This window comes from Tyto alba, unplaced genomic scaffold (genome assembly GCF_018691265.1).
Source record: "Tyto alba isolate M040663 unplaced genomic scaffold, T.alba_DEE_v4.0 Super-Scaffold_29, whole genome shotgun sequence".
In the NCBI taxonomy this organism is placed as follows: Eukaryota; Metazoa; Chordata; class Aves; order Strigiformes; family Tytonidae; genus Tyto; species Tyto alba.
This window is the reverse complement of record NW_024881303.1, coordinates 3,730,750-3,867,751: the sequence shown is the minus strand read 5'-3', so window position 1 is coordinate 3,867,751 and position 137,002 is coordinate 3,730,750. Positions and strand designations below refer to the sequence as shown.

Here is a 137,002-nt window from a genome sequence, read left to right as displayed (position 1 = left end):
TCCCATCCTGGGCACACACCGAGCACCCACAGCTCACGTTGCTGCCCGCTCCCAGCCTGGCCGTGCCCCGTCCGTCTGTCCCGAGCGGTGCGTGGATCCGTATGGTGGAGGAGACCCCAGCCAGGGAGGGGGGACAACAGCAAGATTTTGCAGAGCCATTATCTCACCTGGCCTTCATCCCACCACGGCGAAACAGGCCCAGTGAAAGGCACGACGCAGACTCGGGGCTGTTGGCTCTGCAGTCCCACGTGAGCCATCTCCAAGTCAATAACACGCCAGTAACATGAAACCGGTACGTGGACCAACCCTCATTTCATTTCTTTCGCCTTAGAAAACCACGATAAGAGGCACCAAGCAGGGAGCTCACAGATCCCCCCAGTACATCCCTTTTCTCCAGCCAGGAAAGCCTGGCTGGCCAAACAGTCAGAGCCAACCCAACCAGATCCCCTCCAAAAAGCCCCAGGATAGATTTGCATGAGTTTCTTCCTTCAAAACAGACTCCATTTGACATCAAGGGTAAATATTGCGTGAGAACTGGCAGGAACACAACTACACCTTGCAAGGCTTAGCTAAACAGAGGGAGAAAAGCATTTACCCTGTCTCCTCCATGGACACTAAGCAGATGGGACTTTGGTTATCATATTTTTTTTGGCCTAAACGGTCACTTGAGGCAGATATTAAATCCAGTTAATACGTGTGGTTGAGGGGAAATGGGTCTTTCATTAAAATGATCGTTCGCTTGCATGTTTGTGCCGTGAGGTTATACAACCCAGGCTCTGCTTTCTCTCAATTATTGCTCTTATTAGAGCTCAGGACCATCATAAATACTGAATTAAAATAATTACAGCAGGACAGGTAGCCATCTGAGTAACACAAATGTAACATTAGCGCTTGGAGGAATCAATTTTCGAGTGAAGAGCAAGCCACGGCGGAGAAACCACAGCCCCACTCAGGGGATATGGGGTTAAGGGAGGGACGATGGGCATCCCGAGGAGGGACGATGGGTGTCCCAGGGAGGGACCCCCTCCTTGCCCTCCAGCTCCTCAGCGCAGCCATGAGCTGCTGCTCAAGTTTCTGAGTCTCCACATCCCCAAAGGCTCCCTCACATCCACCTCACTCAGGCCGGGGACACCCCAAACCCCCTCGGATATCCCCTCTTGGTGCGGAAGGGGCTCACGCACAGGACAAGGCGATGGAGCAGGGCTCTGAACCACTTTTATTTGATGGGGACGCACACACCCCCCCCCCCCCGCCCTTCCTCCCTGTCTGTCCCCGCTGCCCTGAAGCCACACGCCAGAACCCTCCTGCTTTCCTGGAGCCGGGCGCTCCCCAAACCCTCCACAAAGTGCTGCTGCTCGGAAATATTCACAGGTACCCGGGATCCCCCCCTTCGGTTCCTCTCTGAGGTGAAACGCAGCCCAGGGAGGGGGCAGAAACGCTTTCACACCCACCCCTCGCTGCGAGCCGGACGCCGTCCCCGCCTGCGACAGCCCCGTCCTGCCCCGGGATGCTCCGAGGTTGGGGGGGGGGGGGGGGGGGGGGGAGCGCAGGGCCGAAGGCTCGCTCCTCATCCTCACCAGCAGCCGCCGGTTTCTGCAAGAGCGGCGAGCTCAGGGGAAGCCGAGCTGCGGGGTGTCTGTCCTGCGCCAGCCCAGGGGACAGAACTGGCCGTCCCCCTCCGGGCCGGGCCCTTTCAGGCTGGGTTTGCGGGAATTCAGCCTCCTGCAAACCCTGCGGACGAACATGCGGAAGACGGAGGTGCGGAAGATGATGAAGACCCAGGGGTCCACGATGGAGTTGACGGAGAGAAACCGCAAGGCGCTGAGGTCAGCGTTCTCGTTGAAGTCCGTGGCAAAGGCCCCCATGTATGCCCGGATCTGTCAAAAAACCCCAAAGAAATAAGGAAAAATGAAGAAAGACCCCACTACAGGGAGCCGAAAATGCCCGTGGGGGCAGCAAAAGAAGTTTTAACCCCTCAGTGTCCTGCTGCATTGAATCAGCATGTTTTATGGGTTGAAGACCCCGAAGCTGGGAGTTTGGGCTGGGTCACGGATGGTCGTGGCGTGGGGGCACCGTGTCCCCATCAGGGCCGGGAGGTCAGAGCTGAAGAGGTGGCCCCGGTGACCGGGGCTGTTTCGTGGAGTAAAGGAGCATCCAACCTCCTCAGGCTGCAGCAGTGGGTGCTGCTCTTTCCCCTGAGGCTGGGGCACCCCACTTGTCTTGCCCCCCCTGCCCTGCGATGGGTATGGGACCAGGCACCCGATGGATAATTTGGCTGGAGCGCAGCCCTTGGTGGGTCAAGGTCCTTCCTCCACCTCCAGGTCCAGCCTGAAGCCCTCTTTGTTTGAGAACCACAGAGTTTTTGCTGGGGTTATTACAAAACCAGTATGAGCCCAGTCGTGCCGGGGTTGCTGTTGGCCGGCGTGTCACGATACGGCTCCAGAGTGTGACAGAGGGGACAAGGAGGTGGAAGTTGTCATTTAGGGTGGTGGCAGCACCTGCACGCCCCCCACCCTGATTTTGGGATAGCCCCGGCTGCCCCACCAGCTCTGCTTACTGTGCTGCAGGACATTGGGGCCACTGCGGGGCGGGGGGGGGGAACACACACACACACACACACACCAAGGGCTCTGTCATGCTGGGGGTCTCCCACCCCCACCCCTACCAGCGGGACCCCCCATCGCTGGGGAAGAAGGAGGAGGATTTCAGGGAGTATTTCCCCCAGTTCGGAAAATCCAGGGTGGTTCAAAGGGGTCTAGATCTACTTGGTACCTCCAGGATTTGGGGGGGGAATGGGGGCAGTTATTGAAGGGTCTAACCCTATGAACCAACCTCCCTAGGAATAAACACGGGGGGGGGGGGAGAGTAATTTCAAGCAGCTAAAGCAATGAACTGACCCCCCCCAACACCTTTTCAACACCTCTGAGGCAACCCTAGAGGAATGGGGTGGTGGCGACGGGGCGGGGGGATGTGGGGGGGTATTCCAACGGGATTAAAGCATCAACCGGACCCCTGGGATGGGGTGGAGGACACTGAGAGGGGGCCAAAGCAATTACTCAACCCCCCCTGTCACCTCTGGGACAGAGTGGGGGTGATGGGGGGGTTATTCCATGGGGGTTAAAGCAATGAACTAATCTCTGGGAACATGGTGCTGGTGGTGGGTATTCTGTCCGGGGGGCGGGGGGCAACACAATGACCTGACCCTCCCCAGGACAGGGTGGTGGTGATGAGTAGGGGGGGGCACGGACATGGGTATTCCAAGGAGGTTTAAGCAATGAACCAACCCCCCAGGACAGGGTCAGGGTGGTGTGGTTATTCCAGCAGGATTAAAGCAATGAATTAACATCCCCCCCCCTGGTACGGGGTGGTGGTGCTGGGGTTTATTTCATGGGGTTTAAAGCAACAACCAGACCCTTGGGACAGGGTGGGGGACACTCGGGGGGGGCCCAAAGTAATTACCCAACACCTCTGGCACAGAGTGGTGGTGATGAAGGGTTATTCCAAGGGGGGTTAGAGCAATAAATTAACTCCTGGGGACATGGTGCTGGTGGTGGGTATTTAAAGGGGAGGGGGCAACCCCCAGAATGGGGAGGGAGGTTTATTCTAAGGGGTTTAAAGCAATAACCTGACCCTTGAGGACAAAGGGACTAAAGCAATGAGCCCCCCCCCTGCCCCAACAACTGCGGGAGTGGGCAGTGGTGCCAGAGTTTATTCCAAGGAGCCAAAGAAATTAATTGCCCCCCCCCCCGGGACTGAGTGGTGGTGATGGGGGGGGGGGGTATGCCAAGGGGGTTTAGGCAATGACCCCTGCGGACAGGCTTGGGGGAATATTCAGAAGGGGAGCAGTGTAATGCCCCCAGGAGCAGGTGGTGGTGCCAGGGTTTATTCCAAAAGAACCTGCCCACCTCCCCACACCCCCCCCCGCCCAAAACTGATGGGGGGGGGGTTATTCCAAGGGGTTTTAGGTGATGACCCAACCCCCCGTGGACAGGGTGAGGGACTATTCCGAGGCCAAAGCAGCAATCCAGCCTCCTTGGGAGGAGGTGGCAGGGACGGGGGGGGGGGGGGGGGGGCGTTATATTCCAGGGGGTTTAATGCAAGGACGGAGCCCCGGGGATGGGGTGGTGGGTATCTGAGGGGGGGGGGGGGGGGCGGGGGGGGGCAAAGCAACCACCCGAGCACCCCGGGTGGTATGGGGGGGGTGCTGTTCCGAGGGAGGGGGCCAGCGGGATTACTCACGATGAGCGGGAGGGAGCAGATGGTGAAGAGGACGGTCATGAGCCCCAGCAGGATGAGGTGGTCGAGTTCCTCCATGCGCGGGGCGGCGGCGGGGGGGGTCCCGCGGCGGGGCTGCCGCCGAGCCATGTCGTAGAGGTGCCGCATGCTGCTCACGTTGCAGGCGCCGATGGCCAACACCAGCAGGCCCATCAAGCTGGCGTAGAGGACGGGGAAACCGAGCTGACGAGGCCCGCCACCGGCCATGCGGATGAAACACCACGTCCCCGGGCAATACTGCATGGGCACCCCGAAACCCAGCAGCGGCAGGGCGCAAAAAAGGGCGCAGAGCCCCGCCGCCGCCGGCCCCAACGTAGCCCCCAGCCGCCGGGTGAGATGCCGTCGGTAGAAGTAGGGATGCCCCAGCGAGAGCCAACACTCCAGCGCCATGGCTAGCAGCAGCAGGGTGGGGGCTAGCCCGAAGAAGGCCATGAGGAAGGCGAAGAGCTGGCACAGGACCCCCGGCTCGCCCTCGGTACGCCCGCCCGGTCCCAGTTCGCTGAGGCTGCGGTTGTAGGCGTAAGCGGCCAGGACGATGGGGCTCAGAAGGCACTTGCCCAGCAGATCCGTGACTGCCAGCCCGCTCACCAGCACGTAGAAAGCAGAAACCCGAGGCGGGCGACCACCGGTGGCCCGGGATCGCCGTCGGTGCTGACCCAACAGCAGTAACGCCAACACGTTGCCCAAGAGCCCGGCGGCGAATAACACCGAGCCGGGCACCGCCGACTGCCCGCTCTCGATGTACCGGCTGTTACGGCACCGGTAACCTTCCGTCTCCATCGGGCTATCCCGGATCGGGATGGACCCAACCGGGATGGGATGTCCCGAACCGCAGCGGGCTGCGCCGCGGCTGCCGGCGGCGACTGGCCCGGCGGGGCGGGTGGCCCCGGCCGGCGCGGAGGGGGGGGGGGGGGGGGGGGGGGGGAAGAGGGGGGGGAAGGAGGAGGAGGAGGAGGAGGAGGAGGAGGAGGAGAGAGGGAGGGAGAGGCGGTGCGGTACGGCGGGGCACAGCCCCCGGGGCCGCCCCTTCCCGCCGCCCGGCCCTCCCCGAACCGTCGGAGGGTGTCTGCGGGGTGGAGGGGGGGGGGGACGTGTCGGTCCCCCGGGAGACCTACGGCTGCGGGGGGGTGGGTGGGGGTGACACCCCACCACCCCCCCCCCGCGGGAGGAGGGATGGGAAGGAGAGCGGGGCTGCGTCCCGGGAGGCGGGGGGTGGGACCCTGGGTTATGGGGTTGAGGGCGGGGACAGAGTCCCTGGGGGGTGGGGGTAAGGGGGACACAGCTGAGCCCCTCGGGGTTTAGAGGTAAGGGGCTCAGAGCTGAGTCCCCGGGGGGGGGGGGGGGTTATGAGGTAGGGAGCTGGAGCTGAGCCCCTTGGAGCGGTTTCAGGTAAGGGGGCAAGGCTGAGCGTCTTGGAGGAGGGGCGGGGGGGGGGGGGGGGGAGGGCGTACAGGGTGGAGGATGGGGGGCTGAGTCCCTGAGGGGTTTAGGGGTAAGGGGGGCACGTCGGAGTTCCTCGGTGGGTGGGTGATGGGGTAGAGGACAGGGTATGGATAAGGGAGGCATGGTTGTGTCCCTGGTGGGGGGGTTCCAGGGTAGGGAGCTGGAGCTGAGCCCTTTGGGGGAGGGTACAAGAGTACCCGATTAAGGGGCCAGGGCTGAGCCCTGGGGATAGTTACAGGTAAAGGGAGTTGGGGCTAAGTCGGGGGGGGGGGGGGGGGGGGAGGGGTACAGGTAAAGGGGTTGGGGGTGAGCCCTGAGTGGGGGGTTACAGGGTCAAGGGCTGAGGCCAAGCCCAGCTGCTGCACTGGGGTAGGGATGGCAGAGAACAGGGTCACCCCAGGGGCATTTCACCCAGCACCTCGTGTTCCTTCGGGGAACGGCGTGCTGCATGCCCTCACTCCTCGGGGTGCCCGGGCCTCCGGACGGCTCAGGAGATGTGCTGCACTTGAACCTTCAACCTGGCCCAGCACCGCTCCTACCTGCACCCCATCTCGCCTGCGGTGGTACCTCTGCTGAGCCCCCCCCCCCCCCCCCCCCCCCCCCCCCCCCCCCCCCCATCACAGGGCTCCCAGCCCCTCCGTGCCTGTGTCAGGGCTTTACTATCCCAGAAACCAACTCTGGGAGAAGCCCCCAGAGCTTCTTCCAGTAAAAGAAGTGGCCTCGCAAGCCACAGAAACGCCACTGCATAACGCATACCGCAGCATGCAGGATACATGTGATGATGAATAAGCATGAAACCATGGTTGCCTGCATTCATTGCCCCTTTTTGCTACTCTAGATGAGTGCACACAAAGCACAGGAAAGTATCAAGATGACAGGAGGAGTGGGAAAGGAGGTCTAAGGGGCCAGACATCAACCCTGGCATGTTTTAGTGATGGGCTGTATTTCTCATGCTGCAGGAAGGGAGCTGGTGACTTCTCCGGCGGAGAGGGCAGGGACTGTTTGTGGCTGGTGCTCTGTGCCGGTGAGAGCCCCAGCTCTGGGAGAAAACAAAATAAAACCCGTTGCAGCTCGGCGCTTGAACACATGCGGCGTTGAAGTGCTGCCCTCGCTAGGGCTGAACGCGAACCCAGCGCCTGGTTCCTGCTTGGGGCTCCGGGGGAGAAGAAATTCAGCCTGGCCAGGGAAGCAATCGGAGCGATATCCTCCCAGCCAGCACCTCGAAAACGCACCCACTGCTTTTTTTTGGCAGGCCCAGCACCCTGACCCTGCTGACTGTTGTCAGCTCCTCGTGGATGACAAGCTGGAGGGGTTCTGGGGGGGTCTTGACAGCGCCCCGGTGAGTGTACTCCACTTTCCAGGCCTGGGATCCTCCTTTTGGGGCGATCCTGGCAGAACGGAGCAGGGGGAAGAGGGGGTGGGATAGCTCAGGTTTTCCCCAGGATGAAGATTGGGAAGGAGAGCCCAGCAGCTCCAGACAGCTGATTTATCAGCTCCCATGGGGCTGGGAAGACAGTGACACCGAGCAGTCGGTGCCAGCCCTGTTGCAACGCTGCAAAACGCCGCGGAGGATGGTCCTCGCCCCACACTGCGGCTTGCACATGGGCAGAGCATCCTCACTCCTTTTTCTTCTTGCTCAGAGCAGGAACCTGCCACCTGGAACCGAAAATCCCACCCCGGGGAGCTGCCTCACCAAGTAAAACGCCTGGGCTTTGCTTTCCTTCCTGCTCTGAGGGCGTTAAGGGGATGCTGTTCCCCATCACCCGGGCACGGCGAGTCCCGGGGACGTGCTGCCAGCCGAGTGGTGACACCTCACGCTCCCGCGAAGGGCACGTCGCCGCCGGTCCGCTCTGATGGAGAAGAAACCAAAGTGCTGGGCTTCCCCATCGCCACCGGGAAGCCCTTCCACAGACACCAGCCTGCCGGAGAAAGCCAGAAAGCCAAATTCAGCAGCAATGGGTTGCTTGGGGAGAGGAGGAGGAACCATGACAAAATCCAGCCCTTTTAGGAAGCAAGTGCTGCCCTGGGACGCACCAGCTGGCTGGAAACCCCGAAGGACTCAGGGACACTGCTGTTCCCGTCCCCCCCACTGCTCAGTACCAGGGTGATGGGGAAAGCCTGGGATGGAGAAGGTTTTTTTGGGACTATTTCCCCGTCTGGCCGTGCCTCTGAGGCGCTGGGTGCAGGTGCGGGAGGCAGCCACCCAGTGCGGCCGTGGCTGGGGGTGGCAGAGCAGCTGGGCAGGGGGATGCTTTTCGCCCAGTCCCAGCTCCTTCCCCTCACTGGTGGAAGGTCTGACACTGAGCACAGTCGGCCACGGTGACCGTCCTTCTCTGTGGAAGGGGGTCCAGCCCCCAACACCGTTGAACCAGGCTCGGGGCCGGGGTAGGTGTGGAGCTGGGAGCGAAACCACAGACTCATTTCCCTCCTTCATTTCTCCTGGGAGAGAAACCAGTGTGGGCAGCCAGATGTATTGAGTCCCCGTTTAGCTCTTCTTTTTGTTCATTTGCATAAATTGCAGCTATTTGAGGCGGGGGGGGAAACGATTTTGAGAAAGTCTCATCACCGCTTATGACGAATCTCTCCTGTTCGTCATGCTTCCGCCATGACCCTCTTCACGCCGGTCACATTCCTGGGGGGGGGGGGGGGGGGGGGTGGAGGGAAATCAAATAAAAACAACCCAAAGCGGAAGAAAAACCAGCACGCCACAAAACCCAGAAGGCAAATGAGGAGCTGGAAAAACTTGAAGCATCCACAAGGAATTTGGGGGGTTTTTGTTTTTTTTTTTTTTTCCCAAAACTCTTGCTGACCCCATATGGTTTCTCCTTGCCAGCTGGGTGGTGGCGAGGGCCGGCGAGCGGGTCCCTGCTCCACCGTTGTGCCATGTTCTTGCCAAGCCTGGCTTTTCCCAAAGAGCTGCTTCTGCCCGGAGAAGCCGTGTCCGTCTGCTCTTTGTCAGCAGCATGGCTCGGGGCAGCCGTTACAGCGATTTTCTCGCCTTCCTCCAGTTCAGCACTCACTTTGGAAGTGTTTGTAGCAGTGTCTGAATAACCTAATTTAGACCCTGTTAGATGGGGAGGGTTTTGGCAGGCGACGCCGGGCTGGGGAGCGGGACGGAGGGATGCGGCCGGCTGGGAACGGCGGCTTTGGCAGCTCTTGCTGGATAGTCGCATGTTGAACAAACAAAGCTGGGAGGGTTCTGCGGAGAAAATCCAACCTCCTCCCTGCCTGGGAGCGCTGGATGGTTGCTGGTTGGTGGTTCCTCACCCCGTACCAGCTCTGCTCCCATTCCCGGGGACCTCGGTCCCCCAGGGGACAGGAGCAGAGCATCGCCTCCATCTCCCCTCTGTCCTTTCCTGACTGTTCCCACGTCTTCCCCAGATCTGGTTTCCCCAGACTAAAAACCCACTGGGCTTTCAGCCTTTCCAGGCGGCGGGATTTGGGGATTCAGAGCTCACCGGCGTGGGCAGGTGGGTGCTCTCATGGCCCAAATGCTGCAATGACAGGTTGGGGAGACACCGCACCCAGGGGGGTCAGGGCTTGGGGAGCACCCAAACTGGTGATCCCCCGGTGTTTTTCCTCCTAGGACGGTGGGTTTTCTTTGCTGGGAAGATGCACCGAGCATCTTAAACGTGCCCAAACGCCCTGATTTAAATTGGCAGGTGGAGGCAAAAAACGGCAGCACCCAGCACCTGGCAGGGCAGCTCCCCGTGTCCCCCTTGTCCTCACCGTGACGGTGTCCCCGAGAGAGGGGGGGGTTTTGGGGGGCTGCTTGGGTTCACGGTCCCTCCGAGCCAGGAGCACAGACCTGCCCTGAGTCATCGGGTGACCCAGGCGGGAGAAACCCCGGTGATCGTTTCCAGCTGTGTTATTGCAGCGCTGCTCACCCCGGAGGAGAAAATAGCCCTGGCCAGCCGGGAAATGTGCTGAAAGCTGCGGGCGGTGGCGGGCAGCGGGTCCGGGTGCTGCGGCCACCTCCTCCTCCTCCTCCTCCTCCTCCTCCTCCTCCTGCCGTGTTTTGGGGAGCTGCTGGCATCGCCGGATCCTGCCAGGTTTGCCAAAGGGAGGAAAAGACGGGGGAGAAGGGAAGCAGCCCCGGGGTGGGAAGGTGTTGGGCAAGGAGGGGCCGGTGGAGCAGCTTTTCCCCAATTGCACAAGCCCTGAAAGCCCGGGGCAGGGTTTGGTCCAACGGCGGGGATGCCCGGAACGAGCAAGGAAAGTGGTTTGGGGTCAGTGGTGCTTCCAGCACAGCCGGGAGCGAGTCATGGGGTGTCTGCTCCAGATGCTTCCGTGGGCAAGGGAGGGGGAAGTGGGGGGAGCGCTGGAGGGGGGCTGGAGGGGTGTTATGGGAGGGGGGTCCTGGAGCTGGGCTGGGGGGTGTCCCCGGGGTTGTGGGGGTGAGAGAGGGTGGGAATTGGCCCTGGCGGGGTGGGCTGAATGGGGGGAGAGGGGCTGGGGGGGAAGGGATGGCAGGGAGGAAAGGGGGAAGTGAGGAAGGGAGGGAGGGAGGGAGGGAGGGAGGGGAGAAGGGGAGGAAGGGGAGGAAGGAAGGAAGGGGAGGAAGGAGCGGGAGTGGGAGGTGTCCTGCAGTGTGTGCATGTGTGTGTGAGCTTTCGGTTCCTGGTGTGTGCATGTCAGGGTTGGGGTGGGTGTAGGGCTGATGATTGTACGTGTGCGCCTGTCTGTGCACCCCGATGTGTGTGGCTGGGGGGGGTGTGGGGGGGTGGTCTGGGCCTGGTGCTTTTGGGTGGGCAGGGTTGGACCTGCTGGCGGAGGGGGTGGTGTTCCTGGCGGGGAAGGGACCCACGTCCTGGGTGAAAAGGGACCCTCGTCAAGGAGATAGCACCCCAAAAGCCCAAGCAAAACGAGACAGCCCTTGGCAGGGTTAGATCTGCTGCAGAGCACCCCATACCTCCATAGGGAAAAATCCTGGAATGTTTTGAAGCTCACTTTAAGGTTAGATGGATCCTGAAGGGGGAAAAAAAATAAAATAGAAAAAAAAAAATATTAAAGCAGCTTGACTTGTTTCTTTAGGAATGGGTGTCTGGTCAAGCCTCCATGTGAGAGCTTTTGTCCCTCTGAAACTCGTGGGGTCCGCAGAGCTCCCCTGTGGATGCTCAGCCTGTCCAGAGGAACGGGCTGGGCGGAAAAGGCAGCTCTCAAATGTGCTGCCCATGTGTTTCACCATTTCCCATTGAATTTTAGACTAGCCCGAGCAGTCTGTCCCCATTTAGCCAGATCGCTCAGCCCTAAAATCCCTTTTAGCATGAACCGCCCCTGGGTTTTCATCAGCCTTCAATTTAAAGAACAAATCCTATCGCCTCCAGTTAGAGCTGGCCCATCCGCTGCCGGGGGCCAGAGTGACCCCAGCGCTGCTGGGTGCTTTTATTTTGGTCACCGGTTTGATGACCACAAAAATGATGAGCAGACGGAAGGGGCATGTGTCGGAGGAGAATAACCTCTTCACCCAGCTCGGAGAGGGTCCATGGGACAAAGGCTGGTGGGAGAGCCGGAGCCAGGAAAATGTGGCTAAAAGCATATTTGCTCGGAGAGGCTGTCAGGGGCAGACAAAGGCAGGAAGCCGATAAATGCAGGGAACGAGGCTAATTGCTGGGATTAGTCACCCCGGAGCGTTCGGGTGCTCCCGGGGTCAGGGCTGGAGGCCTGAGGAGGTCAGGCAAGGAGAGATGAGCCAGAGAAAGGTTTTGGGGAGAGCCTTGGATTTATTAGAGCTGTGGGAAAGGCTGTTTGGGTGAAGAGCAAGGGGTGACCAGGGCCTGGACCCCATCATTGACAGTGCTCCCAGGGCAAGGCATGGGGTCCCAGCTCCCCCAGGACTCCCTGCCCACCCCCAGCTGGGGAGAAGCCGGGCAGATCGCGGGGGCACCTAATCCATATAGCAAATAAAGCCTAATTCTGCAGAGAACTCTTGCTAAACACCCAGGGAAGTGTCTCAAAGCTGCATCAGCACAGTCCAGCATGCGGCGGGGACCGGAGCCCTGGGATGGGGATGGGGCAGGACCAGACCTGCTGCCGAGAGTGAAGAGGAGAGGCAGTCTGTGCCTGCTCTGTTTTGTGCAGCGGGGAAAAACACAAGACTCCCCCTCCTCCAGAAAAAACAGTGCATGGGCTGATTTTATCCTTGCTGTGATTTTACCTTATCCCTCCCTGCTGCCCCAGCGGATTCTCCCAGCTCCAGTACAAACCAATCTGGGCTGGGATTTCATCTGCCAGGGAGTTTGCTGGAGCCCGGACCAAATAAGGAACTTGTGGCTAATCTTGGAGGAACGGTGCACAGGAATCAGTCAGTGTCAGGCACGTTCGCGGGCTCCCTGCGAGCTCCCGGCACGCCGGCAGCTCATCCGGCAGCTGCGGTACCAAAACCAGCTTTGCAACAATATTTAGAGAGAGGAAGGAAAGGAGAACCCCAGAGATTAAAAAAAAAAAAGCAACCTTTTCTTTACCTCTGTGTCTTAAAATACATTCTACAACCTAGGGCGATCCTTTGGGCTGGGGTTCCAGATGCCTCGGGAAGTTTTTCCACATAGGAGCAGTGTTTCCATCCCATGGGTCTCCGGCTCCCCGAGGTGCTGGGTGATCTGAGCTCTGCTACCTTTCCAGCTGGGAGGACTCAGCACTTGCTATCTCACCTTTTAGAGTAGTGCCTTAGTTATTTCACCTCTCCACTCACCGAGCTGCTCTCCTGCACTTCTGCTCCGGTTGAGTCACCCAGGGCCAAGAAACCTTCTTTTTTTTTTTTTTTTTTTTTTTTTTTTTTTTTTCTGTAAAAGACATGTTTTCCCATATTATGGACCCACCTGCGATCTAACACCTCGTCTTCCCAGCTCTCCTTAAGGACAACCTCTCTCCCAGAACGTTTGATGCCCTGAGCAGAAAGATCTGTGCTGGGTCCCAGCTGGAGCAGGCGGGACGGACCCTGCGTGTGGAAATCGTCCGCAGCGTGGGTGGACACCCTCCAGGCCCTGTGGGCTGCCGTGGCCGGGCCACAGACCCTGGGTGCTGGTGGGTGCTTTGGGCTCGCTGGGTGTCCGGTGGGTGCTCTTGTTGCTCGGGGCTGGTGGTTTCCAGATCCACCTGGGCAACACTTACATCCTTGAGGAGGCACCTGAGCAAGTCCTGGTGTCCCTCCTGGTCCAGACCCACCGGAGAAGGGTGTCCCTGCGCGTGGGAGCGGTGGGGCAGGGCGAGAAGGTGGTGAGTCGTGAGGCGAAGTGGATTCGAAGAAGTGAGAGTCAAGTAAATGAGAACCATGCCCGAAAATGAAAACGTCAAGAGTTGGGGGCGGCGCTGGTGGGAATCTGCCCCACTGCCACGGCTTTCTCACTGTCAGCACCAGGCGGGATGCTCCTGGGAAAGGAAACAGCCACGGGGAATGTGGTGAGCCCAGCAGGGAGCTACGGTCCCATGGATGGAGCCACCCGATGAGGTACCTCGATATAGCCCGAGGGGAAGCAGAGCCACCCCACGGGAGGGCCGTGGCCACGCGGAGATTCCCCCTCTGCTCCCAACACAACGCAGAGGTTGTTCGTGCCGCTGGCAAGCTGGGCTCACCCTAGCTGGGCACCCGGTGTGGATTCTCAGAGGGTTCCTGAGGGTTGAGCTCAAAGCCAAGGCTGTGCCCACCTTCTCAGGCAAGGGGGAAGCTGGCAGGGTCTCTCTTTCTTCTGTCTGGTTTTATAGACCCTCAGAGATGCTACTGTCAGATCTGGCTGAAATTATCCAGCAGATTCCAGTTATCAAGGGTGGGGGGGCAGGGAAGTAACCCCATAGACATCTCTTTTTCTTAGGATATGAGGCCAAAAACCGTGTGAGCGCTGGGTCGGATGCGCACCACCCCTCCCTTGCGAGAACCCTTTCCTATCAGAACCAGAAGGATATTTAAGACACTAATTTGTTGCCCTTCCTGCCAAATAGCTCGACCTTGAGCAGGACTGCTTTCCGACAGCCAGGAGGAGAAACGCTCCGAGGGCATTATTATGGTGACCCACTAACCTGGCTGGCAACGGGTCGCTGCCGACCGAGCCCACGCCGGAGCCGGCTGAAACCCCGCTCTGACCCTAAACACCACCCCTGCTCCTGCCTGACACCCCAAAGCACCGGCCGGCCCCGGTGCATCCTGCGAGCTCTCCTCTGCAGTCCCCAGCCCCGTTCTGATCACTGGGAATCAAATTTCCTTTCCCGGTCGCCCCCCGGGAGAGATGTACGTTTCCTGCTGCTTCCCTTATCTCCACCGGCCGAGGCAGCTCAGTGATCCCGGGGCCTTGGGGAAGAGGCTGCCGGGATTTCCTGCCTGAAAGAGCCTCCGTGACAGGGATTCGCCTGCCCATCCTCCTCCTCACTGGGAGCCCGGGGTGAAGGCGAGCCTTCGGCAGGGCAGGAGGTTGCCGGCCCACCCTGGTAGCCACATCTGGCAGGAGCACAGCGGGGGTTTTGCCGGCTATTGGGCGGTTTGTCCTGGTTTAGTGAGTGTCCGTGGTGGTGGGGGCTGCTGGATCTGGCTGAAATCCCTCCCCAGCCCCGTCCCACAGTGCATCCTCCACCTCCTCCAACTTCAGCACCTCTGTTTCTGCACAAAATGCTGCCAAGTAAATGCCTATTGTTTGGTTTTTGTTTTTTGTTTTTTTTTTTTTTTTTTTAAAGAAAAAAAATGAGTTAAAAAAATGTGAGAAGGGCTAACCCCCCCCCCCCACCTAAAAGCTCTGCTGAGTCACACGGAAGCAATTACAGGGATTAGTCCCTTCAAGCACCTCCTTTCCCAGCACATGGCATGGGTGAGCATAGCCTGTCCCCGTCCCCATCCCCACCCATATCCCTGTCCCCGTCCCCATCCTTGCCCCCATCTTCATCTTCATCCTCATTCCCATCCCCATCCTTGTCACCATTCCCATTCTCATCCCCCGTCCCTGTCCCTGTCTTTGTCCCCATCCCATTTCCTACACCCATTCCCATCCCCATCCTCATGCCTCATCCCCATCCTGGTCCCCATCTCTGTCCTTATCTTCATCCTCATTCCCATCCCCATCCTCATCCTCATCCTCATCCTCATCCTCACTCCCAGTGAGGTTCCCAGCTGCTCCCAAACCCGCAGGGACGTCCATGCCAGCAGCACTCTGCTCCCGAGGCTGGGGCACGACTCCGGCTCTTCCCAGCTGCTATTTTTTTTAACTGACTGGCACCAGTTTTGCTGAGGGGGTGGTAAAAAGCAATTTTTAGCATCTTAAAGACTGTGCAAAAAGCCCGGCAGCTGCCCCTTCCAGGTGGCAGAGGGTCCCCAGGGCCCGTGGGGTCCCTTTCACCCAGGCACGGGGCAGCACTGGCTGGAGCCGGCGTGGGGAACTTGTGGGGTTAGCAGCTCCTCCCTTGAAAACCCAAGTCAATTTACCCCTTAAAAAATATATTAGAAGATAAGTGTCTTAATTAAACCTCTCAGGACAGCAGCCACAGCAGCTTGCAAATCACACCCCTGGATCTTGCAGCAGCAAGACATTTTATAACTGTCACATTTCCACCCCACCAGGGACAGCTTAGTTCGTATTTTCAATAGACCCCGAAACATCCCACGGAGCAGCAAGGCTGTCCTCCCCCTTTTCCTGCCCCCTCTGCCCATTGCCACCTCCTTAGGTGTCACCAAATGCCACTGTTCCCTTCGGGAGGGACATCCTGGCCGGGGTCTCAGCAGGCAGAGGGGCTGCCGGCCCCTCACGGTACCCGATTTCCCCAGCGAGGCCTGGAGGTATTTGAGCTTCACAGAAAAGCCACTTTTTTTGGCACGGGGGACTCCTCGAAGGCTGCGGATTTTGTCCAGCTGGTCTCAACCCTGCTCAAAGCTCTAATGGTTTTCCGTGGCTGGGTTCCTCCAAGGGCCGGAGCCGGGCAGCTGACTGCAGCCCTGGGGGGCAGGGGGGGGGGGTGCAGCCTGTCCGGATGCGGCCCCCGCCGTCATCACGCTCGCCAGGACAGCCGGGCTTCCAAACCATCCCCGGGCTCAGCACGAGTGGGAGCTGCTTTCCAGGATGCCCGGGATGCAGCGGCTTGAACGCTGCTGGGGATGGAAGGGACGGGGACCACGGCGACAAATCCCTGTCACCGCAACAGGCTTCAGCTGCAGGATTCCTGCCGGGAATGCCACGAATGCGTCCCTGATTTATTTCTCTCGCCAGCTTACGGGGTTTGACACTTCTCTCCTCGTTATCTGGCATTCCTTGGGCATGGATACGGTTTGGGACAGATGCGTTACTAACCCTGGCCCGCAGCCAGGGAAGCGGGAAGCGCTCCAGGAGGACGGAGCAGAGCTTTTGGCTGCTTCCAGCCCGGATTTCCAGGAGCGCTCAGTGAGTCCAGCTGCCCGGATTTGGGGGGGGGTGTCCTTTCACCCCAACACCCCAAATCAAAGCCAGGGAACGCACACACACACACACACACACATACACCCCGTCTCAGCTCCCCCATCCTCCAAGCATTGACCCCTCCAGACCTCTCTGGGTGGAGGTGACGGCAGATGGGTCTGAGAAAGGATAAACAGCGGTGACCCCACACCCGGGCCATCGGGCCTGCGTGGGGGGAGCCCACGGGGCGGCCAGCTCCGCTCGCTGACAGCTTGCCAGTTGAGCCGCACGACATTATTTTGGCCCGGTTGGTTGTTCCAGTTTTTCAACGCCCACCCCCACTCCGGCTCCATCCCCATCCCGGTTCCCTGTGGATAAGGAGTCACGTTTCCCGCCTCAAGGGAGCGGGATTCGAGGCGGGGGGGGGGGGGGCGCGAGTGGGGAGCGGCCAGGACCTCTCGCCCACGCCGCGGCTGGCTGCGGGCCCGGCTCCGGGGGGCGTGGGGGTGGGGGGCGGTTCAGGGCCCTGTGGGGAGCGGCTGCTACACCGAGGGGTGTTCCCCCCCCCCCCCCCCCCCTTTCCCCCTTCACCCCCCGCCGCAGCATCCCCGAGGCCCCTGCCCCCCCGGGGGATGCTCCCGCCCGAGGGAGGGGGAAGGCGGAGGGAGTTTGAGTTGGGGGGGGGGGGGTTTGCAGCCCAGGGTGGATTTTGGGGTAAAACCCGATTGGTCGGAGCCGGGACCGGGGGATCCAATGGCGGTTTGGCCGCGGGCTGGACCCGCCCCGCTCCGGCGGCGCGCCCCGTCCCGCCCCGCCGGCTCCGGTTCCCTCCGGCGGGTCGGGGCCGTCCCGGCGGGTCCGTTCCCTCCGCTCCGCTTCTCCCCGGCGGCTCCTCCCGGTGCCGTCGGTGGTGTTTGGGTTTTGTTTGTTTTTTTTTTGTTTGGTTGGTTGTTTTTTTTGGGGGGGGGGGGGGGGTAGGAGGGCGGGGGGCCGGGCGGTCGCGGCGGCGGCGGGATGCGGGTGGCGGTGGCGGTGCTGGCGGCGGTGCTGGCGGCGGGGGCGACCCTGCCCCTCCCGGGGCTGCTGCCCCACGGCCCGGCCCGCGGCGATGCCCGGCTGCGGCCCGGCGACGACGAGAGCTCGCCCGGGGTGCCGCTCCGCCGAGCCCTGCGCCTCTACGGCCGAGCCGCCCGCCGCCTCTACGTGAGTCCCGGCTGGCCCCGGCCACCCGCCGCTTCCTCCTCTCCATCACCTCCCTCCGTCCCTCCATCCCTCCACCCTTCCTCCCGTCCCTCCATCTTCCCACGCTCCTCTCCATCCCTCTGCCCCGCCATCCCTCCCCGCTTCTGGCCTTTCCCCCCCTTGTCTCTCCATCTTCACTCACTCCTCTCCATCCCTCTGCCCTGCCATCCCTCCCTCCTTCCAGCCTCTCCCCCCTCCCTCCTTCCATCCCTCCTCCCGCGCACCCCCTTTCTCCCCAGCCCTGACACCCACCTCCCCTCACTCCTTCTCCCTACCTCAACCCCTCCACGTGTGTCTTTGCTGCCTCCACCCCTGCACCACCGCATGTCCCTTTTCTCCATCCGTCCCTTTTCTCCATCTGTCCCTTTTCTCCATCCGTCCCTTTTCTCCATCCGTCCCTTTTCTCCATCCGTCCCTTTTCTCCATCCGTCCCTTTTCTCCATCCCATTTCCCCCCTCCACCCCGCTCCCGCCTGGTCTCTCCAGCTCCGGAGGAACAAGAGAGCTTTCTCCCTTGCAGCTGTTTCCCCACCAGCAGCGGCTGCAGCTGGGACGGCCCCTGAGCTGCAGCTCTCTGGGAGACGGAGAAGCCCGAGGTCTTTGTTTTCTCCCTGGCCGGATGGGGCCACGCGGTCCCAGGGCTCTCGGCCCCGTTGCCCCACTCCACGGGGGAGAGGGGGACCGTGGCGGGGGAGCGGTGACGGAGGCGCCTCTGCAGCTCCCCAACACCCTGCGCCGCTCTCCCTGCAGGTGGGGACCAACGGGGTCATCTCCACCCAGGATTTCCCCAGGGAGACCCAGTACGTGGATGACGATTTCCCCACAGACTTCCCCGTCATCGCCCCCTTCCTGGCCGACCTCGACACCTCCGGTGACAGAGGGAACATCTACTATCGGCAAGATGACTCGCCAGACGTGCTGGACCAGGCTGTGGGCTACATCCAGGCTGGCTTCCCCCGCACCGCCGGCTCCTTCGTGCCCACCAATGCGTTCATCGCCACGTGGGAGGACGTGGGAGCCTACCAGGAGCTCTCGCAGGACACCGAGCCCTCCAAGAAGGTGAGGCCGATGGGCTGAGGTTGGGCGCCCATCCTACGTGTCGCGGGAGGATGAGTCTTCCTTCTGTAGCACCCAAAATGCTCGGTCTCCTCTTTCTGGGCGGTTGGATGGTGGGTCCAGCCTTGGATGAGCATTGAGGGCCACGTGGAGCTTCTCCTCTGTGCTCAGAGCTGCGGCGTTGGTGGGCCCGTTGGCAAGAGGTTTAAAGGTTGCCTTCAGCTCCACAGTTGGAGGTGCTCAGGCTTTTCCCAGCTTTTCAGGCGAAGCTTTACAGTGCCAGTGGCTCAGGATTTGCAGAGTTGGGCTTTGGGGGGGAAGCCAGGGCCCAGGTCACCCATCAAGCTCCAGACTTGATGGCTCGGGGCTGGTCCTTCTGCCCGCACGCTGATGAACGCTGCCGGCGAGGAACCGACTTTCCACCGCGGGTTGATTTTGTGTCTGGAAAAAACAAGTTCGTAGGTGGTCGGCCGGGTCGGGGAGGTGAGCTGTGCTCTCCACCCACGGGCTGATAAGGCTCCTGCGTGGGTGGACCTACAGCGCTGCCTTTCCCCGAAAAAGCTGGATCTGCTGCTGGGGCAGGAGCCGTCGCGTTAGGCTGACGACGCGCCGAGGAGGTGCCGGTGACGTGCTGCCGGCAGCACGGGCTTCTTGAAACGAGCTGAGCATGAAGAGCTGCAAGAGGAAAACTGGCGATGAAGAGCCAGGGCTGCGCGGCGGGTGACGGGCTCTCGCCCCGGTGGGGTGGGCTGAACCCAAAACCCATCAGTGGCCACCGGGTCCCCACGGGCCACGGGGAGCCGTCCCCGCCGGCCGTCCCCCCGCTCCGGGGCCCTTCGGTAGCGGGTGCGAGCGGTGGCCAAGAAGCAGTGGAAGAAACCGAGGTTTGGAAGGAAACAACGCACATTTTTTCCTCTAATTTAAAACTTGGGAAAGCAGCTGAAGAGATGCCATCAGGGGCCTCGCAGCGACCTCGCAGCCGTCAAAAACGCAGCCTCCTCTTCTCTTCCCAATTGTTGGGTTTTTTTTTGTTTTTTTTTTTTTTCTTTTCCTCTCTGAGAAGTTGGATCAGGTTTTCAAATGAAACCGGTCTTGCTCGGAAACAAGCGGCTCCAGGGAAAGCTTCATTCAAGACGCACTGAAATGCAACTTGTGCCTGTGCTTTGCTGAACTCCCCCTTAGCCAAAACTGCTAAAAAACTCCCCAAACTCCACTTTTTTTTTCTTACCAAATATGCCATTTATTGAAACGCTGCCCTCCCACTGCTCAGAACCGGGATTGACCCCGAAGCCTTTACCCTCTGCTTTGGAAAGTCATGGCTCATCTTTTTTGAGCCTCGAAAGCAGAAACCTGGCTTAAGGCCGGGGGCAGGGAGGGGTTAGAGGCTCCCCAGTCCCCTGCTTTGGGGGTCCTGCCTGGCTGGGATGTCTGGCAGCGCTGCCACCAGCGTTTTGTCCCCTCCAGCTCCTCGGGGACACGCTCTCGGTCCCTGCAGCGACGTTTTCCGGGGCCGTGAGCCGGGGGGTGAGCGCTGACCCCGCTTCTACGGGAGGACAAATTGCCCTTTGGGGCTGGAATTTGCCCTTTGCAACTCTTTGCTGGGAGCAGCCGGCTGCAAGCTGGGGTGGCTGCTTCCCCCCCCCCCCCCCTCCCGCCCCACGGCTCGCCATGCCAGTGCATCGATGTCACCCACCGGGTCCCCCCCCCCTCGCCGCCCACCATGAAGTGAAATGAGTCCTGCAGCTGCGGCCGCAATTTGGCTGCGTGGGGGAGGAATCTGACCCCCCCTGGGGGGGTGGGTTGGGGGGGAAGGGGGGGGGCATTTATCCTCCTCCCCTCAAGCTTTTTGGCTGCCGTCACACGGGGTCTCTGAATGCCTGAGTGTGCGACGCGCACAACGAGGCTCTTTATATCCCGTGGGGCCACTGGGAAACCCTGCCATGCCCCGGGGGCCCTGCGCCCCAAAATCAGGGCTTGCGCTGCGGGGACAGGCAGGGGGGGAGCCCCCAGCCCTCCTGCCCGCCGCTCCGGGGGTGAAACAGGGAGTTTAATCATTTTTCCTTCGCTCAGGCGCCGTTTCCCACTTGCTGCTGCCAGCAGCTCGTGGGGAAGGGCTGCTGCTGCTGCGCGGTTGGATTTATTTATTCGGACAGCAGGACCTATGCGGGGGGGGGGGGATGGCCCAAATGCTGCAAGCGTTGATTTCTCCGCATTTGGGGAGGAGTGTGGATTCTCTGGTGGCTCGTAAGGGTTGTGCTCGCCCCGCAGCCTGCCCAGCCGTCGGTTATTGCCGCGGTCCCGCTCCCCGGCGCAGCCTCGCTGGGGGCTGGCGTGCTCCCAAAGCTCGCAGGGCTGGCACGGCAGGCAGCCAGCGTGCCTATAGCGGGACGTATGGGTGTGGGGATGGCGGGAGCACATGCATGTTTTTTTTCCGGAGGAAACCAAGCTAAAATTGTTCTCAGGGAGAAGCGGGGAGGAGGTGGGGGGTTTCCTCCGGTGCTGATGGGACCGGAGGGGGCTGCTGGTGTCAGGGGCAGGGCAGGAGGAAGGGGACAGGAGCGAGGGGTGCTGAGGCCGCAGCGTGCCACCCGTGGCGTGGGGGTTACGTGGCCGGGGATGCTCCTGGCATTGGTACAGGGCTGTCACCTCCCTGCGTGACAACTCTTAAGGGACACCCCTGCAACCAACGCAGCTGAGGGGGGGTGGGCCTGGCTGTGCCGTGGGGTTCCACGGGGAGGATGCTGGGCATCTTCTCAGCCCGTTGGACCGGAGTTTGGCCATGCACGAGCAGCCCCTGCTCCTGCTCTTCCCTGGGAGGTGTCTGCCAGCTGATGAAGGGCTCTTTTGGGGTGCTTACATGCACTGCTGCGTGCAGGGAGGTGGCTGTCGCATCCCTGGTCCCCTTCCCTGTCTCAGCGCTCTCCTGGGGTCCTGCCCCTCCGTGACATCCGTCTGTCCTTCCCTCCCTTTGGCAGCTCAACACCTTCCAGGCTGTCATAGCCTACAACGACGAGGACACCTACGCCATCTTCCTCTACCCCGACGGTGGCCTCCAGTTCCTGGGGACGCGGCCCAAGGAGTCTTACAACGTCCAACTGGAGCTGCCGGCCAGGGTGGGCTTCAGCCGGGGGGACGGTGACGACTCGAAGAGGGACGGGCTCTTCCACAGCCTGGCCAGCAGCGAGCAGGCTCTGAGGCACCTGGAGCGGTGCGTGGTGCTGGGGGGGGGGGGCTGCATGGGGTGAGCAGGGAGAGCAGGGTCACCTTCTCCCAACCCCCGGAGCCTTTGAAAGTCTGGAAGAAGGAGGGGAGCGAGCTGAGGGTGATGGGTTGTATCGAGGGGGCTCAGCCCCATGCTCACGGGAGGTTTTGGGGGGCTGCCTTTGGGGTCCTGGGAAGGGCGTTGCGGAGTGGGGCTGATTGCCTTTTGGGGTGGGTGTGATGGACGTGCGTGCACGCTGCCGTTCTGCAGGGAGAGCAACGCGGGGGTACCCGGCGTCTGGGTCTTCCACGTGGGGAGCGCAGCCCCCCTGGAGCACGTGGAGCCGGGGGGCGGCGGGGGAGCCGTCCCCGGCGTGCCGCAGAGCCCCGTGCATCGTGCCGCCAGCCGCGGGCTCGCCGGCCGTGCCGACCGGGCGTCCACGGAGCCGCCGCAGCCCGACCACGGAGCCCGCGCCCCGGCGTTGCTGGGCAGCGTCCCCAAGGGGCTGCCCCTGTCCCTGGGGCAGGAGCGGAGCCGCCGGCTGCACCCCGATGGGGACGGCGGTGGCGGGCAGAGCTACTCTGCCAACCCCTCTTCCTACAGCTCCGGGCATCACGGGGTCGGCGTGGAGGAAGATGTGCATTTTAACCCCGACGGTGAGTGGCCGCAAACCCCTTCCGATGACCCGATGGGGATGGCTCGTGGCGGGTGGCTCCCTAAAAAAGGCCCCTTTGCTGCAAGCTCGTCTCTTCCCCAGCAGCCGGGGCTGGAGCTGGCGTGAGCTGGCATCTCTCCGACAAAGCTCCTGCCCTTCCAGCTCCTCTCCTCCCAGCCAAATCCTCCTGCCAAGGGGCTGCCGGAGCCACACGTCCCTGCCCGCCGGGTTTGCCGGTGCTTTGCCCTCTGTTGCAAGGAGGGAAGCTCGGAGGGCGGGAATCTTGGGGGTCAGGTCCCTGCGCGGGGCCAGGGCTGGCCCTGCCGTCCCCCCCCCGCCTCGGCTGCCCAGCCAGCTGCGGAGCACATTCCCCGGGGAGCACAGCCGGCTGTCTCCCAAAAATACGCAGGAACTTGATCTCTTCCCCCTCTGTCAGATCTGCCTGAAATCAGGCAACAGGTTCCAAACCCTCCGCCTCCCCTATGCATCCCCGGGCGGCTTTTTTGGGGAATCACCGCTGCCACCCATCCCGTCTCCCCGCGGTGTTTTGGGGGGAGGGAGGGGGGGGCAACGAAGCAAAGTGCCCACCCCTTGTGAGGCTGGTGGGGGGGGGGGGGGGGGTTTGTCACCGTGTCCCCAACGCTTTCCCTTTGGCCCCAGTGTTCACCTACAGCGCAGCCAGCAAGGAAACGTGCGCCCGGCACCACGGGCGCTGCTCCCCGCACGCCTTCTGCACCGACTATGCCACCGGCGTCTGCTGTCACTGCCGGGCCACCTACTACGGCAACGGGCGGCAGTGCCTGCCCGAAGGTACGTGGGGAGGGTGGCGGGGACGGGCACCCCGTGCCTGGGTGGCCGCTGCCAGGGGTGCCCGTCTCCCTGCCCAGGGGCCGTGCATCGCCTCAACGGGAAGGTGAGCGGGAGCCTGACGGTGGGACGGGCGTCCGTCCGCTTCCAGGACGTCGACCTCCACGCCTACATCGTGGGCAGCGACGGTCGGACTTACACGGCCATCAGCGGGGTGCCCCAGCCCGCTGCCCGTGCCCTCCTGCCCCTCCTGCCCGTCGGCGGGCTCTTCGCCTGGCTCTTCGCGCTGGAGGAGCCCGGCGCCGAGAACGGCTTCAGCATCACCGGTGAGCGGGGAGCTGGGATGTGCCACCGGGCCCCGGTGCCCCGAGGGACACGGCTCCTGGCGGGGTGGCCCCGGGAGGCGATGAGGGGTGCGGGTGGGGGTTCAGGGCATCCCCCCCTCCAGTCACCTCCCCCAGTTCAGCTGGCTGCCACCTCCCTGCTGCGAGCCCTCGCGGGTGTGCTGGAGGAAGGGGGAAGGATGCTTGGGGGATGTATTCCCTAAAAATCCTACAACTGAATTCCGCGTGTTCCCTTTTCCCTCCCAGGTGCCGAATTCACCCAGAGCCTGGAGGTGACTTTCTACCCCGGGGAGGAGACGGTCCACGTCACTCAGACAGCCGAGGGCCTGGGGCCAGACAATTACTTAAGCCTTAAGACACACATCCAGGGCCAGGTGCCGTTTCTCCCGGAGAACGTCACCGTCCACATCGCTCCCTACAAGGAGCTCTACCACTACTCCAGCTCAGGTAGGAGCCCGCGTTCCATTTCCCACACACCATCCCTGCGTGCCCCGCACAGAGCATCCCCCCAACCACCCACCCCATCCGAGAGACACTGAGGCCGAAGCCTTTTCTCTCCCATCCCGTGGCGGGGTTTTTTTTTCTCCGGCAGCCGTGTCATCCTCTGCTCGCCGGGAATACCTCCTGGCCACGGGGACAACCAACCAGACTTTGACCTACCGCCTGCGCCAGAATATCACCTTCGCCGGCTGCCCGCACGCCCGGCTGCCCGCCCGGCAGCGCCTGAGCGTGACACGCGCCTTCGCTCTCTACGACGGCCAGGAGCACGTCCTGCGCTACGCCCTCGCCTCCCGCGTCGGCTCGGCACAGGGTGAGCTCCAGCACCCACCCCGGGGTGCCCACCCTGAGGTGCCAGCCCCTTCCCCGGGGGATGCTGCCGTTTCCTGCCTCCCTCCCGAAGCGGCGGCGTGCTCGCTTTGCCCTCTCGAAAACAGCCAAAAGGGAGGTTTGGGTTTTGCGCTCCCGGGTCCCTGCGCAGGGAGGAGGGCGCTGCGGCGCAGCGGTGATGCCTCTGTCGGAGATAAGTGGGAACGATCGCTCGCTGCTGTCTCCCAGGCCTTTCCCCCTCCCCGTCCCCCTCCCCTAACACCCCTCCTCGCCCGCAGACGATGCCGAGAATCCCCCGGTGAACCCGTGCCACGACAACACGCACGTGTGCGAGGCGACGGCGCGCTGCCAGCCCGGCGCGGGGATGGAGTACACGTGCGAGTGCGCAGCCGGGTACCGCCGGGACGGACGGGGCTGTCGAGGTGAGCGACGGGGGGGGGCTGCAGGTTGGGGGTACGGGGAGGTGGGGGGGCTGGTGTACCCCGTCCCCCAGACAGGGCACCGTGGTGGCCGCAGACCTCGGAGGTGCTGGGATGCGCCACAGTATCGCGGCGCCCGTGGCGTCAAGAGCTCCTGGAGCCGCACCGAGAATTTGGGTGAATCACGGCGGGGAAACTGAGGCAGGGGGGCGGGGGGGAAGCGCTTCGGGGAGCATTGCAAGGATGGAGGATGGTCACCTTGAAAATGGGGGGTGTCCCACCACCGCTGGGGTGTCTCCCCCCTTCCTTTAGACGTGGATGAGTGCGCGGAGGGTCTGAGCCAGTGCAGCCCCTTCGCTGTCTGCCTGAACCTGCCGGGCAGCTACCGGTGTGAGTGCCGCAGCGGCTACCGGCCGGCGGAGGACGGGCAGGCGTGTGTGCGTAAGTGCCAGCCCCACGGTTTGGGGTGTCCCCCCCCCACCCCCCCCCAACCCCTCTGCCCCATGAAGCTCACCCCAGCCACCCCCTTTCACAACCCTGTCCCCGCAGCGCTGGTGCCGGCGAGTGACCCCTGCGAGGACGGGAGCCACCCCTGCGCGCCGGGGGACCGGGCCCGCTGCCTGTCCCACGCCGGGGGCCACCCCACCTGCGAGTGCCTCCCCGGCTACACCGGTGACGGCATCGACTGCGCCGGTACGGGGTGGGGGGCGGGAGGGACTGTGGGGTGCCCACCTCACGCAGCCGCCGGGGTGCCCTGCACCGGCTCATCCCCACCTTCCCTGTGCACAGATGTGGATGAGTGCGCCGAAAACCCGTGTCACCCGGCCGCCGCCTGCTACAACACACCAGGCTCCTTCTCCTGCCGGTGCCAGCCCGGCTACGAGGGCGATGGCTTCCAGTGCAATCACGGTAAGGATGCCCGGCTCGCCCTCGCGCCATCTCTGCCCCAGGGTGGCTTCCCCCACTTTCACTCTGCTGTTATTTTGGCTCTCCCACAGCAGAAGGGAGCCCGCAGCGGCTGACCCCCTGCCAACACGAGCGGCTGTACCCGCGGGCGGTGCCGCCGGGACCCTCGCCCGTCAACAACGGGCACGTGCCCCAGTGCGACGAGGAGGGTCGGTACCGGCCCTTGCAGTGCCACGGCAGCACCGGGCACTGCTGGTGCGTGGACGTGGCCGGGCAGGAGATCGCCGGCACACGGACGGCACCGGGCAGCACGCCGCCTCGCTGCGGGACCCCAGGTCAGTGCCGGCCCACCAGCGCTCGAGGGGGGGGAGGATGGCAAGGAGGGGGGGGGGTCAGGGCTTTCAGCATCTCGCTGGCATCCCGACGGGATCGGCGGGCACCCAGCTGTTGGGGCGAAGCGTTTGCCGGCACGGCGGGGCGGGAGATGCCCTGGCTGGGTTGTGCTCGGGATGGGGAGGGTGTTGAGAAGGTGCTGGAGCAGGCAGGGTGCTGCCTGTCCCTGCCCCGCCCCGCAGCATTTGGCCCCAGCCGCCAGCAGAGAGGGGACAGCGGGGCCGCAGCGCGTGGAGGGGACCCTCTACCTGATCACCCACCTTGGGGCTTCACTGCCACGGCCTGGGTGCAGGGTGCTGCCAAGTGGGGGGGTGGGCACCTTGAAGGGGGGGGGCTGCTGTGTCTTTAGGGTGCCCTGGCCCACGGGGTTATAGTGGCAGTGGCCATTAGGGCACCTCCCGAGTCATCTTGCGATGGAGGGGACAGCCCTGGGGTGTCGAGGGGGCTGGAGGGGGGGTGACCCCCCCCCACCAGCTCAAGGTGGGAGAGCAAGCAGTGCTGGCAGAGCATCACCCAGCCCTGGGTGAAGCAGGGCCAAACCTGGGTGCCAAGCGGGTCCAGGGGAGCTGCGTGGGCCCCCCTCTGAGCTTGGCGTGGGGCTGGGGGGGGGTTGTTTTTGCTGCCGGCAGAGTCCATCCAGCGGCTGACCCCCTGCCAACACGAGCGGCTGTACCCGCGGGCGGTGCCGCCGGGACCCTCGCCCGTGGGCGACGGGCACGTGCCCCAGTGCGACGAGGAGGGTCGGTACTGGCCCTTGCAGTGCCACGGCAGCACCGGGCACTGCTGGTGCGTGGACGTGGCCGGGCAGGAGATCGCCGGCACACGGACGGCGCCGGGCAGCACGCCGCCTCGCTGCGGGACCCCAGGTCAGTGCCCCAGGGAGTGTTCGGGGGGGGGCCTCTGTGTGTGTGTGTGTGTGTGTGTGTTATCCCCTCCCCGTAGCACCCCAACCCCGTGGAGAGGGGGTCCCAGGGCTCCAGCAAAGCCCTGAGCCCCCCCCGAACTTGCGCGCGGGGTCCGTCACAGTGTGTGTGTGGGGGGGGGGGGGATGGGGGGGTGACTGTCACCCTCCTCCCCTGTGGCAGAGCCCACGGCGCGGCCCCCCACCATGTGCGAGCGCTGGCGGCAGAGCTTGCTGGAGCACTACGGCGGCAGCCCCCGCCGCGACCAGTACGTGCCCCAGTGCGACGCGGGGGGACGCTTCGCCCCGCTGCAGTGCCACGGGGACAGCGGGTACTGCTGGTGCGTGGACGAGAGCGGCAGGGAGATCCAGGGCACCCGCTCGGAGCCCGGCAGCACCCCGCCATGTAAGAGCTCAGCACCCCAAGTCGTGACCCCCACACCCCCCCCCCCCCCACCCCAACTAGCACAACATGGGTGCCTGGCACTGCACCCCGCACCCGCTCGGGGTGCAGATGCTTCCCCACCCATCTCTCTCTGTCTCTCCCTCTGTCCCCCCACCTTTCCCCCCCACCTCATTTATGTGCCAGGTCTCCCCAGTGTCGCGCCGCCCACCTTCCGGCCGTCACCCCGGCCCGACGTGTCCCCACCGGCCACGGGGACCTTTCTGCTCTACGCTCAGGGACAGCAAATCGGCTACCTCCCGCTCAACGGCACGCGGCTGCAGAAGGAGGAGGCGAAGACCTTGCTCTCCCTCCACGTACAGTATCTCCAGCGCCGGGGTGCAGGACCGCCGGAGGGAATTAGGGCCGGGCCGGTGCTGCGGCTCCGTGTTTCGCATCTCCCCGACCCGCTCGTGTCTGGTTTTGAGGCGGGGTGGGGCGGGGAGGGGTCACCTCTTGAAGGTTGATGGTGGTTTGAGGGGGCTGTGCCGGCTGCTTTGGGGTTGAGCTGGAGGAAGAGGGTGCCCATCTCTTCCTCGGGCCGCTCGCAGAGCGGGGAGGCAGGTCACAGCCTGCCTGAAAAGGGAAGGATCCAGGGGGGCTCACAGAGCTCCCCGACCCTCTGTCACGGGCCCTGAGCTGCACGTCTCTGCTGCAAGCTTGCCTCTTCCCTTCCTCGGACTCCTCTTGGAGCGTGGCCACGTTGTGCGTCTCCAGCCAGGCCAGACCGAGGGAGAGGAACGCTGAAAGCTGGGGCCACGACCCTGCTTGCACCCCGGGGAACGGAAACACCTTGCCAAGTATTCCCTTTCCCCATCCTGAAGGTCGTTCCTCAGGCTGGCTTCACTGTTGGAGCAGTCTCTCCTTGAGCCAAGGGGTTTTAAACCCATCTGGCCGTGGGTGTGCGCCCGGGACAGCTGCCCTAAAATCCTCCGCTGCAGGGTTCAGCTGGGAGGGAGGGGGGTGTGCGGTAGGAGCCTGTCGGTGTTGGGTTTTGCCGGAGAAAAGGGATTTGAGCGTCATTCCCCACTGCTGCATCTTGCGGAGTGCCCCGAGCAGCTCCCAAGTGCTGGCTGGTGAGCCAAGCGGGGCTCACTGAGCCTCCTGGCCGTGGCTTGGGGCAGGATTTCACCCTGCGTCCCTCTCCCAAACCTGCCAGGGCTCCATCGTGGTGGGGCTCGACTATGACTGCCGGGAGAAAACCATCTATTGGACTGATGTGGCCGGCCGGACCATAAGCCGGGCGAGCCTGGAGCCAGGCGCTGAGCCGGAGACCGTTCTCAACTCAGGTGTGCCCCCACCCCCGCCGAGGCATCTGCCCAAAGCCGCATCAGCGGGTCCACCCCAGTTTGGGGGGGGTGGCCCCTGCTTTGAAGCTGGGGGGGGGGCGGGGGGGAGGTTTCCTGCATCCACACTCGCATCCCTTGGCGGGTCGGGGCCCCGTGCCGGCTCCGGGAGCAGCGTGTCCCCAGCCGCTGAGCGCGGCCGTCCCTCCGGCAGGGCTCATCAGCCCCGAGGGGCTAGCGGTGGACCACCTGCGCCGAGCCATGTTCTGGACAGACAGCGGCCTGGATAAGATCGAGAGAGCCCGGCTGGATGGCTCCGAGCGGCGGGTGCTCTTCGACACGGACCTCGTCAACCCCCGGGCCATCGCGGTGGATCCCGTCCGAGGGTGAGCGGCCGCGTTGATGGGGGGGGGGGGGGGTGGGATTTGCAGGCAGGGTGCTGGCGGGATGGCACACGCCAGATTTGCACCAGAAACCATCTTTTGGGCGGGGAAAAAAAAAACAAAACAAAAAAAAAAAAAAAAGAGAGGGACTATTTTCTTCCAGCCAGAGTTTGTGGTGGGACAAGGTACGACCCTCAGGGGAGCGTCAAGCACTCGCAGTGGTGCCAAGGCCCCATCCTGACCCTGGGAGCAGCTCTCCCACATTGCACACCCCAGAGGAAGGATTGGCTCTGTTCCCCACCCCCCCCTCTTTTTATTTAATAATTCAGGATTTGGCTAAACCCGCTGTTTCAGTGTTGGGATGTACATTCTTCTTAAAAGCTTCGAAACACGCCTGGCGTTTGAGAACACAAAGCTGCGCCTCGGGGGTGCTGGTGCGATACAAAATGTGCTGCTCCTAAGGCTCGCCCTCGTCGGGGAGCTACAGTTTGGGTCGTAAACATGTTTGACATCGTTCTGGTTCTCTTTGAGAGATTTTTTTCAAATCAAACGAAGATTTATTTCAGGCACTGTTAAGGGGAAAGCCAGGCCCCTCTCCTGATGAGAGCCAGTAATGAGGAGAAAGCCGATAAGCTCCTACCGCTCCTTGCTGTTGCGTGTCCTGTTTGTTCATTAAATAATTATTCCCCAAGCAACCTTTACTGGACGGACTGGAATCGTGAAGCACCCAAAATTGAAACTTCCACTGTCAACGGAGCCAACAGGAGGGTCCTGGTGAACAAGGACATCGGCTTGCCCAACGGCCTGACGTTCGACCCCTTCTCCAAGCTGCTCTGTTGGGCAGACGCAGGTAACTCCACCGAGGACAGGAGACTACGACACGCTAAGCCTTGAGGGGAAAAACCAGTTATCTGTGTCTTTCTGTGGGCTTCTCTGCTCCCTTCCACTGTCCCGGCGTGATGGGGTCGAGGGAGCTCACAGCATGAGCTGCTTTTACACCATTCTTAGGCTGAGAAGCCGTTTCAAAAACTAGTGAGTACAAAGAATGTGTTTGGTGGATTTTTTTTTTTTTTTTTGTGACCTGGTCACCGTCTTGCGTTTGAAAAGGAACGAAGCACCTGGAGTGCACATTCCCCGACGGCGCGGGCCGGCGTGTCATCCAGAACAACCTCAACTACCCCTTCAGCATCATCAGTTACGCCGATCACTTCTACCACACGGACTGGAGACGGTAAGGAATGAAAATCCACTCGTGTCGCGCTAGCGAGCGGCCTGGAGGGGCTGTGAGCCAGAGAAGGGGGGGGAAAAAAAAAACCCCAAATCTGTCCCCAGGCTGCTCCCCAGTCCCGAGTCGTGGCAGCTCAGCAGAGCCCTCGCTGGGGTCTCCGACAGCACCACGCTCAGCAACACCCGCTTGTAAATCTCAGCGCAGAGGGGCTGTTCAGAAACAAGCCCAGCTTCCCAGGAGGGACAGAAAGAGCAGTTGGGTTTTCTGTTGGTTTTTCATTTTTTTTTTTTTTTTTAACTAAAACTTGGCCCAAGTTTCTGAATCTAAATTAAGTCAAGGAAAAGAGTCTGTCCTCAGTTGTTCCCTCTCCCCCCGCCACCCCAGGCCCTCGGCATCAGGAACTCGCCTCTATTCCCACTCCAGCTGGAAGCTCTCAAAACTTCGGTCGAATCTTAGCAGATTACAACAAACACTTAAGTGCTTGCCACGCTTGGAGGAGACTCTCAGGGAGCTAATCTCTCCTTGGAAGGCTGGCTCTGCGACTCTGCCTCATCAAGGAGAAATGCACCGAATGAGCTGGATGTAGATTTTACGGGGCAAATTTCTTTCCACTTGTTCTGCAGGTGTTCAGACCAATCTTTTTAGCTGCCATCGTTCTTAAACGCATACAGATGGGGAAAAAAAAAAAAAAAAAAAACAAGTTCAGAGAGGAGTAAAGCACTTCTCCCCCTTTTTATCACCAGGGATGGCGTGATTGCTATTGATAAAGAAACTGGCTCCTTCACTGATGAGTATCTCCCAGAGCAGCGATCACATCTCTATGGAATAACTGCAGTTTATCCTTACTGCCCTGGAGGTAAAACACAACAAACCCCCCCTCCCTCTTTATTATCTGACAGCAGTTGCATGCCAGACAGGCTAAAGCTATCCCTTTCTCTCTGCAGCAAGGAAATAGTAACTGCTATTTCAAGACACAACAAACTTTGCACCCAAAAGAACTTCAGACCCAGAAAACTGTCACTGCATGCAACTAAGGGGGAAAACCCTTAACCTAAGGCCAATGAAGAGACCTACTTTCCTGCAAAAGATTATCGAGTATTTGTTGAAGTTATACCTCAAGTCTTTACTACTGTATTTTTTTAAGTGAAAAACATTGATATATTACAAAAAAAAAAAAAAAATGGTCCTGTGACTCTTAGGCCATTAATCTAACTCTTGCTTATGCAAGCAAATTTAAAATGTAGCTTTCTTAGTCAAATGTTTTATTTTATTGGAAGAAGAATGGATTAATTTTTAATAATTTTGACAATCTGACCAAGAGGTCCTTTTATCCAAAAATAAGCGCCTATGGGGAGCTTTGGATGCAGTATCTTGCTGGGTCTAAGTAATCTACAGCCCTGAAGACAGAGACTGTGTGTGCTCCAAAAGTGTACGGAACAGTTGCGTGATAGGGCAAAGGCATTGAAGTTTTTCCAGAAGACAAGTCTGTATTTTCACCACTGCCTCAATGCATGTCTTTTAGTATTTATATTAGAAGAATATGCTAGAATTGATCTGTTCATGCGTGTTGGTTCTAAGTGCCTTCATAGACCTACCCAATGTAGACCAATACGTGTCCAGAAATACCATTTATGTTGTAATGCTTCACTTTTTATAGGTTACTTCAATAATTGAATAAAATGGTTGTTTTAAGTTTCCCTTTGGATTTAGTTTTTAAATATTTCAGTTGTAGGGCAGCCTGTGGAGAAGCAGCAAGCCAACCCAGAGCGAGCTGTTCATGTGGCAGGACCTCAGCAAGAGAGGAATCTGCAGAGCATTTATGTAACCCTCCCTTCTCGACACAAAGCCAAAGACAATGAAAAAGTCGTATTTGCCAACTCAGAAGAATCAGAACAATTTGTCTCTTTTCCCCAGCTTCATTTATTTAAAGAAAAATGATAATTCATTAGAAGTCAGAATTCCATTTCCTGTTTTTCTTTCAAAACAGTAAAATAATACCATTTCAAACTGCATGCCAGAGTTGTACAGAGCTCCTAATTGTACCAAGGACACAAGAGACTAAAAGCTTTTATCATTTCATCTCCCGACTTTCCCCAGTCTGTGGTCCGTCTTGGGATCAGCAATAATCGCCTGAACTGCTACAATCGCCTCATTAATTTTCGTTTGCAGCTCTCGGAGCTCCTCTATATGCAGCAGTCGGAGAATTTGGGCAGCTTCATTGAGAACAGCATCTGGGTGAGTTGCAGAAAGAGAAGTCACATCAATCATTTTCATCCGACAGGAAGGTCTTAAGAAAAGCTTAATCTAATGCTCTGCACTTCATCCATGCTTGTGGTTTTCATACTTGAAATAGGAAACCTTCCATGCTGCTGGAGGGGGACGGGGCACTCCACAAAACCTCAACTCTGCTTTCTGCATCCCTCACAGCAATCCACAGCCACCCTGGGTCAGGGCGAAGCATTCCCAGTAGTAATTTAGGTGTACACAGAGCAAAAGCGAAGCCTGACCAGCGGAGTCCCAGGTCATCTGGCTGTTGCTTACAAAAGAATCTAGCAGGTCATGCCAAATTCCACTGCCTCCGATTAGATTTTAGGTAAATTACGCAGCTAAAACACACAGCAGCAGCAGCAGCAGCACAGAGGTCCTCTGCTGGTAGAAGCAAAATTTACAAGACAACAGCAGTGAGATGCATTCCTTCCCCTCGCAAACGTGGCTGCCATTAAAAGCTGTTATTTAAACATTACTCTGAAACAACATATTCCACAGCTGAGATTTATGCCTTTTTGTTCCAAAACAAAATGCTCAGGAGTGCTCGTAAATAACAAGCTGGGAGGGAGCAATTCTTTCCACTACAGGCTTTTTGACTGTACGCATTAGCTACATATTTGACAGTAATATACTTTGTCAAAGGCTAACATCACTATTTAAAAGTAACATTAAGAGAACTGCTTACCTCCCGTGTCAAAACCAAGAATGTGCTTTTCTAAAGCCACAGGCAAACCCTTTAAAAAGAAAAGGCGAGTTCAAATATAATTAGAAATCTCATTTTGCATGCCTGGAAAATAAAATTAAGTGGTACAGCGGGTAACTCTGGAGGAGAGGACACTTGAGTTTTGCTTATATAGACATGTGTGACAACTTCAAGAAGTCATCCTGCTTGATTACACAAGTACCTTTGTGTCCTGAAACATCAAACCCAGAGTATTAAAGAAGAAAAGTCTTCAGGCTTAACAATCCCCCTACTTGTCAAGCGAACCCCATTGGATACACACTGCCCACATTCAATCCTTAAAAGGCTAACAACTGCACTGCCAGAGAACACCCGATCCAGCAACATCGCTACCCAGACAAACAAAAAGCACACACAAATTAGCCTTTCTTAGAAACTATTGCTTCTAAACAGCTGCCAGTTTTCAAAGCGCTGGCTGATTTGAAAGTTGCAAAAATCCTCTGTAATCAAGTGAGTTTCTCAAGCACTGAACTTGCAACCCCCAGCAACATTCCCAGAAGCATTTTCTGAAGTGTTAAGCTTAGGAATAAAGCTAAACATTCCATTTTCTAAACACCTGCTCTATTAAGACAGTACAAGGAAAAGTTTTATTAGTGGTCACTTACAGGCATTGCTCTCTTTTCTTTACCCTCTCCAGCTGGGGAGGAGCTGTCATGCTAAACAATCACTCACCATGTTTCGTGCACATAAAATTAGATTTTAAACAATGCAAATCTTAGAATTTGCTCTTACTACCTCTGTAACTTTTTTCAACATCTGCCTTGAACGACAAAAACATTTGAGTTCAATATCATTAGTTTCTACAATGATGGTGGTGTAAACCTTGTACACAGTGAAGATTTCTTCTAGAGGCTTTTATACACACGTAAAAAAATTCTGAGTTGATCAGAACAACACAAACTAAATATAAAATGCTAACTAACACCCTATTTTCAAAAAGTAGTTCTTTTCCATGGCCTTTACAGTAAAATGGATGCTCAACTGCAATCTTAAAAATACATCTGCATTGTTATAATTTAAACAGCTTGTTAAGAACGCCCCTTCAAAGAGATTCTAGCAACATCAGACTTCATACAGGCACTTTTTAAGAAACCAGGTTTATATTTAAGGCTGCAAAGACCTTGCTGCCACCCCAGTATGTTCTCAGAGCCACAAACCATCAACTCGGATCTTTGTGGGTGAATTCCCCAGGGCCACTGCAGGCACCTCCAACGCTGCGTGACCCCAGTGGCACCTTTGGAGGTGGTGTTTTGAGACACCCTGGCAGCACAGCACTGCTTACCCTGCCTTCCTCCCACCCCCTGGGACATAAGCTCCCGTTTGGCTGGCGGGAGCTGTCTTTGAGAGAGCAGGAGATTGGCTTTGCCCAAGCCCCACTGCAGCAGTCTCGGAGCAGGCACCGGGCTGTACAGGCACCCACTGCTGCTACAACTACGAGCACATGGTCATTCTGCACCGCAGCTTCAAACAGGGAGAGAGATGAAGAGCACCTTCCAAGACTACTTCATCTCACAGCCTCATTCCCCAAAAATTTAATTTAAAAATGCAGCACGAAACACTTGCAGGGGGCCTGACCACCACAGCCATCTCCCCTATAACCGGATGCATCAACAGTAAAACTAGATTCCCTGGGAGTGGGAGCAGAAATAAAGATTTCCAGATTTCAGAGTAAGGGGAAAATCCACCCACTTTGTTGTGCTTTCAAATATTCCACAGGTATAGCTTTCAGCAGCATCCTTAAAGTGATCCTGAAAGACATTTGTTGTACTTGATCCTACCTAGGAAACACTCATCAGGCCAGGAAAGCCCAGGACAGCATACGAGTCAGTCAGTACAAATCTGTATCCTGTCTAGACACCAAGCTCATTGAATTGCCAGCCATTCACAATATAATCTAAAAGAAAGTAAGTGTCATGTCTTATCATTAAAACCATACATTGACAACCCAAGACAGATTCTTCTATTTGGTACATTTAAACCACAGGCACAGCAGTGTAAGTTTCCTCAGCACAGTCCCCATACATATCTCCTTCAGTCAGAGAACATTTCTGTATCTATTTTATCTTTTCCCACTCTATCTTGATGTTGCCAAGAATGCAACTCAGGACATTTTGTATATTAAGTCATCTGCCATGCAGCAGTCAGACATTTATAACCTGTTTCCAGAGACACGCTTAATATACCAAGTGTCACTGGCTAGCATTTTGGCTATCAACAAGCCAGCCAAAATCAGAAGCAAAAGTTTATTTTTCCTCTCCTTCTATCCTGCAACCAGATATCCCCTCTGCTTTTAAGATATCTTCTTCATTCATCTGGTACATTACGATGTTGATGATCGCTGCTGGCAGATAAAGCTGTTTTCCTGTCTCCAACCCCCTGCCTTTTCTCCACCTCACTCAAAATTTAGCATTCCTAATGAGAATACACTCCCAGTGACATATATCACAGTGACACAGTGACATTTCAACCTAAGACTTGATGACACTTCGAAGACTTATTGAATACGAACAATTCTTTGTCATGAAAACAAATTCACTGTTCCTCAAAGCAGGTAGTTCTGCCAACCACACAGAAAAATCTCATGTTGATCCTGCATGTCAGCTGTGCAGCTATGTAAACAACTAAAAGCAGCTTTTTATTAACATTAGCTATTGAACCAAAAAGGAACACAGCAGTCTCGGCTGCTTTCATATTTTTCTGCTCTTTTAACGGTTTTGTGGATATACAAGACCAAAGCTTTGATTTACTGTTCCAACACTTTTGGCAATTACTGCACTGCAACTCAGAGCACCCACAATTGCCACTTAGTAAACACCATAAGCAGTGTTGTGATACTAAACAAAGAGCAGCTGCCAGAAAAGATGAAGCGACTTGGGCTTTTTGACCAGACCCAGTCCCTTTAGCAGGGACACTTCTGACCATACACCTGCAAGGCAAGAGAAGCTGCCGTCCCCAGCTGCGCCCAAGACCCAGTGCCAGCAGCTGCTGCGGCAAACGCCGGAGAGGAAAGAGCTGGGGAACTGGGACGTTTAAGAAATGACAATCTGGAAAACCACAGTCATCCCCTGGAACATCTTACAAGCAGACAGCTTGTGGTTAGAAAATAATTCTGCAAAATCTGAGGTTTAAGTGCAGAAGTTTCCTTCATCACCTCATTTTGGGGAAGGGGGGAGGAGGGAGGAGTTCAATGTCCAACATCCCATTCTTCTGACAAATACGAGGTGTGTGTATGAAGCAAAACACTCCGCACAAGGAACATTTCACCCTGTTTATGCAGCCAATGCTGCCGATTCCAAAGAAAAGGCAGGTCATACATTTCTTCTCATACTGTAGGCCTGCTGCACTGAACAGAAAGGGTGATCTAACAAATAACTAGGATAGGGGAATAGCTAGTTATGTGGTATATCATACAGGTACATATATATGTATTCAAACAAAACAAAGAGCTTTGTATATTACTCTCCATAATCCTTTGGATCTTTTAGAATCAGGATGGCAAAGATAAAGCAAGTTTCCATCACCCTACTAAACGAAGTGTTTAAAACAGAACTGATTTTGACTGAGATGACAGACATTTACACCTACACTTCTTTACTCGATATGGAATAATTAACACTAGACATGCAGTGGATATACAAACCTCCTTGGACTGACTGGCCTTCGCTATGGCGTCCTGTGTCAGGCGCTCTTGAACCAAAATGCGAATTGCCTAGGAAAAACATTTAAAGGTGAGAATAATTAATTTATGTCTTCACGCACCACTTGGCGATTCCAAGAGAAAAGGAGCCAACGTTATAACCTAACATGACCTCAAACCCACAGTTTTGTGAGAGACTTTTTGGAAAACTCTTCCAGACCTTTTCAAATAGCACTATTCTTTGCAAGTAGTCTCTTACAGAGGTGTAGTCTCTTTGGCTGCTTTCCTGCAGCTTAATCAGAAGAGACAAGGGCATTAAATTATTAATTTCAGCCACTACTGGGCCTGAAATTGCAGAGTACTAGGAACAGTCAAGAATGCTTGTGATTTTTAGCCTGGAGAAAAGGAAGCTGAGAGGAGACCTTATTGCTCTCTACAACTACCTGAAAGGAGGTTGTAGTGAGGTGGGAGTCAGTCTCTTCTCCCCTATAACAAGTGATAGGACCAGAGGAAACACCCTCAAGTTGTACCAGGGGAGGTTTAGACTGGCTATTAGGAAACATTTCTTCACCAAAAGGGTGGTCAGGCATTGGAACAGGCTGCCCAGGGCAGTGTTGCAGTCACCACCCCTGAAGGTATTTAATAGATGTGGCACTTAGGGACACAGTTCGGTGGTGGGCTTGGCAGTGCTAGGTTTACGGATGGACTCAATTTAAAGGTCTTTTCCAACCTAAAAGATTCTGCGATTCCAGAACAAGCTGATCGTAATCCCAAAGCAGCAGCACCATTTTTATTCTTCTGAGATGGCAGACATTTAACGCTGTGGCAATACAGCTTCTTCAGGAAGGAAATCCTGCTCTCGGCCCCTTTCAGCAGGTGCCGAACCATCTTCCGCATGCAGAGAAACCTGCAGGAAGGCTAACCACCCAGGTTTTAAAAACACTGAGAGCAGAAAGGAATTATTTTTAGACACAGGAACAAGAACTGCCTTGATTTTAACAATCCTGCTGCTCATCTGTTTTTACTGGCTCCAGTACATAGCATGAAATCGTATCGGAGCTATCAGTTACTGATACCTACAGCTGCAAATGCCTCCAAAAATAACCGAAGGAATACCACGCAGGCAGACTTCCACCAGAAAGAACTGGGTCTGTCAAGCACATTCCTCTGACTTTCCCTGATGAGTAGCCAAATGTGACTGAAGCAGTAAGACTGCTTCATCTTTCTCCTGCAAGATTTCTTCCGGTTTTAGTCATTATTAAAGTTGAAATGATACTAGAAAGGTGCCACTGAATATTTCCAAAAATCTTTCTAACAAGGGAGCAGCCTGGACAAAAGAACAATTTGATGAGGAGTTTAACTTCAAATTCCAGCAGTGAAACGAGACCTTGTATAACAGAATTTTGAGTGCCTTCTGCATTAGAAAAAAGGTATTCAACTGTGTTAAACAGATGCTTTCAGATCAACTTGCCAGATTTCGATTAATAAAAATGGGACTCCAAGTATCTCTGTTCACTCTGACCAGGTGTCTGTGGCACGCTTGCACCCTTTGGCCATGCTGAAGCATCCACTCCTGAATGTCTAAGCCTGAATAGGGATCAAACTCTCCACGCACGCACTGCAGACCTGCTCATTGTGGTGCAGAATTAAGAGTTTCACTGACGCATTCTAATACCATCAAACCCTGAAAACTAGCATTGCTGTTCATCATGTAACATGAATTGCCTTTGCAGCAATCTATTCCCACTGTAATTAAAAGCAAGAAAATTCAGGCTGGTGGGTTTGTCCAACCACTTCTGTCTGAAAAAAAGAGAGACTGGAAATGCAGAAATAGTGACAGAAATATAAATACATTTTGGCAGAAAACACATTCTGCTATCTGAATTGCTGGCAACAAATTAGATGAACCCAGATAAAGTTTGCTAGCCTTGAGACAATCCTGTAAGACCACCTGAAGGAACAAGGTCTAATAAGGGCTGAGCTCATGCTGCAGTTCCTCAACATCGCCATTCACTGGATCTCTTCTCTCTCTCTGATATCCCTTCTCATCGATTTTTATAGGGTTTGAGGGGTTTTGGAGATCTCGTATATCAAACCCCTACCCACCACTCTTTAAAGATTGCTGGAGGGTTCAAAGGCTATTTTGGAAAGGCAAAGGGAGATACCAAACTGGAGAGAATGAGAAAGTGGTTGATGGGATACCTGCAGGATGTCATTTCCCAAGTATATCAAGTATTTCCAAGTAAACCTGTCACAGACTTACACTATATAAACTTCAATACCCACAGCATTTAGTTTCTCCAAATTAAGTTTAACAAATATGACAACTACTGTAATGAAAAGACCTTATTATTTTTTCAGTGAAATTAGTTTATTTTGGTGCCAAACAAAACTAAGCTTATTTCTATATTATGGCATGATCACGTAGGAACTCAGGATTGCTACAGTCTCAGTAAATACAATACTTCAATAATACAGCACAGGTTCAACCCGAAAGTTACAGGTAACTATGGAGTTCTACCAGCAAGTCACAAATTTTCTCTAAGTCATAAAAAAGATGCTTTAGAAAAATAATTAGCCTGTATACTGCAATTAAAAGCCATGATTAGTTGTCAAAACTAAATTAAACCAACTTCAGTAGTGACAAGGAGTAAACAGTTCATAGGACCAAAAGAAGAAGGAAGATTTTAACTGTGAGTCCTCCCTAGGATGTTTGATTTAGAACATCCTTTGCATCACTTAGCCTCTATGTTTTCAAGCACTGGAATACAATCTTCTCCTTTGAGTGTATTCCTCAACATTTCTGAGGATCATTAAAAACACATAAAGAAGTACTTCAGCTAACCTATAGCACTTCAGATCCTGAACAACAGTTCTCAGTATTAGAATTCCAGGAACTCAGCTACAGCTGAACTATTTACCAAGATAATCATCCCTCCATTAATTTCCATGATTTATATTCTGTGTTCTTACCTGCTTGAAAAAGCACATACAGGATAAGTTTTACTTTCTATTTGTGCCTAAAAAGTCATGGTTATCAGTAACCCTCCACCACAAGCTACTACACACATACCAGCCACTGGGGAAAAGAAGGAAGAAAGGAGGTCTGAAAACTGTGAAACTCACCTTAAGCATTACCAAGTAATCATCATGTCGCTGAATCTGAAGCAAATTAGCTAAAGCCATCACTCCAGCCTTGAAATCAGGATTATTCACTGTAAAAATAATAATTAAAAATATATGCTAGTTTAACTGACTCTAAAAGACAGAATTGGCTTCCCAACTCCACAGTATCAGATTGCTGTCAAGGATGGGCAAGGCCATGGATATGCACGGCAGCAAGCAACCACCTCGCCTGGGTAGAGAGCAATCAGCGTGCACCAGGCTTTGTAACCAGGTTGCAGGTCTTTGAAAATAAAACCAATTACATGAAGGCATTCTCTTTTATATATCTACCACTGCAGAGCAGAACTGTGCCTGCTGGGTGAGGGTAGGACCAATTCCAAACTGCCTTTTTGTAGATGGAGCAATGGGAGAAGACTTGGGGGATTTAGGGCTAACTTTAGTACTATTTTCCACCACTTCTATTTACTGTGAATGTACCTAGCAGTCAAGAAAATTAAAAGGATTATGAGAGGTACAGCTGAGGAAGCCAAGCCAACATGTAATACATGACAGTATGGAAGTAAACAGTCTGTCATCATGTTTCTTAACTTTATTTTTTTTTAAAAGATATGTTAGAGTCTATAGATTTCACCCTAACCCACAGTAAGCACTCATGTTTTATAGGTCTCTCTGCAAAGCTGTTAAGGTAAACACCCTTCAGCTGCTTCCTCCTTGCCTTCTCAGAGCTCTCCCAACTTATTCATATCTGATCAAGTCTCTGGGCATCTCATTCTGCTGGGGAACATCCTCCCCTCCACCCTTCTTCTCAACAGGAAAAGCTCTGCATCAGTGCACAGCCAGACACCTGGGATTCACATGCAGCAGTTCCTCTTTCCTTTGGAAGGAACGCAGATGAGCACAAACAGCTCAAAGTAACTCTCAAAACACTGTTCACAGAGAGGCAGTTTCAGCCAACAGTAAAATAGATGAACTCTGCATTCCTAAAACTTTAAATGAGGCTTTGAAAAGTTGTATGTATTGCAGTATTATAACAAATTAAAATCTGAAGAACAACACACAGGCCATGGAACACATTCACATATGATCCATCCATACAGTAGGTTGCTGCACACTTACCATCCAAGTTAATCAGCGGTTCTGCATTTTTTGCTGTATTGTCAGTATTTTTAGCACCATCAGGGGTAGAATCCTTGTATTTATCAGCTGTTAAATTAAGAAGCAAACATGAACACCATTAGAGCTAGTGACAAAAAAGTTTTAGAGCCAAGCTGTAGCTTGTGATAGGTGTATTTTTTGGGGGTGTGGCAATTGCCCAAGTGCCTTCTGGGCTAAGACACTGACATTTTGGAGCTCCCTGCTCAGGTCCCCAAAGGCTGCCATTCTAGCGAGCTACCCTAACAGCTCCCACCTGCAGGGAGCTTATGTGCTACCCCAGAGCAGCATCAGAGCATGCTCCACACTTATGTAGGGCATTATGCTCTTGATTAAAGCTCTTCCTACAGTCTTCATCCCAGAAGGCTGAACAAGCTGTATCTTACACTTCTACCACTTTTTAAATCCATCAGTTCAACTAGCATTGGCTCTCTGCCTCAATCAGCTGTGTATGCAGGGCTCAAGAACTACAGATTGAAGTTGGTTCTGATCAGCAAGTAAAACATTGCCGGTGAAGGCTTTATTTTATAGGCTGCAGCATTCATCTACAACCCACACAGGGGTTTCTCAAGCCTTCTGAGGATGGGACCTCCTGGCTCCTCCATCTTCACATAACCCTGAGTCACAGGCAGCTCACTTTATCATGAGGGGCTGAGAATCAGTTCTACAGATTGTAGGTATTTATATCCCATCCCTGCCTTGGGCAGAGCTCAGCCCTGCAGGAATTCAAGGTAATGGAGAAAAGTACTTTGGCCATTATTATGTTTGCCACCAGTAATTACATTTGTATCTGCACTCTCACTATAAGGAAATGAAACTGCTGCTGACTGTTAAGATTTGACTCAACTTTTTCATAACCTTGCCCTAGTTCCCAAGGGTTCAGGTTCTACTCCCTGTAAAACAAGGGTCTAAGAATAACTTACTTGAATAAATATAGTTCTAAAGAAAATGCATTTAATATACTTTAGAGTAAGTTCTCATAAAGGCAATCCCACAGGGAAAAGGGTATAAATATATACAATGGGTTTTGCTATATCCAGAAATCCAGTAATAAATGCAAGTATGCTACTGCACTGTCCCATGGGAACTGAAGAGAAATAGTTCACATCTGAATATGGTGCAAAACCAAGACGAAGTTTTTATTTTTTTAAGAAAACAGTATATACTTTTGACATTGTCTTAATTTGACTAATACTTCATGAAATTAAATAAAAAACCCCATGTTTTCCGACCATTCTGGAGTATTAAATAAATGCACTCATACCATTATCTCCGTACTCAAGCCTAACGGCTAAGCCGAGAAGCCAGTCCACTGTTTCTTGTCGTTCTTGTATTTTGAAAGGGCAGTTGACATCTTTCATATACTGCGGAGTAGAAAGAGGAGAAAGTAAATAGAAGTTATTGACCTGTATGAATTAGCTAGGAACATAGACCTGTTTTGTAAACAGACACTTTCCCACAGACCTTACAGTCATTGGAAGATAGTTATTAACAAGAAGCATCATTTTGAAGTGTCCTGCTGTGGCATCTGATCCATCTGAGACATTTTAGAGTGCTCCAATCCACCACTAACTCAAGTCTGCCAATTAGTAACAGCACCTGCTTTCTAATGAATGTTATTCATGTTGTTGTCAGACTGCAATCGAAGGAATCAAAATACCCTCTTGTTTGCTCTCTGTTCATTTTACACACTAAGCAGAGGGCAAGGGAAAAGGGAAGGACAGAACAAATTACAGCAAAAACTTCCCATCTAAAGCAGGAAGGAGGAATGATGCTACCTAAGGCTTTCACAAAACTGGTATCAGAGGATTCTGAGGGGTAGCAGAAGTAATTTTCCGTTTCTTAGGAACTGTGTACAAGAGGACAAAATGTGGCCAGGATGCCGTCTCTGCTCTTCTAAAACCAGAACACAGGACCCAGCCCAGCCTGCTGCCAGGACACCCAAAGCCCAGGATGCAGTGACATTCCACCGTGCCCCTTTGCTGGAGGGACCGAAGTGCCACCCAGCCTCTACTCTGGCAGCAGCAGCATGGAGGGACAGGGCACCATGGGCTGGAGAGCAGGAGCAGGCAAGGCTCCCCTGGCAGGCAAGCAGAGGACAGTCCGGTCAAGCCAAGAAAGATACTGTTGATACCACAACAGTACCAGCTGCCAGTAGTTCTCATATCACATGTATTTATGTACGTGGTATTAGAATGCTTTAGGCTCCCTCCTGCAAAGCATGAGCACTGCAACTTCAACCCTCCTGGACAGTAAGCAAGGCAAGTGGTTCCAAGGGGAAAAAAAAAAGTAAGATGAATGGGTACTGAGCATTACAGAGCAGCATTTTCAGCTCCTCACAGGGCTGTTTGGAGAGAAAGGAAATGGGAACCAAGAGAGAAAGCTCAACAGCCCTGTGGTGACTCAGATCGCTCACGAGCATGCGGATCACTCGCAAAACGATGGCTGCTTGCCATGCTTTGCACTCACAGTAGAAAATCATTTATCTGAAATAACAAGAGGTGCAGAGATGAGCTGCAGTAGCTTGCTTCCATATGCTTGCAGAGCCTGCGAGTACATTAGCCTAATCTATTTTCCTTTTGGTACGTAAGAATCATTAATGCAGAAAAAGCTATTTATTTGCAGTCAAATCTTCTTTTTACTTCAAGAGTTGAATCAAATCAGGCAAAACACAGATCAGGATGGATACCTCACCTATTGCAAAAACAAAGCCAAGTGAAAACGCTGTACAAAAAATTCTACCATCTTAATAGCTCCTACAGACTGGCTTCAGTAACACACACAAATTCCTAGAAACGTAAGAGTTCAGAGACAGGACAAATACTCAAAGTCATTTACATTCAACAACTACTAGAGCTGTTAATGGTAATTTACATTTTCATTTAAAATTGTGTTTGAAACAACAAAATACCTTTTCAAATGATTTGGGCCAGTCATCGCTGTGTATGTTTCTTAAATTCCCCCGGTCTTCAATCTTGTAATGTCTGATTTTCTGATCTTCAAGCCAGACAATAAAGTTTCTGAATTCCGTTTCATCTATTGGGAGAAGTAAACAAAACAAGAATTAACCAACATCTTAAGGGCAAAACCAAGCCCTTAAGCTTTGATCCAATTCATACAAATACTAATGCACCTGAGTGCTTTCATACTTTACCTTAAAAAAAAAAATATATGCCTAACACTAAAATCACGTATTCCAGGAGAACCTCTGACCAAAACTCAACACTGTTTCTGATTTTTCAAGTCACTTCAAACTGGCTACAGCTGACTGACTACACTAAAAGGCATCAGCCAACAGAGTGTTTTTATTGGGACTAGTTATAACTTATTAAACAAAGAAGGAAAGGTGAAACAATGAGAAACTCAGTTCCTAACTCTGCTATCTGGACAAACATGTTAGGTGGAGCACTAACCCCCCAGTCTCTTGCAAAGAACATTTTCTTCCTTCCCTGTTGACTCAACTCTTCTTGGTTGTTGACCCAACATCTCATTTGGGAGCTGGATATTCCACAAGACTGTGGTGCAAACAAAGATACTTGTACCAGACAAAGCAATTAGCCTGCACCTGTGCTTCAGGGACAGAATTCATTCTTGGACCCAGCAGATCACAGCTCTGGGGCATCACCAGCCCCTCAAAACACAGCTGTGATATTTTGACTTTGGATGAGCTTTAATATCCTGAGTTAATGAATTCAATATCCTCCTGCATCTCATAGCCAGGTAAGTACACCATTTTTGCCTATCAGGGACAAAATTATACATGTGCTTCTCAGACAGTGTTTTCTAAGCGATATAAGTGCCTCTTATTTCCATCAAACATGCTGTAAGAAACAGACAGGGTCACAATGCATGTGAAGAACACTTTCAGCAAGACCTTTTAAAACTTCTACACTGACAAAATCATGGAATGGTTTGGGTTGGGAGGGATCTTAAAGATCACCAGGTTCCAAGCCCCCTGCCACAGGCAGGGACCCCTTCCCCCAGCCCAGGGTGCTCCAAGCCCCATCCAACCTGGCCTTGAACCCTCCCAGGAACCTTAAAGGGGGGGAAAAAAAAAAGGAATGTTAAGCATAAGAAACTTAAGACCCACAACAAAAGATGCCAGTAGACAACATGTCTTGAAAGAGAAGCAAATCTACCAGAAGCACTGAAGGAAAAGCAACTTATTAATAACCTGAAGATGACAACTGATCACACTGGATAAATGAATGTTACAGGGCCTTTTTCAAATTAATCGTTGCAAAAATCAAACCTAAAAGCATGAGTACATATCGGTGTGTTAGAAAATAGCTCTCATCATGTCACTAGACTATTCTTATTCCCCACAGTCCCTGCCTTGCTTCGTGTACGGGACACACCGGCCCAACGGACCCTTCCGGCCTTAACCTTCCTTCTTCCTCCTCTCTTCCAGGGGACACAGGGACGCCGCGGGGGCGAGGGCGGGATGTTTCCAAATCGCTGAAGCGAGGGGAAGGGACAAGGCCCTGAGGGGAACGGCGGGGGCGGCAGGGCCGTCGGTGCGTGAGGGGAGCGGCGGGAAGAGCCGGGGGGGGGGGGGGGGGGGGGGGGGGGGGGGGGGAGGGGGAAGTCATACTGCATCCCACCCCCCACACACCTCCCCGGATCCCCCGCGCAGCCCCTCACCCCTGCAGTTGAAGCCGGCCGGGTTGTGGTAGTCGAGGGCCGAGAGCTTGCGGCGGAACATGGCGCCGGTGCCGCCGGCGGCGCCTCCGCTGACGGCCGGGCCCAGCCGCTCGCCCCGCTCAGGCCCAGCCGACGGGAAGCGACGCCCCCTCACCCCACTCCTTGCCCGCCTATTGGCCAGTGGGGCGGCGAGCGGCAGCCCCTGCTACCAATCAGAGGGAGGAGGGGACCGCTGGGAAGGGAGGCGGCCCTTCACCCAGCTTTATTGACACGGCGGCGGGCGGACAGCGACAGGGGCGGGGCCTAGGGCGAGGGGCGGGGTTTGGCGCAGGGGGCGGGGCTTATGGCGGGGTGGGCGCGGTGCGTGGGATGCGTGGGACGTGGGCTGGGCTGTAGTGGGGAGCGCGGGGGCAGTCGCGTATCACTGCCCACGGGGCCCACTGCCACCCCGTATTCCCCGCGGCACCAGCTGAGGGGCAGAAAGGCCTCGGGAGGGGCCCAGCCCGGTGCCCCTCCATACTGGGATGGGCACCCCCAGCTCCTGGGCACACTGGTGACATTTTGGGGGTAGCCCCCCGGACCCCCCAGGAACCACGAGGTGGCCCTGAGGGCATTTCGCAGGGCCGTTGGCCCCAGCCGCTGCACTGGGCCGTGCCCAGGACTCCCAGCAAGAGCTGTGGGGAACGAGGGGACACAAAGGCAGCAAAGTCAGGGGGGGCTTTGCTGTCAGCTTCGGCGGGCTTGTGTTTCCACCCCTGCTCACTCTTATTTTTAACGCCGCGCAGATGCCACGGCAGTGTGGGGGTGCAGACGCCAAGCAGTCCCACAAGGAATGAGGCAAGAGCAGAACTGACCTTTCTGAAGAGGAAAAAACCCCAACCCACCAGGGAAGGGGCAGTTGTTCTCCTTTCTCGGTGGGCGTGTTGAGTTTGCTGTCCTGAATTTAGGAACCCGGCTTTTTTTTATAGTCTTCAAACCATGCGTGAATTTTCGCACAGATCCGCCCCAGCCTGGAGCTGGCTCCTCCTGGGAAGCAGCAAAGGGGTGTTCTGGGCAAGGACAGAGCCTGAGCCCCCTCTCCTTTTCATGCCACATCCAGTTCATAATTAAACCATTTTTTGTGCAAATGCTCCTGCGTTCATCGTGTTTTGCCCTCAGAGTTATTTCAGTCATCTCCAGGGGAGTTATGTGGTTTATAGCCAGGGAAAGTTTCTGCTCTGGTAGAAAATGCAAAAGGGCTTTTCATTAAGCGCCCGCTGAAAATGCAAAAGGGGGCTTTGCATTAAGTGCCAGCCAGCAGGTGAAGGATGCCCGTTTTGAGGGGTTTTTTTAGGTGTTTTTTGCCTTGCAATGAGCCCGGGTTGGGAGTGAGACCCGCCAGTGCTGCTCCCCACCTTGGGTGGCACTTTGCAGACGTCGCGCTGTCAGCGCGACGAGCCGATGCAATATTCATCCTGACATTTCCCTCCGCGCCAGCCCTTCCCCAGCGCTCCAGCTGGCAGCCGGCGCAGCCACCGACCGCGGCATTGCCACGGCAGGGTGGCACGGGGCTAAGCCAAACCCCGCCACAGCCACCCCAATCCCCCGGGGGGAACCAAGGGAGGCAGTCCTGCTTCCCTTTCCCTTTAGGACCGTCCCTCTCCCATTCACCTTATCTCCTCGGGTTCACTCCTGGGGCGGTTTATGCGAGGACAGGGGCTCCCCACCTTGCCTGCAGCAGGCAGAGAGCCAGCTCTGCCTCCTTCGGCTTTCGCAGCGCTTCGGCGTGTCACCGACACGTGCGTGAGCGGTGACGTGCAAGTGAGCAGTAAAGGCACAAAGACTCCAGCGTGGTTAAAAGAAGCCATCCCCGGGGTGGGCACCATGGTGAAATATCTGGGGAGGTGTGGGGGGGGCGGCAAATACACAGCCAGTGGCCGGCACGGTCCCATGCCAGCAGCGGGATGGGGCTCTCCGCTCTTCCTCCACCTTCATCACCTTCAGGAGAGCCCTTGCCTTTCCTAACCCATCCCGTTTCACCCTGGGTGTGGGGATCTTCCTTCCCTGGTGGGTCCAACCCCTCCTGCAGCAACACTCTGCAAGCCCCCCAGGAGCTGCGACGAGGGGTCGTGCTTCTCCTCTCCCCGCCGCACCCTCCAAATCTAACAATGCAACAAATGCATTTCGTGCAAATGGGTTTATTCTCATTAGCGAGCCGTACAGGCCCTCGCACTGGCGTCGGGGCGAGCAGCAGCGCGGCAGGCGGGGAGCAACATCTCCCCTCTGCCTTCTCCAGGCGCTCCACACCTCCTCCGGCTCTGCAGATGCTGCCGGCTCGGCGGTGCCGCCTCTCTGGAGCTGGAGCCTGGGGAGGTGAGGATGGAACAGAGCAAACCTTGGAAACGGAGGAGAGCCAGCGAGGTATGGCAACAGCTGAGCGTCGCCCGGCTTGGCACACCGAGCAGGCGAGGCATCGCAGGGGTGACAGTTGGCTCGCTCCTTCGCAGCAACACCCATGGTTTTTTTCTTTTAAGCCAGCCCGGTGGACACAGCAAGGGATGGGGAGCTGAGGGTTGAGCCTGCCGGCGCAGAAAAGTCAGGGCACACATCTGCTGTCTCCCCAGGGGTGGGCAACATTTGCTGCTCACCGAGATGCTCTTAACGTGTGTAGAAAACTGAAATACCTACACGGCATCTGCACTGGGCTCAGTGGCGATGGGTTTCGCTGCAAAACCCATGGGGCCACCTTGCTCCTGGCCCCAGAGATGACCTGAGGCTAAGCAGCCTCAAACCACAGCTTAGCTGGGAAATCATTCACCTGTGAGGGCCCTGTGAAACCAGAGCGAAAATTCAGGATGTGGTAAATTTGATAGGAGCAGAGCATCTTTCTGGAAAGCGCGAGGAAAGGAGGCGGGTGTGAGGGGGAGCGCGGGGGGATGATTTGCTTTGCTGCAGAGCGGGTGCAAGCCGGGCACGGGGTTGGGCTGCTGTCCTGCTCTCCATCACCCCTTCCCCGGCCTCCCACTGCAGCAAGGACGGGGCTCAAACCCTCAGAGTCTTCCCAAAACAGCCCCAAATGAGGCCATTCCTGCTCTGGGCTACGAGCTGGAGCGCAGCCAGCCAGATCCTGTGCTGGGAGTGCTGGAGGTGGCACTGGGGAGAGCCTGTACTCACTGCCAGGGATGGAAGAAGAAGCGGAGGATGAAGGGATGGACACCAAAGCTAGAGCTTTTAGGTGTCTCATTTTCTGAGCAGTGGTGATTTTGAGCAGAGTAATGTCTCACCCTGAACAAACCCAATCCCGGGACCAGAAAGCTGCGGCTCAGGCAGGGCTGAAACCTCAAGGGGCTTCGCTTTCACTTGCCAATGGGCACCAAGGCTCCTGCCAAACCCCACACCCCAACAGGGGAGACCCCTCCTAAACCCACTGGGAATGGGATCCAGCTGCAACCAGGATGGGAACCCCCCTCCCCAGAGGCTGGCGCACACAGAGCATCATCTCCAAAAGCTTGAAACAAATCCAAAATTTTATTTCCAACGAGTACACAGACCACGTGGGATGGGGATGCGCTACATCACAACGCCGACCTCCCCATGCTGGCTTTTGGTTACAACCGCCCCCTCCCCAAAAACCTGGCAGCGGCAGATTGGCACCAGAGGGACAGACTTGCCCCTGCCACCAGCAACCCTGGCAGAAAAAAAAAAAAAAAAAGTCCTTTTCCAGTACTCCAGATATTTTTCTTTAAAAGCCTGGGGGTAGAGTTGGATGTCATTTGATACCACACTGGAAATACAGCATCAGGATGGAGAGATGACTGGTATTTTTGTTGCGAGCAGGGGGGGGAAACGGTCCTGGCAGGCGATGTCTACTTGGCTAACAAAGGCATATCTGTGTAAATATAAATACTGGGGTGAAATACCTGGCAACACACCAATGTCAACACCACTACCAACATAAAATAAAGACCAGCAACATAAAACACCTTCAATGAGTAGTTTAGGCTAATTTGAAATTCCGCCCCCCCCCCCCTTCATGCAGCTTTATTTCTTCATTTATTTATTAAGAATTCAAGTTGTAAAATCTGCAAGTCGTTAAAAAAATTATTACAAACCACTTCATGACAGCATTTGAGAAGGGTTGGGGTGTGAGCTCCGGGTCAGACCGGCTGTGCTTCACTCTCTGTGACGGTAAATCAGTGTTAAAAAGAAAAGACAAACCCAGGACGGGGTATTTACATGTCTGCCTTGTAACACCAAGAGTGAAACCAGCTGCAGAGCAAACTATTCATCCGTCCTTCATCCTAAAGCTATGTGAGCTGTAGTAAAAATATTGAAACAGGGAGGTTAGGGGGGCCAAAAGCCACCACGGGAGGGCTGGGACCATCTAGGCTACTCATGTCATATAAACGTTCCCAGATGCCAAAAGTTTTGAGTCCAGTGTAAGAACAACTGGTCTTCTCTGTAGAAGACTAGAAAAAGAGTATGAAAAGGTAGAAAAAACAAAATGCACTTGTTACGGGCTAGAAAGATTCGCCAAAAGGTACCCAGAGACTATTGCCCTCTTGAATCCACAGGGATTTTTAAGTTGATACCTGATTCAGAGCTATAGTTTAGCGGGGTCACTGCAGACTCCCAAAACCCCTACGTGACACCCACCTAATTTTGTTTGCAGATCCCTAACTTATGATTTCCAAAGTTTCCCAGGAGTGTAGATGAGGGGGGAAAGCCGGGAGGTGTTTAGCAGCTGAAAGGAGAGGCAGGCCGCGTCCGCAAAACTATTAACCCGAGGAGGAGCCAAAAAAGGGGGCGTGCATCCCCCGAAATGCTGACGGTGGATGAACCGGACCTGGGAATAATTTCCCAGCCTGATGTGGAGCTCAGGCTGCGTGTAAACAAGGTATCAGGCACCTCCGTGAAGGGGTGGCCCCCCAGCTCCCCGAGCTGCCCCCCCGGCCCCTGCCCATCGCTGTGGGGTGGCAGCGGGAACAGGGGAGCTGGTGGGTACGGGAAGGGGCAGAAGCATCCCACCGTGGAGCAGCAGCACCCTGCCACGCAGCAGCACCCTGCCACGCAGCAGCATCCCAGCCCAGCCCCAAGGGTTGGAGATGCTGCCAGGAAGCCAAAAGAGCAGGACAAGAACCAAGTGAGGAGGGCAGAGGCACAGAGGTGTAGGAGAAGAGGAAAGACCCGGAAAGAAGTGGTCAACTTTGATTTTCGGATTTCTAGCTACCCCACGACGCCTTGGGGGGGGGGGGGGGGGGGCCAACCTGAGCCCCCGTCCCCGGGGGCTGGCACCTACCCTAACGCAGGAGGTATTTCAGGCACATCTAAGGCATCGCAGGAGTTGTCTTTGCTTTCAGAATCGTCTCGGTTTCCTCCCTACAGCTTCTCCCACCATCACGTGGTGTCAAAACGATAGAAAAGTCTGGAGCGGATGAACGGAGATAAACTCTCATGCACTACCACCGAACGTCGTCACAGGAGTATGAAGCACCAACCACGACACATGATTCACTTTTACTTGCAGGGCCGAAGCTAACCATATACAAAATGTTAGAAAGTGGGGCTCGCTAGAAACACGGAGCTGCCAGCACATGGGGTGCAGGCAGGAGCTGCCGGCGTCCTCGCTAACCCGCCACGGGGCCGCTCAACCCCTGTGCTACGCTACCACCAGAAATTAAAAAGCACAAGACCAAACATTGAGTAACATCATAGTCATCTAACCTGTCGCTATATATCTGACAACTTAAATAAAAAATAATATTTTGGAAAGAAACCAACAATATCATTCCAAGAAGGTTATACACATCCTTAGCAGTTACTTTGCTCAGCACAGCTCTGGTGCTTTAAATATGGAACAATCAAACGATTTTGTGAGCAGAAAAGTGACACAAATTTATTCTTTACATTTTTTTTTTTCTTTCTAGGCAACTCTACAGACTTCAGATCTTTTGCCTCGCAATGCAGATCATCTTATTCCCCCATAGGTGGCCAGGTTCTTTAAACATGCACATCTCTGTAGCTTCCAGGCTGTGTATTTTACTTATTTTTGTTTTAATTCTGTGGACTAGCAGGTCGTCCCCGTTCCTAAAAACTCTACATCAGTGTTCAGGGTGGCCTGAGTGCCGGTCAGGCTCCTCGAGGGTTTACAGGATCACACAGAAGAACTTCTTCTCTCTAAAGGGGTTTTCTGAGGCCGGGACGGGGGTCAATAGAGGGTCCTCCTTGGCGTGGGCTTCACAGTACGCCATCAGGTCTGCTGCTGCTTTTGACACCTGGAATAAAAGGAGCCCTGCGTTAGGGACAGGCTGTGCTGGGGACATCCCACCCCCCAGAGATCCCACCGGTGGGGCTGGGCTCGCAGCATCCCCAACCCTGAGTATGCAACATCACACCCTGGCCAAAGACCCAACCAATGAACCCATGGCACGTCCCCGCTGGGGCTGGGTTTTTGCTGCTGGGCTCTGAGCTCGCCTGTCAGCTCCCGTGAGCATCCTTCAATCCTTCCCATCCTTCACCCGACCGGATCGTTGCGAGGACCGATGCCAGTGAGCACTGATTCCCTGCCAGCTCTCCCCCTGCAGCCCTCGGCAGGGACGTCCACAGCTGCTATAGCAACATTTGCTGCCCGCAGCCAATGACTTGGCTATTTATTCAGGACACGAGCCGCCGGAGCTCACCCCGGCCCCGAGAGGGGAGGTTTTTCTTGCGAGCACCCAGATGTGCCTGCAGCTGGCAGCCGGCCCCAGAGCACCTCTCTCACCAGGACTAGCTGTCATCCAAAACCACCTCGGTGGGGAAGACAAATCCTCTGGGCTCTCAAGCGTGAAGCCGATGAGCTTTCACCTGCCCAGAAGCAGCGATTCCACTGGGGTGGAGGAGCGGGCAGAGAAGAGGAAACATCTCTCAGAAAGGATTGGGCATAGGAAAGAGGCTTCAGGACAACGTTGCTTTCAGATTTTCCCCACTAACCTCAAGGCTGCGCACCGAGCACTGCCCAAAGGACAGTTTTAACAGCAACTGCGACAAACAACGTGGGTTCAACCTGCTCCCAAGAAGGTGAGATGCCTCGGGGAGAGTCACTCCTTCCCACTCTCCGCTGCCTCCCACGGCCGAGCATCTCCTGCTGCCTTCCGCCACGACCATCGGGGAGCATCCTCCACAAACACCGCCTGCCCGCCGCGCCCCCCCCGGCTCCCACAACGTGCTTTTTGCAGCCGCTCAGCAGCAGTCACCACCCCGACAGCCAACCCCCGAGCCACGCTACCTTTATCCTGTCGATGTTGGCCTCCATCTTCAGCTGCTCCACCAGCTTGCGGGCTTGCGCTATGCTAGCAGTGTTGTTGCTAGCCATGGGCAGGCCAGGCGCGCTCTCCGGATGGGCTGTGGGCACAAACGCACATGGGTGAACTGTTGGGTTGGGCAGAGAGCTGCTCCCGGCTCTGAAATCCCCAAAATCATGGGCTGGAGTTGCGTGCGTGGAGCTGTGAAGAGCCGAACCGTGCGAATGAGGGTGTGAGGATGGGAGATGAAAACCTGAGAATTTCAGCCGGTGTTTATACAGGGGCAAAGAGCCACCAGCCTTTTTGGGGTATGCGGGTAGTCACACGCTGCCAGCAGTACCTCCTGTGCCCTCCCCCAGAGTGGGGGATGCCCGATGAGCCACGCTTAGGGGACCCTGGGACCTTCTAGGGCACAGCCTGCAGCAGCAGGACCCCAGCTGAGCTGTACTTTGGCTTTTGCTGTTACGGGAAAGGCTGCGGTGGCAACAAGGCAAAAGGAAATCAGAGGACGGGCTCCCCCCGAGCAGCCCCGCGCTGCCGGGCCAGGCTTGTTCCCCTGCCCCAAGCCAAGCACATCATCCAGCCCCGTCGTCCCGGTGCCCAGCCTGCGTCCGGGTGTGCCTCAGCCTCCCTTGCTTTGTCCCTGCTGCCAACTTGAACATTGAGATGCTAAACAGGATGCTGGAGTTTCCTGTTTCTTGAGCTTTCTACCCCAGGCAGGCAGAGGAGGGGGGTGGGATACACTCATTAAGTCCACGAAGTCTTGATCACGGATGTTTTTCCGTTACCTTATAACAGCCGCAAGCTCCGGCAGCGGTGGCCAGAAACCCAGCGTTCAGTTCCTCCGGCAGCCGCCGCTTTCACAAGCAGCGAGTATTTTACAGCAGAGGCACAGCCATGCTAGGCTGGCCCCTGCCTGGCCGGGGCTGCCTGTGAGCTCAAAAACGGGGGTTTTTAGAGGCATCCTGAAATATCAGGATGCAGCGAGCCTCCTGCCAGCTGGGTGATGGGGCAAGGACGGCACAGCCCTAAAATGAGGAGCTTGTGGCGTTTTAGGGAGGAGGCGTTGAGCTGAAGCCCATCTCGGGGGGATATAAGGGTGTTTGGAGGGAGGCTCATCCTGCGACCTACAGAAAAAAAGCAACCTGGCGCTGAGCAAGGTGCCCATGCTCAGAGTTGACCAGAGAGTGAGTTACGCCAGGGCCGGCCAGGGCTTCAGGATGAGATCCCATCCCCAGCCACCCCCTGCCCATTGCGGAGTGCAAGGAGGAGTTATTTTTTACCAGAAGCGGGGCTCTCCGATGGTTTGTGCCTCTAAGGGAAGATCTGCTCCTCTTTGCCTTTAAATAAAGAGAACAAAAAAAAAAAAAAAACAACAAAAAAAGGAGCCAGGTTAGGTTGCTGTGATGCCAGTCAACGCAACGAGAACATTATTTATGGCACCGGGAAACCCAGAGCCCTCGCAGAGACCCATACCCCGCCGGGGAGGCAGAAAGGCTGCGGGTTTCCTTCTGTATCCCCCCCCCCCCCCCCCCCCCCCCATGCCCTCCAAGCACAGCCCCCAGGGACATTACATGTTTGCATTCAGCAAGGTTTTCAGCACAGGAAGAGGTTTCAAGTCAGCGGGCAAGTATCCGAGGGTTGTTGGCAAGCGGGCTTGTAGCTGTTCCCCTGCTTGCGGCGAGCCCGGCGGCACATCCGAGCGCGCTGGGGGGACGCACAGCGAGAGGGGGATGCGATTCAACCGTCCGGTGCACAGAACAAGTGGTGGGGTGCAAAGAGCATCCCCCCATACCCGGGGGGAAGGCTGCCAAAATCCTCCCCTCCTTCAGGACAGCCCAGCTCCCACCGAGCATCGCCGACAGCCCCAGCTCCTGGCTGGGTCTCGTCGGGCAAAGCTCTGCGCCACCGCTTGAGCTTTAGCTCAAGCATATGCGCTGTTTCCGCGCTGGTTTTTTTCTCAGCTCTCCCCCATTTTTTTTTTTTTTTTTTTTTTTTTTTTTTGCTGGGGAGGCACTTGAGCAGCAAGCCACCCGGGTGCCTCTAACCTGCTTTTGCTTTCAGTTCTCCCCACACAGCCACGAAGGGGATGGTGGTGGCACCACGTTTCTGGCGCGGCACCCGGCGCTGGGCTGACGGCAAAGCCAGTGGCCACTTAAGTTCACCGAGATGTGCGCCAACCAAGACGCCGTTGTGTGGTTTGGATGCCGCAGAGGCTTTTCTAATGCAGCAAATGTTGTTCTCAGTGATGTTGTGCCATTTCATACAGAGGACCGTGGTCTGTTGCTGCTCCGGTGGCGGGGAGTCACTTAGGGACTGAAATTTAATGTCATGGAAGGAGGTGCAGGAGTGGGGAGAGCTGCTGAGAGCATCTGTATGGCTGCTACATCATGTAAAAAAATATATGTATCCAACCCTGCTACCAACCTCGTGCAAGGAAACCCACCCCCACCCCCCCTCCATGCTCTTACATCTAGCCGTAGAGGCACTAAGGTGGAAAAGACAGCCCCCAGAACAAGGCCAGAGAAGACCAAGACCCCTCTGGGACAGAGGAGGGGACATCACTATGACCACCCTGCCATGTACGGGGCTGCCGGGACGATGCCGGGGCCACAGGGACAGCTCAGCCACCACGCAGGACCCTGGTGTCCCCAGGAGCCCGGCCACGCTCAGCCCCTCTGCAGCTGCTTCACGTAGGAACTGGCACCAGTTTGGGGCCAGCGATGGTTTTACAGCGTTTCCACGCTGCGAGCAACTGGGTGTGCTTCCTTCAACATAAATAACCGAAAAATAGCAGGTGACACTTCAAAGTGAACTCGTGAATAATATCCCCCACGGAAAAACAACCCCTACAGCAGCCCAGGCACTGCTCAGGCAGCAGCAAAGCTCTTGAAACAGGGCAGCCACTAAAGCAGCTTTTTTTATCCCAATGTGAAGACATCCCACTGTACCCCCCAGGAGGTCACCAGGAGAAAACCCAAAGCCTCCATGCCTTTTCATCTGGATTTGATTTAAGCCCAGCCGAGCTGCTAGAGCATCCCCCCCCTCTTTTAACCCCCAGTGCCTCTTTACTACTAATTGCAATCAATCACACTACACCCTGGCAGGAGCCTCTGCAGCACCAGGGTGACTAAGATGCCTGCAGGCAGCTGCCTGCTCCACTCACCCAGGAGCAACGCTGCCCCACACGACAGCAATACGTGTATTTATTTCTCTTCCCCAGGACCAGATGAGTTGCAGGGTTCCTGCCACCAGACCCTGCGCTGAACTAGAAAATACTTATTTAGGTAGATCGTGCGTAGATGCCGAGAGCATCAGACTTCAGACAAATTAAAGCCACCCCAGAAAGTACATAAATCCTCAGATCAGAGGAAAAATGCCAATAGATTTGAGAATGGCTGTTAGAAGGAAATTTTCTTTCCAGCTTATTTCCTAGCAGGGTGATCCCTCCGCGGGCAGGCACCGGGCCGGGAGCTTTCAAAGCCAGGGTTGGAGGCACGGTGGATGCAGCGAGCCTGCCTGACCCCGTTCGGAGAATCGGGTATTCCCAGCACGGCGGGGTGACGGCAGAGCCGTGGCCACAGCGGGTTTGTACGGGGTCCGGTGGGGCTGGGGGAGTGCAAAAGGAGCCATCACACAGGAGGGACACGTGCCGGCGCTCGCCGCGTTACTCTGATTTACAGATTGGTCCCCTCCGGCTGGCAGAGCTCGGCTCCTGACCCTAACCATCCAAATCCCAACCATAAAGCTAAAAATCACCCTGCTTCCCGATATTTCCTGATCCCCCCTGCGTTGTCACGGGGCTGTCCTCACAACTGCTGCTGTTGTGCTAAACTTTGCCTGCAAAGAAAAGGGTTTAATGACACTCACAAGGGAATACAGACCGTGTCTTATTTCACCCACTTAATGGCTTGTGTGCCTGGATAATAGGATTCCTGCCTTGGAGCCCACAGGTTAATGAGTAAGGACGCTATTTTATTTTCATGCTAATGATGTTTAGCCTGTACAGCACATGGATATTGTCTCTTTTGGGCTCTGCACTGTAATTACAACTCGGGATCTCGCCAGGTTGTTTTGATGCTTGTCTGCTGTGCAGAGGGGTCGCGGGTTATTTACTGCACATCGCAAGAGGTTGAATTAATTTAAAAGGATGCAAAAATGCTTGCAATAAATGTCAGGACTTGGAAATTTTGCTGCTGATTTTTGCTAGCTGATGCCTATGCTTCAAGAAAACACCTAATTTACTTTTGTCTCTTTGTTCAGCAAAGAGCGATTGATAGTCAAATGATTTTCACCTTTCACCAGCAGCACCCAGCCAAAATAGGCATCAAAAATAGGGATTTAGTTGGGCAAATGGTGAGGGACACCCCTGATATTGGGGCACCAATCCAGAATTTTTGGCTGGCTCTGCTCTTGGTCTGCTCACTCCGGCTTTGCCAAAATATTCAGCTTCCACCCGTGATGTGAAGCAACAAAACCCAGCCCGTGAGTTGCCCACTGTGGCTGTTTCAGCGTGTGCACAGCGAGCTGCTGCCCAGTGGGATGAGATTGGGGTTGAATTTGCCACCATTGCTTCGGGCCAAGGGACAACCAGCCCCCCTCCATCCCAGTAAGCTAATCACATTCACCTTGCTTTCTGCATTCATTTCTCCCTCCCAGCACATTTACGGATCCTGCGCTCCACCTTTAAATATTCTTCCGATCCAGGGGAGAGCATTGGCACTGCTCCCATCCCCTGCATCCCTCAACCGAAGAACGAGGCAAAACGCCGTGTACAACCCAAAAAAGCCACAGTGAAAGGAGCAGTTCTTGACGCCGCAGGAATCGAGCCCTCCCGCTAAGCTGCCATCCTACTCCTCCCTCCCAAACTGGGCTCCTGTGGGGCTCTGGCACCCCGCAGCAGCCAGCCCTGCTCACAAGAGTAATTAGCCTTCGTTTGCCAGCTCCTCGTCAGCGCGAGCTGCCTCCTGCTTTGCTCAGGGATGTGCCGAAAGGGAATCCACATGCCCTGCTCCAGCTCCATCACCAGCCCTCAACTCACAAAATCTGAGCTCAACCTCCCCCCCCCCCCCCCCAGGCTTTTTCCCCCCTTTCGCTGGGGGTTTGTCTCGAGTTGCATGTGGGCGGCGACCGGGATTCTCCTAAATGTTTTTTAAAAAATGGTATTTTAAGGGTGATTATTTAGTCCAATGACCTTAAATAGGCAGCTATCATTACAGAAGCAGTATCTCAAAGCACATTTTGCACTAGGTTGGGTCCATCACTATTCAAATGCAACGCTAACCCCGTCTGGGACGCCAGCGTCCTTGCAAAGCATTTTCTTACATTCATGAAGGTGCAGACAGGCATTGAGTGAGATTTTAAAGGTGTCATGAGACACCTCCTGCGTCTCCCAGGGGTCTGCAGCCTCTGCCCACCCAACGGCAATCCTCTGCGTTTTAAAACCCGCGGACCACATCCTTCTCCTGTTGTCCAATTTTCCAGACATTTTTCACCTCCCCAGTGGGTTTTTCTCTGCTTTGCGGAAAACCGTTCTCCCCACACCACCTCCTGGCTGAAGCGCAAGGAAAAGAGGTGGCTCTGCAGGAAAGAAACTGAAAGCTAGGGCAAAACCTCGCCGTTCCTCCACCATAAAGACCAAAAGCAGCTCCGCAGCACACGGCATCACCCACCACCGAGGGTGGCTGCTTTTCAGAGTGAAAGCAGGAGCCTCCCTGCTTTTTGGTTTCGATTAAAAAGTCACGTTTTCCATCACTGATGCACCAGGATTTCCCACCCAGGTAGTAGCAAAGTGGGCGAACCCCACTGGGGCAGCCAGGATTTTGGGGAGCGCAGGGCTCAGGCTTGTTCCTACCAGGCAGGCATCACCCAGGGTTTTTTTAGTCTAGAAAAGGTGCCAGGCTGGGTATTGAAACAGAGGGATTTGCTCCAGTTCTCATTTGTGCTGGGATTGCTCCTCGCAGCTGAGGCCAGCCCAGCTCGCCGCATCCCAGGGGCGCAGCCAGGCCCAGGGCCAACATGGCCCCCACCAAGGCAAGCAGGTTCTCCTGAAAACTGCCTTTTTCTCCCTCCCCCCCCCCCAAAAAAATGGTGTGATGTGGCATCCAGAACGGAGAACTGAGCGTACAGCCGTGCCGTCGCGTGTCCCCCCCTCCGGCAGCCGGTCACCGGCCGGCTGGAGCGTGGGAATCGCTCGCGCGGGGCTGGCTGGCTTTTCAAGCCATCCTGTTGCTTTTGCTAAAAGCCATTGCTAAAAATAGGCGGCTCGGCTGAAAAATAATTACTAAATATATACGGAAAAATGCAAAAATATTACAGACAAAAAGAAAATAGCAAAAAGACACGTTTCCAGGGAGTAAGAGCTGGTGTAGTCGCATTGATCTCAAGAGCAGTTGCAGACCTGGCTGGGAAAGGAGCCTTAATACCCCCAAATTACATGTGTTTCATGATTTCCTTAAGAAAAGAAAACATTACGAGCTAGGCTTGTGCCTGTGAGCTCCCATCACAGCACTTCGCTGGGGCAAAGGACCTTAATCCTCAGGGGCGGTTACAGCCACCGCTCCAAGCCCCCATCCGCAGGGATTTTATTTCTTTTTCCAACATCCATTTTTTACACCCGATGTCCAATAGGGTGTTTAAATCACTAAAAGGCAGCTCGCAGGGCAGTGACACGCCGGCAAATAAATAAATAAATTAAAAGATGCCCGAGTGGAAATTGAGCCTGTTTCCATGGAAACAGCTTCGCTATCACACCAGCATCGGATCCCTCCCGCCAAAGAGGGGCGAGGTGGGATGGGTGCCCGTTTCAGCTCCCATGCCAGTGGGTTTCGGTGCCTGGCCTCCCACTGCTGCAGTAATCAGGGAAGGGGCCAAATCCATCACCCATCTTAGCCTCGTGCAGCCCAATTCAGCCACATTTCACCCTAAAAGCAATGTCAGAGTCAGACCCAGCCCGCCACTGGCTCAGCCAGCCCTGGGTCCCCCAGCAAATCGAGGCAACGCAAAGCATACGGAGCGAGAGGGAACTGCAGCAAAGGTTTTTCTCTTCCCTAATTTTGCTGGGGCATTAAATAAAGACCTCAGCGCCGGAGCTGGCTTTGCAGAGAGCCCGGCTCGGGGTGTCCCCTCCATCCACCTTGTGCTGCCGGAGCTGACCGTGACTGCAGCCCACACCTCATTAATATCTGCAGTCGCTAGCACATTTTTTTTTCCCATGAAGTTTGCAGGCAGGAAAAGGTTTTAGCAACATCCATCCCTTTAAAGGAGAGCTGAGCGTGTCCCAGCTCAGCCCACTGGGGCTGAGGCTCCAGGAGAAATCGCCTTCCCAAGAGGCACGTAGAGACCTGGAGAGGAGCAGGGGGGCCACTGTGATGGAGCGAGGCAGCTCCGGCCCCGCGGGACATTTCGGGTCTCGCAGGGCTGTCCCTTTTGCCTGGAGAAGTCACTGCACTGTGGGCGTCACGCGAAAGTGAGAATCTCAGTTTTTATTTTCTCACAGGCGTCCTAACGGCTCAAAACCAAGGCAAAGGCAAACAGAAACCAACCTCGACTTCCTTTTTTTTTTTTTTTTTTTTTTTTTTTTTTTTGGTTTGTTTTTCTGTTGTTTTGTTGGGTTTTTTTCCAAGAGATTATTCGGGTGAAGGATCAGCTGCCAAGGCAGCACAAAAACTGGGACATCTGCTCTGGTCTCTCCTGACACCGTTCATAGTTAAATGGTGGCTCTCTCCAGCCGGGTACCGCAGGGAGGGAGCACTGACCCATCCTTCTCCTGATCCAGGGTCAGCACAAGGCACCAGCACCACAGCAACGCTGCCGGGGTTGCTGATCCCTGTGCTGAAAGTCAGGGGTTTAACAGCAGCATCATTTCCCCAGCTGATGAAGAAGGAGATTTCCAGCAAGCCAAAAAGCTGTGCAACCCTCCAGCCTGCCCCAGGGCCTTCGGGGATGTACCCCTGAAAAGGAAAAGCCACCACTGGGGGGAAGACTCTGGGAAACAGCGTTTTTAATGTGCGAGGGACAAACCCAGCAGTGTGCATAGATCAGGGACTGGGAGGATGGGTGCCCCGGGAGCTTGGCCAAATACGAGGGAGTAAGGTTGCCCAAATACATGGTTCAGTGGTCCAAGTAAGCGAAGCTGCAGCTGAGCATCGCCTTCTTCCCACGGCCTGAGTTTTCATCCAGATTAAAAGTGCCCATCATTTTGCCGACTCACTTCTGACCTCCGCTCGGCCCCTCGTCGTGCTCTCCACACCCACGCACGTTCGTGGCGATGCCTCCGGGGACAAAGGGGGGGCAATGCCTGCCCAGGGGGGGACAGCCGGGCTCCTGGCTATCTACTTATGCTGTAGCACAGAAAGAAAAAGGCCTTGGCTGTCACGGTTTGGTGTGACACGCCAGAAGAGACAGATAAGGGCACGCATCCCATCACGCCATCCCCAGCATCGCCTTTTGAGCTCTCCTGCAGCAGAAGGTTGAAGCACAGGCTCCAATTCTGTGGTCCCCACCGGGGCTGAGCAACGTCACCACTGCACTTCACCAAAAATGAAAAGGATTTAAGTGTTGGGGGGGTTTTTGTTTGTTTTTGGTTGGTTGGTTGGTTGGTGTGGTTTTTCGTTTTTTTTTTTGTTTGTTTGTTTTTTTAATTTAACGAAATGTTAAAACACACCTAGAAGTCAACAGGAGACTGAAGGCTCGCTGCAGTGCATGTGAGCAGGGGAGTGGGAATGCCACGAGCCTCCGCCCTGCAAATCCCCAGGCAGGCTTGCAGCAAAACCCTGGCAGTAAAGGACACGGCTGCTCCCCTGTTCAAGCTGCAATTAGACTTCATCTTACCCAGATTTTAAAAAACACTAATGCTCTCAGTTGCTTGAATTTTATTTTTATGAAAATTGCCTGAGAGAAGAACACGCAGCTTCGGAAATTCCCCAAAACCACCAGTGCTCCACGGAAAACCAGGGTTTCTCAGAAAACACCCCATCAGCTGCCTCCTGCAAAGTGGTACCTGTGCTGCCTAGGGTGTCCCCAACCTCCTCATCGAGCTGGAAGATGGAGACATCTCCACAGTCTTTGGAGTCCCCTGGATAGACCAAAGTGTCTTCTAGCACACAAACAGTCCAGTAAATACAGAAAAGAGAAGAAGGGAATCGGGCAGAGAGGAGAAGTGCTGAGGAGGGATGTACAGACAGCTCACACTTCACCCCGGGGTCCTTCGGGTGTTTTTTGGAAGACGAGCTGGTGGGAGCCCCCCCCCGACCATCGCCCACCAGTGCAGACCTCCCCTCCCCATGTGCCTGCAGCCCCCACAGCAGAGCTCTCGCCCTCCTTCCCCCTCCGCCGATGTGCTGGGCTCCCCTGTGCTCCCATATCCTCCCTCGAGCCTGACACCTGGATTTCTCCCCGTCAGAGCCACAAAACCCTTGGAAAAGTGGCTGCTGAGCCTCGGGGCATCACAGGTCTGCAGGTTTCTCCCACACTGGAGGTCAATGGCACTATCTACAGGCCTGGCCGATGGACCTTTTAACATCAGCTAAAACACTATGTAGATATCCTTGAAAATACTTAAGTATATTATTTTGCATTTCTATTGCAGCAACAGCCAAGGAAAGACTAGTTCCTCTTCTATATAGCCACCCTACAGAACACAGCAAACCCCTTCCTCAGGATTATTCTCAGCCTGGCAAAATACTTTCCACGAGTATGACTCTTCCAAGGCTGGAGTGACCCCGATATAACCATGTCAGGGGCAGCTGGTGATACCCCAGCTCTACCAACACCCATGCACCGATGGAGCAGCAACTGTACAGTAAAAGCACGAATGAATCAAATAAAAAATTTCCGCTGAAACCCTGATCATCTCTTGACTACCAAAATCCACTCCATGAAACCTGTTTCCTACGGATCAAGTGGCTGCAGGCTAGGTAACCCCTTGCTTCACGGGGCAAAACTTTCTGCTGGAAAGGAGACTCTAGGTCTAGGAAACACACATCACCTCCCACCTGGCCAGAAAATAATCAAAAACCTCAAAAAAAAGCTCTTTTTTTCCCATGGAGAAACCTCTACAAAACCAAAATCGCTCTTTAATTAGACATACCTATGATTTCTCAATACTTTCTCTTCTTGGTTCCTTCCCCAAAACAACTCAAATTGACTCTGAAATAAATTCTTTGTACACACCTTGCTCAGAAATCCCAGCTCCCAGCTCCCTGCCCCTTGTCCCAGTAAGAAGAGAGATGGTTCAAGCTGCCAAGGAAGCAACAAGCTCCTGTACCAGGAAAAGGAGTTCAACATCTGTTCATACAGCTCTGAACTCCTGACCCTTAATTAAGGGAAGCAGCCAAGAGCTGTTATTTCATGTTAATTAACAGATCCATTCTTGGGTTTCAGTTTTTGACATCCTGCTTGCCAGGGTCAAGATAAAGACCTTTAGGGGAAGGTGTGAAATGAGGTTTGAAAGCGAAGGGAAGGAGGGAGCCCTGCACATTTGCAAGAGGATTTGGGTATTTGGCTGTGTCAATGCAGCTCCCAAAGGGACAAACCCACCCTGAGCCTCAGGCAAAATCACCCAGAACTCAAGGCCCACTGTGTTATACCAACCGCCTGCTCATCGGGATGGGGGGTACAGCCACCCCGAAGGAACTGTTGCGCTGATTTGGCTAAAACGTCCCATTTTTAAGAGGCAAACTTCCCGTGACACCAGGAAATCGGAAGGAGCATGTGGATTTTGCAGTAGCTCCTGCCATGGTGCCAGGCTGCTGGGCTCATCCTTCTGCAGAGCATTTTGCAGCCCAGCTAAAATAAACCCAAACCTGCTCCTTCAGCTTACAACGCAAGAGCCTCGCCTTTCCTCCTAAATAACTTCTGCAGCATATGAAGCCCTCAGCTGCAGAAATCATTGCCATGAGAAATCATTCTCTGATGATTTTACCCGAATCAAACCTATATTAGAATTTTATTTTAAGTAACACTCACACAAAGCCTAATAATCCTTTCCAGCCACTGGGAATCACCCAACAAGTTACCTCAGCAAAGAAACAACCCTGTTATCCATCCCATTAGTTTAAGCCCCGCCAGGAATTACCTTAGACTGCTTTAATTAGGTATCCACCGCACAAAAGAATTAATTAATTAGTGATAAGCACCTGAACCACATTACTCATAAGGCTCTATTTCAAGCTTCAAATACAGCAAACAGGTCACAGCCTATCTGTTATAGTAGAGCAAAGCCCGGGTGCTGCCTCCTGGTATTTCTCTTCCTATCCCTGCCATCAAAGCAGCAAGGCTGGGAGGTTTTTTTTTTTGCCTTTATGATCTCTTTTTCAGGTTTTTCACAGCATCCAGAGCTGGTGCCTTTAGAGCCACTACTCAAATAGCGGGTGTACCACATGGAAATGGGAGAGCTTTGTAATTACTGTCTGAGATTGGGTATGCTTTAGGGAGGGGTGTGGGGCAAACCCCTGCATCTTGCAGCTACAGTTACCCTGCAAAGGTTTCACTACAAAGCTGTCACACTAAGATACCCGTTAAATGAGTAAAGCATTTGCTGATGGCCAGATCCCAAGCTGCAGGTGGAGCATCACCACTAAACGTGGGCGATTTTAGCAGGTTTCTGGGGAAAAAAAAAGAAAAAAAAAAAAAAGAAAAAACAACAACCCCGTGCTTTTCTGTATTTTCACAATCAATAACTTTGAAAAGTAATTTTTATTGTGGCTTGTACTGCCTCTGACATTTCATGGCCTGCAATTTCCCCGCTGGCAAACTTGAGGCTACCAGGGGTTTTCTCCAAGTTGACAGTCTACGGCAGGGATGTGGGCAGGGATGTGGGCAGGGATGCAGAGCCCTGTCAGTGCTGCAAACCGGGTTAGCTGGGGCTGGCTGGGGAGAAGTAGGTTGCTCCTCCGTCCTCAGTCGGTGAGCTGACCCATATTATCTCAATTAAATTTAACTTCTGCGGCCCACTGCTGCCTCTTTCTTTCCCATAACCTAATGCATTTTGGTCTAAAGTAGGACCTGGTTATGGGGGCAGCGAGTACACCTGGGTCCTTCCCGATGCGGTGAGGGGAGGAGGCCACGGCCGTGGTGGCAGAATTGGGACAGGGACATGGAGGGGGATCGAGAGGCGGCAGCACCGCGGCCGTGGGCTCAGCAGCTTCCCTTTGCTGAAGTCCTGACCCACCTGCATTTCTCCTGACCACGATGCTTTTGCAAAACAGCAAAATTTGCTTTTCTCTCCTGAGCTGTGCCCTCGGAGCCTTTCCCACGCTATTCCCCGCGCTTGCCGAGCCCGTGTCCATCCTCACCCCCTCTCCAGCGTGCTCATCGGTTACTAACCTCCGTATACAGTATCTTGGTTTTCCCATGGAGTCCAAAATCCCTGAACCGGTCTGTTTTCCCCTTAAAATGCAGGCAAAGCATCCTTGCCATGCTTCCTGCTGAGTCAACGGCCCTGCTTTTCCCACCACGCGTTATTCTGGCTATACTGTGAAATGACACATGCTCAGCAAACACTGATATTACGCAGACGGGAGGAGAAAGCCACCCCAGAGCTGCTAGCCTGGGTGGTGTTTTTATACTTGCGATATCAAGCATTGCAAAAATAAAAAAAAAAGGAAAAAAAAATCAAAGCCAAAGGAACTGCAACCCGTGGATTAAGCAGCACAAGACTGCATTGCCTCTGCCAGCTCGCTCTCCTCTCCTGTGCATTGATATCTCCTGTGCTGGAGATCAATCCATCCTGGCCATGCCATGGGCCCCACGTGCTTCATTTATCCCCCCCCCCCATACCCCCTCCCAGAGCTTTAATCCTTCTGCCAAACAAGCCAGAGCCACTGTGTCTGGGCCCTGCCGCTCTGTGAGCTGATTTCCCAAGGGCAAGCGCCTTTCCCTGCCTACCTGGCTGCTGGGAAACCTCAGCACGGGGCTGTACAGTTGATTTCGATATTTTTCCAGCGTGAGCTATGAAAATCGATGAAGGCTGCTGTTCTTTGCGGGGCCAGGTTTCAGTTCCAGGTAGGATGGAGGGAGCAGCATTGATTCAAAGCCAGTCTAACTGTTACATCAATTAACAGAAACACTTACACAGGGCTTAGATTTAGGCTTTAAAGACACAATAATAAATAAATCAACACCTCCCTTATTTGCTGCTTATACCCCAACCATAAGCCTGGGTTGCTGCATTAAAATAATCTTTTTATTCCCCCCTGGCACGTCCCCCCCGCCAGCATTAGCTGGGGAGTAAGGGAAGCACCGGACACAAATACAAACCCCCCAAGCGAGGATGTAAGGCTGAGCAGCAATTATATTAAATCAACTGATAAATAATGCAATGTATTTTGATGGTACCAGCCCTGCAAGCACCGCACAAACACCATCACGTCTCCGTGATATTAAAAATACAAGGGATGAAGCGCAATCAGGTCAGCGTGACTTGAATAATTGAACCTGAAGCCCTTCTGAAACGCTGCCCTCAGGGCACGCCGGAGCTCTGGCCCCACGGCAGAGCCACCAGACCTCTGCCTCTCTGCAAGGTCCTTCACGAACCGACGGACTCCACCAGACCTGGTCAACGTTCAACACTTTCCCATCCAAGGTGAGAGACCTCTGCTTGGGCGCTTTCCAGCGTGAGCAGAGCTGCTCCAGCAGCGGACACAGCCCTGAAGACTAATTAGAAGAGACCCGAATAGGTTTAAAGGTTGGGGATGGCTGATGACCCCCCTAAGGGCCCAAAACCACTGCAGACTCAGCGAGAGGTAGGAAGTCCCCAAGAAGGCACACAGAGATGTGGAGGAGACCTGGCCACGTTTCTGCATGACGCCCTGGGGGGTTCCTGGACCCACCTGGGCTCATACAATGTCCATGGGGACAGCACTGATCTGCCCATGGCATTGGCCCTGCTTTGAACAGGAGGTGGGACCAGAGACCTCCAGAGGCCCCTTCCAACCTAAATGAGTCAATGACCGTGCTGGTTAATTACTGAAATCTCTGAAATCCCTGTTTGCTCACTGGAAAGTGCCTGAGGGATCCAGAAAACAACATGAAAATTAAGGGGAGGTGGCACAAATCCTCAAGCAGCTCTCCCCATGGCCACCAGCTCTTGGGACTACCACATCCCAGCCTGGTGGAAGCCAAAACCACAGCTGGAGACTTCTTCCATAACACACCTTCACAGCAAAGGTTACCCCCACTCAGGCTGTCACGGAGAGGTAACCATCTCTCCATGCTCTTCATCCAGCTCCTGCCAAAATGGGTCAAATTCAAGAGCCGATAGAAGCAAACGAAGCCCTTGGAGCCATCACAGCCACAACGCAAGTGAGTTAAAACTGCACGACATGCCAATGGAACATCCTCCAGAGCAGGTAAGGAAGTCAAAACCCAACCGTGAAGACAGAACCCAACCTCCTCGCACAAGGGTGGCCATGGGTGAGGAAGCCTCCACTGTGCAAATGCGATGGTCAGATGTTTTCTGCACCTCCGCTGGGACCCCAAGGAGGAGGACACATCCCACAAAGGATCTGCTGTCCTGCAGCAGCTCAGGCTTCACGAGAGCCTCACTGGGGGGTGGAGGGGAAGCGCCAGCCCGAGACACCTCCCATCAGCGGCTGTGGTCGGAGCAGCAAACAGCACAGCTCCACTCGAGACAAGCTTTATGGAGATCACGAGAGGGCTGGTTTTGTCAGATAAGAAGAGCAGGAAGTGTCACAAGGTTTTACAACCAAGCAGCTAAAGATTGAGTCTGTTCACCTCGAGGGTAAGGAGCTTTGTGCAGCTCCCAGTACATTCAGGCCACAGTTCAGGGCTTCCCACAGCTGCAGAGAGGAAACACCCATCATAATCCCCCTCCTAACAGGTATGAGCACTAGGGCTGCCTGCGCCCCCATAATGTCTTAGAAAAATGAGCACCGAGAATTTCTCCTGTTGCTTTGGTCCTCAGGAGACTCAGACCAAGGTCTTGGTGTCCCTCCATCTGAGATGACCCTTTCCAGAGGTGAAATGCAAACAGGATCTGGCAGGAGGGCTGGGGAGCAGTGATGCAGTGAGATGGTGCCCTTGAGCTCCATGAGTGCACAGGGACCTCCGGGGACCTTCAACCTTCCCCCAAAGCCATAAACCTCAACAGCCTGGACGCAGCCCATACCTAAGGAGCCACTAACACCATATTGACCTGAGAAGATCTCTGCAGACACACTAATCCCCGTCAGAATGGTGTCTGCAGATGTGAAACCACAAGAAGCAGTGGGGGAGAAGGTGGTCTCCAGCTCATCCCCCATACTTCTGCTACCCCGCAGTGTCCCCTGCAGACATGGCCCAGGGCTCTCTGCAGGCACAGCCCAACCCCACGAGCAGACGATGGATGCTTAGTTACTCTCCTGCACCCCTGACACCCGCTTGTTCCTCCTCCAAAGTCTGGTTGAGAAGAAACGCAATGAAATGGAGAATAAACTCTAGCAAGGTGATTTTTTTTTTTTTTCCTTGAAATGGCTCCCATGTCGCCTTCCTCCTGCTGACGGCAGCAGGGAGAGCAAGCTGGAGCCCCAGCCCACCCCCCACCGACTTGGCTGGCAATCACCATCCTGCTCTTCTCAGCCCCCCCGGGTGATGGGTAACTCACCCTGGGGGGGAGGTTTGGGACAATCCAGCCCAGCCCCACGGCAGGATTGAGGCCATGGCAGGTATGCCGCAGCTCTCCAGTTTGGGGTCAGCCCTTTGGAAAACCCAAACCCACCTGATGCTGTCGAGGAAGGAGAGGGACAAGCCCAGAGCCCAAAGCTCGTCTTGGGGGTGCTCCTCACCCCAGCTCTACCCCAAACTGGGCATCATGGCTGTAAACATAATGAAGCTGTAACGATGATGCCTGCTAGAAGCAGGGACACACTGGCACTGTCCTGGCATCCCCTGGTGACAGCGGGATCATGAAGACACGTTTCTGGCACCCCTGTCGCATTCGAGATCCGTTCCCTGACTCTCAAGACCTTCTCTATCCTGCTCCCCTCCCCTCACCGGACCTACCCCAAAGCAAAACCAAAGACACCGGGACCAAAAAGGAATTACATCAATACCGAGCATCTCGCATCTGCCACAGACTGGTGCTTTCCTATCCAAAAATGGCCCCAAAAGCACAACTCCTCTAAACCTACTGAACAACACTCTCAACACACTCAATCTGCAGGAATTCACAGTTATGGGGAGGGGGGTTAAGACGACCAAAGCCTGAAGTGTCCCTTCAGCATCCCCACTTAAGGGGATCACACCTCAGGCTCCTGACTCTCGGACGCCTGGCCGTGCTCCCCTGGATGCTGCCACAGGTTAAATGCTCCTGTGCTTCATCCAGCTTCAGCTCCCCGTCTCCCCTGGGACACAGCTCAGATGGGAGCAGGCGAGGGAGAAAACACGGCTCCTTCATGTCCCGGTGGGTGCACAGGGGACACCCTGCCTGTCCCACCACGACCACTGCTTTTCCCTGGCGGCAAGGACTCAAAGCCGCATTTGCTTACTGGCAAATCAGCCAAGAAAAAAAATTTTTATTTAAAGGAGTGTCAGCAAACCTGGGTGTCAGTGTTAGCACAAATCCTGCCCTCGCACAAGCCCGGCGTTGGAGGGACGCTGGCACTCGCTGCGACTTGACATAAAACCCAAACCACTGGTGCAGCCCTCCTCCGCTCGAGCCCCGAGGAGGTGCAGGGCCGTGCCGGGGATGCTGCGGGGACCGATCCGGCTGCAAGATCCATCCCTGGCTGCGCTGTCGCCGGAGGAGCGCGGGTTTCCTAACGCAGCAGGGCTGGCACAGAGAAACGACCTGACTATAATTAGCACACAAACCCACCCGAACCCTGGCATTATTTTCCCCGAGGTGCCAGCCAGGGGAGCGCCGGGGTGCTGAGCTGCTCCCACGCGGGCGGGTGGAGGAAGGGGGTTTCGCAGCACCGACTTACTCCGGGCATCTTCCATCACCCGAGGTGCCGGCGGTGGCACGGGGCACCGATGTCCCCGTGGTCCCCCGCTGCAGCCGGTGGCTCTGCCCATGGGGATGGGCACAGGCAGCTCAGGGAGGCAGCAGCCAGGCGCCGGGGCTGCGGTCCAGCTGCCCCGGTCGGGAGGATGCTGTAGGTAGCAGGAGGAGGGATGCTGAGCAGCGAGGGGTAAAACCAGCAACACAGTGGGAATATCCCACGCTGTGCCGGGGGTTTTGTCCCCTTTGGTGGGATCTCGGGCGGTTTAGGAAGGAGCACTGATGCTTGGGGTCCCCAGGGCTTGGACAAGGCTGCTCTTTTGCACTCAGATTGCTCTATCTGCCCAGCTGGGACCTTCCCATCCAGGAGAGCCGCTGGTAGGGAGTATCACAAGAGGGACAGAGCCAACTTTCCTTCCCAAAGCCCTCAGGAGAGGAAGATAAACCTGTTAAACCAAGATACTGACTCAACTAAAGGAGTTTATCTGCTGCAGTAGTGCCTCCACCCCGCACAGGGTCCTGGGGTGCCCTGCCACACCGGGTACAGCACTTTGGGGTTCACAGCAGCCCCCTTGAGAATAACCACCCTGTGGCTCAGCTGGCTTTTGGATGCCAGACAAAAGCATCACCCACCACCGGAGACCTCTCCGTGATGCTGGTACCTGCTGACCACAATCCAGCAACACCTGGACCTTCCCCTGGATAAACTAATTAACCCGAGTTCCAACGATGATGACAGACAACAGGGGAAGAAAATTGCTGTGTGAAAAGCAAGGGAAGGACGAGATAAGGTGAAAACTAATTGTGTTTGGTAGGATAAGCAGGTCCTGGTGCAGCTGCTGCCCAGGAATTGTCAGGGTTTCTCAACTGTATGCGAAGAGCAAGGTGGTAATTTTTTTAAGGTTTGGTACAGTGCCATTTCAGGGTTGGTTTTGTTTTGGGTTTTTTTTGTTTTTTTTTTTTTTTTTTTCCACTGAGCCTGTGAAAAATTGGGTTTGGTATTCGAAGCCCATCATGCCTACATGAAATGCAGGAGGTGTTTAGACCTCAGCCTCAGCATGGCTGCGTCCAACACAACCGACACCATCCCGGCGACTCCGGATGGGTTTTGGAGCAAGCCTTACTTCTCCAAGGAGCCAAATCCGTGTCCTCCCGGCAGCTGGAGCCCGTCTTTCTCCCCAGCTCAGACCTGCCTCTAAACGGGGCGAGTGCCAAACGGCTCGTGCCAAGCGTGTGCGGAAAGCCAGGAGAGACAGCCTGCGTTCCCCCGCAGCCATCACGCGCTCCCCCACGAGCAGCAGAAGCAGGAGCACACACACACCCCACACCCCCCCCCCCCCCCTTTCACTTCTCTCCATGAGTTTAGAGGGGGGAGCAAGCCTGCTCCTGTGCTTTAAGGGGACCCGTTTTGGGAGGGTTTGCGCCACACGTGTTGCAGGCAGAAGGGGAAAATATGGATGAGGAAGGGCTGAAGCCCCACTGGAAATGAGCAAGCAATAAATTTGTGCAAGGGCAAGCACAAAAATCCCCTTGCCAATGAACCACTGTGCACCCCACTAGCATCCCCCTCTGCCTTTCATCCCATCCCTCCCCCCCAGCTGCCACCCCACAAAGCAGCTGAGCGAGAAACAGCGAGTCTGAAAAGCAAGAAAAATTGAAAACCCACTCTAATCCCTCCGCTTGTTCCTCCCGCTTCTGCACCAGCTGTGAGCGCTCCGGGCGCAGGACCGAAATGCTTGGAGGAGAAGTCACGCTGAGAACTGATGCAACTCATGCCAAAACCGGTGCTTTTCCCAGGGCGAGCCCCTTATTCCCAACCCAAAACGGGGCAAGGGGCCAGCGGGAGGGAGCAGGCGGCACGGCCCCGTGGTCCCCGGCGGCAGCACACGTGTCACGAGCGTGCCGGCCTCGAGCATCCCGGCACCGACACGCGGGACGGAGAGGCATGGCTGCCCCCCAGGCAGCGCTTTTTGGGGGCGTGGGGGGTCCACGGGGCTCCGGCGCCAGCTCGCCAGCCCTAATTACTATGGTAACAGCCTGCGCCGGCGCCTGGCCGTCCTCCTTCGGTGACTCACCGGGTTTCAAAAGGAGAAGTGGAGCCTCGGCCGCCGCCGTTCGGAGGCCAAAGCACGGGAAGCTCAGCGGGCGCATCCGCATCTGCGGGGCCGCTGGGTGGGAACGCATTGCCCACCCTTGCAAAGTTTGCATTTTTAGGGCATTTTTTGCTCGCGGATGCCCCAGCTCAGGGTGGCAAAGGGGTTAAAAATAATACAATAATAAAATAAATAATAATAATAATAATAATAATAATAATAATAATAATAATAATAATAATAATAATAATAATAATAATAATAATAATAATGATAATAATAATAATAATAAAGCTTCATCACCAGTTCACAGCCATCTACCCGTGGGAATGTCACCATGCGCCCTGCTGCGATTGCCTGCTCCTGGTCTCAGTAACCCCCCGTGCTGTGAGTGGGCTAAGATTTCCCCGGTGGAAAATGATCAAGCCAAACGTGCCCCGCGGGGCCACCGCCAGCTCAAGACTGCAAGGAACCTGGAGAAAATGCAATGAGCATCCTTAACGCCGGTACGTGCACTGCTGGGAGCAAAGCTGGCTGCTCCTGGGGAATTTGGGGGAGACAATGGGCATGTACAGGTACCATGACAGCAACGGGGGGACCTGTGCGTCCCCCCCTCCGAGCTGAGGATACCCTGTTTCAGAGGTCAGGCTGACTCCAGCTGTCATCCGAGCGATGCTGAGACCGCCAAACTCGTGTCGCAGGTGAGCAGCCAGTGGCACAGCCCCAGCAGCAGCCCCTGCTTCCTCTTGCAAGCAATTGCAAGGCTGAAAAAGCCAAAAAAAAAAGCACCAAAACTGGTGCCGAGGGAGCGGCATGGCCGATGCCTGGTCTCACGGGGAGCTGGGGCTGAGCCACAAGCCCCCATATCCCACAGCACAGGGTGAGAAAGGCCCCGTTATAACCCCAGGAGCACCTCGAAACATCCTTCTGGAGAAAGGCTTCACCCCGGGGCTTTCCTGGCAATAATTAATTGAGTCATATTTCAACCCAGCCAGCGGCCATATGGTAGAAAAGAGGATTAAAATCGCATGCTCCAGCTGCATTCAGGAAAATCCAGTTATAAGGAAAAATCCTCCATGCCTGGCCCCAGCCTGCTGCCAGGGTACGTGCCGCTGCCATCCGCACGGCCCCGGCCCCTTTCCCTCCCATGGCCAGGAAGCACGGGCTCTCTGGTGATGGTTATTAGGAAATTTGGGGGCCCAGAGGGAAATAGGGCAATAAAAATAAATAACCTACCGGACCTGCAGCAAACCCCTGCCCTGCAGGCAGCAGGTACAGCAGTGGCAGATAATAAGTGCTCCCAGTCACCGCCCTTTGGGGTAGCCGGCTTTAAGTTCATTAGTAACTCATTAGTAATGGGGGGGGGGGGGGTGGAAATCGCTGTGCTTCAAGATTTTCCTTAAATACAAATCCATTTTCCACCGGGGAGGCAAGAAGGCGAAAGTTTTTTTGCTGGATTCCCCTCCCGCTGGGGCAAGTGGGCCCTGGAGCGGGTTTCCCGAGCCCATCTTCCCGGCTGACTGGCGATTTTCCCAGGGTTACTTTTCCCGAAGCGCTCGCCTCACAAACCACCGCTGGGAAAAATAAGGATTTTGATGGAAATGATGGGGAGAGGGCCGCTGCCGTGGGGATGGCGGGGTGGGGCGTGGGGCGCTTCTCCACCTGTGTGGCCATCACCCCCAAATCCATCCCCCCCCCCCCCCCCCGCCGCCAAGCCAGGCTGGAGGCAGACCCAGCCCAGCTGAGGTTCCTGCTGGGATTTGGGGTTGGGAAAGTCTCACCCTTCCTTCCCAGGGAGAAAAAAAAAAAAAAAAGAAATAAAGCAAGAAAGAACACTACGTCTCATTCATCCACGGGAAAAAGCCTTTCCCTGTGATGGCAAATCCGTTGATTAACTGAGGATCAAACCCTCTAAATTAAACCTTTGTTGGGGAGACTGAACTCTTTGTGCGAGGTACCTTTCCCCCGGCTCCCAGCCCCGGCAGCCGCCCCCGCGCCTCCTCCCCGCAGGTGCCATCGCCCCCCGAGACTGTGGGGTCCCCGTGGGGCGGCCAGCGTGGGCTAGGGGTGATGCGGGGATTGTTCCCCGGGGCGGGGGGGCGGATTTTTTGCTGATTTGGGCGCTCACGGAGGGTTACCGGCAGCGGGCTGGGGATCGCCCTGCCCAGTCCCAGTGTGCCCCAGCGCTCCCAGTGCCCCCCCCAATCCGGGCTCCCCCCCCCCCCCCCCCCACGCCCACGCCCTCCCCTCCGTGTGTCCGGCGGTACCTGGAGGCGGGAGGTGCTGCCCCGAGTCCCCCGCGGGGCGGGCGGCGGCGGGACGGACGGATGGACGGATGGACGGACGGACAGAAGGCTGGGTGGACGGAGGGCTGGAAGGAGGGAGGGATGGACGGAGGCGGGCGGGGGGGGGTCAGCAGCAGCCCCGAGCGGCGAGTCCCCACCCAGCTTTGTCTGCGCTCATCCCTCAGCCTACAGGAAGCGGCTCGGCCCCGACTTCCTCCTCCTCCTCCTCCTCCTCCTTCTTCTTCTCCCTCTCCTCCTCCTCCTCCTTCTCCTGCTGCTGCTGCTCTCCTCTCCGATCCCCCGGCTTTTGCAGATCGCTTTTCTCCAGACCCCGCTGCCTCCTGCCCCTCACCCTGCCTCTGTTCCGCCCCCCCCCCGCCCCGTCTCTGCTCATGTCCCTGTCCTGGCTCCTGGCCCCGTCCCTCCTCCTTGTTCCCCAACCCCCCCGACCCTGCACCCCACACGTGGCACATACCAACCCCACGGCCCTCACACCCACCCCACCCACTGTAACCCCCATCCCACACCCTGCACCCCACCTCCCCCCCACCCCGGCACCCATCCCCACACACCACACCCATCCCACACCCTGCACTTGCACCCCACACGTGGCACATACCAGCCCCACGACCCTCACACCCACCCCACCCACTGTACCCCCATCCCACACCCTGCACCCCATCCCACACCCTGCACCCCACCTCCCCCCCCCCCCCGGCACCCATCCCACACCCTGCACCTGCACCCCACACATGGCACATACCAACCCCACGACCCTCACACCCACCCCACCCACTGTACCCCCATCCCGCACCCCACACCCCCCCCCCGCACCCATCCTGCACCCCACAACGTCCCCTGACTTCTGTCACACACCCTGCACCCCACCCACCCACTCCTGCACCCACAGCCCCCCCTGCACCCATCCCTGCCCTCTCTCATATCCTCCCTCAAAGCTCCAAATGCCCCATGCCTGGATCAGCCCCCCTGAGCCCCCCCAAACCCCGCAACTCTCACACCTCTGCCCCGGTGTGGGGCATCCTGACCGACACAGCCCCCCACCCCAGCACCCCCTGCCCCCCTCAAGCCCTTCCCAGCTGAAAAGATACCAACCTGCCCCTCCGAGGCACAGCGCAGGGAAACACCCAGCACTCAGTAGTTCGTATTTTCTTTTTAATCAACGGGAGCCCACATGCCAAGTTTTTAGGGTTTCAAGCGGAAGGTTTCAGAGGCTTGGGTTTTTATAAGGCGGCCTTTTCCTCTCCTCCATCTGCACCCCAAAACTTCCGCAGCCAGCCCAGCTGGGTGCTCGTGGCTCACCCTTCAAATCCGCTCTCTGCAAGGGCTCACCAGCCCCGTGTTACACATATACGTTAAAAGTACGTTAATGTGTTCCCTGGGTAGGGCTGTGGGGTGCAGCTCCCCGGGGGTGGTAAGCAGGGGGTATCCCACGAAGCGTGGCAGTGGGGGACGGGGGGTGGGGGGGTGGGGGTGAGGGGGGGGGCTTGCGTGTCACCCCTCCGCTGGCCGAGCTCTGCGGGGTTCCTGGCAGAGAGGCGCTGGCTGCCATAAACTGGGTTTCCCCTCCCGTTTCCACAGCAACGCTCGGTGACTGATTTCCTTCGCTGCCCTGCGAGCGGGGTGCAGGAGCTCGGCCCTGGCACGCCCGTCACCCCAGCACCCACAAAGGCCACCCACAGCAGCCCCCCCAGGGCCCTGGCACCCCTCCCAGGCAGCACCCAGCACGGGGCTGGGGCTGGCAGAGCCATCACCCCCCCCCCCCCAAAATACATTGAGCCACTGACCCCCAAACACAACGCAGGGGATGTGCGATGCTGCCTTAAATAAAAACGTTGCATCCGGTGATAATTACAGGGTGCAGAAGGTCCCCAGCCTAAAGAGACACCGGAACACAGGGTATTTTTGTAATTATCACCAATTAGTTGTTGGTGCCTAATCGGGGTGATGTCAAAGGGTATGTCCATCCAGCAGCACTTGTTTTGGAAGGGCTGATAAAAGGAGGATGTGCTGTGAGGCACCTGCCTGGGGGCAGCCGTTGCTGCTTAACGGCAGGAGAAAGCATGACCTGTTTAGATCCAGCAGCAAAATTAAAAAAAAAAAAAAAAAAAAAAAGATGTTACTGCAATATTTCGCTTTTTAAAGTTCATTTTGCAGTTGGCTCCGTAAAAGTGGCATTTGTGTGTTGTCGCCTGGCAAATCCCAAGTCTTCAACCTCTTGGTCTGCCACGAAATGGTGACAGGAGATGTAAAATCTCAAGTGGAGCGACCGGAGATGAAATGGCCCAAGTGCAGGCTTTCTGTGAGAGCTCGAATGTGTGAAATGCTAAGGCAGAGCAGCAGAAGGGCTGCCAGCACCGGGGAGCATCCCAGGGAAAAGGCCAGCGTGGGTGCAAGGCTGCCTGAGGACACGTTGGGATGGGAACTGGAGGACCTTTCCCCCCCTCCCGGGGGGGCCTCTCCTGTGGCAAGATGAAGGAGCAATGGAAACCAAGCCATCAAATGCCTTCAAACCGAGGAGGATTTGTTTAAAAGAGTAGCTGGGGGTACTAACCTTTGCTAAACACAGCCCATGGGGAGGAGGGAACCCCCTCTCCGTCCCCCCTGGGCAGCAGGGCTGGCACGCTCTGCAGGCTCGTGCAAAAAAAAAACCATTCAACATCTGGTTTTAGGAAAATGTAGGGGTTTTATAGGCCAAGGATGAAATCTGGAGACTATACTTAGTAGCAGACGTTGCAGCCCCCCCTTCCCAGAAGTCGCTCGCTCCCTCGTGCTCCTCCCTCCTTGCATGAGGCAATTAGCTGCCCCCAAAACGTCCGGAATTAGCAGCAATCAGCAATTAGGCGCCGAGACCTGCGGCTGCCCAAAGGTCAGCGCCTGCCTCGCTGAGGACGAGGGATATTTTTAGAGGACAAAGGAAAATCGCTGCTAACGTGCAATTATTTTCGGGGCCCGTAGAAAAGGCACAGGATGCTCCCCGGCACCGCTCCGCCGTGGATACCGAGAGTGCCCGGGGAGGGGGGGGCAGCAGGGATACCCCACGCCGGAGGTGCACAGCCCCATGTCTCCATCCCCACCCTTCTCAGAGGGTGTTTGGGGGGAGGGATGGAGGGAAAAGGCGGGCTCCAGCGCAGGTCCTGGGGGCTGCCCCAGGCTCCTGGGGGGTGGAGGTGGCCCCAGTGGTCCCAGCACTAGTGTGGCACGGGCTGGGAGAAACCACTCGGTGAAGTTTTACTGGTGCTGCTTCCCCGTGGGCCAACAGGGGCTTCATCTTCACATCTTCTGCAGGAAATCGGGATTTTGCTGCTCGCGACGGCGAACTCATCACATCAGAGCGAGCAGACAGCCCTTATCTTCCTTCTCTACCACTTGTGTGTCAGCAGTCAGGAGTGGGTTGGGTGCGAGAGGATAAATACGCTGAGGATCAAGAGATGCTCAGAAAATTGGGGAGGGAGAGGTGGAAAGGCTGTGGTTGTTAGTACCTTACACAACAGCTTTCCCTGGCTGGAGGAAGTAGGTGCCAGGGTCAGCAAACCTGACAAAATCAAGAAGAAAAGAGCTGGCTAATTACGTTCCGAGGAGTTTAATTAACGCTAGTGGCACGGGAAATAGGAGGGTGGCCCTGGGTGTTGGAGAGGGCTCCAGCACAAACCCTCTATCGGACACTGGAAAATCCACACACTTCACCCAAAAACATCAACTCAGAAAAGAAAAAATGAGTCTCCCCTGCCCACGTGCTTGCAGAGAGCAGGGCCTCAGGAAATCCTCCCGAGAGGAGGCGGCAGCTCTGCCAGCTTCTCCGCTCTGGAAACCGGGGAGCGTTTTTTGGGGGGGAATCGTTAGGAAAAAAAGCAAACGACGCCTTGCTCAGCAGCCTGGCCCCCACAGCGAGCTGTGGGCTAGCGGCCCGTGGGGATGCTGGAGCCCGGCTGACACCCCCTTTCTGCAAGCAGGGGGGGGTGCCCCAGCCCCGTGCAGCGCTGACCCCCCCCATCACCTTTCCCACTGGGACTGCTGGGCCCACCCAGCTCCACAAGCAGCCACCAAGAAGGTTTAGAAGACCCCACAGTGTGTCGTTCGTCCCCCCCCCCCAAGCTCCTACAGTTTGGGGACACCCCAAGCACCCCACACGGGGCTCACTGGGGTGCACGGCCGGAGCCATCGGTGTCACAGGGCTGCGAGGAGGCACTGCCATCTGCAACCCTTTCTGCGGCCAACCCCCCTGTCCCCACTTATTTCAGGAGCTTAATCCTGGTGACGGCTCCTGCAGTCCCCCCCCGCCCAATGCCGGAGCGCTGAAACTGGATGCCACTTTCATAGAAATCACCAAAAATCAGGATTGAAAGGATCAGCCCATCCATTCCCCACCACCTGAAGGCAGGAGTTGCCTTAACCTCTGCCCCAGCGATGCTGGAGCGGAGAGCACAGTCAACGTAACACATTTCTTAAATTTATACGTGTTTCATCATTGACTTAAGCCCAGGAGCATTTCAAAGAGTCAAAGCAATGCAAACAACTGTCACTTTATTGTCATTTCCAGCTGTACTGCAAAAGGCACACAACAAACGTCATTGGTACAAAATAATTTCGCTGCGGGGTTTTTTTTTTGTATAGTTTTCCTTGCGTTTTTCTTTCGCAACACAGTCACTGGCTCTCCCATCGCCCTGACGGGAAGATCCTTTCACAGAAAGGACTATTTCGTTCGTGCAGACAGATAGCTCATTATTGCAGGGGGAGCAGGCGGGCACGGCCACCCCGTCCCCCGCGCGGCCACCCCGGCCACCTGCGGAATAAATGGCACCTCTGTGTGTCCCCCCCGTCCCCCCCCCATCCCAGCTCCCACTTGCTGGGCTGCTGCGGTCCCAGCTCAGGCTGTGGGATAAACTGGGTGTGGGGGGTAAGAAATGGAGAGGCCCCGATCTAGCTGCACACACACACACACACCCCCTCCCCGGGATTGCTTTCTGAACAGCGTCAAGCATTTCTTTACACAATTTACCCTTTTGCTCCGTCTGTGTTTCTGCAGAGCAGAGGGTGAGGGTCCCCCCCATGGAGGGCACACAGGGCTCACTGGCTGAGGAGGGTGCCAGCAGGACCCCCCCACCTCCCCCCAAACTGGGCTCTGCGGCCCTGCTGCCTCGCAGGGGCTGGCACAGGGCGGGGGGGAAAAAAACAAAAAAAAAAAACAAAAATGAGGCTGGGGATGAATTTAGGGGATTTTCCTGCCCGTAGCAGCCCGTGTGGTTCCAGCACGGTTGCTGGTGCTCACACCAATCCCCTGGCTGGGGATGGCGGGGGCTGGAGCGGGGCTGATGCTAGCAAACCCCAGCATCCCAGCCTGGGGTGTGGTGCCCCCAAGAGAGGCTTTTGGGGTGTTTGCTGGGGTCCCCCCAAAACCAGAGTGGTGCACATAGCCCTGAGCCCCCAGGCAGCACCCCTCCAGCTGCCCTGGGTGGGTTTAGGGGATGTAAAGAGAAGCTTTAGGGGCCACCAGCCTCCTGGTCGTCCCTGCCAGCGTCAGGCTACCTCCATTATCTTCCCAGTAATATCCAACGTCCCGGCCCTCGTGCCGGGGGGGGGGATCCAGCTCTGGGTTGGGGACACAGCGCCCGCTGCTCCCCCCTCCCAGCTCCCACATTATAACACTGAGGCTTTTTTGCACGGTGCCAGTAGCTACGCTCCTTTGCTTTTGGTACCAGTTCCCCCTTCTCAGCTCCCTCCCCCAACATTTCTTATAAAAATAAGATTGTGCTTATTTATAAAATATTTTTTTTTTTCTTTCTAAGAAAAGTTTCCAGTTAAAAAAAGGTGGTATATCAAAATATGGCAAAACTTTGGCTGTCAATAGCTAAATTCTAATTAAAAATATCGACTAAAAAGGCATTGTGCTGTGAACGTTAGCTGCTGTAATGCTTTACCCTCCAGCACCGATGGCAGATATTACACCTGGGCAGATTAGCTTCCCTAGGACACGCTCTGAAGCTGCCCTTGGATTTTTCTAGCACATCACCATCATCCTTTAGCAGAACTATTCAAACTGTAAGAGACTTAAAGACACATGAAAAGCCTTGGTAAAATACAACGGAGACTGCACCGGGAAGAGCCACACTTACAACGCAGTTGCATACATATTCTTCTTGAGAGGAAAGTCTATTTTCTCACCTTAGTGCTCAGAAAAAAAAATATGATTGTTTATATGGTTCACTGAAGAAGAGAGGCAGATCTTTTATATAAAAGGTATTTTAGAGCAGAAGTAAAATGCAAATGGGTCTATAAGATCCAGACATATATAAACATACATACCTTGATATATTTATATATGTAAATCTCTATCTAGTCAAAGTTTGGGATGCATTATTGCAATATCCTTACAGGTGACTTATTCTTTTTCATTCTCCTTTGCTTCCGATTTTCTTGGGTGGGTTTGTTTGTTTTTGGTTTTTTTTTTTTTTTTGGTTTGGGGATTTTTCTCTCTCAAAAAAAAAATTAAAAAAAAAAAAAAAAAAGGAAAAAACCAAGCTGCAAACGGCTCCGAGAGCTCCCAGCCACCAGTCGCCACACTGGGACCGCTCTGGTCTGACCTCCAGCACGTGTTTTTGGAAGAACTGGGTTGATGCTCTGTCCCCGCAGCCACTGGCCGTGTCCTCCTCCACGGTACATCACCCGTGCCCGGAGATCCCCGGCTGGTTATTGCTTAATTCTCCCTCCCCATACTGGCCTTTAGGGTATTTACATTTCTTTGGCTTGACTTGAACACAAGAGTCTGGCACTTTCCCTCCGGCGTCGGTTGCCACCAAGCCACCGCCGGAGCCGCCCGGCAGCGCTGAGGATGGGGGCAAGGAGGAGAGGAGGCCACCTTGCCACGAGGCAATGAGAAAACACGGCTTGGCTTCTGCCAGCTCGAACGAGTCGTGCTTCTCCCAGTCGAAATAAGACAGCTTGTGTCCAGCATAAACTCATCCGGAGGAGAAGGGATGCCGGGGGACCGCCGGCGGGACTCCGCCATGCCCGGGGGGGGGGGGGGTCTCCATCCCGCCCAACCGTCGGGGCGACCCTCCGAGCGCGACGGTTTCCACGGCCTCGGTTTGCAAGGAGGGGCGCAGGGGAAAGGCAGCGTTGTTGACCCCCAATACAGGGCAGGGAGCCCCGGCCTCCCCCCGCCGAGGGCGGGCAGCCGGTCCTGCCCCGCCGCGGCCCTCAGACGACAAACTCGGGGACTTCATCGTGGGTGAGATCCAGCGAGAAGTATTTGCTGGTTCTTTTGACGGGGAAGGTCTCCTGGATGTTGATGCACTGCTGGGCCAAGCAGCCGTTGCAGTAGAGCCCTTCCTCCTCCAGCCCGTGGGCACAGCCGAAGGTGTAGCTCTGGGCCGTGTCCTGGCAGAGGTTGGCCAACTGCAAGAAGTCCTTCTGGTAGAGCCGAATGTCATCCAGGCTCAGGCTGTGCCGGTCCGTCGACGTCTTCGGTTTCCTGCACGTCGTCTGGGCGAAGCAAAAAGGAAGCTCAGGACCCACCAGGGAGCCAAAGGGGTCAGGGAAACCCAAACCCCAAGTGTCAGCAGGGCTTTGGGTTTCACCAAAGCTCCACCAGCACCACGTACCTGGGGTAAGGAGTCGGTGCTCTGGCCCCGCAGCTTCACCACCGTCTCCGAGGAGCTGGAGGTGGAGGAGCTGATCTCTTTCACGATAAGCCCTGCGTGGAGGAGAGAGGAAGAGGAGGGTGCAAACGTTCTTTTGAGGCTTCTCAGCTCTCTTGGGATCTGTGCTCGCCGCCCCTGGGGGCTTGCTCTTGCTTTGGGGTGAAGGCACCCTCAGCTCCATGGGGTGCCTTCACCCCAGCGGCTCTACTTGCAACCAGCTTTACCTAGAAAGCATCCCAAATCTGCACCAAAATGGCATCCAAAGCCAACCCCAGGGAACCTGGCACCCCAGAGACCTCCCAGTAGCGCCCAGCACGGATCCAGAAAAAGCAGGTGACTCTCTGGGTGAAAGTACAGCTCTGGAGAAGCCAGGCTCACATATGTGATAACAGCACCCGTGCTCATGGAAACAAGAGAGGGGTTGTCACGAAAAGGAGAGCAGAGGCCAGGGATTGAGAACACAGCCAAAATTATGTCCATCGCCCGTGGGCAGCTTCTGCCACCGTCCCCCGGCATCTCCAAATAACCTGGGGTGCCTGGGCACACACCCCTGATGTATCCACCCTGCTCCAACAAAAACCTGCACCTTTCCTGGGCGACCCCTTCTTTTTATAGCTTCACCAAATGTACCCCGTCTCTTCTTCAACCCACTGGGCGAGCGGTTTTTCCCACCATCCCAAATGGACGCCTCGGGCTGATTTCACTCTGCCGAACACAAAGCTGTGACTTCCGTTGGAGAATTGGAAATAAAAGCGGCCACCTCCTTACCCGAGTGCCCGTTGAACTTGCGCGACAGCAGCATGTCCTCCGTGATGTAGACGCACATGTCGGGGCTCACCTCCATCTCGCCGGCCTGCTCCAGCTCCCGGGGGTCATCCACCAGCATCTCGATTTCTGCAGGCGAGGAGAAGGTGGGACAAGCCGCTGGCGTGCACCTGCAGAGCACCCTCCGACCCCAACGACCCGCTGAAGCCCAAGCTGGGAAGCCCCACGCTCAGCTGGCGTCTCACCATCGTCCTGGGAATCCTCCTCCAGCCGGTCCTTCCCACCGCTCTCCACCCCGGAGGTGTGGGAGCTGCCGTGGCTGGTCATGGAGCTGCAAGTCTTCAGCTTGCGATGGGCACCGGCGCCGGAGAAGCCATCCTCGGGCCCCATCTCCCTGGCTTTGGGGTCGCTCTCGATGCCCGAGGTGTGGGAGCTGCCGTGGCTGGCGGTGGAGTGCCGGGAGAGGCGTTTGTGCCGGATGCTGCCGGCGCTGCTGCCGCTGGCCCGCGAGCGCTTCTCCAGCTGCTCCATGTCCAGGTCCAGGGTGTCGCTGATGTAGGACTCGCGGTACTGCTTCTTCTCTGAGAGGCCAGCGGCACGGCGTCGGCGCGCGGCAGCCTGCACCCCGACCCCCCCCCCCGCCCCACCCCCCCTTGGGGTGCCCTGGCCACCCTGGGAAGGGCAGGGCACCCACCCCCCAGCACCCAAGGGCACCCAGGGGCACCGAGAAAACCCGGTGGCATTTGGGGATGGTGGGGCGGGGAGCCTCAAACTCGCTGTGCCCTGTGCTGTGCTGCCTGTCCCTCCAAAGGAAGAGGAGGAAGGAAAAGGCAAAAGAGGAGGAAGAAGAGGAAGAGGCAGAAGAGGAGGAGGAAGAGGAAGAAGAGAAGGAATAGGAGGAAGAAGAGGAGGAGGAGGAGGAAGAAGAGGAGGAGGAGGAGGAAGAAGAGGAGGAGGAGGAGGAAGAAGAGGAGGGAGAAGAGGAAGAAAAAAAAAAAAGAAGGATGAAGGTGAGGAAGAGGAAGAAGATAAGGAGGAGGAAGAAGAAGATGAGGAGGAAGGATAAGAGAATGTGGGAAAGGAGGGAAGGGAGAAGGAAAAAAAAAAGAAGGATGAAGATGAGGAAGAGGAACAAGATAAGGAGGAGGAAGAAGAAGATGAGGAGGAAGGATAAGAGAATGTGGGAAAGGAGGGAAGGGAGAAGGAAAAAAAAAAGAAGGATGAAGATGAGGAAGAGGAACAAGATAAGGAGGAGGAAGAAGAAGATGAGGAGAAAGGATAAGAGAATGTGGGAAAGGAGGGAAGGGAGAAGGAAAAAAAAAAAGAAGGATGAAGATGAGGAAGAGGAACAAGATAAGGAGGAGGAAGAAGAAGATGAGGAGGAAGGATAAGAGAATGTGGGAAAGGAGGGAAGGGAGAAGGAAAAAAAAAAGAAGGATGAAGATGAGGAAGAGGAACAAGATAAGGAGGAGGAAGAAGAAGATGAGGAGGAAGGATAAGAGAATGTGGGAAAGGAGGGAAGGGAGAAGGAAAAAAAAAAAGAAGGATGAAGATGAGGAAGAGGAACAAGATAAGGAGGAGGAAGAAGATGAGGAGGAAGGATAAGAGAATGTGGGAAAGGAGGGAAGGGAGAAGGAAAAAAAAAAGAAGGATGAAGATGAGGAAGAGGAACAAGATAAGGAGGAGGAGGAAAAAGATGATGAGGAGGAAGGGTAAGAGGAAGATGAGGAGGAAGATCTTATGTTTGCACAAGGGCTTTCTGAGCTTGGGGATGGGCTGCGGGGCACTGGGAAGCACTGCACTGAGGAACTGGGCCGTCAGGGACCCCAGCAGGACTTGTGCCCACCCCTAAGCAGCTGGGGGGGGGGGGGGAGGCGGGTCTGGGGGCACCCAGCCCAGCCAGGAGAGAGTCTGCCAGGCAGGGCCGGGGTGCACCGTCAAGGGGGGGACACAGGGGCAGCCACCCCCAAACCACAGGGCTGGGCGCAAGGACCAGGCGCCGGTACAGGCAGAAAAGCCGGGTGGGAGCCCGGCATGGGTGGGATTTGCACTTTGGGGGGGCTGGACACCTACCCTCATTCTCCTCCAGCTTGCGGACCTGGCGCAGGACGGGCTGCAGGTTCATGTAGAGCCGGTGGCTGCTGCTGAGCAGCTGCAGGAGGTGGCGGGAGCGCAGAGGGCAGCCCGTGTAGTAAATGAGTTTCCTGGCCGAGGGCAGCCCGTCTGGCAGGATCTCGAATTTCTTGCCCTACGTGGGAGAGGAGGGACATCAACCCCAGAGAGGAAAATACTCTAGCTGTCGCCCAGCCCTGCTGCAGCCCACCTATTAACCCGCTCAGCTTGCAACCACCCCGCGCGAGGTCTGGGCAGCAGCACCCCACGCCCAAAGCAGAGCCCGGGAGCGCCGTGGGTGGAGATGCTCTGCCTGGGGACGGTGGCACTCACCACAAACACCAGTTTCCCCACGTTTGTCCAAGGGAAGTCGTAGAGCAGCTGCTTTTCCTCATCCAAGTTCTGCGAAAAGAGGAGAGGCAGGGGCTGCCCACTCCTGCCCGGCAGCGGGCAGGGAGCCGAGCCATCGCCCTCCCTCAGCCAACTACCTGGAAGATCTGGATGCCCCGGGTCGTCAGCCCCAGCGTCAGGGAGGCCTCCACCTCCCTTTTGTCCTAAGAGAGGGGAAAATTAGATGCTTTTAAATACACAATTTGCTGCATGAAGTGGATAAATCTGTGCGTGTCCTCCCCCTCCCCGTCCAGGTAACCTCCTGAAGTCACCCCATCTCTCAAGCAGCAGCAATGAATCATAGAATCATTTAGGTTGGAAAAGACCCTTAAGATCATCAAGCCCAACCATTTAATTAATGATGCGCTCGTATCACCCGGTCGCATCCTCTCACACCCTCCCCCAGTCTCACCCCCAGGTGCCTGCTGCTCTCCTCAGCGCCCAGGAACACCCCAGCTCAAGGGTCTGGAAAAGCAGCTGAACCTCAAAAAACTTGGAAGAACCTTTAGAAACCGAGCTGGGGCGCTTCTACGCTTGAGCTCAACCTGCTCCTGCACCAGCACAGAGCGGGTGACGGTGGGACAGCCCACTCTGCCCGCAGCAGCATGGGTGGCACCAGCCACACACATTGCCACTGGCCCCCGTGCACATTTCCCTGGAGGGATGGAAAAAAGTTTGTGGTTTTTTTTTTTGTTTTTGTTTTTTTTTTTTTACAGCCCTTTTTAAAACCGTACTCCCCTTGCTGTGCTCAGGTGCTCTCTGTACTTGCCATTCCCTGTGCTTTCCTGAAGGCTTCTCCTCTCTAACTTAAAGACATTACAAAATGGGTTGCAAAGCACCAGCTCCCAACAAACAAATCTCTTTGCTGGGAGAAAAACCCAGCATATATTTGTTAGGGACCTCTACGAAAAAAATAAGATCCCAGAAACCTTGCGGCTGTCTGCTCGCACCCTGGCAAACCTCTCATCTCTCTCCATAACTTGTAGAAAACGGCAGGACTAAAAAAAGCTGCATCTCCCTGCCTCTGGGAACGAAGCACTGCCCTCCAGACTGCTCTGCTCCAGCCAGCAAGTGCCAATTCAAATGCAGCTCTTCCCAAAATACCTTAGAAATTGCTTGGCAGTTGCTCCTTTCAATAATAAGCAGCCCTGGACCCAAAGCCCAGCCTGGGCTCGTGGCCGGGGCTCACCTTGTACAACCTGTAGTAGTGCACAGCCACGTCGTCCAGCCGGACGGCCTCCTTGATGTATTTGAGATGGGCTTCGGAGGCTGTCAGGGCGAACTGATCTTTGTGCATGTTTGGGACGTGCTTCAGGATGTAGTCCTTGCCCCGCTTTCGCCACTACCTGTTTGGAGGAGAAGAGAAATTCATCCAGGGGAGCTGCTCCATGGTCGCTTGGGGCCAGACGCCAGCCCTGGCGCTCCCGGGCAGCGGCGATTTCAAGGGAAAAGGGAAATCGGAGCAACACGCTCCATTATAGAGACCTGCAAGCAAAAATAAAATAGATACAGCAGCCAACAACTTCTCAGTGCCTGTCCCGTGGAGCTCACGCCACCGGTGACACCCGTGCCAGGGCAGAGAGACCCACGCACGGGGTCCCTGCGTGGCCGGGGACACAGCCCCGGGGCCACCACTCCTCAGCGACACGTACAACAAAAAGAGAAGCTGGTAGATTTGGGGCAAACCCCAGAAAGCGGGCAACAGTGCCCACCACTTTTATTAATTTTCACCTTGCCGGCATCGGCTGCCGGGAACTGTAAGGGGAGGTTCAGCTGTTTGGGGTCCAAGGGCACATCCCACGCGGCTGCGCAGCCCCCCACCGCTCCTCCCTAATATTTACTTGTCTGGTAATAAATAAACTGGGGTTTGGGTACCCCGGGCTCTCCCTGCTGAAGGGGGGGCTGTGCTGAAGTGGGGGTCCCAGCCGGGAGCTGCCTGTGTCACCGCTGTGCCATACAGGACCGCTCCCTCCTCCGCCCTGCCTGCCAGTCGGAGGTGACCTGGGGCTGGGGGTCACCCCGTGCCCTGCCTCAGTTTCCCTCCAGGACTACCCCCAGGAACTGCCTACACCCGTGACCGCCGCCAGCACCGAGGACACCAGTTCCCAAAAGCCCGAGGGGGTGCGCACGATGCCGGTGGGGCGATGGCACATGGCCCACAGGGAAGCCCCCCCCACCCCCCCGAGCATCCCCGCAGCATGCAGGGAAACCCCCACCAGCTGTACGAGCTGCCCCAGCCACCACACCGCCCCCAACCCTCCCTGCCCGCATCTATTTGCAGCCCCACAGTTGTCAGAGGTTATAAATAACCGGGATTAAGCCAGGGGCAGGGAGGCAGCGGGACTGCCGGCCGCCCGGGAAGCCTCCAAGCAGCCTCGTGGGGGGTTTTCACGCGAGCTTTGAGCGGGCACCCCGTCACGGCACGCTTACCCAGGCGGGGAAATAAGCTTCGGGCTCAAAGTACTTCCCGTAGTGCTTGTTGCGCTTGAAGTCGCCCAGGTCGGCTTGGAGGGCGAAGGCGGTGAGGAGGAAGTAAGCCTCCTCGCGCAGCACGCACTGCGAGTGCAGCACTTGCTTCCGCAGGTGCCAGTAGTAGTAGTAGCGTGCGGTCCGGTCGCTGCAGGGAGGGGGGGGTGGGTGGGGAGCAGAGGGAAGCCGGTGGGACACCCACCCGTGACCGAGACCAGGGGGTGGGAGCCAGCCCCGGCACCTTCCTCCCCGCGGGAAGCTCGTACAGAGAGCGCAGGGCCGAGCGCCGAGGCGTTCGCTCCCTTTTCCCCCATTCCTTAAAGCTGGGGGGGGTGTGTGTGGGGGGTGTCCCGTTAAGGGGTGCAGAACAGCAGCTGCTTCACTGTGTTGAAACTTCCAGGCCTCCCACAGACAGAATAACGCACCCCACCCCGGCCCCCCCGCCAGCATCCCCGCGTGGCTGCAGACGCCACCGTGTCCCCACGCACCCAACACCCTGAAAATCCCCTTTTTGCCCCGCGACAGGACCCGAAGCTCCCGCCTGGCCGCAGGGTGAATTAAAATCAGGCCGTGCCACGGGTTAAATGGTGATAAAAACCCTAAAAGCCACGTCCCCCCCCTGCCCTCCCCCAAAGGCTTTGTCATCGCCACGTCCCCCCACTCGCCACAAACAGCCCCAATTGAAGGGATGAGATTTTGGGAGGGGAGCAGCGCCCCGCAGCAGCCCCAGCGAGCGGTACCCGAGCCAGGGGCACCCCAGGGTGACCCCCCTGTCAGCCACGGGTGGGTGCCCACCGTGGGGGGGGGGGGATGGAGGGGGGGGTGTGGGGGGCGCACCCTACCTGATCAGCCTGCCGTTCTCCACGTAGTACTGCACGCGGAAGTGGATGATCATTGGGGGGCCAAACTGGTCGATCCCCTGAAACAGAGGAGATATTCAGGGCTCCTGCGGAGACCCCGGCATCGCGCCCCGGCCCCCAGCCCCTCGCCTCGGCTCGCCCTGGGGCCAGGTCAGTCACAACCCCCCCCCTTTCCCCCCCCCCGCAGGGTGAAAGCCACAGGGAAGGGCTCCCTCGCTAACACCCATCGCGTTTTTTTTTTTTTCCTGAATTAGAGTTTGACACCCATTTTTTTTTTTTTCCCCCCCCAGTATGAGGAAACACGAAGGGGATTTGGATTTGAAGAAGCAGGTGGCTGGGTTTGAGACCCCCCAGGGGTCTGCAGCCCCCCCACCGCCGCTGTCCCGCTCCCACCCAGTCCATCACCCACCAGTCCCCATCTTGGGTGCCGAGTCAGTGCCAGCACGGGAACCTTCTCACCAACCGCCCCTCGGCACATGGCAACGAAATAATTAAAAGGTGTTTTGCACGGGGGGGGGGAAAAAAAAAAACAACAAACGCTTCATTTTAGAAACTGGAAGGGACCCCTTAAAGATTCTCCTGAAGTATAAGGAAGTAAGGGAGGAAAAAACCCACAGCTCCAGGGTGGGGAGTGTGGAAGACACGTGAGTGCGCGCGGTGGCACTCGGGGTGATGGCCATCAAGCATCACCCAGGTTTTGTTTCACACACCCACCCCCCATCCCCGCGCTGGCCGACAGCCAAGCGTCACCCCCCACCCCCCCCTCGCCCCTCGGCTGCGTTCCCGGGTCCTGGAAGTGACCTGCGACGGGGACAGAGGTGGCCTTACTGCCGTCAGCTCTCCATGCAAGACCTCACCGCTGACCTTGCTGGCCTCCTTCTTCCACTCCTTGGGGCAATACTTGTAGAGTTTCTGGGCCAGGTCCATGTACACGTGCTCATTGTCTGGGCAGGACAGAGGGTGGCATCAGCATCCCCCGCGTGTCCCTTGCGTCCCACCAAGCCCTGCCCTTGGGCCACCCTGATCCATCGGTGGGTGGCGGGGGGGGGGGTGGGGGTGGTCCGTAACCTTCTCATCACCTAACGAAAGGCCACTAAAGGGCTGAGGAAATTTGTCCCCACCTTTGGGCAAAGACACCCCACCCTACTCGGTGGCATCACGCCTTGCCGAGCCGTGGTGGCATCAGGCTGAACCAGCCACGGGCAACAAAAACCCACGGTGCAAGCCCCTGACTTACTCTGGATGACGCTGAGCCCGAAGAGGTGACAGTCCTTCAGCCTCAGGAGGTCACACACCTGCACCAGTAACTCGTGGCACAAAATCTTCACCTGTACAAAATAAACCCCACACGTGGTCCCCGCTGCATCCGTGCCCAGCTGAGCCGGGCAGGAGGCACCGAACCCCCACACCAGGTCCCCAAGCAGGACCGGGGGGGGGGGGGGGGGGACAGGCTGGGCTGAGGGGCTTATTTTTCCATAGGGCCAACATGGATTTCCCCAAAAGCAAGCTCCCACCCTGGGGTGCAGGACCAGAGCTCTCCCGGGGATGGGATGCACGGGGGACCCCGGGGCAGCTCGAGAGCAGCGGGCGGTGGTGGAGACCTCGCTGCAACCAGCCTGGCACTGGGAGATGGCTTTGGGGACAGAAAACAGAATATTGAGTGATGGTGAATTAAAAAAAAAAAAAATCAGAAGTGAGGGAACTTCATATTCCATACTACATCTGAATCAGAGCCAAACTCCTTCTTGTTTATTCGCTGGGGTGCACGAGGCTGCATTGCCACCCACGGTGGATGTGTGGAGGACCAAAGGAGGCAGGATTCCCACATCCCCTGGGGATGGCACGCAGCAGGTCACCCGCCCAAAATCACGGCGCTGCCGGCAGCACATTGAGTCAAGAAGAAGCAGGAGAGCGTGCAACACTGCTGCAGCCTTCAGGGGGAATAACTCATGTGCATTTCTCTGGCAGGGCGAGGCGGGCAGGCTCAAAATTCCACCCAGAAGCAAAAACCCGAGCTCTGCAAATGCACCCAGGTGCGACGAAAACGTCGGTGCCGAGGGGGTTCCCCGGGCCCCCGCGCTGCCTTACGTTGATGATGATGTTGAGGGAGTCGTCGTTGGGGAGGAAGATGCAAACGCTGCGGCGGTCCTGCATGACTCTGTTGTTGTGGAAGGTCAGTTTGTTCATCGTGGTCCGGGCTCAGGGCTCGGGGAGGGTGGGGGGGCACCTCACCGGCGGGCCGGGGCGGCCTCGGTCCCCGCGGGCGCCATCCCTGCGGGCGAAAGGGGAGCTGAGCCCCGTGCGCAGCACCCCCAGCTTCCCACACCCACATCCTTGCCACCCAGCACCATGTCCCCCCAGAAGCGGGGCGTCCCCCAAAACCCCCCGGGTGCACCCCCACCACAACCACCCCTCATCCCAACCCCGGCGCTGCGGTTAGGGTAGAGCAGGATCACAGCCGAGCCCAAAAAACCTGACCCAGCAGTTTTACTCTCCCAGCTCGGGTTCAGAAAAACCTCAGGAAAGGCTTTCCTGGCATAATTTAAAAAAAAAAAAAAAAAAAAAAAAAAAAAAAAAAGTCCATCTGCTGGGAAGCAAACCCGACTCCGCTGGAAAGGAGCAGAATGGCAAAAAGCAAAAATTTTGTCAGCAGCAAAAAGGCGAGGGGCTGATGTGGGGTCCCATGGCAGGACCCCCCCGTCCCTTCTAGCATCATCTCCCCCAGCTCCAGCTCTTTACGGTGGTTTAGTAAAGCAACCCAAGCACTAACAGTGATTTGCAGATGGGAATCGCTGTCTCTTGCCCTTTCCCAACATTCACCTAAATCCGTACCAGGTGAACCCATCCTTGCACTAACCCCAGGCACTCCTTATTTTCAAGAGCAAATATTCCTTAAGCACTTTTTACCCCACGACCATCCCCAGGGACACAAATGCACCCACGACGCCATGAGTAAGGATCCTTAAACTCTATAGTTCACCCTTTTCCTAACCCATAGATTTATGCTGGCACGGAGGACAGTATAGTGTCTCCCTCTTCACCAAATATTTGCTTTGGTTTACATGAGAATGCCTTTGGCTTCAAAACAGTTTAACTTGCATATTTGTACAGCAGAGAAAAAAGTGCCCTGAGGTGACTTTGTGTTAGGTAGTTACTGGGGTTTTGCAGAAGTTGGGAAATCCAGGGGTGATGCTCTCTCGCCACACCACGCCGGGTTTGCACCACCAAGGCCCCGTGCAGCTGTGCAGTGTGGCCGTGCACTGCACCTGTGCATTGCATTTGTGCATTGTGGCCAGGCACTGCACCCGTGCATTGCACCCGTGCACTGTGGCAGTGCATTGCATCCATGTACCACGGCCGTGCATCATGGCCGTGCATTGCACCCGTGCATTGCATCACAGCTGTGCATCGTGGCCATGCATTGCATCCATGCATTGTGGCAGCGCACTGCAGCAATGCATTGCCTCTTTGCATTGCATCAGAGCATCGTGGCCGTGCACTGCAGCAATGCATTGCCTCTTTGCATTGCATCGGAGCATCGTGGCCGTGCACTGCAGCAATGCATTGCCTCTTTGCATTGCATCGGAGCATCGTGGCCGTGCACTGCAGCAATGCATTGCCTCTTTGCATTGCATCAGAGCATCGTGGCCGTGCACTGCAGCAATGCACTGCCTCTTTGCATTGCATCAGAGCATCGTGGCCGTGCACTGCAGCAATGCATTGCCTCTTTGCATTGCATCGGAGCATCGTGGCCCTGCACTGCAGCAATGCATTGCCTCTTTGCATTGCATCAGAGCATCGTGGCCATGCACTGCAGCAATGCATTGCATCTGTGCATTGCAGCTGTGCACTGTGGCCATGCATTGCATCCACGTATCACAGCCGTGCACCGTGGCCGCGCACTGCAGCTGTGCCTTGTGCCTGTGCATCGCATCCCTGCATCGTCCCTGCACCAGGCATGACTGATCCCAACTGGGAGCAAACAGCGGGGCGGATGGGTTGGTGTCGAGGTTCGTGAAAAATCACAGCGGTGAACAAAAAGGGGGCTGAGGGGATTTGGCAAACACCCTCGCCCCAGCCCTCCTGCACCGACAACGTGCTGGGCGTGAAGCGACTTGCACCGGCCGCGGCAGGGAGGGCACCCCATCCCCGGCAAAGCAGCCGTGTCCCGGAGCACCCTCCGCATCCCGCACCCACCCAAAACCCTCCCACAGCCCCCACGCATGCACCAGAGCACCTTCCCACCCGGCTGAGAATTACAGCAGGCTCAGAACTACAGCCGCAGGCACAAACCACCCTTGATTTCTTGGTGAACCCATCCCCAAGAGGTTATTCTCTGCCCCGCACACCCACAGCATCCCTGTTGCAGGAATGAGCCTGGAGCAGCCAGTTGGGAACAGGTCCCTCCTCCATCACAGCCTCTGCACCAAAACTCTGCTCGCAGCGGGAAACACCTGAGGAAAACACCTTCTTAAAAGCACTTGGAAATGAAACCAAGCCTTCAGCCAAAACCCCAGTGTCACAGCTCATCACCTCACTGCCTCCAACAACCAGGCAGGGGCTGGGCATCAGGCCCCACCGTCCAGCTAGGGCATCCCCCCGGGAGTGTTCCACGCTGTTCTTGGCATCCCGGGGCTGTTTATCTCCACGTCAGTCAATATATTTACTCCTCCTCCTGCAGCCTGACTTGGTCCCCGAGCACCGGGGATTAAAGCGCACGAGCTGGTGTCAGCGGAGCACAGGCCATCGGGCAACCCGGTTGGGACGGCACCACCGGAGCCAAAGAAAACATCTCCCCCCCAGCAGCAGCTCTGCAGGGCCCTACCTCCGAGAGCAAGCAAACCACCGGAGGGGAAAAAAAAAAAAAACACATGTATTTTGATATTTGCATAGAAAATGCTCCAACTCCTGCTGCTGAATGATAACACCCCATCAGACAACCACTATGGGGGTGCCCAGCGGCTTTGCGAGACCCCGCTCAGCTCCAGGAGTTTCCCCCCAGGCTCTGCCAGCCCTCTGCGAGCTGGAGCCGCGGCAGATTTAGCAAGAGGGCACAAAAAGCCCTTTCCAGGGTGATGTGCCTCCAGCAGCCTCGGCCAGACGCCGGCAAATTCTTTCCAAGCATCTGCTGCTCATTCCTACAATGTCAGCTTTGATTCCCCAGGACCCCGCACCGAGTCGCTTCTGCTCCGGCGCAAGCGCTGACATGAGGCATGAACATGTCCGGATCCGAGCTGGAAAGAACCTGGATTGCAGGGAGAGCCCCCCTGGAAGGCCACACCGGGGTGGGGGTGACACAGGTTACCCCACGACCCGAGTGGGAACCCCCACCCCAGGCAGTTTTGCAAGGGGTTTTCCATCCGGAGAGCAAAGCCGGCTGGAAAAAACACTGGGAATGAAGACTCAGGCATGGATCAGCCGCTGCAGCGCTGGGAGATCCAGGTCTTCCAGCTGTGTTTTCCCTGCTATAGGGAAAAGAGCATTAAAACTCCATAGGAAGGCTTTGCAAACACCCTATGCGCCTTGTAACTCCAGGGCTACGTGGAGAAAATTCCTCGATCCGCCGTGTTTTTCAGCCCAGGCTGCTGGAATACTGTCTCCCTCCCTTGTACCAATTCCACGGGATAAACCCCGTCGCAAAGCTGTGCTGTAAAGAAAACATCACGCAATAAACCTGCTGGCCGGCGCGGCTTGGAAAAAGCAGCTCGGGCTGTCGCTGCTGACTCGGCGGGGGATTTATTCAGCACGGGGTCTTGCAAACACGGCCGAGGGCAGGCAGAGCCTGGGCCCGGTTCAGATGGAGGTGCTGGAGCCACGTGCCAGGCTCTCATAGGAAATATAAATTTGGATGCAGTTCCAGGACTGGGGATTTAACATCGCTTGAACTTGCTGGTTGAGGTGGGTTTTTCTTCCGAAGAAGCAAGAGAGCAGCTTCTGCGCATGCGAAGAGAGGCTGGTTTGCGTGTGTGGCATTTCTTCCCCCCTCCTTGTATTTAATTATATTTAAAAGAAGCGGCTGAGTCTCTATGCCCATGGGTTTGGTCACATTTGTACCCCCGTGGCACCATCACGGTGTTGAATGCTCAACCCAGCCCCCAGACAGACCCAGCCCGTTTCTCCATCACCCAAATTCACCCCTCCCCTTGCCAAAATATCAATTTAAAAAAAAAAAAAATTCTGCCCTATCAGATACCTAACCCATTGCCGGGCTTTTGTTCCAGCCCTCCCAAGCCCCAACAAGGGCGAGGGAAGGGATTCGGCACGGGACCCACACGTAGACACGGGCTGTCCTGCAGCAAGAGGCAGCCCAAAGGGCAGAGCAAGATGGGAAGATGAATTCACAGGGCAGGAATTTCTTGTTTTTAAGAGTTTAGAGTCAGTTTCACCCCACATCACAGGGTGCAGGTATGCGTGAGCTGTTATTACAAGTTTTAAGGCCGTCACTTAATGCAGCTCCTACTAACCCAAAAGCCAGATTAATTCCTGCTTGTGGTTGCCCCGTAATTAAAATCGTCTCCAATTCTTCATGAACTCAACAGTTTCCTCCTAATGAAGAGAGGCAGATGAAAGAGACCTTCACTGGGAAAAAGGACTCAGTTATAAATATTACATTACTTCATCCACCACAAAAGCTCTTTGGATGCTGGAAACTCAGCCTGGGCAGCCGGGGGCCAGCCCCACCAGCCCCACCGGCCCTAGCAGATGCCCCCGAGGGCTGGAGGTATCCAAAAAGCTTCTGCAAGGAAGGTTCCCCCAGGAGTTCGCCTGCCTCCACCTCTGCAACACTCCTCCTCTTCCTCCCCTTTGGCTGCTGCAATGGGACAAGAGCAGCGGGCAGCGCGGGTGCTGGGGACACCCGGGGGCAGCTGCAAAGGGCCAAGCCAAGGGCATCATCCAAAAAACGGGATAATGGCCTCTCTGTCCCCTCCTATTTGTGTCACAGCTGCAATCGCAGCCAGCGCTGGGGACGAGCCCCGTGGGACATCACATCAGGGCATGGGGAAACACGGGCCGAGCCCCGGCAGCTCGGGAAATCGCTCCCCCCTGCCCGTCCTTCTGCCATGCACGGAGCTGAATCCGGCCTGGAAGCGCTGATTTTCCATCCCCCTGCACCCCATGGCATCCCAGGCCTCTTCATTCCCTTACTTTGGCGCACTAAAATATAAATAAAAGCGGCACAGCCTCCGCCGAGGATGCGTGCAGAAACGCATTTCGCCTGGCACAGGCTCCAGCGAGGGAGGGACGGCGCCTGCCCTTCCTCTTCCCTCTTCTGCTCTTGAACCAGCCCCTTCCATTTAACTTCCTTCCGGAAAACTTCACCCCAAGCCTTTGGGATTAGAGCGGTATCTGCTAAGAGCATCCAGTTGTACCAAGACTGGGTTTGGGGGGGGGAGGATTGTGCTCAGGACGCCCCAGCTCCCCCGGTCTGGCTCTGGATCCCGTCCCCTTCGTGTTCCTGGGGGCTTTATAAGCCATCCCCCCAGTGTCACCAGCAACAAGCCCAAACCTCCCAGAGCTCAGGTGCCGCTCCCGGGACCGCAGGCATCACTCCGAAGGACGCACGTGGACGTGAAGCATCCCCTTTGCTCCCCGCTCCGTGGGCAGGCTGCAGCCCACACTAGCAGCGGCATCCCTGAATCCCTTGGGATTTTACCCCAGGCCTTGGCTGTGGGATCCCTGGATCACAACGCAGCCGTTAAGGGCCAGTGTCACCATCCCCACGCCGCCGAGCACAGCCCCGAGTTTCCAAACCACCGACCTCCCTTATTTAATAAACCCCTTCCAAGATGCTCCGGCCCTGGGCAAACCCGGAGGAAAGCGCTTTTGGGGAGCTGCATCGCCCCGCTCCCGGCCACACTCCCGTACGTGGGATCAACGTCCAAACCCATCCCCACTCTGGGGAACGTGCAGCACTCTGTGCACATGGGGAGGGAAAAAAAAAAAAACAAAAACCAAACAACAAAACAACAAAAAGAGGATGCAACACGCTCTGCAGACAGCCGAGAGCCCCAAAACCAGCTCCATTTTATGCTAAAACACCAATAACCACTCCTGGACTATCCAGAGTCCCCCCCTGCCCCCGTTGCAGTCTGAAGCATCCTCGCCTCCAGCTCCAGATCTGGGAAAACGAAGCCAAACCAAGTCACTTGTTTCAATCCTGGGGTGGGAGCGGGCAGGGGGGGAATTTGTCTTCCCCCAGTAGTGCCGCTCGCCGGTTCTCCAACTCCTCGGCTACACCAGAGCCTCCATAAACTTCCCTGCCCCAGCAGCAACAGGGAAAAGGTTGGGTTTGTTTTTTTTTTTCTGGTTTGAAAAATATCCTAAGCCTGCTTTTCAGACAAGGGGGGAAAAAAAAAAAAAAAAGCATAAAACTCAATTAACAAGCAGGCAGATATTTTAACCACCACCATCATTTGTGTACTCCATCTGGAGTCCAAAGGCTGCCTTTTTTTTTTTTTTTTTTTTTTTTTTTTTTAGCAGGAGGGAGCTGACATCATCTTAATTTGAAATTCACATTTATTTTTACATCTGGTCTGAATTAATCTTTTTCAGCGTACTGACTTTCATGTAATGGAATAATTGCTTACAGACTCTGGGTTTAAAGAGCCTGAAAAAACCCAGTTTAAAAAAAGAAACCTCTTTACAAAACGATAGTAAAAAAGCCAGTACCTATAACCAAACCCCAATACGCCTTCAGGACCGAGAGTTTTAAACGAAACAACATCACTTTCAGGCAAGAGAGCCTGAATTAATCCCTGCTCTATCCAAGAATTAGAGAGGGCGAGCGAGCCCCGTGGAAAAACACCAACAGAAACCAGCCCAGGAATTGAGCAGAGCAGGAAAGCTCCACATGCCCAGCTCCATCCGCGCCACGCCAAAACATCTCTGGAAAAGCAGAATTTGGCTTAGGGGAGGAAAAACATCCTCATGAGCATAAATGAATCGGCCGCGAGCACAAAAAAGCCGATTGAGGACCGCAAGACGATAGCAGAGGTGGGGGGGGGGGGGGGGGGGGTTGGGGACACGGCAGGGACCGGCACTGCCTTACTCCCACGTGCGAGTCAAAGGACACGGGAACACCAAGCGCGGTCCTGGGGAACCTCAGCCCCGATCTCCTCGCTGCCATGAGGGCACGATGTCATCGAAACCCGGTTTAAGAGCCGCCGTGGGTTTGTCCTCGCCACTTCCAGAGCGTGGTGGGGATTCGCATCGCCGGTGGGGAACAGGGAGAAGCCCACTCCAGGCACCAGCTTGCACCCCAAGCTGTGGCACCCCCACAGGTGACCCACGCGTGAGCGGGACAACAGGGTCCCACGGGTGACTGTGACCCAGAAACGGGAGGATCCACGGATGAGAGGACCCATGGGTGAGAGGACCAACAGATGATGGGACCCACGGGTGAATGCAACCCACGGAACAGAGCTCCCACAGACAAAGAGAACTCGCGGGTGAGGGGACACATGGGTGAGGAGACCCACTGATGAGTGTGGCCTGTGGGCAAAGGGACCCATGGGTGAGCGTGACCCATAAGCAAGGGGTCCCATGGGCGAGGGGATGTGTGGGTGAGTCTTATCCACAGGCGAGGGGGACCCATGGGTGAAGAGACACGTGGATGAGCGTGACCCAGGGACGAGGCACCCCACAGGCAAGGGGATGCGTGGGTGAGTGTGTCCCACGAGCAAGGGGTACCACGGGCGAGTGTGACCCAGGGACAAGGAGATCCGTGGGTGAGCGTGACCCAGGGGTGAGGGGTCCCACAGGCAAGAGGACCCGTGGGCAAGTGTGACCCAGGGGCAAGCAGTCCTGTGGGTGAGGGGACCCGTGGGCAAGAGTGACCCAGAGGCAAGGGGTCCCACCCACGACTGAGGGTGACCCAGGGGCGAGGGGACCCGTGGCCGAGTGTGACCCCGGGACGAGGGGATCTCGTGGGTGAGCGTGACCCAGGGGCGAGGGGATCCGCGGGTGCGTGCGACCCAGGGGCGAGGGGTCCCGCAGAGGAGGGGGGACCCGCGGGCGAGCGTGACCCCGGGGCGCGCACAGCCCGCGGGCGAGGGGCGGGCGGGCGGGGCCGTGGCCGTGGCCGTGGCCGTGGCCGTGGCCGTGGCGGGGGCGGGCGGAGCAGCCCGGCCGCTGTTCGCCTTCACCTCCCCGCGGGCGGGCGGAGGAAATGACTCGCATTCCTGCAGCCGGAGCCTCTCGCACTTCTCCGGCACCAACTCATCCCCCGAGCGCAACAAGCAGCCGCGCCGGCCCCACGCCACCCCACGCCGGGCCCACCCGCGGCTGTCCCGGGGATGGAGAGGAGGAGGGGGGAGGGAGAAAAGGGGGCTCACCGGGCCGGGAACCTTCGGTAGCTCCACGGAGCTGAGCCTTAAACCGAGCCGAGCCGGGTTAAACCGGGCTTCAAGCGGGCCGGGAGCGCGGCGAGGGGGCGCCGGGCACGCACCTACCTGCGGCTCCGGGGACCGCGCTGCCCTGCCGAGCCCTGCCTTGCTGAGCCGAGCCGAGCCGAGCCGAGCCGAGCCGAGCCTAGGCGAGCCGTGCCCAGCCCAGCCCAGCCCAGCCCAGCCCGCCGCCCCCGCCCCTTTCCCGGGCCGCACCGCCCCGAGCGGCACCGGCACCGCCTCCCGCCTGAGCGCCGGCCCCGGGACGGCCCGGGGGGGGGGGGGACCGGGCAGCCCCGAGGAGGGGGACCCCAGAAGCTTCGGGGAGGGGACCCAAGCATGAATCCCCCCCCCGCCGCCCCCGGCCCCGGCAAGCATTTGCCCCAGAGAAGAGCGGGAAGTCGGGCATCCCACCCCCGCCCCGCTCCCCGGGGCTTCTGCGTTCCCTTTTGGGGGGGGGGGGGGGGACACGGGACACATGGTACAAGAACCTGCTCTGGGAGGGACCTCGGCATCCCCCCGGGGAACCTGAGCATCTCGGAGGAGGGGACACAAGCCTTCCCCCCAGAGGATATACCCACCCGAACATTCCCAGGGAGAGGAGCTGAGCAGCCTCCTGGGAGGGGGGGGGGGGGGGGGCATCTCCCAGGAAAGGGACTCACACTTCCCCCTGTGAGCATCCCTGGAGAGGGGAGCCCAAGCACTCCCTGCACCCAGTCCAGTATCCCCAGCCCCAGCTGCGCCACTGGCATATTAAGTATTTAGGAGTGGGGTTAAGGCAGGAGCAGAATTAGGGCCAAATCCTGTTCCTATTAAAGCCCCCACTCATGTCCTGGCAGCCGGATCCAAGGTGAGTTGGGCTCATCCGTGTGAGGGCTCGGAGCGTGGAAGGGAGCTCATGCACACACGGGTCTGCCTCCATAGGTGACCCAGGACAGGAATAGCAGCAACAGCACCATAAATTAGCAGCAAAGCATCTCCGAGCCGCTCCTTCTTCAGAAGTGCCATCTGGCGAGTTTGTTTTGGGAGTAGTTATTTATTCCTTACTTTTAAGTGTCTATAGGCATTTTTCGGGATGACCTGCGAGGCCGATTCTGCCCCCACAGTCTCTACGAATCTCCTGGAGAGAACAGCCCCTTGTTCCCAAGCCTAAATAAAGAGCAGCTCTGCTGCGAATACCCTGACACTCATTTCTGAAATCTGTTTGCAGCTCAACAGATCGTGCTGGGTAATTACATTATGCGAGTGCGCGGTACCGGCAGTGGGAATCCAACGCGTTGCTCTCCTCATGGAAAAAAACAGCCTGGCTTTCGGCAGAGCCAGGGCTGGGAAACCCTCGGCTTTGGGCTCGCTCTCGTGCTCTTAGCCATGTCATGTGAAATTTGGAGAGCATTTCAAGCCAGCAGCTTGCCCCTGCTTGTGTCGTGCCGAGTTCCCACGAAGCCGCCCGTGCCCAACGCAGCTGAGGGCACGGGCAGCGTCATGGCTGAGCAGGGACCACCACCCCAGCCAGAAATGTCTTTTTTTTTTTTTTTTTTTTCCCCAAAAAAATTCACTCTGCAACCCCACCCCCCACCCCCCCTGCAGATAACCCAGGGCCTTAGCCAAGTAGGGGCCAGGCGTGCGGCAGATCTACCGTTCGGCTCAGTTAGTCCAACTCCTGAAACATTTTAGGGGTTGGGAAGGGCACAAGTGGGACACGGTCCCGTCGCTCTGTGTGTTGCTGGGGAGGTTGAGTCAGTCCTGCTGAGTGTGGCCCCATCGCTTGCACCCCCCCGGCCTCGTATAATACAGAAATACAGTAACACAGCGCCTGCCTTGCCGCAGAGGCTAAATAAAGCAGCAGGAAGAGCTCTTGAATACCAGCAATGCGATATATAAACACATACAGTGGATGGCACGTATGCTAATGCTGTTATATAGCCTAAGAGAAATGCTGTGTCTCGTGTTGACGCGAGATGCTCCCGTGGCCAGAGGAGAGTCTCCGGGAAAAGCCACGCTCGGCGTGAGCCGGCCCAGGCTCCGACGTGGGGAGAGCTTGGAAAGATGGATGGAAGCCAGTGTCCGGTCTGCCTCTCCTCATTGTGAAAGGAAAAGCCCAAAGACTCGGGTGACATTTCTCTTTAGCAATTCTGGAATTAATCTTGCTCAAAGTCCCAAGAAGCGGAAACACAGATGGAAAAATGTAATAAATGGAACTATTTTCTCTCTCTTTTTTTTTTTTTTTTTTTTTTGGACAAGGTTTAACTGAGCTAATTGCAGTGCTAGGCGTATCTCAAAAAAAAAAAAAAAAGGTGTTGTGGTTATGACTGAAAATACTGTTCACATAAAATATACAGATTTTTCTCGCACTAGATATATTTATATTAAGAGGACGGGAAATAGCAGCTGTTCACTGTGATCCCGCATTATCACCAGCCGAGTATCTCCCATCCCAGCATTTCAATAACAGCATTGTTACTGGCAGGGATGGTAGCACAAACGTGTGAGCTCTCTTATCTCATACATAGTTTCCCGATGATTTTGCTAATGGGATAAAAATTATAAACAAAGCAACAGAGTAACAAATAAATCCATCCGGGTCTCAGCACCTCGCTCCCTTTCTCTAGGGCTGACCCTCTTACAGGGGACATTAGTGCCCCCCCCCGGGCTGTGCTGACCCACGGCGTGCTGCTGTCGGTGCTCAGCATCCACCCGGGTGATTTTTAGGATGTCCTGCTAGGAAAATTTACCCAGGACCAGCAACGCGGGGACCTCAGCGTCTGCCTGTGATGCTCAGCTTTCGGGAGGGCAGTCTTGTGGGGTGCATTTGGGGATGGAGAGGGGGGGTCACCGCTGTTCAACGACGCCTGGCACGGCATCAGGGCTCCAGCTCTGCCTGCAGCTGAGATTTAGAAATACTTCCCCGGACCAGATAGGAAAACAAAGCCCAGCTACTGTGAAAGGGCTGTGCTCGGGCTGGGGATGGTTTCTCAGCCCTTAAGGGGAAGAAAATAAATAAAGAAACCCCAGCGCAGCGCCACAACAGCCGGCGCGTTGCTATAAACTCCAGCGAGGAGCTGGACCTTGCTCCGTTTCTTGCATTTCACGGGGGATTTCCAAGGAAGCTCTTCTTCCCTCCTCATCCAGGCGGGAGCAGCCGTGTGTCCCCCCCGTTCCCTGGCACGGGAGCAGCGGGGACGGAGGGACCTGAGCCATGCGTCGGGGAGCGGGCGCTTCCTCTGGTGTTTTCGGGGCCCTTTAGGAGAATTCCGTCTGATTTTTGGCCAGAAATACCCACTTTGCAGAGATATAATCAAGCCGCCGCTTTAATTGAGTTTATGACTAATGCCTGGGCACACATCAGGACCCCTCCTCTGAGGTTTTGCCCCGATGCTGCCCCACTTTGCTGTTTGCCTGGGTGTAACCCCCTGGGGCAGCGACCCCCCCCAAAAGCCCCGACTCCACCCATCCCAATCCCATCCCAGCTGAACAGCCAGCAAGCTGGGAAAGCCGGTACCCAACAAACCAGCCCTGGATGGTGCTAAGCATCCCCAGCTGGCCCCAGGGCAAGGGGGAGCTTCCCAGGGGGTGGCCCTGGGGACACCCCAGCTCAGTAGCCGCGGGGTGGCCGGGAGCGGGGTGGCCCTGGCCGGCAGTGGCACGCAGCCATCACGCTGGAGCAGGAATGCCAACAATGCAGAACCACCCCCGGCTCCCCGGCCATCCCGAGGATGCTCTCAGAGGGGGTGCTGCCATCAGGTTTCGGCTGGGGACGTTAGTATATTTAACTGGGACCCCAAATCTCCTCCTCTCTTTCCCCCGCTCTCCTCTCTCTTTTCCTGGGAAGTCAGCAAGGACGAAAATAAAAAGGGGTTTCGCGAGATCCAAGTCAAACAGGACCAGAAAGAGAGAAAATCCAGCCTGAATACACAAATATTGGAAACATCAAGAAAATCTAAACGTGCATCCCGGCGGGGAGGTGTGTGTCCCCCCCCTCCCCGGCTTGCCGCTCTGCCGGTAGTGCTGATACAGTATATTCTGCTAATCTACCCCGCAGTATTTACAGCTGCCTATAACCCAGGATCCTCTTTAACATCGAGTCACAGCAGCCGGATGAGATTAGAGCCTGTGAGATTCCTCGGGATGGCCGGATGGAAAGGCGGGATCGCCTCCCCCCACCGGACCCCCGGCTCCTTGCCCGACCCCGGACCCTGAGCTGGGTTTTATTACCAAGTTACCGATAAACCTGGGGCGAGATGGGCAGGGACTCGCCAACGGGGCAGGTCTGGCTTTGCTTTTTGCACGGTGAAACACAGGCTGCACTCGGCATCTCTGCAGCCCCCCAGTAGAAAAGCCCGGGCCCCCCCTTCCTGTCCCCACTCCTCCATCTGTTCCCTTTTCTGGGGCCCTAAAGGGTTTTTTTGGGGCTCTGGGCCTGGGGTCAATCTCAGGGTTTGCTCTCAGCCTGCCCGAGCTGCTGAAAAGCCTGTGGGGAAGTGTTATAAAGCAGGAAAAGCAGCGGCTGGTGGGGAGGGGCAGACGGGGAGGAAAGATCACAGAAACAGGGGAATATTTTTAGCCCGGCTGTGCGCCTGCTCGCCGGCTTCCCTCGGCGGCTTCAGAGCCGCTCGGCTGACTCCAATCACCTCTGATGGAGGGGCAGACGTCTCAGGGCTGCTCCAGTCCCCCAAAACAGGAGAGAAACCCCAGCAAGAGTCCCCCCCCAGGGGGATCGCCGGCAGCCCCAATGTTATGAGACATCCGAGAACCCACAGCAGCGTGGCGGGGCGGGAGGAAAACCGCCCCGTGGATTCCTCATGCGGAAAAAACCATCGCGCTTCGTGCGATTTGGGGGGGTGGAAGCCTGCAGGGGCCCAGGGCACCCATCAGGGCCTGGGGTGCGGTGGGTCCCGCAGAGGAGGGGGGTGTGGGAGGTGCATCCCACCCCCCCGGTGAGCCAGCTCCCCGCCCGGCGCTCACCGGCACCCACGTGCTTTCCGTCGCAGCCCGTGGCCAGAGGGTTCGGGTGATGAGCTTGCAGAAGCCGGCTCACCTCTCCGCAGGGTCAACTCCGGGAGCAGGAGTTCCAAAGCCATAAATATATTGAAACCAGCCCCGAGTCCAAGGCGGGAGGACACGAAAGGCCCCGTCGCATGGGGCAGTGTGGGCTCAGCATCGTCTCCATCCCCAGCACCATGCCCTGCGGCTGCCCCGGCATGCCGGGGAGATGCTTTTCTTCGCATGGCATGGTTTAAAACAACCAGGGCAAGCAGCTGGCTGCAAAACTCCGCAGCTGCCTGTTAGCCAGCATGGGTTTCAGGCGTGTTTTGCAAGGTGGATGCTGCCACCCATACCTCCAGGGAGGGTGGGCAGCTGGTGGTGCAGGCAGGCACCTCTTCGCCCAGGGAAACAGGACTCTGGCCTCGTGCTTTGTAAAAATTTCAGGATTGCAGCAGGGAAAAGCCAGCCCAGGCCACCCATCCGTCCCCCCAGGGACAAAGCACCGAGGCAGCGAGGAGCTCGGCCGTGGCCCGATGTATCCCTCACCCATCTATCAATGATTTACCACTGCTGTGAAGTGCTGTTTGTCCTGCTGGGGCTTCCCAGCGGCCCCAGCCAAGGTCAGAGCTCCGCTCGGCGGGGGGGACAGACGGACACCACGGGGGAAGAGGGGCCGGGAGCCCACGCGGTGCTGGTGGGCGCGAGGCAGGGGCAAAGCAGAGCCCCCTCGCACCTCACCGGCACGATGGGCTCTCCCCGAGCATCCCGCCTCCCACCGTGCTCGAGGATCTAGGGGCAGGGGTGGGGGACACCACCTAACCGGGCTTTTACACCCCAAGGGGTTACGGGTTGGTGTAAACAGTCCTTGCCAGGGGTCTGCGTCATGGGGAGGGGGGGGGGTGAAAATCCCCTTTGGAGGCAGCGGCTGCCAGAGCCAGGGCTGGGAACCGCTCCCCGCCGGGGTCACCGACACAGCGGCCGTCACAGCCTAAAACAATCCCCCACGAGCACCAGCAGTGACGATGGCGCCAGGGTGTTGGGGCTGGACCAAACCAGGCTGGCACACAAGAAGGGTGCCGGCGGCGCCGGGCAGGATTTGTGCCATCACTCTGCTTTTTGAAGCAGCCACAGCATCTTTTAAACGCCCGACCAAATGCAAATTGATCTTAAAGAAATGGACTGAGCAGGCCTCCACGAGGATCCGTAGCTTGGCTAATATTTATCTAACCGGCTCCCACGAACAGCTTGTTAATCTCTTTGTAGTTAATTAATGGCACGCAGGACCCAGTCTGCTGCAGGTGAGCTCCCCAGGACACATCACTGGGGTCCTCGCAGCCCCTCGTCCCTTCTCTCTGGCCGCCTACTTTTTTCTCTCCCCTCCACCCAGTGCCTCTCCTTCACCCCCTCCTCGCTCCATCTCACCTCCGCCTGCACCCCAAGGAGATCCCCCCTCTGCACCATCGTCCCCCAGGGCCAAAAAAGCCATTCTGGGGGTACCAGCTCAGAAACAACCGCGGGCTTTGGCTGGGCTGTTTGCACCCTGGGCCGGATCCCCCAGACATCTCACCAGAGAGGTGTCACCACCAAGGGCACCAGCACCCATGGGGGAGGCTGGAGCGGGGCACCATGTCTGCTTCCCCGACCCCCACCCCCAGGAAAGGCTTGAAACCTCACAGCTTTAGCCACTGACTGCAAATATCCCACTGCTGCTGCAGCAAATGCCTTATTTATCTATTTATTTCCTTATTTCATTTACCTATTTATTTCCTTATTTACTTATTATTAGTATCAGAGGCTTGAGAGTGTCCTTGTAAATCTACGGCAGGGGAGCAAATGCATTGGAGGGGCTGCGAAACTGCGGTGCATTATTTCAGTGTATTTGCCAAGGGTCACTCCTTTTGCAGGCAATGCATGTGCACATTCATGTGTATATACGTCTAGATATATGCATGCACGCACACGTATATTTGTAAAGCCCAGGGAACTCAGCAATCCCCCCGTGCCTGCAGCTGCCGCCTCCCCTGCCAATGCCCGCATCGCTCGATTTTGCCAGCAGCTCGTGCCAGCGTGCCGGGATCCCTGCCACCACCCCCCCCCCAGCTCTCCCACCCCGCGGGGTACCCCCCCTCCAGCACAAAAACCCACTTTGGGGGTGCAAAGGGGGGCTCCCCGCCCCAGCAGAGGCGAGCGGGGGGGCTGGGGGACGGTGGCTTCGCTCTTTCAAATACTGTTTGCCACCAGACCGTCGTCTGGCGTGAAGGCAGAGGGTGCCTGGGACCTCCGTCCCCTGCAGCACCCGCCGCAGAGAAAAACACCGTTTTGTTTGGCTTTTAAGGGCAATTTTCAGTGGAAACGTCTCCCAGACATGCCATTTCCCGGGGAAGCGGCAGCTGTGCGGCCCCCCCCCCGGCTGTGGGTTTCCCCTGCCAGCTCGCACACGCGACTCCCGGTTCCAGCGCACAAAGGACGAGTTTAAACGGTGAGTCAGGCGCGGGCACGGCCCCACGCCAAAATGACCAACCCCAGCTTTCCACCCAAGGAGGTTATTTTACCCCAAAGAGCACGTGTGTGTCCCCCCGCCCCGGGGAAGCTGGTGAAGCCCCCCCCCACACACACACAGCGAGGCGTGGGAAGGTGGGCGCAGGCAGGGCTCGGCTAAAAAAATTGCTGAAAAACGCGGGGTTGAAATGCCATCATCTCCCCTTGTGTCCGGGATGGGTGGGGGTACCCAGATGGATCGGGGGGACACACCAAGGTCGGGTTGGGCTCAGAGATGTGCCGGGGACCAGCCTGCTCCGGGAGGCCCCGATGTTTTCCATCCTGGATTCCTCCAGCATCCTCCACCACCGTGGATGGGAGGCCCCGGGGTGAAGGCAGTGCCCAGGCCACCCACCCTCGGGTGCTGTGGGTGCCCTGGCATCCCACAGATGGAGGAGCAGACCCAATGCTGACCCCAAACCTGGGTCCTACAACTCCAAGAGGGAGTTTATTTGGTTTTCAGAGCCCTGAGAACACCCCTCCCTCCCACCCCGGGGTCCCCGGTCGCCCCTGGGCTGAAGGAAGCCGGGGTGCTCCGTGGGAGCCCAGGCTCTGGTTTCACGAAAGCAAACCGGGAGGCAAAGAGCCGGCTCACCGACGCTGCCTTTGGGATCCAGTGAGGGATGGGAGGGAGGAACCATGGCTTTGGGGACCCAGCTGGGCCACCTCAAAAATCCTGCATCCCCTCGCCACCCCGTCACCCCCCCTACCCCTTTTTTGGGGTCCCACCCCAACTCTGGGTGCTGCAGCCCTCGCCTACGCGCCTGGCGGAGGGTGGATTTGCACCGCAGCACCCGTGCCCCCCAGGCAGGGCGTTAGCGGTGCAAGCCCCGATCAGCAAAACCCTGCTCTGCTCTCATGCATGCTCGCGTTTTCATGACACCCTAAAAATCCCCAGGAGGTTTTGGGGGGAGGGGGGGCTGCTAACAGCCCATGGCAGCAGCGGGAGCCAGCACCATGCCGCTGGCCCGGGTGCTCTTCACTTTGCAAACCCAAGCTGTTTATGAGCTATACGAGCACAATAAAGCAAAAGCAGCTGTGGCTACTATGACCTCCTTTAATGTGAATTTTTTTTTTCTTTTTTTTTTTTTTATTATTATTTTTTACCTTCTCCCCTCCTCTGAATGTTTATGATCCAGATAGAAATCCCTGGGAAATACAGGTTCAGAGTAGATTGCTGACACCCGTTAATGCAGGGACATGAAATGCAGTGCCTTGATTCTCACCCATCCCAGGAGCTGGAGGCAGGGGTGAGGATTACGGTGGTTCCCACCGTGCCAATGTGCACAGAGCCTCTGCGCCCCAGGGCACCTATTTCCAATGAAATTATATTTTTTTTTAGAAAAATACTAAAAATAAAGTGCCTGGAAGCCGGTGATGGGCAGTGGGGGAGAAATCCCAGGTGTTTCTCATGCAGCCCTGCTGTGGCTCCTGTTTGCACAACACTGCCCTGTGCCAACATTTCTTTGCTCAAGGCTTTACCCAAACAAAGGCGAAGGGGTGAAGGATGCTGGGGGCATCCCAGGAAAGGACTGGGAAACAGGGCTGTCACCCTCACGGAAACTCTGCTTTCAGCACCGTTGCCAGCTCTGACTGCTTTGTCAGCACTTGTATTTAAGCTTAGCGTATTTATTTTTGCTCTTTGGGGCTTTTGGAGAAGCGCTCTCGGCTTTGGAGTGGCGAGCAGGAGAGGAAAGCAGGGTGTTAATATCAGCACATCACCCATCCCTGGGGCCAGGGACTCCCTCGGGGAGCAACCCCAGGAGGGGCTTTACGAGCAGGGGAAAGCCTGCTGGAATATAGATATATTTTTTTCAAAGTATAACAGAAAAACAGGATTAAGCTGATTCCCCCCTTGTCCTTTGCACACCCACAGGCTGTGGCAAAGCTGCTGTTTGCTCCCCCAGTGCTGCTTGGCCCGGGGCTGAGCTGGCTGCGAGTGGCACCATGGGGACCCCACCAGGGACACCAGCTCTGCCCCAGCACCTGCCCTTTTGCGCCTAGGAAATACTGGAGCTTTTCTAACTCAGCTGAGCAGGTTCCTAAAATCCTCTGGGAACCTGCCCGGGTTGGGGGCAAGCTCAGCTCTCCCGGTGCTCGCCTGCCGTGACCTCGGTGCCATCCCCTCCAACGCGGGGCGGAGGGACTGGGTGTCCTGTGTTATCCCACCCAGTAACTCCCATCCCGCTCACCCACCCACCCCGTCCTGCTCCAAAGCCCAGACACCTCCTTTATCTCCAGCCACGCTTGTCTCCGGCGCAGGGCACCCTTCCCTGTGCAAACACAGCCCCTAAACCCCTCGCACTGATGGGGTTCATTCATTTTGGTGTTTTGCAGAAGAAGGGGGTGGCCCCCAAGCTAACTGTCCTGATTAACTGAGCCCCCCCACGCCAGATCCCCCTGATTTACACCCCTCCTGCCATCGTATTCGGCAAGGCAGCGCATTCCCCCCCCTCCCCTGATTTACCCTTCAGCACACACTTGTGGCTGGCCGAGTGGCTCCTATCACGTCGCCGGTGATTAGAGAGGTGCTGCTTTGCCCCGTAGCCTAATTAATAAGGGGAAATCTGTGCTGAGCCAGCACTTTGCATCTGCGGAGCTGAAGTATTCCCGTGGCTTTGTATTCCCGTGGCATCCCGCCGCCCCCCCAGCTAGCCCCCATGAAAAGCTGGAGGTGGGCTGAGAGCCTGCATGCACCCCAGCATCCCACAGCCAAGATCGCAGCTTGGTGAAACAGCATCTCCTTTTTTTTAAGGCTGGCCCTGGCTGGCTGAATCGGATAGTCACGGATTCCCCGCAGCAGCCTCCAGCTCCGTTGCATGACATTGCTGGGACCCTCGTCCCTTGGCTCGGCCCCCGGGCTGTAGGGTAGGATGACTGTTCCATGCACAGCCTCTCTCCACAGCTCTGCCTTCCTTCCCCACCCTCTTCCATGATTAACCTTGAAGAAGGGAAGGATTTGGCCTTTGAGAGCAGGGCACGATGGCTCCAACCAGCATCGCGGGGCTCTGGTGAGCCTGGGGGTCCCTGGGGCTGCCCTGCCACCAGCCGCTCCGGCTCACCACCCACAAGCCAAAAAGCCTCCGAAATTAAACCTAAAAAAAAAAATCAGAAAGCCCCAAATGACGTGCTCCGTGCATAAGGAAAGAGCAGCAGCAGCATCCCCTGGAGCTGGCAGGGCGGCTGTCCCTGGGGCGAAGGCTGTCCCTGACTCTCCTCGACACCCCCTCATCCGACCAGCCAGGCCGGTGGGGACGTGCTGGTGCCAAAAGGCTGTGGGTGTCCCCAGCGGGGACCTGCCGGGCTCTGTCAGCTCCATCAGAGCTCCTGCTTTCAGGTTTCACAGAGAGCCTTCTCGTGCTGGTACGGGCGCAGGGGGCTGGGGCAGGACGGTCCCTCCCGCGGTGGGACCCCCTGTTTGCTGCACCCAGCCTGGCGGGGAGCAGCTTTCACCCACGGTGGGGATTCTCCCCTTTTCACAGCACAGCCAAGAAGCAGTATGTCCCTTGGCTGAGGCTTTCTTAGCACTTCAGGGGGATGGGATGCAGCCGCAGACGGGCACTGGCCCAGCCGGTGATCCTAGCAGGTGATCAGATAAACAAGGCAGAGAAAATAATGCTTGAAGTATATTTTTTCCAAGGATAAATCCCAGTTTTTCAGGTATAATCAGGCCAGTTTCCAAGGCAGAAAAGGTCTTTTTCCATTTCTCCATCACTGAGCTCAACAAACAACCCTACCTGTGGAGCAGGATCGGATGCTTTATCACATTCCCCTGTTTGTGTTTATGACAGGGCTGGATCTTAAGCTGTTGCATGAAAAATACCAGGCCTGCCCTCCTTTGCATTGGGCTTCACACCCAGCCTAACCCGATACCGCGCCTCGTCCTGCCCCTGTCCATCAGACACCCCAATTACCCTCCGCAGCGATTGCTCAAAACTCTCCCTACCAGCACGGGGGCTTGTGCTGCTCCTTCCTGACCCCCACCAGCTCACTCGCCGCACGCGATGGAGAGGGATGTGTTCATCCCCGGCCATCCCAGCGACACGGGGAAAGGATAACACGCCCCGGGGGACCAGCAGCAGCCCGTCCCAGCACTGCCCCATCCCAGCACTGGTGTGGGAAGCTTCCCACAGCGGTGCCCAGGCCAGTCGGGTGGGGTAAGCGTGGAAGACACATTTAATTATACAGCACCGGGTGTTTTTCCAGTTGCAGAGGGCTGGCTGCATTCGCTCTACCTGCACCGGGTGCCATTAGTCCTGCTTGACAGCTAATTGGCAATTAATAATATCTTTGCGTTATGCAAATGCATTATGAAAGTTCCGCAGTTCAATTTTTTTTTTGAATGCCTTTGCATTTGATTCTAAGTACAGTGATGTTTTGGAGCTTGGATTATATATATATATATATATATATATTTTTTTTTTTTTTTTTTTGTGAGATGGAAAAGTGAGTGTTTGGGGGTATCAAAGCAGGTAATTCTTCCTGCAGCACCCAGGAGGAGTCACCAGCCCGGGGGGGTGGCTGGCACAGGAGTTTTTGGGGCTGACCCCGTGCTGGGTGACAGCTGTGAGGCAGGGCTGAGCCGAGACATGCCAGGCTGGCCTCGTCACGGCTGGTAATGCTTTAGGTGGCACGGCGGAGTAGGAAAGAGCATTAAAAATAGCCTCAAATACCAATAGGAGCTTAGTGCAGCTGAAAAACGAGCTTGCAGACAGCATCCAGCCCGCTTCGCTTTGCTTATGCTAATCGGGGAGAGGATGGCAGCAAACAGCTCGAGGTGAGAAGATTGGGCGTCGGGGAGCGAGCTGGGACTTTCCACGGGCAGGCAGCCAGCGCCATCCCTTTTATCTGCCGTTGGGAGTGTCTGGTTCCTCGGGGGAAGGCTGCCCGGCCGCCCCTCGCCCGGTGGGTGCCGTGCCCCAGGCACCGGGGCTGGGGGTGAGCCACGTCCTGGACCCACGTGCCCGAGGTTGGGGTTAGCGGCGAGGTTCGGCTTCCCCCGAGCATCTTCGTACCTGCGCCCCTCTGTGAGGGGCTGGGGAGAAGTTGGACAAGCAGCACACGGCCAACCTGGTGTCTCCCAGCAGCTTTGGAAACGCTGGACGTGGGGGTTTCTTGGGGAAGGGTGGGAAACACGGCGTCATGTATTCGGTTTTCTATTTCCAAGGGCTTTATGGGGCAGCGCTGTATGGACCGGTCCTTTCCCTTCCATCCCCAAAGCCCCGTCCCAGTGGGACCAGCTGTGGCACTGGAGTCCCCTGGGCATGCAGTAAATAAAAACCACGGTGGTAATGACCTCTGCTCAGCAACACTGAGCCCTTCGACTGCCTTAAATTCATCGGGACGCAAAGCCGAGGTGCTCTTTCGTAGCGCAGCCTACTTTCTTATGCTCAAAGTTGAGCTCCCACCTTACTCATTCTCTTTTATTTGGGGGGAGCAGATAGTTTGCATCAGCTCTGCTAACACTGCTGGCTGCCCAGCAAGTCTTGCTCAGGGCTTAAAGAGGCATCTTTAAGAAACATAAGCAAGATAAAGAAATGAAACCACCCCAAAAAAAGAGAAGAGGCATGCTGAGTGCAGTGTGAACACCTGCACTTTTGGCTCCCTGACTCTGGGACTGGTTTTGCAATCAGATCTCCCAGCATGTGAACTTACACAAAGAACATGAAAAACCAGCAAAGGCCCCATTTTTCCCAAGTCTGGGCAATTCCCAGCGATAGGTTTGCAAACCCAGAGACCAGGAAAATGTAAGTCTCTTGTAAAATTGGCTGCGTGATGCTGCTGAGTGCTCAGGGAGATCTTTCACAGAGTGGGAAAGCTATTTGGGAAAAAAACAAAGGTACTTTTTTCCCTGCTTCTGCCCAAACCCTTTGCCTTACATTGAGCAGACCCTCCTCAGAGGAACAACTCGATAAACACTTTGCTGCCCAGGCTACGCATGAACTTCTTAAAAAAAAAATCTTTGTTTCTTTGACAAATCATTTGCATTGAAACTAATTAAACTTTAATGGGCAAAGCCAAAGAAATTGAGATTTTTTTTCCATCAGAGACAAGATAGAGATGGACCTGATTACCCATCAGACCTAATATACCCCATTAAAACTGCCCAGCTCCTGCAGGTCTCTCTTTCCCTTTTGTACTGCGAAACAAGATGAGGAAGAACAAAGGGCAGGGAGGAAATAGCAGGAAAATTCATGCATTTTCCAAGTGAAATGACATTGCTTAGTTCACAGGGATAAAAATTACCTGCATGTTCCCGTCTGCTTTCTTATGCCTCAGTTTCAAACCCTTGGTGTTGGAAAAATCCTCCCCGCCCAGGTGGGGAAGCTGAGGCACAGCTCAACTGCTTATTAGCTGAGCTGGACGAGCCAGCGAGCAGGCAGGACTGCAGGCAGCCCTTGCACCGTGGGCAGGAGGGTGCTTCCCTTCCCTTCCCTTCCCTTCCCTTCCCTTCCCTTCCCTTCCCTTCCCTTCCCTTCCCTTCCCTTCCCTTCCCTTCCCTTCCCTTCCCTTCCCTTCCCTTCCCTTCCCTTCCCTTCCCTTCCCTTCCCTTCCCTTCCCTTCCCTTCCCTTCCTTCCCTTCCCTTCCCTTCCCTTCCCTTCCCTTCCCTTCCCTTCCCTTCCCTTCCCTTCCCTTCCCTTCCCTTCCCTTCCCTTCCCTTCCCTTCCCTTCCCTTCCCTTCCCTTCCCTTCCCTTCCCTTCCCTTCCCTTCCCTTCCCTTCCCTTCCCTTCCCTTCCCTTCCCTTCCCTTCCCTTCCCTTCCCTTCCCTTCCCTTCCCTTCCCTTCCCTTCCCTTCCCTTCCCTTCCCTTCCCTTTCCCCATCCCCATCCCTTTATTCCCCTTCCCAATCCCCACCCCCCATCCTTATCCCCATCCACATCCCCCTCCCCACAGGGGACAGACCCTCTCCTCCAGCAGCCGGAGGGGCTTTTTTGCATTTTTTTTTTTTTTTAACCAACCCTGGTTTTTATCAGGTTTTTAGCTAAAGCCCAGGTTTTCACGGGGAGGCCGGGGCTGGCCGACGTGCAGGGCTCAGCCAGGCACCTGCCCTGTCTGTGGCACATGGGTGACAGCCCTGCTCAGCCACTTCCCCAGGGATAACCCCCCCTCGAAAGCAGACAAGAGCATGGAAATGGAGTGAAACCAGCCCTGCGGACAAGCTGTTTGCAAAGCCACTGAGCATTCCTCCTCTTCCCTGCAATCCTTAACACACGTCCCTCTCTGCTAATAACTCGTCGGGACACCAAAATAACAGCCTGCACTCTTCCTGCATGACAGGGCACACCGGCTCCTCGGCCAGCATCCTCGTGCTGGAAAATAGGTGTGCTGAGAAGGGCCAGAAAATAATGGCCAGAAAAAGCAACTTAAAACCTGATGTTGTTGGGGTTCTTCGAAGGACTAAAAGTGGGTCTCAGAGGGGAAAAGGCTGGCAGAGACCCCAGGAAGCTGCTCGGAGCAGCGTGGGTCCCTCCTGTCACCTACCACATGGACACGGGACCAAGAGCTGGTGTCCCGTGGCCTCTCTGTGGGAAGCCAAGCCCAAGGGTGATGCTTTCGGGAGGGGGTGCTGGGGGTGCTTGTGGGGTGTAGGACCCCTGAGCACGGGGGTTTGCTTTGCCTCTTTGCTTTGAGAGAGGGGCAGGTGAGACGAGGGAGAGGGCTCCCTGCAAAGGGAAGGAAAGCGAGGAGGAGGAAATGAAAACTAATTAACTAGTAAATGTGCTGGGTTGGCTCGGGGGCAGCAGGAGAGCGAGCCAGAGGGCTGACTCACTCTGACTCAGTCTGCAAAGAGTGGGTTGAAATCTGGCGTGGGTGCATCTCCTGCCCCGGCCACGCGGCCGGGCTGCGGGCACCCAACCCAAACCTGCCGGGGCCCGAGCATCCCCGCGGGGACCCGCCTCGCCCAGGCGCCGCTTCCTTTGCAGGGGAGAAGTCGTTTTCTCGAGGGAAACGAAGCCAGATTCGCCGGCAGGAGCAAGCAGCTCGGATGGAGCCAGGCCTTTTGGATGCCCCCCTATTTTCACCTTAAAACTGGCCAAGAGCAGGGTGGGTGGGAAATCCACCCCCCCCCTCCGCCCAGCCAAAGCCACTGCCGCCATGGGAGAAGATGCCGTGACCGCCGCCGTGGGGATCCCAAATAGCGACCCTGAAGCTGGCAAATGCATCCAGAGCCAGCGGTATGACCAAAAAGATGGCTTTGAAGGGATGGATTGAACCCTGCCCACTTTACCGAGCTGGGCACCCGGCGGGGACGCAGCCCCGGTGCCGCCCGGCATGTCGGTGCACGCCGGCGGGGAGGCTCTGCCTTCCCCTCCGCTCCCCTGCGCCCCGGCTTCGCCCCGTTCCTGCCCGATGACTGGGTGCGATTGCTTCACCCCCCCCCCCCCCCCCCAGGCTCCAGCCGAGGGGTGAAGGTCCCTCTCGCCACCCACTCCCTGCCCCCCGGGGTGCTGCTGCCCCGGTGGGCATGGCAGGGGGACGCGCTATTTGGGCGCGTGGCAAGGAGAGGGGCGCGGGTGTAGAGGCGGCCAAGAGCATCCCTCAAGGCTGGGGGGGGGGGGGGGGGCGTCACCAATCTGCACCCCCTTTTCTGAGGGGCTGTGCTGGAGGTTTCAGAGGAGACGGGTCTCCTTGGAGGGGGCAGAGCTCCCATCTCCCCGCTCCAACCCACTGGGGACTGGGTTTAGCTGACGCTGGGTTTGAGGCAGCCGAGTTAGGTGAGAGAAATCCTGCCCTCTGCACAGGCATGAAGAAAAAGAGAGGAAAAAAAATGTTGTGCAGTCGAGTTGGTTTTTTCCCACTCCCGGAGGCTTTGGCACAAACTTACTTTATTTTTTTTTTTTTTTTAATTTTGTTCTCGCTCTCTTTTTTTTTTTAAAAATATTTTCAACCACTTAAAGACTGAAGTCTTTCACCTCCTGACAAAACCCGGGCTCCCTGCCAGCACATATTTCTGATAATTCATCCATTATTAAATGAAATCAAAGATATGAGTTTAAAAAAAAAAAAAAAAAAAGACATGAGACTGTTTGCATCCAAGAGAGGCTGTTTACAGCTGGGCTGGAATTTTCTTTAACTGCAAAAGGATCTCCCCAAGGAAAACCCACCCAAAACACTTATCCTGCTCCTCAAACTGCAAACATCTCCGGGCAGCCATGCCAAAAACCCAGGGATCCTACGGCGTTTTCCTGCCTGGATAAAGGCAATTCCATCCTTGCTGGGCTGATAGAAGCCCTAACTGGAGTGGGTGCTGCCAGCGGGCTGCCCGGGGAAGAGCCTGCAACCCATGGCCAGAGACAGCCTGACTGGATCAGCCGGTCCTCTCCAAACCGGAGAGAGAGGAAAATCTGATGGAGAGGGAGGGGCACAGCAATTACAGCCTTTTCGCTTTAATAACCCTCGCTGCTTCCCCGAGACCATATTTACATCCTTCTCGGCACAGAAGTAGTAATTAAAGTCTCTCTGCTCAGGTCTAAACAACAGCAGACCCTCCTGTTATTAAAAGCAGAGAGGCAAAGCTGAAAATAAACCTGATTTTTACGGCTAGGGAGACTCGAAGCCCTGTCTATAAACTGGCTAATCAAGGAGGGCAGCAGGATTTAGGGCCACATGTCCGTGCTCTGCTAAGGCATCGATACGCTGCATTTATCTCCATGGGATGCAGGGGACGGAAAACCACTTGGAAAACAGCTCCATGACCCTGGTTTCTTCTCACACCATTTTTTCGGCCTTTTCCAGCACCCATAAGGGAGCAAATGGGTCTCGGGGTCTGGGGGCACTGGCTGACAGGCAGAGCTGTGGCCGTGCCGAGAGCTGCTCGGCGGCAGCTTGTGCCTTACCTGAACAGCTCGGGCCCTCCTCTCGCTATAAAGAAGCTATCAGAAAATTTTGAGGAAATTAATTATTCACTAAGACTGCTAATTAAGATGATTTCCTCTGTGAAGGCATGGAAGGAAATGAGCCGGAGAAGCTCTTAATTGTTTAAAAAGAGCCGTCCTACAGGCGTTCCTCTCGAGCTGCTCTGCCCACTGAGAGCGCCCGGCCCCGTGTTTCGCCGGGTCCGAAGGAGTTTTCCAACATCGGCGCCAACCTCACACCGCGCAGGTGCCTTCAAAGAAGCAATAAGGTGAGCCATAAAGTGCTCCTAAACTCCCGTCCCCAAACTGGGTGACCCAACGCACCCCCAGCACCATGCTGCTGCCTCCTCCCCATGGGGTCCCTGGGTGAAACCAGGCCAGAAGAAACAGCATGTTCCTCATTCAGGCTTTTTTTAGATGACCCAAGAGCTCAAGGAAGACCTCATCTTGCCCTAGGTCTGGCACAGTGTGGCACTGGCTCCTGGGCAGCCATGGAGAGTGGGTCAGGACTGCGCTGGGGGAATCCCTTCCTTGCCACTGCTGGGTCACCGTGGGGTGCCCCATCCTTTGCCCTGGCCCCAGCACCGTGTCCAGGCAAGCCCCCCTGCCCAAGGGGGGGTCCCCATGGGGCAGCCAGGACAATCCCCCATTGCCACCAGTCTTTCAAGGCGGGGTTGAAATCGCAATGGTGTGGTCAACAAGACACCCAGTCTACCGATACCCATGGCCAGAAGGAAGTCTGAGCATCGGCTCTCTATGTCATGATGGTTTGGGCAATCCCGAGGGCCTGCCAAAAACACCCAAGGCACGGCTGCCATGTATATAAAAAAACCTCAAAGCTACACGCAGCTTGATAATCCAGCAACCTGCAACCCCAGCTCATTTCTAGCGCGTGCCTGAGCTGTTAGCAGCAACCAGGGACCCGCCATCACCCCCGCCTTGACCCTAAGGCAGAGCGCTGCACCCACTCCCCAAAGCACCCTTGGGTGGGTGGGTGGGGGAAGAGCAAGCCCCCGGTGCCTTGCACCAAGGGAATCTGCTTCTTCCCAGCTGCCGGGGTGCAGCGGGTGGGAGCAGAGGTGCCCAGGGACGGCAATCCTCCGGCGGCCCCCAGGCCATCCACCCAGCCTCCCACGGCAAGGAGTGGTCCCCTCGCCCACGCTGAGCTTTGCCCTCCCACTCCCACCACCATTTCGTTTCGGTCGCCCTTTACCGGGACCTTCCCTTCTTCTCCTGTAGGGGTTGATGGAGAAAAATGCTCTGGGATCTCCCATGGCGGAGAACAAAAGGAGTTATTTTAAACCAAATGGATTCGTCTCCAAGGCACCTTGCCGAGAAGAGGGTGATGCTGCACCAGCCTCACTTCTCCCACGGAAATCAGTCCCGGCACAAACGTGGTGGGCTTGTGGCCCGGGAGCACATCCCCTCCACCCCTCTGGCACCTGACAGGACAGGAGAAATTTAGGCCTTGGCGCAGGCAACTGCTGGGGATCGCACAACGAAGGCTGAGGGAAAACCGAGCAGATCCAGCCGAACGGCATTGCACTGGGAGCTCGGGGTTTTCCCGAGACAGCACCGTCCTCCACAAGCATCCCCAGGGACCTGCACTGTTCCTGGCACGGCTCTCGTGCCAAAATGCTGTGATAAAGGAAAACGCGGCCCCGAGGGGCACGGCTGCCAACGCTTGGCCAACTGTGTCCTCACCAGGAGAAGACAAAGCTTGATAACACCATGATTGCCCTGAGATCCCCTGCTGAGCTTCCAGCAGCTGAAAGGCATTTACAACCGTTCACAAACCACAGGTAAAACACATGGAAATGCACTTCTAAGTCAACACTGCAGCCCCACGTCTCAGCTAGGAGCCACCTAAGATGGCCCCTCCAGCACCACGTCACCGTCTGCACCACCTTTCCTTTCCCTTCCGCGGCCCAACACCATTAAAAACAGGCACTCGTTTTCCTACCTGGTGCTGGGAACATCTACAAGTCGGGTTCCTCCAGTATATCCATGGCGAGCTCGGGGTTATCTCAGCAGAGCTGGAAGATAAAGCCACCAAGAGAAAAAAACTCAGCGTCCCTGCAGAGGTGGGACGCTTCAAGGCAGGTTCCTCCTGTGCAGCTGGTGGGAGCCCATCCCGTGGGAGCCGGTGGGAGTGCAGGGCTCTTCGTGTCCTCCCGGGCTGGTGAGGCACCAGGATCCCTGGGAATTGTGCTCTGCTTGGAGGGACCTACCCTTTTTTGACTGCGGTCCAACCCCAAAGCGCATGTTCTTACCTGCTCGGTGGAAGACGGGGGAAGGCTCGAGCACCTTTCTGAGAAACACATGGATCTCAGAGGTGTGTGGATCTCTCCCAGCTCTTCCCGCTCTTCGGCCAAACGATGGTTAGGAAAAAAGGGGGATGCAAAGTTGCGGCGAGTAGGAGAAAAGTGGCCGGTGGTGCGAACGCTGCCCGCAGCTGGTGTCTACAGAGCTCTGCCGGTTGGTTAACACTGGAGCTCTGATCAACAGGTATATTGATGTCAAGCTGGGACTTGTCTCCTCAGCGAGGAAAGGGAACAGCAGAGATTACTAAGCAATGCAGGAATGTGGTTTGTTTAATATGAGCCATCAACACAGAAGAGTAAAATAATGACAGATGTGTAATCACATTTCCTGAGTCTAAAACCATGAGATAGAGAATTTAAACACCACTTTTCCCAAGATCAAGAAGAGGAGCCATTTGGCTAAGAACTCATTTGGTTACTAATTTCCTCGGCATTAAATCAGCTGTTTCCCAAATCTCCTGACACACTTTGCCGAAGCGCTCCAAGGACGGGGCTGCTCCCCGGCTCTCTTTGATGTGAGGGTAAGCAGAGTGAGAAGATGCTTTGGAAACATGAATACGCCGGCTGACCAAGCTGGCCCAGATCAGAGGTTCCTGAGCACTGCTTAATTGGTTTATTTTAATGAAAGACGGCAAGATAAATTTCACGTGGCTTTTTATCGGGGGAGCGGCGAGTGGTGGGAGACAGAAGTCAGGATCTGGGTTGAGCCAACCCTCCGAGGGCAGGCTGGGAGGAAAATGGAGCCCTTTGCCCAGGAAAAGCCTGGCAGCCGTGGAAAGCCAGAGTCTACTTGGGTTTGGTCTCTCTTGCAAGGCCGGTCTGCAGAAGGCACGTGGCCAAGGGACACCAGACCCAAAGCCCACCGAGACTGGGGGAAGAAATAGCAGCTCAGCCTCGGTCTTCGCCTCCGGCCGCAGCAGTTTCCCGAAGATCATGGTTGCAGGACCTGCAGGGGAGCAGTTATGTGCCCTCACCGTGCTGCAGATGGTGGGGAAGGGCTGGGAGGGAATGGTGTCATTTGCTCGTTGGGTGTTTTTATTTGTCTCTTAAGATCAAAAGTGGGAAAAGCACCAAGCAAGTGGGGAAGGTGCCGCCGAGTGCAGGAGCCAGCTGTAGAGGGACTCCACTCTGCCCCTTTTCTGGATTTGGGGAGCATGTTGTTTGTCACTGGCCAAATTATCAGCCCTTCTTCTGCTCTGCTGAGAAATGGGGGCCTCCAAAATGTCCCCTGGCATGGTGGTGGCCATGGAGGAGTTGCTACACTGGCCTGAGAGGCTGAGGAGGACACCACCAACATTAGACCTAGGTCAGGTATATTTTTCATGTCCAGAAACAGGCCTGAGGGTGTGGGTGCATGTGCAGAGCACCAAAGATCCTCCACCTCTTGGCCTTGGACCCTCCAAATTGAGCTTCATCTTCTGGATACTTAGATCTCCCCAGCCTGGTACCAGTGAGGTTTGCATCTGGCCCCCACACCAGCTCTCCACCTCAGCACAGTCTGGCAGCAGCTCCCAGACACTCATCCAGAGAACCTGGAGAACATCAAGAGAGCAGCTAAGCCTCGGTAGCCCAGTGTCTTTTGTAAGCTCCTCTCTGCCCCCCAGGAACTAGGTGGGGTGTCCAATCCTGCCTGTTAGTTATTTCAGGGGAGCAGCACCCAGATGGGCAGGGAATTTGCGTGGCATACCCCAACCCAGAGACTCTATGGTTGCCAGACACCAGCAGAGATGCCCAAAGACAGGGGTTTAGGGAGATGGGAAAGCCAAAAAAGGAGGTACCCAAGGGAGCAGGACCATGCTCCCTGTGATGGGAGACCTTGCAAAGCTGCAGTGCGCTGGGGCCTCTGCAGCACACAGAAAAAATGCATACCCTAACAGGGAGCTCACCCAGGACACAGTTTCTTAATTTATTTTTCATTTGCCATCATGTCCCTGTGTTGGATACCCTCACCGGTGCTGTCAGGACTCCTCCTGGCTCGCTGCCAGAGGAGCTCCATTGACCATACAGCTGATGTCCTTACAGACTAGTGATGCCATTAACTCACATCTCCCCAAGAAATGGTCCTTTATTTTCAGTTAACTGAACAAACAATGGTTCTTCCCTCAAAGGCATCTAATGAGCAGCGTCCCCGTATCTGTGACCATGTCCATGCCTTCCTCCCTGACTTTATCTGAGTGCAGGAAGCTGCTGCCTCCTGCCATGGGAAAGGCAGCTCCTTCCCCTAAATGAACTTTAATTACTCTGACTGCTTGCCAACAGCTATTCTGGTGACACCCATGCTTCCATTAAGTCTTGGTTTCACCCCAAATTGTGCAGAACCCAGGCACAGCTTGTCCCTGGCTGGCGGTGAAGAGAAACGCCCGAGGTGGTGCTGGCAGAGCTCAAAGGCCACGTTCAGCCCCGAGGAATTGGGGGACAAACACACCCCCTTGGCCAGCACCGGGCTGGTACTGCTAATCGTTGCATAAGATGTGCAAAGGGATAATTTGGGACGTGAGGAAAATGGCCTGTGCACTGAATTTGGGAGCCCGTGGAAGTGTTGATGGAGCAGGAGCAGCCGTCGGAGGCAGAGCAACCTGCCAGCCCTGCCTGTGCCGAGCTCGCCCGGTGCCCGGGGCACCGATGGGTTCCCCGGGTGTGTCTGGCAGCCCCGTGGCTTCCGTTCAGGGCTGCAATTTCATCGCCACTTACTTTATTAAGAGTCACCTTGGGTGGGATGCAGCTGTGGGCTGCGAGCCGAGCTGAATCACACCCTCCCAGCTGGTCCTCTCCGCACAGGGAGTCTAGACGGCTGGCTGATGTGGAGACATCTCCTCTGCGAGATACCTGCACGAGGGCTGGGGCGCTCCCCACATCAAAGGGCCCCTGAGCTACTAAAGTGAGGTTATAATTAAGCCACCCTGGGGCGAGAGGGAGAGAGCTTCTCCCAGGGCCGGCTGATCTCCCTCCGCGGCTCCGTCACTGGGGGTGGTGTCCTCTGCCACCACCCTGGGAGGCTTCAGTGGCCGTAGCAGGGGCTCCCGTCCCACAGCTCGTGGGGACCGTGGCTGCTTTGTGCTGGTCCTGGTCTAAAAACCAGAAGGCAAAACCTTCCTTTGCAAGCCGGTCACGCTCCGCTGCCGGCTTCTTGACTCCCTTGCACACAAAGAGAAAAGCCCTGTCAAGGTTGGAGGCACAGATGTTTTGGGACTTCCTTATAAACCATTTTGCCGACAAATTTCCCCGAAAGCCAAGGAACAGCCTGGGCAGCCACAGGCTCTGAGAAGGGCTGTCCCAAAGGGCAGAAGGAAGCTGAAGCCCTGGAAATCCTTGCAGACACCACCGCAGCCCTCCAGCGACTCGCACCGTGGGTGACCAAGCATTGCGATGCAGCAAGTTGCAATTTTGACTTCAGAGAAAACCCAGGAAAGCAGCCATTTAATTAACCAGAAGAACCTGCTTCCTGTCACTCCTTGCTGTAAAGCGCGTTGGAATCTCATCTTTAGCTACTCAAAAGGCCCCAAGAAACTCAACACCTTGCTAGGACCCACAGCCTTGAAAGTGGGAGATGCTGGATAATGATTTCTCCTTTTAGCAGGGTTTTGTCCAGCTGGACCATTTCACAGAGCCACAAAAAAAAAAAAAAAAGAGAAAATTGGCACAAGCAAGAAGCATGTAAGCTTCAGTGGGCAGAGAAAGAGCATCAATAAAGCCCACAGTAAAGGATTGAAAACTGGCAAGGAGATCCCGGCAGACAGTTGTCCACCAAAAAGCCTCTGTGAAGTGGAACGTTGCTCCTGGGGGTTCCACCAGGGTGGGTGCTGGTCACCCCTCAGCCTTTTCACCCATAATCGGGAGAGTGCTGCAAAATCACTGCTGGGAAGTGGTGCGTGGCATCCCCTGTGCACGCAGCAGAGCACACCCAAACCAGCGGGAGGGTGTTTTGTTTGTTTTTGTAGGGTACTTAAAAATAATAAAAATTTTAAGAAAATATTGCATTAAAAAGGGGGATCACTCCACCTTCCAGCCAGCTGCTCAGATGAATAACCCCAAAAAGGGAGTTATTTGATAGGGTGACCTTCCCCTCCCCCCATACACAGCATCGTCTGGCTGGCCCTTAAGCAACAGGTCCAGCATCACCCCACAGCAGCCCCAAAGTTCAAGTCAAACCCAGTGGTCCCAATACACCACAGAGCGTCCTCCCAGCACAGCCCTCCTGCCTCAGGGATAACAACCTCTCCACCAAGACGGTGCCCATTCCAAAATGCAGGGCTGGTGGCTCAGGCTGTAATTAATCCCCACGCAGGGAAACCCCAGTCGCTGACTGACCCTCCCCAAGCAGACAAGCCAAGATGCACCAGGCAGACTCTTTCCGCGGAGCAATCGAAGCCGTCCCGCTGTCCCTGTGCAGCCCCGATGGCTTCGTGGTCACTGTCTCTTCCCACCACATCGTTCACTCTCTGGATTGCCTCGGAATTGGCTTTCCATTTTCCAGGAGAACAGTTTTCGCTTCGTGATTTCTTTTTTTCTGTGAGCTGTTAAATCCAAAGTCTGTTGTGAACACAATTTGGGTGCATGCTCACAGCTACGCAACGGCCTCATTTCCCAACAGAGTCAACTGGGGAAGGCTTACTTGCGAAGCATACTGGGATAAAAAAAGAGCACCCCTTTTAAATGTGGAAACCTTGCTTACAGCTGAGTAAGGATTTAAGGTTAGTAATATGCAAGGAGCAGGCCAATGCAAAATTATTTTTATGATTCACTCTGTCTCCAACCTGGCCTGGAAGTTGTTGCAGACTTTGACTCAGATGATCAGCGACGTCGAGATGAGAGGGACAACGTAGACATAAAGATAATATAAGGTGCAGTGGCATGGTTTTATGGGCTAATTTATATTAGCCCCTGCCCAGCCAGCGTTCACCATGGTTTGCTGTATTCATCCCATGGGGTACAGTCACGCTGAAGGGGATGGAGCAGAGGACAAGAGCTGGTCATCAACACGTGCCCTTGTCCAGGAGCACGGGGGGCCGGGGAGCAGCAGCATGAGGTGACCAGGAGAACTGCTGGTGTGATGCTCTGCTCACGGAGCCGTTCCCCTTCCTCCCACGGCTTTTGCAGATTTGCTCCTAATATAGCAACACTGGTTTGAATTTGAGGCAAGAAAAATTACCCAACCTCGCTGCCCTGAGCAGTTCCAGGGCAATGGGTAAATGCATGAACTTGTCAGTGCTGCAGTTGATTTGCAGAGTATTTATTTGCTTATTAGATCACATTTGGCTAATAGTTTCTCTGATGCTCCATAGTACAAGCTAATATATCTTCCCTGGAGACCCACCTGCACCTTGCTCGATGGCCTGCTTGAAGGCATCCCTAATTAAACCAGTTTTGCCTTCCTAATAGAGCCCTAGAAGTCAGCCAGCAGAGCAGGAGGTGTTTACCTAGCTGCCACCCTTTGACGACAGGAGTGGAGGTGAGGAGGAAGAGGCTGGCCTGCCCGACGCTGTGCCACGCGTCTCGTCACAGCCCCGACCAGCGTGGGCGTGCGTGCGGCGTGACTGCGGCCACGGGTCCTTCCGCGGCCGCTCCTCTCCCACCACCTCTTCTTGCGTGGGATGAGGCAACCGAGGCAAGTGGAAGGGGGTCTTGAGGCAAGCGAGGGACACTCGAGCCTCCCCTCGCCGCTGAGATGTTTTACCAACGGAGCATCCATTGACCTCGCTGCCTGGGAAAGCCTGCCCGCCCCCGCTGCATCGGCCACCCTCTTCCCATCCCAGCTTTTCCCCGTTTACGGCACCACTGATGGGGACCCGACATCCCTCCCAAACCCCTTTTCATCCCATCCAACCGAGACCTGAGCTTTGTCTCGTCTTGCCCCACCAAGGCCCTCACCCCTCGGGCGTGGGGAATGCCTCTTCCTGACACAGCTCAAGCATTGCAAAAATGCGTCCCGGCTGGCTGGGGCCGAGCAGCACACCGCGGGCCGGCATCCCAAACCCACCTCTTCTCCACCCCAGGCCGACAGCCCCGTCCCACCATCCCTCGCCCCTTCCTCGCCTGCTTCTTCCTCGCTCCTCTCCCCCGCCTGCGAAACAAGCAGTCTTTGTCTGCTCCCCACTGTTTGGAGGAGCACAAACGGCTTGAACTTTCCCTGAGTGTGTTTTTCCCCACCAACAGGACTGCGTGCTGTGCCGATGCCAGGTATTAACTAAGAGGATGACTCAACAAACCAGTTCAGACCGAGCAAGAACAACCCTTCACTTTTCTTCCAAGGCTCCAGCTCAGCCCAGCACAGGCTGTTCCGGAGCATCAGAAAAGGTTAGTTAACTTGAAATATGACTTTTTAAACAGTTTATTACATCTCCTCTCCTTTGGGTTGCAGCTGGTATGGGAGGATGATGGAAATGCAATCAAGGAGACCATTCCAAGGTAGTTTTTCCCTAATTTTTTCTGTCTGGCTTCCAGGTTTCCCTGTGAGATCTTGGCATGTATTTTGCAGAAGAGGTGTGCTACATGGCAGGTACCATGAGAAGTGGCACGTGCCGGGGGATGGAGATGGAGGGCTTCAGGAAGGATGAGCTCCCCAGTTTGCTTTTGGCCAGGAGATCAGCAGAGACTCATGAGAGCCCCAGCATCCTGAGCTCCCCAGCATCCTGAGCTCCCCAGCAGCCTCTGCCAGATGGCTCCAGCTTGTGACGGGGCAAAGGCACGTGGCACGGAGGGGCCTGTCCCACTCACAGAGGGTCAGTGGCTCCAGCTGTGATGGGGAGCAGAGGCAGCACTGAAGGTTTCCACTTGGGAAAGCTGCAACACTGAAATGAGCTGATAAAGGCAGTAGTTAAAAAGAAAAAAAAAAAATAAACTAGAGACAACCGCAAAATGCGTGCTCTGGGAAGCATGGCTGGGCAGGGTCATTGGATGCTGGTGGCCCTGCAACCTCCAAGTCACTTCAGGATGATAATCCATCCAGGAGACATCTCCTCCCGTCGCTTTCTTGTGGATGAGAAGGAGGCAAGATAGGAGCATGGGGTGTGAAGCAGCAGTGTGGGGCAGAAAAGCCTCCCTTGGAGCATCAAGGGATGACAAGGGGTTGATTTGTTCATGCCAACGCACTGGAGGTTTGTCCTGCCCATGGCTCACTAGGATTTGGAGAGAAGGAAGCCAGGAGGTCTTTAATGGCAGCATAACATCTACGCCCAGCTCCACCAGGAGAAAGCCTGCAATCAACTGGGACTGTCCCCGCAGAGAAAGGAGCAAGACCAGTTCAGGAGGATTGCGCCAGACTGGGCAGTGACCTGCAAATGCAACCCTGGGGGGGGGGGAGAACAAATCCAACGTGATGCGGAGGTGGGAAACCAGCTCCCTCTGCCTCTGCAACGGGCTCCAGAGCGAGGAGGTGCGCGGCGAGGGGCGCTGCCAACTGCAAACCGTGTCCCTGCGAACGGGTGGGGGGATGTCCCCGGCCCCCGCGCAGCCCAAGCAGAGCCTGTGCCCCCTCACCTCCCGTCTCACCCCCAGCCAGCAAACAGATGGGCTGGGAATCGTTTGCCCTGTATTATTCCACGAGGACGGACAATTTCTGCGCAGCGTTGCCCGAGCTGTCAGAATTCCAGCCGGGTGGCTCTGTAGTACCTGCCAAGCGTGGCAAACATCTGCTTTCAGCTTGGGGAGGGAAAATCAAGGTGTCGCCTTCGCTTCCCCAAAAAAATAAAACAAAACCCAACCCACTGGGTTTCCTGGTGAGCCGACCCGTGACTGAACACGCATTATCTCTGTGATGAGAGGGCACGCGTGGCCGTGCTGGTCACAAAAGTCCTGGGTGGCTTCGTGGCCCAAAGAGAGCGGGGAGACAGGGATGAGCTGTGGGTTTGCAATGGGAGGGGGCTGGGGAGCAGCAGAGATGTTCCATCCAGAGCCCCAAGCGAGGCCAGGGTGGGAGGGAAGGTTTCGCAGTGTCAAATCATTACATTTGGATGTTTTTCTACATGAGGCTTTCTGCTTCCAAACAACTGGCGCTTTCTGTTCAGCGGCTGACCTCAGTGGGAAGAAAAATTGCTGCACAAAAGGGACAGCGAGCCTGACGCCAGAAGCATAAACTCGGCGCTGGTCCCACGAGCAATTCTGGGTGGGTCCAGACAAGGCGTTTTTCAGAGCTTTTGTTAAAAATAGTGAAATAAAAAGCCCTCAAAAATCTGATTTTTTTGAGAACTCTAAGGCACAGTTAGTTTGAACCCTCTTGTGCCAGCACCCTCCCAGTTTTCTGGTTTGGCCCCTACACCAAAAACATCCATATCTGCCCTGTTGCTTCATCTTCTCTGAGACCCTTTTGCTCGCTCACATTAATAGAAAAACATCACCCTAATTAATAAACCCTGCAAGAGCCACTGAAATCCTGAGTGCCTCATCAACCCTCAGAGCACTAGTCTGTTTTTCTTCATCTTTCTGCATCACTGCCTCCTTTACTCGGCTGTGGAGATCATTGCAATTTATATTCGTGTTTTTATTAATTGCAGAGAACCCATTCACCTGTTCTGCACAAAGCGCTGGCCGTTTGGTCCCTCTGCCCACGCAGGGCTCCTGGACACACGTTCTTCAGGAGGCCACATGCCTGTTGGGCGCACATGGCTGAAAGACCCCAACAGTTCTTAATTACATTAAAAATCAATGTGCTGCCCAAAGGAGGAATAGCATTTTGGTGACTGCTGGTGGACCTCCCCAGTAAGACCTTCTCCAGAAGGAGGAGATGTTTCCCGGAAGATGCTTCACAATTTTGACCCATGAGCAGTCGATTTGGGGTGAATTGCCACGTTTACACTCAGCCAAGGCCACCACAGAGCACACAGGTAGTGGGAGAGACCCAAGACATGGCGATTGCAAGAAGATTTCCCATTACAATGGCCAACAAAACCGAGACATGGTTTGGCAAACTGCATACTCAAAATGTCTCAGAGTTTTGGACTAGCTAAAAAGTCCTATTTCTACATGTTCCAAAGAAAAATTTGTCTGGAATTTTTTTTTTTTTTTTTCCAAGGTGGGGCAATTATTTCACTCCAACACTTAGCTCAATTAATTTTACAATGTGCTTAAGAGGAGAAAGGAGAGCAGATGAAACCTGCACCCAAATATTCCATAGTATTGGGCCTGTGCCTAAATACATCTGAGCTAAGCTACCCATGAGATCTGCTTCCCACTCCCAGGCTTGGAGTTTTCTGAGGGACACGTGGGCAAGAAAACCCAGCCTAGGAAAACCACTGGGGTTCAGGGGTGGTTGCAGGATCAGCCCATTGGGTCATCTGGAGGCTTCTGTTCGGGGATTCAACTGCGGGTTTGGGGGTTCAGCTGCAGCATCCATCATTTTGGATGCTCCAGCGAGCATCCCTCACCAGAGCCTGGTACTCGGCATGGCTGTGGTCTCTGGCTGCCTTCCAAGCATTTCCCCAGAGCCCCAAAACTGGCATCTAATAGGGTCACTGGTCACACTGGTGATCCATCTGAAATTCCACACATGGCAGACAGGGATGCGCTTCTGGGATTTCCAAGAAAATGACAATTAGGTGGGGTTTCTTTTGCCCTCTGGGTTTTTTGGGACCCCGCCCTCAAGTGTGTGTTGCTGCACCCAGGACTGGGCATCTCTGACTCCCCAGTTGCCACCATGCTCTGTTATGATCCCACTTCATTATTCTAATTTGTGATGTTTTGCATGACCCTATGAAGATATAAATCCCTGCATCTCCTGCTAGGTACCAATGCCCTTACCTGAAGGAGTTTTAAAAGCCTGTAAAACTCTCTAAGTCTTTTTAATGATGAGAAATAAAGGAAAGCCTCAGCAGGGGTGGGTGCTGTTCTGCACCAATGAACCAGTGTATCACTCCAGCAAGAAGCGATCTCGTTATGATCTCCCCTAAGGAACCATCCCCCAGGAGCTGGCTGAGGTGCCTTGGTGCCTGATGGTAAAATACAGGACGTGCTGTTCAGCCAAAACTCCCAGGCAAAATGTTTTATGTTCATAAAGCACCGAGAGGCAGCCTGACCGTGGGCAGCGTGAGAGGGAGAAGGTGAAGCCCCTGCACCCACCTGGTCTGTGAGGAGGGCGATGGGCACTTTCTGAGCCTGGCTGTTTTCTCGGGCCCAGCAGCATCCCACAGCAATGAGCTGCACGGCCCAGTGGCACGGCGAGCGTGAAAATACTCTCCTTGGCACAATTTGGGTGGCAAGCTGCCGTCTTTGGTTCTCCCGCGTGTTCCCCGCTGGGGATTTTAAAGGATGCTCTTGCCTTCAGGATCACAGCCGGGCTGAATCGGTCGTGCTGGCTGGCAACGGCACCTGCTTGGACTTTATTTCTGACTCCAGGCATTAAATCCCAGATTCCCATCCCAGGCCAGGGAAGTGGGAACAGAAATGGGTGTCTGCAGGCAGCAGCCTCGGGGCTGGCTCACAAAGCATCAGCTCGACTGTGTGCTTGTGTAGATCCCAGCTGGGGCTTCAAATCTGCGCTTGGGTCACCTACATCCACCCAGCCCCTTCAGCCACCTGCCCCACCAAAATTCAGGCTCAGGACCCCAAACAACTGAGGGCTTCCCCACTTCCCCCCTTCCCTTCCCCAGGGTTATCTCCAGAGCTGAGGAACCAGCACCAGCTTTCTGTCTGGAAGAAAACTCCAGAAGAGAAGAAGACAGAGGGAAAAGCATCACTTGCAAGAGAGCGTTTGCTTGGGTCAGCCTCTAGTAGGAACATGTTTAATTCAGCATTGTTTGCATGAATTAACCATTGCAGGTGGAGGGATTTTCTCCATCCCTTGGATGCTCAGCTGTAGGATGTTCGGAGCTGCTACATGCCAGGATTGCTAGGCATGTGCTCCACGTTTGCAAACTTGTTTCAAAAACATTTTGAAATTTCCCTGGAAACAGATTTCTAAAGAGGGACTGGACACTGAGACAGATCTGGATCTTTGATTCCAGCTCTGATAAAAAAAGATAACCCATCTTGTCATGGAGAGGAAAGTTTGTCTCTAAAGGAAAAGTCAAAGCATCTCCTTGTGAGTAGGGTCAGCCATGTTCCTGCAAAACACCTCAGTCTTGACGAAACCATTGTTTTCTGCCAGGAAAATTATAATAAAATACCGGCCCATGGGAGATGGGATGTGACAGAAATCATCCATCACGGCCGTGCCAAGGAGGAGTCACTGCAGCGAGCTGGTACCAGGACCTCGTTGCTCTGAAGGCGTGCTGGCAGATCACCCCAATTCCCCAAAGTTTACCTTGGCTCCGGAAGATCCTTCCAAACAATTAATGTGTTTCTGAGCTGACATTTAAAATGTTGGAAGGTTCTGGCTGGCTATGGAGTTCTCCTCTAATTACGTTCCAGTACGTTGCTTGTCATGAACTCGTTACTAGCCTGATCCAGTGTGGGCAGATTGCAAGAGACATATTTTGTCCACGAACACTTGTGTTTTGGATCTTGTCAGAGGCTAACCCCAAGAGAGCTTCAAACAAGAGCGACTTTTTCCAGTTTTCAGGATTTGCAATGACTTCATCGCGTTTTCTCAGTGCAGATCAGAAGTTTAATGGCAAAGAAAAGTATTAACCCAGAGTTCAGGTTTGCAGGGAATGTGAAAGAGCAGTGATCTGGGAAAAACAAGGTGCAAGATGATATGAGAATATCAGCTAAATAATACAAGCATAAAAACCCCTTCACAAAGAAAAAAACTCAAACAAACAGAAAATGTGAAGAATTCCCACTGCTATTCACAGGAAGAAGTTTGTTATACTTTTTTTTTTTTTTTTTTCCCTTTCTTTCTTTTTAAGACTAATATTTTGATTTGAAAACCTCTGCCATGAGAACAAGTCAGCCTGCTTTATGTCCAAGAGCAACCAGCCAGGCTTTGGACATGCTCCTTTTGAATGAACTGGCGACCTGATTTTGGGAGCTGCCAAATAAACTCCCTTGGCTCCGCTGGGCTCCCCCCACCCACGGGCACAAGACAGGCGAGGAGCTCCGACACAGTCGGTTTTATCTGCAACAGGGTGAGATGCATCCAGGCGGTGAGTTGGGCTGGCAACTCGGGGTTGGCAGAGTTTGCTCGCGATGCACAGAAACGTTTGACCGTCTCGGACCCGCACGGGGGGCTTTCATCACAGTTATCAGCAAAGTGGGGTTTAACGATGGCTGTCGCTTCTGCTCAGGCTGGAAACTACACAGTTGGCCTCAGAAAGCTATCAGAAGTCAACAGGGACTCTGCAATGACAAGCTCAGCCCAAAAAGGTGTTGCTTTGCTGCTCCCTCTTAATTACGATGCTCGTGACAGCAGAATAGGAGCAAGGACTGCTTTTCTCTCCCCAGTCATCTCTGTGCCATCTATCTCCCAACAGTTCATTTTAATTATGCAATTATAGTGTGTACAGAGCTTTCTGTGAGCTTTAGTGGATAATTAAAACAGATGGTGAGCTTAATGGGACCGAGTCCCTTTTCTTCTTTTAATTAATGTGTTAACAGTCTATGGGCCAGCCTGTGGAAATCTGTTATTCAGCAGCTCTGTGGGTCTACAGCCCTGCCACACTCATAGGTGGGCATGCATGGAGATGGTGTCCTGAACATGGTGGTGGTCTCGAGCAGGTCCCTGCACACCTCAGATGTCACCTCCACAGTGTCGTGCACCTCACTGGTAAGACACAAGCACCCTCGAAGCGATGCTGGATGGATGCAGGTCTTCCAGGCACACACTGGCCGCTTGCAAGACCAGGACACCCAAGCACCTCTGAAGAAGATGTTCATCTCAAACCTCTGCTGGAAGCAATGAGGAGGAAGAGGAGGAGGCAGGCATGGGGCGGGGACACAGATGAGTCCCAGGGCACAATCCCCTCACTCCAACCTGCGGGCAAAAAACGGGATGCAAAACGCTCTTGGGGTCAAGGTGCGGGGACCAGCAGCGGTTGGGGAGCAGCAAAGGGACTCAGCAAGCTGGTACTGAGGGGGTGAGGCAGGACAAGTTTTGCCAGATGCTGAAACAATGCGCCAGCATCCTAATATTTTGTGACATATGGCCAACAGCAGCTTCCAAAGCGATGCCAACGGCTTGCGACACACGGTGCGAGCCCCCTGAGGCCAAGCAAAGCTGCAGATCTCATCTTTCCTGGAGGAGCTACCCCACCAGCAAGTGCCGGGTGTCGGGATGGACACGGAGCAGGGAGGGAGCAGGACCCCCAAGCTGGGGTTACACTAGGAAGAGAAGTTGGGAAACAGGCAGGTCGGGGTGGCACAGTGCAGGGGAGGTGAGGAGAGCAGGGCAAGGATGGGGATTTCTGAAGGAGCCCTCTGTTCGCCCGAGGTGCCTTGAGGCTGCAAGATAAGGCAACAACAGCAGGCTGTGAAATCTCAGTGGCCTCAGGAAGAAGGGACTGTGCCCCATCTCTGCCGACACAGGGTCAGGCAGGCATCAGATGATGCCAACGGGAGCCCTGTTCACAGCACCCGAAAGAAGGTGGGTGCCCAAACAGCACCTATTGGCCTTCCTGAGCTCCCCACCACAGGACGCTGGGGATCCCAGTGGTTACACGGGTTCAAGAGGATAGTGGAGAAATTAATGGGGCAGAAATCCACTGGGTTGCTAAATTCACAGAAGCCCCATCAGGAAGCCCTTGGGCTGGACACCTAAGATGAAGTGTCCATCACTGAATGGCTCCTGTGAAGCTTTGGCAGTGGGACGGGGCAGGCCGGGAGGATTCGCTTCAGCAGGGCAGTCAAAAATGCAAAAGGTAAGAGAAGCAAGTGTTTGGAGAGCTGCTTCCAAGCCTGTGGGTTGCTGGCAGGCACATTACAGAAGTGGCTAGCCTGATGAACTGATAATTTTTTGGTAAACTGGCCCTGATTACAGTAACAAACAAGGCACAGGGCATCACTGGAGAGGAATCCACCACTGGATTTGGGATAAATCACGGCCAAGGCACTGGCTGTGCCTTGGGTTTGGTTGGGCTGCAGGGATTAGCTTCTTGCAAAACCAGTGGTTTTGTGGGAATGATCCCTGAGCAAAAAGGGCCGCTTGATGCCATTGAACAAGGAAAACCTCCCTACAGAGGTTTGTTTTGCCCAAGCCCTGATGCTCTTCCAGGCGGTGGGGCGCGTCTCGCACCCACCAGGCAGCACACGAAGCTCTTGCTGCTGAAAGCATGACCAGAGGAATGAGCACGGCTGATGCAAGCAAGCTGGCAAGCTGAAATAATAATTCCCTGGTCAAGGGGAAAAAAAATGCGTGTTATTTCTGAGAGCACCGGGGGTTTGCCTGGTTTTGATCTCATGCTTTTTATCACAGACTAGACTGCAAAGCAGCTCTACAGCCCCCATGGAGGGGCACAGAGGTGCAAAATTAGGGGTGAGCCCTGTTCAAGGATGCGTCCCCCGTGTGCGGAGGGCAGATGAAGCCGGAGGGGACGAGGACACGCAGTGATGCTGCAGGCTGGCGTGGGCTTCTCCGCACATCTGCAGCCCAGCTGCTGGGCTACAGCTCGGCATTACTCAGCTTTTCCAAGCCTTCGCCTTAAAGTGACGTTGAAAAATGTTAATGTCAGGGAGAGGGACACCTCAGCGAGGAAAAGCGCGGCTCAGCAGCCGCATCCTGGCACTGGCAGCAGCTCTGCACGGCACTGGAGGTGTTTGGAGTTGGGGGAATGGACTTGGAGGAAACCACCTAACCCTCTCCAGGCCAGACCACCGGGATGTACTCACCCATGCCGAGCGTGCTGTCCCCAGCAAGGGTCACAGAGTCAGGTCAGTGTTAATCACCTTGGGATAAGCCCTGTCCCCCATCCGGGCTGCCCCAGTTCCCCCCGTCCCTCTTCGTCCGCGGCTCGCCGGAGGACCACACGCTTCCCAGCCCTTCCATTGCATAAGGAGCTTCGTTGCTACAACAGAAATTGCAAAAACCATGGAAACTGCTCGTCTCAGCCAAACCCAAACTTAACTGTATACACAGCATAAAATTTAGTTGCTTTAAACTTGCATTTTTTGGCTCAACTCTCCTGGCCACATCCTGAGCCCGAATGGATTGAATTACTGAGCACAAAATAAATTCCATCTGAGCGGGCTGCAGTCCTTGTCTCCCCGAACAAAGGCTGAGGTGTTTGCTTTGCCTTTTTTTTTTTTTTTTTTTTTTTTTTTTTTTTTTTTTGTCTTCAGGAAGAAAACGAGCTAACCTTGTCCACGTGGAGGAAGAGAGGCCGGGTTACTGGGAAGAACCGTGTTAGCTGTGATTGCCTGACATCAGCCACCTTCCCTGCAGCTCCACGCTGGGGACTGAAGGCGAGCAGAGCTGGAGCAGAGCCCACCGTGCCACCGTCTCTGGATCAACCCTGAGGGCCACGAATCCATTGCCTCCAGCATCCTCCTGACAGATGTCACCCGATGTGGCGGTGCCACCACCCTTTGCCCCGGGACCCCCTCAACTCCTTTGGAGCAGGGACCATGCACTGCTCAAAAGTAGAGGGAAGAAGGACTCCGAGACTTTGGGAGGGTGGGTAGCAGGGGAAAGGGCTGCCTGTGGGCTCTCTTTTATCCTTAAATCGGGCAGGAGAGCGAGGAGGAAGGAGAGGGAGGAAGGGAGAAGGGAGCAGGAGGTGGTGCCAGAAGGGCTGGAGGGGAGCTGCAAACACCCACCAAGCATCATCCTCCTCTACCAGCCAGGGAGGGGGTGTCTCCGAGCCCCCCACCCAGCCGTGGTGCACAAAACCTGGACGCGCAGGGAGGGAAATACCCCAGCACTGCCCAAGCCCGGGGGTGTCGCGGTGGGGCGGGAGGGGTTTGCCTGTGCAGGCAGCACACCTGAGCTCCGGGAGCATCCCCCCGATCCCCAGATAAACTCAAACCAAGGGCAGGGTTCAGCAGCCAACCCCCCCCCCCCCCCCCCATACCCTGCTCACACCGACGGGGGCCGAATATGGAGGAAGAAGGATGAGGGGAACCCCCCGTGGCCCCTCACCGCTGCCGAGGGCGGCTCTGCCTGCACGCGTGGGAAGCGGCTCAGCCAGCTCTGCCTGTCCCTGCCCTCCTGCACCTCGCCTGTCCCGGCAGCCGCTCCACCCCGGAGCCAACATCCCCCGGCCCCACGGCGCCGGAGCGGGGTTTAGTCCTCTGCCTTGCACACGCCTGCAGACCCACCCCACGGAGGACATCTCCTCCACGGGGGCTCATCCCGTGGGGCCACAAGAGCCCCTGGGTCCATGCTCGAATAAGCCCATCGGGAGGCCTGACCCCAAAACCATCCTCAACGAGAGGGTAACCCCCAAAACGTGCTTTAGATACCCCTTCAGCTCTTGCTCATGGCCCAGCTACATGCCAGCCAGCCCTGAAGAAGCGCTGTGGGAAAGGAGTTTCTGGAAATTTTTGCTTGATGAACCATAATTTGCTCAGAGCAACCAAAATGCTTCGTAATTTGCCCAATTAATTCTCCACTGGTGGCTTGTGCACCCTTAGAGAGTCTGGTCAAGGTGAAGGCTGCAGCCGGGAGGGAAAGCTGGAGCATGTGCCCTACTCCAGCCTGTATAACAGTTCCTCGAGGATATTTTGGCTTATTTATTGACTTTACTATTGTAGTTCTTTTTGGAGAAAAATAAAAAGCAGGGAGGGATTACCACTGACACTCTCACAATGGGGTTTGTGCGTTGCGTCGGTGCAGAACCTGGCTAAGGGCTGGGGCTGTGGTGGCCGTGGTTTGCTGTCACCACTACAGAGGGCTGTTACCAGCTCCTGTCAGCCCCTTCCACGGCATTCCCAGGGAGCTGGAAATAATGGGACAGCAGCTGAGGACACGAGGATGGACTTACGTGATTTATCACACCCTATTTTCCACACTGGGAGAGCAACCATCTCCTCAAAGATAGTCTTACCCAAAAATGATGAACACCCTGGAGCAGCAACATCTCTTCTGTCTGTGATGCCTTTTTTCAGGTGGGATGAACCATCCAAGCTCTCTTGCACATCAAGGTGTAATGTCCTTGGTGCTGGGGCTGAGCCACTCAGAGTGAATTCTCCCTCACACCTTCTCAGGCTTCACATTTAATAATGATTCGCATATACTCCGTGGAGCTGTGGAGCAATGATTGCCCAGTTCCTTTATCGAAAACGATGTCTGGCCAGGAAAGCTTGGCATGGCTGCGGCTTTGATCTCAGCTCCTCGCAACTCCCATGCACCAACGCTTGCTGCATCGCGTCTGCCGAGGCCGGGTCACGCTTCCCCATTGTGCCATGGAGTACCTGTGGTCAGTTCTCAGTGAGACTTTTCCCAAATCATCACCATTTCCACAGAATTATGGTGCCACGGCGATTTCCTGCAGCCAGGCTGCTCTAGCCCCTCTGTGATGAGCAGATATGGCTGAAGAGGATGTCTACAAGAGGAAATAAAATAAAAAAAAAAAAATCACATGGGGTTCCCTCGTCCTCCTCCTGAGCCACTGAGTCTACTTCTTGAGACAAGCAGTTGCTTCGAAAGTGGAAATCTGTCTTTCAAACGTCATAGAATCGTAGACTGAATCGTTGAATGGATTGGGTTGGAAGGGACCTTAAAGCCCATTTAGTTCCAACCCCCCTGCCGTGGGCAGGGACACCTTCCACCAGGCCAGGTAAACATTCAGCAGAGCAGCAAAGTGAGTTTTCAAACAAGGATGAGAAAAATAAACAAAACCAAGCCCCAGCCCTCCAGCTTGTAATGGAAGGAAAGAAAACAGCCGCTTGCTGTGGCCCATGGCCACCTCCCAGGTCCTCCTTGAGCTTACAGCCGGTTCGGCTGGTGTGCAGCACACCACCAGCAACTCCAGCTCCCCCAGCAGCCTTGCTGCCATGGGGCTCCATCTCAAAAACCTCTGGTGCTGGGAGCAGGGCTCTGCTTGCCCTGTGGCCAGTGTCCTATGGGGATGGCATGAGGTAAGCCGGTGGCTCTGGGCAAGCTCCAGTTCAGCAGTGGGATGGGCACATCCCCCGTGGGAGTGGAGGGAGGAAGAGGGACCTTCTCAGCAGAGGTTTCCAAAGAGATCAACCCAATCAAATGCCCGCTGTCAGCCCAAGCTGAGCCAAATCCGACACTTGGCTTGGGCTGAAGCAGAAAGGTTCATCCTCACCTTCTCCAAGAGCATTGCACCCACTAGGAAACGGGCATGTGCTTATGGGGGGACACGGCCTGGGGTCTTCACTGGCCCCACAGCCCCGGGAAAGAATTGTTGTCCTCAGTGCACGACTCTTCTCCAGTCACAGCAGCTGACACAGTGTGAGGTCGGGAAGCACCACGGGTGTCCAGGAGCTGGGAAGCTACAGAGAAATCTTCTGCCAGACCCACAAGGAGGAAGGGAGGGAGAATCACGGCTGCAGACACGTTATTTGCAGACAAAAAGCGTGCG

At 55.6% G+C, this 137,002-nt stretch overlaps 6 protein-coding genes and 1 long non-coding RNA gene across 9 annotated transcripts; 2 read left to right on the top strand and 5 right to left on the bottom strand.

Moving 5' to 3' along the window:
• Positions 1 to 1,198: 1,198 nt before the first annotated feature.
• Positions 1,199 to 5,169, bottom strand: PTGDR (prostaglandin D2 receptor). Its single transcript, XM_042799306.1, has 2 exons — positions 4,240 to 5,169; positions 1,199 to 1,877 (listed from the first exon to the last, which is right to left on the bottom strand). Exons 1-2 carry the CDS (start codon positions 5,053 to 5,055, stop codon positions 1,611 to 1,613), a joined length of 1,083 nt encoding a protein of 360 aa, XP_042655240.1. The 5' UTR covers positions 5,056 to 5,169; the 3' UTR covers positions 1,199 to 1,610.
• A 1,923-nt stretch (positions 5,170 to 7,092) lies between these two features.
• Positions 7,093 to 13,002, top strand: LOC116961015 (proline-rich protein 12-like). The gene is made up of 5 exons (XM_042799003.1): positions 7,093 to 7,814; positions 9,100 to 9,188; positions 9,596 to 10,012; positions 12,592 to 12,703; positions 12,808 to 13,002. Exons 1-5 carry the CDS (start codon positions 7,572 to 7,574, stop codon positions 13,000 to 13,002), a joined length of 1,056 nt encoding a protein of 351 aa, XP_042654937.1. The 5' UTR covers positions 7,093 to 7,571.
• Positions 13,003 to 17,078: 4,076 nt separating this feature from the next.
• NID2 (nidogen 2) lies at positions 17,079 to 31,852 on the top strand. 3 transcript variants are annotated; one of them, XM_042799043.1, is made up of 22 exons: positions 17,079 to 17,267; positions 18,056 to 18,364; positions 21,337 to 21,569; positions 21,834 to 22,219; positions 22,879 to 23,028; positions 23,106 to 23,351; positions 23,616 to 23,816; positions 23,962 to 24,180; positions 24,476 to 24,619; positions 24,929 to 25,057; positions 25,166 to 25,309; positions 25,406 to 25,525; positions 25,618 to 25,857; positions 26,545 to 26,781; positions 27,001 to 27,222; positions 27,406 to 27,575; positions 28,418 to 28,547; positions 28,759 to 28,930; positions 29,620 to 29,777; positions 30,035 to 30,158; positions 30,899 to 31,011; positions 31,100 to 31,852. In XM_042799043.1, the coding sequence occupies exons 1-22, from the start codon at positions 17,079 to 17,081 to the stop codon at positions 31,108 to 31,110; spliced, it is 4,047 nt and encodes a 1,348-aa protein (XP_042654977.1). In that variant the 3' UTR covers positions 31,111 to 31,852. The 3 variants fall into 3 exon arrangements, with proteins under 3 accessions (XP_042654977.1, XP_042654976.1, XP_042654978.1); XM_042799042.1 differs by having other exon boundaries at positions 25,615 to 25,857; XM_042799044.1 differs by lacking the exon at positions 24,929 to 25,057 and having other exon boundaries at positions 25,615 to 25,857.
• Positions 31,853 to 32,055: 203 nt separating this feature from the next.
• RTRAF (RNA transcription, translation and transport factor) lies at positions 32,056 to 45,896 on the bottom strand. The gene is made up of 8 exons (XM_042799045.1): positions 45,725 to 45,896; positions 43,992 to 44,116; positions 42,345 to 42,444; positions 41,045 to 41,131; positions 39,929 to 40,017; positions 36,806 to 36,874; positions 33,109 to 33,157; positions 32,056 to 32,386 (listed from the first exon to the last, which is right to left on the bottom strand). The coding sequence occupies exons 1-8, from the start codon at positions 45,783 to 45,785 to the stop codon at positions 32,232 to 32,234; spliced, it is 735 nt and encodes a 244-aa protein (XP_042654979.1). The 5' UTR covers positions 45,786 to 45,896; the 3' UTR covers positions 32,056 to 32,231.
• Positions 45,897 to 49,212: 3,316 nt separating this feature from the next.
• GNG2 (G protein subunit gamma 2) lies at positions 49,213 to 74,520 on the bottom strand. The gene is made up of 4 exons (XM_042799161.1): positions 74,289 to 74,520; positions 54,270 to 54,326; positions 52,971 to 53,086; positions 49,213 to 51,978 (listed from the first exon to the last, which is right to left on the bottom strand). Exons 3-4 carry the CDS (start codon positions 53,055 to 53,057, stop codon positions 51,850 to 51,852), a joined length of 216 nt encoding a protein of 71 aa, XP_042655095.1. The 5' UTR covers positions 53,058 to 53,086; positions 54,270 to 54,326; positions 74,289 to 74,520; the 3' UTR covers positions 49,213 to 51,849.
• A 4,311-nt stretch (positions 74,521 to 78,831) lies between these two features.
• Positions 78,832 to 118,876, bottom strand: LOC122154023 (FERM domain-containing protein 6-like). Its single transcript, XM_042799254.1, has 15 exons — positions 118,599 to 118,876; positions 118,289 to 118,361; positions 90,649 to 90,832; positions 89,798 to 89,888; positions 89,425 to 89,504; positions 88,543 to 88,619; positions 87,656 to 87,848; positions 86,421 to 86,573; positions 85,330 to 85,395; positions 85,175 to 85,243; positions 84,803 to 84,977; positions 82,975 to 83,310; positions 82,733 to 82,858; positions 81,926 to 82,017; positions 78,832 to 81,806 (listed from the first exon to the last, which is right to left on the bottom strand). The coding sequence occupies exons 3-15, from the start codon at positions 90,745 to 90,747 to the stop codon at positions 81,522 to 81,524; spliced, it is 1,842 nt and encodes a 613-aa protein (XP_042655188.1). The 5' UTR covers positions 90,748 to 90,832; positions 118,289 to 118,361; positions 118,599 to 118,876; the 3' UTR covers positions 78,832 to 81,521.
• Positions 118,877 to 130,162: 11,286 nt separating this feature from the next.
• LOC122154027 lies at positions 130,163 to 133,574 on the bottom strand. The gene is made up of 2 exons (XR_006165931.1): positions 133,344 to 133,574; positions 130,163 to 131,493 (listed from the first exon to the last, which is right to left on the bottom strand). It is a non-coding gene; the product is annotated as an uncharacterized LOC122154027 (long non-coding RNA).
• Positions 133,575 to 137,002: the final 3,428 nt, after the last annotated feature.

What these genes read in the sequence shown, in the direction of transcription:
- PTGDR (XM_042799306.1), bottom strand. Translation starts at nt 5,055, where the DNA reads ATGGAGACGGAAGGTTACCGGTGCCGTAACAGCCGGTACATCGAGAGC. An exon ending in TCTGCTCCCTCCCGCTCATC is followed by an intron (nt 1,878 to 4,239) that starts GTGAGTAATCCC and finishes GTTTTTTGACAG; the next exon opens with ATCCGGGCATACATGGGGGC.
- LOC116961015 (XM_042799003.1), top strand. Translation starts at nt 7,572, where the DNA reads ATGGAGAAGAAACCAAAGTGCTGGGCTTCCCCATCGCCACCGGGAAGC. An exon ending in CCCGTCCCCCCCACTGCTCA is followed by an intron (nt 7,815 to 9,099) that starts GTACCAGGGTGA and finishes CGTCTTCCCCAG; the next exon opens with ATCTGGTTTCCCCAGACTAA. An exon ending in GAGCTCACCGGCGTGGGCAG is followed by an intron (nt 9,189 to 9,595) that starts GTGGGTGCTCTC and finishes GTGTTATTGCAG; the next exon opens with CGCTGCTCACCCCGGAGGAG.
- NID2 (XM_042799042.1), top strand. Translation starts at nt 17,079, where the DNA reads ATGCGGGTGGCGGTGGCGGTGCTGGCGGCGGTGCTGGCGGCGGGGGCG. An exon ending in TGTGCATTTTAACCCCGACG is followed by an intron (nt 22,220 to 22,878) that starts GTGAGTGGCCGC and finishes CTTTGGCCCCAG; the next exon opens with TGTTCACCTACAGCGCAGCC. An exon ending in GCGGTGGATCCCGTCCGAGG is followed by an intron (nt 28,931 to 29,619) that starts GTGAGCGGCCGC and finishes TTATTCCCCAAG; the next exon opens with CAACCTTTACTGGACGGACT.
- RTRAF (XM_042799045.1), bottom strand. Translation starts at nt 45,785, where the DNA reads ATGTTCCGCCGCAAGCTCTCGGCCCTCGACTACCACAACCCGGCCGGC. An exon ending in ATTACTTGGTAATGCTTAAG is followed by an intron (nt 36,875 to 39,928) that starts GTGAGTTTCACA and finishes TGTTTTTCCTAG; the next exon opens with GCAATTCGCATTTTGGTTCA. An exon ending in AGGCCAGTCAGTCCAAGGAG is followed by an intron (nt 33,158 to 36,805) that starts GTTTGTATATCC and finishes TTCTTTTTAAAG; the next exon opens with GGTTTGCCTGTGGCTTTAGA.
- GNG2 (XM_042799161.1), bottom strand. Translation starts at nt 53,057, where the DNA reads ATGGCTAGCAACAACACTGCTAGCATAGCGCAAGCCCGCAAGCTGGTG. An exon ending in CCAACATCGACAGGATAAAG is followed by an intron (nt 51,979 to 52,970) that starts GTAGCGTGGCTC and finishes CTTTTATTCCAG; the next exon opens with GTGTCAAAAGCAGCAGCAGA.
- LOC122154023 (XM_042799254.1), bottom strand. Translation starts at nt 90,747, where the DNA reads ATGAACAAACTGACCTTCCACAACAACAGAGTCATGCAGGACCGCCGC. An exon ending in CAAGCTGGAGGAGAATGAGG is followed by an intron (nt 83,311 to 84,802) that starts GTAGGTGTCCAG and finishes CTGGCCTCTCAG; the next exon opens with AGAAGAAGCAGTACCGCGAG. An exon ending in GCACCGACTCCTTACCCCAG is followed by an intron (nt 81,807 to 81,925) that starts GTACGTGGTGCT and finishes TGCTTCGCCCAG; the next exon opens with ACGACGTGCAGGAAACCGAA.